This window comes from Gorilla gorilla, chromosome 2 (genome assembly GCF_029281585.2).
Source record: "Gorilla gorilla gorilla isolate KB3781 chromosome 2, NHGRI_mGorGor1-v2.1_pri, whole genome shotgun sequence".
NCBI classification, from domain to species: Eukaryota; Metazoa; Chordata; class Mammalia; order Primates; family Hominidae; genus Gorilla; species Gorilla gorilla.
The window spans coordinates 159440943-159585121 of NC_086017.1; the positions used below are offsets into that span (position 1 = coordinate 159440943).

Sequence of the window (144179 nt, forward strand, 5' to 3'; positions counted from 1 at the left end):
TCATTTCCTGTCAACTTCTCATACACTTCTTCCATTATAGTCAAAATTTATTCATTTTTTATTTTCCCATATTTTTGCCTATAAAATGTTAATAGCTACTGAAAATATTTAACATGTTTGTCTTTTTCATGCCTCTACCTCGGCATCAACTTTCACTATCCAGAATAGTGCAAGTTTGAAAGTAACTTTATATCAATGTGGTAAGAAATTAGCTACATTTTGCAAAATACCTGCTTTGCAATTTTGCCTGTGGTGTTTTAAATTTCTCTCTTACATATCTATTCACTGTTCTCTTTACACTCTCTAGTTATTCAAAATCTCACCCACCATTACAGACTTATTCATCATTGAAGTCTCATTATCTTAATCCATTCAGGCTGCTATAGCAAAATATCATGTCTTCCAAACAATGGATATTTATTTCTCACAATTTGGGAGACAGGGAAGTTCAAGATAAGGCAAATCCAATGCCTGGTGAGGGCTTTACTTTCTGGCTCATAGACGGGGGCTTCCTGCTATGTTTACCCTGGCAGGAATTGCATGTTGGTGGCTCTATCAGTCTGGGGTTGCAGGGGCAGCCCCACTCCCATGGCTTCTCTGGACATTGCCCTGATGAAGGCTCACCACTGTGGCGGCATGCTCACTGGGGCTTTTGCACTCTGAGCTTGTAATGGAGATGGTACCTCTAAGTATTTCTGAATTGCCTTCAGAATTACTCTTCTATGGTTTTGGACAATAGGTCCTGGCTTCTGTTTAGATGGCTGACTAGTATCAGACAGTCATTTGGCCACACTCTTGATGTTCTCTTCTGAATACCCTTTTTCATTCTTTGTAAAACAGATAGGTTGAAAATTTTCCAAATAGTTATGTTCCGCTTTTTTGTTTTCAAGTTAGTAGTTCCACTTTAAAATTGTTTCTCTTGTCCCACATTTTACTAGAGCAGGTGAGAAGAAGCACTTTCAATATTTTGCTTAGAAATTTACCCAGCCAAATAGTCAATTTCATTCCTCAAAAGTTCTACTTTCCACAAAACACAATGACATGAACACAATTCAGCTAAGTTCTTTCCAGTTTATGACGAGGATCACCTTTCCTACATTGTCCCATAACATGTTCTTCATTTCCTTCTGAGACTTCATCAGTAGAACCATTACCCTCCATATTTCTACCACCATTCTGTACACGATCACTTATGTATTCTCTTAAGAAGAGGGAGGCTCTCTCTACAGCCATCCTTCTCTCCTTCTGGGTCCTCACCAGAATTGCCCTTTATAATCTGTTCATGGCAATATAGAATTTTTATAACATGCACCTCAAAAATCTCTGGCTTCAACCCATTACCCAGTTCCAAATATGTTTCTGCATTTTTAGGTATTTGTTACAGCAGCATCCTCACTTTTCAGTACCCATTTTCAGTCTTAGTTAATTCACATTGCTAGAATACCATAAGCTAGGTAACTCATAGAAAACAGAAATTTATTTCTCATAGTTCTGGAGGCTAGGAATTCCAAGATAAAAGCATATCCGGTGTGTGGTAAAGGTCCATTTTCTGGCTCGTACACAGTGCCTTTTTGCTGTGTTCTCACATGGTAGATGAGGCAAGAGAGTTTTTTTCAAGTCTTTTATGATGGCACCAATTCCATTTATGAGGATTCTTTATTAATAAATGTATAAGCACAACTTGCATGTCAACCTATACTGGTTATGTATTTCTATGTAAAAAATCAACCTAAAGCTTAGTGGTATAAAACAACCATTTCATTGTTCTATTTTGTGGTTTAGAAATTTAGGCAGAGTACAGTGGGGATGGCTCTTCTTTAGTCCACAGTGACTAGGCCCATAGCTGTAGAAGCTTGAACAGTTGGGATCATATGGCAGGGACCATGACAAAGGACTTTTGTTCTTGCTGTTCACTGGGGTCCTTTGTACTTCTTCATGTTACATCTACTGGGAATGGATCCAAGATGGCTTATGTCTGGTGCTAGGATAGCTAGAATAGTTATGGCTGGGCCATCATTTCCTTTCCACATGGTTTTATTGGATTCCTCACAGTATGGCGGTCTCAGGGAGGTAGTCACATTTATTCAACGGTGACTGACTCACTCCAGGGGAAGCCTTCCATGAGCTGCTGGTGAAAGTTGCAAGGCTTCTTATGACTTGGTCTGGGAAGTTTCAGAATGTCTCTTCCACCACATTCTGTTGTTCAATCAATTCATCCAGACAGGTCCAGATTCAAGGTAAGGGGAAAAATAGACTCTTCTTCTAAAGAAGGAATGCCATGAACATACATGAAGAGAAAAATTTGGTGGTGGCCATCTATGAGATAAGTTCCTACATTCTTCATAAAGTTATTTTGAGTATTGAAAAGGTAGATTTATATAATGAGTACTTCACTCAGTAAATGGGTGAATACTATTGTTTGAATACCCCTTCCCCTCCAAAACTCATGTCGAAATTTAATTGTCATTGTGATGATGTTAAAAGGTGCAAGCTTTAAGAGGTGATTAGGTCATGGCATCACCACCCTCATGAATGGATTAAAGTCATTATCATGAGAGTGAGCTAGTTATTATGGAAGTGGGTTAGTTATAGAAAGAATAAGTCCTACCCTGATTTTCACATTGTCTTTCATGCTCCCTTGCCTTCCACCATGAGAAAACACACAAAAGGGCCATTGTCAGATGCAGCCCCTCAATTTCAGACTTCCCAACTTCCAGGACTGTGAGCCAGATCACTTTTCTTTAAAAGTTTCCCAGCTTGTGGTATTCTGTTTATAGCAGCAGCAAATGGACTAAAATGGTGGCTATATTACTGTATAAAAAGTGTTTTTAAAGAATGTGCTACTTGTAAGATGGCAATATCCTTATTTGTGGGAAAAGGAAACACAATTATTTTTTCCTCTATTTAAATTAATCAATATATAATTTTCATTTTAAAATTTTGCTCCATGCACATTGTGATTGTTTCCACATCTTAGAACCAAAAGAAACAGTCACCATTGTAGATTGCCTCCTATATGAGAAGTCTGAGATCTAGAGAGAGTTTCCCAAGTCCAAGTCACTGGCAAATTGTGACAATAAATGATGTTTTAGCATGACTTACATGTGTTTACTATGTTTAATTTTAAACCTATTTATATTACATAGAATTAAATTTACATAGAAAGAATAAATTCTCTGGTTTTGAAACTTTATTTAAAGACCTCAAGTAGTGCTTCTCACGTAGTGGGCAGTCAGTAGCTATTTGTGAAATATTTATAGAATGAATAATGTCAGTAGACTTTCTTCTTTTTTTTACTTTGCTTTTAAGTTCAGGGGTGTAAGTGCAGGTTTGTTATACAGGTAAACTTTCGTCATGGGGGCTTGTTATACAGATTATTTCATCACTCAGCTATTAAGCCTAGTACCTATTAATTATTTTTCCTGATCCTCTCCTCCTCCTGCTCTCCACCCAGTAGAGATTAGAACAGTTTGAATTGTTCCCTGGTGAAAATTAAGTAAAAAATAAGATTTTCAAGTAAAGAAAACTGTTCATTTATATATATTGAACAGCATCTGTGTGGCCTATGTCCATGTTTGGTTAATCAACTTAAAGAGTACCCTTGCAAGAGGGACACTAAGAACCATAATCTCCTCCAATGGGCTTTTCTGGTCTCTTCACATCAACAACCCTGTATTAACCTGTGGATCCTAAAACAGGCCAGTTTCCTGCCCTACACTTATGATTTCCTCCACCTAGAATCTATTCCTTCAGACGTCTGCATGGGTTGCTTCCTCAGGGATGCAGTTTTCTGCTCAATTATCTCCCTTCCAGAGAGGCCCCTACACCTACCTAAGATGCAATAATCCAGTCCCTTTCTTTGCTTAATGTTTCTCAACAACCCTTGGCAGTTTTTGACATTGTTACCAAAAAGGGGTTCCATTCTAGACCCCAAGAGAGTGTTCTTTGACCTCACGTAAGAAAGAATTCAGGGAGAATCTGTAAAGTGACAACAAGTTTATTAGGAAAGTAAAGGAATAAATAATGTCTACTTCACAGACAGAGCAGCCCCGAGGGCTGCTGGTTACCCATTTTTATGGTTATTTCTTGATGATATCCTAGAGAAGGGGTGGATTATTTATGCCTCCCCTTTTTAGACCATATAGGGTAACTTCCTGATGTTGCCATGGCATTTGTAAACTGTCATGGTGCTTGCGGGAGTGTATCTGTGAAGATGACCAGAGGTCACTCTCGTTGCCATCTTGGTTTTGGTGGGTTTTAGCTGGCTTCTTTATTGCACCCTGTTTTATCAGTAAGGTCTTTATGACCTGTATCTTGTGCTTACCTCCTATTGCATCCTGTGACTTAGCATGCCTTAGCCATCTCAGAATCTAGCCCAGTAGGTCTCAGCCTCATTTTACCCAGCCCCTATTCAAGATGGAGTTGCTCTGGTTCAAACACCTCTGACAATTTGACACACTTATTCGTTTGTCTATTTATTGTCTGTCTCCCCTACTGGAATTAAATCTTATAAAGACACAGACTTTATTGCTATTTCTCTTACTGACTGCTATATGGCTCAGCATGTAGAACAGTTTGTAGCACAAAGGAGTGCTCTTTACCATTTGTTAAAAGACAAAATGCGTTACATGAGGAAGGAGCTGGAAGGGGTTGGGCAGCAAGGCAAATCAACTTTTCTGACAAAAACCTGCAATTAATTTTTATCTACAGAATCTCTTCTGTTTGAACAAAAGTGATGATACTCTGGTTATTCAGAATTACTACAGAGAATTTACATCTTACCCTTCAACAGAGAGGACTTACCTTGGCATCCATATAAAATAGAAGCTCTATCCTCTATACAGGAATTTCATTGTTTTACTTGCATCATTCACAAAACAATCAAGTGCCAAATAGACCATTTTGAATAAAATAAACTAAATCAAATAAAAATTAAATGCAAATATCAATATATTGTTAAATTTAAAATACTGTTAAAACTTAAAAGGATGAAAATCGTTTAAAATTAGCATGAAAATTAAGCAAAAACAGCTAAACTGAATTGTTAAATAGGATCATTAAGAAGACAAAGTACCACTTAGGCTATTTTCTAACCAAATAACAATTTGTTAATATAAGCAGATCGGCTGCAAATTAATTCCTTATAATGTAAAATGGGCACTGGTTTCATTTTCTTCACTGATACAAACATCTACCCTCTAAATGCTAGTGTAAAAGAAAATAGGGTAAAGAGAAATGCATTTTTGTTGTGTGAATCCTTGGTTGAGACTTACTATTACAAATAATGATGCTTTTGCTTTTGTTGTTTTGTAAAATCAAGTGGATCTTATCATAGAGAGAGAAAACACATCCAGGGTCACACAGTTTGCTCCTTTGCATTACTGTGGGTTTGACCTTGTCCTTGCAGCCATAAATAGTAATATGTATTTCATCTAATCTACTCTTGAGTATTCCTAGTGATAGCACCTTAGTGACCTTTTCTCAGCAAATTATTCCAAAACCTAATCAACCCTACATTTGGAAATACTTTTCTAATGTCTAACCTAATGGTCTAGTTTCAGGCTGTTATACCTCATTATACTACCTTTAACAACTTTAGCAAATTCTTCTTCCTGTTGGGTGTTATCACCTCCCAAGTATCTATGCTCTATCATGGCCACTTGTACAGCCTATTCTCTAAACAGAATTGGGTAAATAAATAATGTTCCCTTAACCTCACTGAAAAGACCATGCTCTGCAAATCCCCTATTATCCTTATTACTACAATCTAGATTCTAGCCTTCTAAAGAACTAGAATGACTTTGCATTTTAAAATGCCCAAGTAGTGATATAGTGTTTCCTTTTTTGCATTGTGCAAAGCTACACCCTAGGTTTAGTCATCTCAAAATGAAAATGAATCTACTAATGATATTATTAATGGTGGGTGACCAAAATGACCTTAACATTTCCCTTAGTTTGACTAATTAACAGATTTCTTCATGACTATAGACCCCTGATCTCCCTTTTCTTAGAGCACTAGCTTTAGAAAAACTTGCAATTACAATTTATTTCTTGGCCCCTTTGAGTTGTAAATCTTCAACCTAGGAGTACCTTTCACAAGGACCTGGGAGGCATCCCTTTGGAAGTGTAATCAGGAGAGAGAGTGCCCCCATTTTTCCGAGTTTATTGGGGGTCAGGAATCTAACTTCAATAAGTGCCAATTAGAAAACATAGATGGCCTAATTACATTGACTAGTCTCCCCTCAACATTCTCCTGTATTTTTTCACTAGTAGACTCCAATGCTTAAAAAATCTCCTACCTCTTGTTTTAGTGAGGTGAAGTTCAATCTCTGTACCCTATTGCAATAGTCTTGAATAAAGTCTTCCTTGCCAGTTTAACTAGTCTGGTGCAAGTTTTGTTTCACATACAAAAAATAGAGATAGCCTTAGCTGAAAGGAGCCGGGCACATTCCTCAGCCCTGGGCTCAAAACAAACAAGCCCAGTACAAACACATCCCATCTTCCCATCTCACCACATATCGCCATATATCTCTCAAACTTCCTGAGCCCAGTACAAACACCACCAGGAAAGTCTCCGATAAGGGGACAGCCGTTCAAAGTTTTACTGAAAAAGCGGGAACCAAAAGAATTCCTTTGTTCCCCTGTAACTCTCAGGCTATAAAAAGCAAACACTCGCATTGTTCAGGGCCCTCTTGTATGCTGTGGAATGGAGGGACCAGGTTCGAACTTGTAGTAAAGATCCTTGCCGCTTGGCTTTGACTCTGGACTCTGGTGGTCTTCTTTGGGGAACAAATGGTCTGGGCATAACATAGCCTCTATAAAACACTAAGTCATTGGTTTAGACAAAAGAGGCTATTTCAGCACAAGTAATGTTACATATAAACAGGTATGTCAACTTTGTGAGACTTTATTGAGCCATACATTTACATTTGTGCACTTTTCTTTATGTATGTTAAGCTTCAATCAACAAGCTTACTTAAAAATATAGCTTGAATGCTAGCTCTGTCATTTACAATGTTAGGACATTTGGGCTGGTTACTTAAGTTCTCTGAACCTCAGTTTCTTTATAGATTAAATGAAGAGAATAATATATACCTCACTGGGTGGCTTTGAGGTTTAAATCAATCAAATGTCACAAAGTTTCTTCTGGTAAAGTATCCAGCCTCTAGCAGTCAGTAAGTGATAGCTGTTATTGCTACTCACTGTTAGTTTTTAAACAATCTTTTGTAGTAAATAGTGGAAAATCACTGAAATGAATTTGTCTCTGATTTTAGCAGCCCTCCAATGGATCAAGATTAAAAAACAGAAAAAATTAGTGAACTTGAAGACAGACTATTTGAAAACACACAGTCAAAGGAAGCACACACAAAAAAAGAATAGAAAAGAATGCTGCACACCTACAAGACCTAGAAAACAGCCTCAAAAGGGCAAACCTGTTATTGGCCTTAAAGAGGAGATAAAGAGAGATTGGGGTAAAATGTTTAATCAAAGGGGTAACAGAGAACTTCCCAAACTTTGAGAAAGATATCAATATTCAAGTACAAGAAGGATATAGAACACTAAGCAGATTTAACCCAAAGAAGACTACATCAAGGCATGTAATAATCAAATTCCCCAAGGCCAAAGATAAAGAAAGAATCCTAAAAGCAGCAAGACAAAAGAAACAAATAACATGCAATGGATCTTCAATATGTCTGGCAGTAGACCTTTCAGTGGAAACTTTACAGAACCGGGAGAGCATGGCATAACACAGTTAAAGTGCTGAAAGAAAAACCTTTTACTCTAGAATAGTAGAACTGATAAAACAAACAAGCAAGCAAACAAAAAAGAGCAGGAGTAGCTATACTAATGATAGAGAAAATACATTTCAAGACAAAAATATAAAATGAGGTAAAGAAGGTCACTATATAATGATAAAGAGGTCAAATTAGCTAGAGGATATAATAGTTATACATATATATGCACCCAACACTGGAACACCCAGATATATCAAGCAAATATTATTTGAGCTAAAAGGAATGATAGACCTCAATACAATAATAGCTGAAGACTTCGACAACCTACTTTCAGCATTGGGCATATCATCCAGACAGAAAATCAACAAAGAAATGTCAGACTTAATCTGCACTATAGACCAAATGAACCTAATACATAGTTACAGAACATTTCATCCAATAGCTACAGAACACACATTCTCCTCAGAACTTGGACTATTCTCAAGGATAGACCATATGTTAGGCCACAAAACAAGTCTTGAAACGTTCAAAAACACTGATATCATATCAAGTATATTCTTTTACTACAGTGGAATAAAACTAGAAATAAATAATAAAAGGAATTTTAGAAACTATAAAAACACATGTAAAATAAACACTGCGCTCCTGAATGAACAGTAAGTAAATAAATAAAGAAGAAAATTGAAAAATTTCTTGAAACAAATGAAAATGAAAACACAACATACTGAAATCTATGGGATACAGCAAAAGCACTACTAAGAGGAAAGCACTACTTATAGCTGTAAGTGCCTTTACCAAAAAGTAGTAAAACTACAAATGAACAACCTAAAGATGCATCTTAAAAAATAAGAAAAGCAAGAGTAAGATTAAAAACCAACTCTCCAAAGTTAGTAGAAGGAAAGAAATAATAAAGAACAGAGCAGAAATAAGTGAAATTGAAATGAAGAAAATATAAAAGATCAATGAAAAAATAAGTTGGTCTTTTGAAAAGATGAGCAAAACTGACAAACCTTCAGCCAGACTAATGAAGAAAAAAGAAAAGAGAAGACTTAAATAAATAAAATCAGAGATGAAAAAGCAGACATTACATGTTTCACAGCCAGGAGTGAGAGGAATCAATCACTAATAGTAGGATGAAAAATTGCATTAACAAAGATGATCAAATACTGTCATACCTCCCATTTGTTTCCATAAAAGCCCATTTATTTTTCCCTTATTAAGCTTATTTGTTCTTCCCATAGAAGCCTTTTCTACTTTTCTCCCTTTTTCTTATTAAGTTGGGATAGAAATCCCTATTTCTAGCTATTCAGGGAGTCACTTCTTTTGTACACTACCACAGGCATATGAGTAAACTTTGTCTTTTCTCCTATTAATCTGTCCACTGTTAGTTCATTCACAGGTCCCCAACCACTCTAGCCTTAGATGGTAAAGGGAAAGTTTTTCTCTCAACAGTAGTAAAAACAGATCAAATGCCACTATAAAGAAAGCAGTTTCAAAATGAAATACAGAAGCTAGTTGGGATAGGAAACAAGACTATAAAATATGTGAAGGCCTTCAAGAGATATGCTGGCAGGAGAGCCCTACTTAATAGAAAATATGAAAGAAATTAGAAGAGGGAGGAAGAGAGAGAGAGAGAGAATATCATTGGAAAAGAAAAAGAATAAAAGAGCTTTGCTTTATAAACTCTGGCTTATATATCTTGTAGTACACGGATAGAGAATGAACTCTATCCTGTTCCCCAAAGAGTTAAAACTAAGATATTCTAACTTACTGGCATTTTAAAGGCCACAGATTAACTTTATTCTTCACCACCTTTCCTACCCCTCTTTAGCTGTTGTTCCTAGAGTGAACACCCACACTGCCCATTTATCCACACTGCAACTCACAATTCTCCTTTAGGTTGTCCAACTCACTTTCTATGCCTCCCTGACTGGCAGTCCTTCTATGGTACACATATTATTAATACCAACAGAAAGCATTACTTTTACAAAATGCCCAAGTATAACTGATTACACTTGGTTTGTTTCCATTAAAAAAAAGACAAGGCAATTGACTTTCACTTTTCTTCTAACTACATTCTTGCATAAATAAAGCTTTTCTTGGTAGCCCTCAGTATGAAGCGGAGCATGGTGCATATTTTCTATGGCTAGTAAACTCTTTGTTTCAATTGCTTCCAAGGCAAATACATTTGGCTTCAACATCTGCAAAGTTAAGCAATTAATACAAGTGTCAGATAAATGACATCAAAATCAAGCCTCAGTTGAATACAAATGGACAAATACACAGAGTACATTTGATATTTAATAGAATGAATCTCAAAGATCACAAAACGATGAGTTCCGTTATTAGCAGTGATTAACTCTGACACTGCAATTAACTTTTGTTTCACATGTATGTCACGGAAACATCTTTATATATGAGTATTTTTACAGTTGTGTTAGGTATTAATGTCGTAGTCTTTATCTCTTACTCTCTTTCTCTTCCTCCTCCTTCTATTTTTCTTCCTCCTCTCCTCCCTCTCTTGCTCTGTGAATTTCATCAAAAAGTTCTTACTTCTAATTTGCAGGGCCCAACACAAAATGAAAATGAGGGGTCCCTTGTTCAAAAAGCAGGAAAAATACGCCATTGCATATGTTTAAATATAAAGATTTTTCCCTTTAAAATATCTATACTAATTTAAAAGGATAATGATGATATGTGAATACCACCATAAAATAAAAATTGCAAAAAACCTCACACTTTACTTCATAATAGAGCATTGTTTCTATTAGTATAAATATAAATGCTTATCAAATAAAATGACCTAAAGTAGAAGAGATCATGGGAAAATGACATCCCAACACAGAGAAAACAGACACAGACTGCTCTGGCACACAAGGAAGAGTGAAGCAGGGACTCTACCCATGCATCCTTCCTTCCATCCCTTTCCCCTAGTCCAGAGAACTAGGGCTAAGGGCTCACTGCAATGCCATCCAGGAGGACTGGCTCTCTTAATGGCAGAAGAGAGGGCTGAGTCCCTGTAACTCTCTTGGAGATAACGACCAGACTGCCCAATTTACGCTACTCTCTCCCTTCATGAGCCTATAGCATTCTGCTTGCAAACTTGGACCTCAGGTCTATATTCTCTGTAAGAGCGGACAGAGGAGGGTAAGGTAAATGCCAGGAGGGTGGGAAGAAGGAAATTTGCCTTGGTGCAACCCAGGAAGCCATCTCTTCTGCTGTAGGCAGCTAGGCAGTACTCAGGTAGCAGAGAGAGAGATGGCATGAAGAGTTTCTGTGTGACAATAGGAGAGCTCATGGTTTTTGGCCCACATGCTGCAGTAACTGAATTTCTCAGGCTCAGCTAGAGGATATGGGGGTCTGTGGAAGGGGTATATTTTCAGAATAACAGTGGCAGAATTACCTGGGCTAAGTCACAGCATGGCCTAAGTGAAAAAGTACTATATTGCTATGAGAAGAAATGAATTATTCACCAAAAGATCTGTAAGAATTGGCTAATTTGTTATAAAAGCAACCAGGAGAAAAAAGTCTAGGAGTAGATATTGAGGATGCAGAAGCAGGGAGGGAAGATTATTAAACTTGTAGATATTGATTGATTTGAGTTTATTGATATGAAGACACTCTGCTGTGCCTTAGGATTTAATCTCCTGGCAAAAACCAGGAGAGCAAATGACTTATATTAGATACCAGCCAGATTTGGCACTTGGTTATTCGAATGCTCATTCAATAGACTCAGGAATAGAGTAGCAATAATGACAGGAAAGGAAGCTATGCACCAGCTCCATATCCTCTCTTCCTTCACTGTAGCTAATGTAGCTGCTGCTGTTGCTGAATATCTGATCTTCAAACAACAGTTACCAACACTAAGCATGGAGGCCACCTCCCAACCACCACCCCCAATATAGGGATATCCCATGAAGAGACCAACCAACATTACAATGTGGGCCTTATTAGTCCGACTAGTGTTTCATCCTTACTAGGACAGATGTGTGTTTGGCTATGGGTTTGCCTTCTCTGTCTTTTTAACACCATATCTGAGTAAAAGGCATAAAAAGCATTAGATTCCCAATGAGATAACCTTTGATTAAGAGTGGAGAAATGAGCAAGTAACCACAGGACCTACTAATTCAACCATATACCACATCATGATAGCCTCTTAAAGTCTCAGCTTGCGGCATCTGCAAGGTTGGGGCACCATCTTTCAAAATGTGAGGTAAAATTCCAACTACTGGCCATTATACGATGTTGTATCCCAGGTAATTAGAATGCAATGATCTGAAAACCAAAGGGTGTCGAATTCTGCAGATCATATAGAGCAGAAAAAAAAAGAAAGAAAGAAAACCAGAGTTAACATAGTAGTGGTCCCTCTTACCTTGTCCGGAATTGGTGGGTTCTTGGTCTCACTGACTCCAAGAATGAGACAGACCGCAGAACCTCCCCTGAGTGTTACGGTTCTTAAAGGTGGCCTGTCCAGAGTTTGTTCGTTTTGATGTTGGGAGTTTCTTCCTTCTGGTGGGTTCGTGGTCCCGCTGGCTCAAGAGTGAAGGTGCAGACCTTCACGGTGAGTGTTGCAGCTCTTAAGGCGGCGCGTCTGGAGTTGTTCGTTCCTCCCGGTGGGTTCGTGGTCTCGCTGGCTTCAGGAGTGAAGCTGCAGACCTCCACGGTGAGTGTTACAGCTCATAAAGGCAGCATGGACCCAAAGAGTGAGCAGCAGCAAGATTTATTGCAAAGAGCAAAAGAAAGAAGCTTCCACAGACTGGAATAGCACCGGAGCAGCTTCCCACTGAGAGTTCGGGCAGCCTGCTGTTATTCTCTTATCTAGCCCCACCCATATCCTGCTGATTGGTCCACTTTACAGAGAGCCGATTGGTCTGTTTTACATAGAGCTGATTGGTCCGTTTTGACAGGGTGCTGATTGGTGCGTTTACAATCCCTGAGCTAGACACAAAAGTTCTCCAGGTCCCCACTAGATTAGCTAGATACAGAGTATCCACACAAAAGTTCTCCACGTCCCCACCAGATTAGCTAGATACAGAGTGTCGACTGGTGCATTCACAAACCCTGAGCTAGACACAGGGTGCTGATTGGTGTGTTTACAAATCTTGAGCTAGATAGAGTGCCGATTGGTGTATTTACAATCCCTTAGCTAGACATAAAGGTTCTCCAAGTCCCCACCAGACTCAGGAGCCCAGCTGGCTTCACCCAGTGGATCCCGCACTGGGGCCGCAGGTGGAGCTGCCTGCCAGTCCGACGCCCTGCGCCCGCACTCCTCAGCCCTTGGGTGGTCGATGGGACTGGGCGCGGTGGAGCAGGGAGTGGCGCTGGTTGGGAAGGCTCGGGCCGCGCAGGAGCCCACGGCGGGGGCGAGGCTCAGGCATGGCGGGCTGCAGGTCCCGAGCCGTACCCCGCGGGGAGGCAGCTAAGGCCCGGCGAGAAGTCGAGCACAGCAGCTGCTGGCCCAGGTGCTAAGCCCCTCACTGCCCCTGGCGCGGGCGCGGGGCCGGCTGGCCGCTCCGAGTGCTGGGCCCGGGAGGCCACGCCCACCCGGAACTTGCGCTAGTCCGCAAGCGCAGCGTGCAGCCGCGGTTCCCGCCCGCGCCTCTCCCACCACACCTCCCTGCAAGCTGAGGGAGCCGGCTCCGGCCCTGGCCAGGCTAGAAAGGGGCTCCCACAGTGCAGGGGCGGGCTGAAGGGCTCCTCAAGTGCCGCCAAAGTGGGAGCCCAGGCAGAGGAGGTGCCCAGAGCGAGCGAGGGCTGCGAGGACTGCCGGCAGCTGTCACCTCTCGTTACCATCACTCCTAGTGACCATTTTGGGTAAGGCGAGCTCTCTGTTCCTCAAATTTTAGATACTACTACATTAGAAGATCTAGTTCCCAGAATAGAAATGTTTCTTCCAGGAGGTGAAGTATGGATTTTAGTAAATATAAAGCTCAGGATATCACCTGGCCATTTTAGTCTCCAATGCTAGAAGACCGGCAAACATACATTGTACTATACAGGCAGTGTAATTGATCCTGATTATCATGAAAAAACTACATTGATACCTCATAAAGGAGTCAAGAAGGTATATGTTTGGGCTGGGCTTGGTGGAGGCCGAGGCAGGCAGACCACGAGGTCAGGAGTTCGAGACCAGCCTGGCTAACATGGTGAAACCCCGTCTCTACTAAAAATACAAAAATTAGCTTAGCTAGGCATGGTGGCAGGAGCCTGTAATCCCAGCTACATGGGAGGCGAGGCAGGAGAACTGTTTGAATCCAGGAGGCGGAGGTTGCAGAGAGCCAAGATCATGCCATTGCACTGCACCGGGCAACAAGGCAAGACTCTGCCATCTCAAAAAAAAAAGGTAAAGGTATATGTTTAGAGGCTTAGACTCCTAAGGGATGAAGGCCTGGTTTACCCATTGGGCAAGCAACCTAGACTAGCAGAAGTGCTATCTGAGAGTGAGAGAAATAAAGATTGGGTTGTAAAGGAGTGAGATAATTAATAGAGTTTACAAATTCTGGCCTAGGGGCTGACTGCAGCTGCGGGCAAAACCACAACTTCAGTTTTATGTTTGTTTCCTGTTATGTTTAAGAATTTTTAATTTTTGAAACAACAGCTATCCAGACCTGTGAGAGAATTAAAAAAAAAAAAAAAAGAGAGAGCGAGAGGAAGAAAAAGAAATAACTAGACATCATCTTGAAGAGTCAGTGACCAAACATAGTGAAATTAAAGTGGAGCATAAGTGAATCAGAAGGATACAAGGGATGGACCACAGTAGACCCTGTCATGGTACCGCCAGTTTCCCCTTAGCACTTAGTGCTCTCAATCAGCTTCTTAAGGCAACACTCAGAAGCCATTAACAGTGTTGAGGAACATACTCAGCCACAACATGGGAAAGGCTGAGGTGCTGGGGAATTAATCCCCTCAAGAACATTCCTCAACCAATGGTGGATGAGAGTTGAAGGATAAATGCCCCAGCTTTCTAGTCCCTCTGCTGGGGCAACTCTCAGAGATGAATTACAATCTTTCAGAGGCCCCCATCAGGATTGAATTTTAGTAGACAAAAGCAGTAATCTGCTCACTAATGCACATTCATTTTTTTTCTTCACCTTGCTGACTCACTTTCCTACTCTCCTACCAATGTTTTCTTGAATAATATGTCAAACAAAATACTTTTACTCAAATCCTTGTTTTGGGATCTGTTTCTGGGGAAGCCAACTGGAGAAACTCTTGAGGAAGCATTAGGGGTACTATCAATCCATGTAAAAGGCAATTGAAGGATATGTATCAGAAAACAAATCCTTGTTTTGGGATCTGTTTCTGGGGAAGCCAACTGGAGAAACTCTTGAGGAAGCATTAGGGGTACTATCAATCCACGTAAAAGGCAATTGAAGGATATGTATCAGAAAAGGTGTTTTTTTTTCTTAGAGGAATTAAAAAATATGTTTCTATTAATTGGACTATTAAGTATAGAAAAACAAATACAAAATGTTATATGAGAGTTAATTTTCAATATTTAAAGAAGTTTAAAGACATTAAGAGAAGAGGTTAATATAATCTTTATTGAAAGGATCTAAACAAAGATAAATATTAAATGTGTTCATAATAGGAGAGTTCTTTTATGGAAAAAATGCGTGTTTTAGTTATATATCTGCTTTGCATCTTATTCTTTTGTCAAATCAGGAAAATTAATGATTTGGATAATTGTTGATAAAGTAGAAATTATTGGCATTAATCATTGACATAATGTGTTTCTAAAAATCTCTTATAAAGCATTTTTCTGTGTTACTAGCAACCAATATGTTGGACATAAAACAATACTGTGAATTAGACCCTATGAGATATTGTCTGGATAGAAAACTCACTATTAATGATCCCTCATTCATGATTTTTTTGTGGGACCTATACACGCAAAGTGTTTCTTTTGGGAGGCTTATGTTCTTCTAGGCTACAAAGCTGGTTTGTAGCATTTGTAGCATCTGCTGTAGGCTCAGGGTCTAAAAAGGAGTCCTCATAGCCTAACCTCAAATACAGATCTTACCATCACCCTGATGCTAAGTCAGAAAGGATGCACCTGTTGAAGCACACCTATAAGACGAAACAAACAAACAAAAAAAGATCTGTAAGAATAAAAAAGTGTGGCATTAGGAAGTATTTGAGATAACATCACTGGAAGCAGACAAAGGCGATCCCTTGTAGATGCAATTTTTTAAAATATTTTCACCTTTTATTTTAGATTCGGAGGGTTCATGTGCAGGTTTGTTATGTGGGTATAATGTGTGATGCTGAGGTTTGGGGTAGAAATGATCCCATCCTTCAGGTGGTAAGCATAGTACTTGATAGTTTTTCAACCTTTGCCCCCCTCCTTCCCTCCCTCCCTCCCTGTTCTAGTAGTCCCCAGTGTCTATTGTTGCCATCTTTATGTCTATGAGTACCCAAGGTTTAGCATCCACTTATAAGTGGATGTGGATACCACATCCACAAATACATGTGGTATTTGATTTTCTGTTTCCGCATTAATTCACTTAGGATAATGGCCTCCAGCTGCATCCATGTTGCTGCATAGGACATAATTTCATTCTTTTTTAGGGCTGCATATTATTTTTACATTGAGAAAAAGGACAAAAATATTTCAAGATAACATAGAAGGCAACTTTTCTGAAAATAAAAATAATTGCATTTGTCAATTGAAAGAAAAAAATAGGTCCCAGAAAAATTTGATACATAAGTATTAACACCAAGACATACCCTGAAATCAAAGTCATGAAATGGTTGTGCAGGATCTGGATTTTAGGCAAAACCAAAACAAAACAAAACAATAACTCATGAAAAGGGCTGTGTATTAGTTTGCTAGGGTTGCCATAACAAAATACCACAGACTATGTGACTTAAATAACAGAAATTTATCTCACAGTATGGAGGCTGGAAGTCTAAGATCAAAGTGTCTGCAGGTTTGGTTTCTCTTGATGCCTCTCTCCTTGCCTTGCTGATGACCATCTTCTCTCTATGTCCTCATGAGGGCTTTTTTCTGTGAGTATGCATCCTTGGTGTCTTTCTTCTTATAAGGACACCAGTCTTATTGAATTAAGGTTCCCACCCATATGACCTCATTTAACCTTAATTTCCTCCTTAACAATGACATTGGGGGTTAGGGCTTTAACATATGAATTTTGAAGTGGACTCAATTCAGTCCACAACAGGCAGTCAGGAAAGATATCCAATTTTCTATGAGAAGGTGACAGTAGGCTTGCTTCACATTACTGCAGCAACACTCAATGCTATGACGCAGCTGAGTTAAAAAAAAAAAAAAGAAAAAAAAAGAAGGATGTTATCAATAATTTTATAAATAGGCAAGTTGTTTTCAAAGCATTCTTAAGGCCTTTTTAACTTGTGTAAACTGAGGTAAATATTTTTCCTGAGCCCTCTTAAAAACAAAATTTAAGAATAAATTCCACCTGAGAAACCAATGGAAAATCATAGTTAAAATCCATAGACATGTAGAGACATACGTAGTTACATAGGTAAAAGAACTGCATTTAAATAACTATTAGGATCATAACTACAAACAAGAATGTATAAGAAGCTCCAAAGTGGTTAAAAAATTATTTACCATTTATCTAAGGCTTAGAAAGGAATTCAGTGACAAATTGTCCTTCAAATTAAATTAGTACCCCAAAATTTACCCATGTACAATAATTCTTATTATAACACTAATCATGTACCTATAACTAAAAAATATCCAAATGCCTCTCAATGGCAATAACTATATAAGTTATAATGTATTCAAATAATGGAATACAATACAGCAATGAGAATAGATTACTATAAGTAACAATATAGGTAAATCTCACAAATAATAAGAGAAAAGCCAGACACAAAAGGTTGCATAGTATCTTATTTGATTTATATAAAACTTAAATAGGCAAAATTAATGCATGTGTTAGAGATCAATATAGGATGTAGTGTTTTAAAAAGTGGACACAGTGTGGGGTTTCTGGGGTACTGGTTCTTTTTTTTTTATCTGGATGCTGGTTGCATGTGTGCACTCTTTCTGCAAAGGATCTGTGTACTTTTCTACATCTATGCTACACTTCAGAAAGTTCAAAGGCAGCCTTAAAACACCTGTTCAGTACATATCAAATAAAATTTTTAACAGTCAAAAACCAGGCAAGGATCGGTAAAACTTAGTTACATAAGACTGGTAGCAATCATTTTAAACCCCATTTTTAAGTCTGAAGGAGATATTAGGTTAAGGGGTATACTCCATAACAGTTGTTTTGGAGACAAGACTGATTAAAACAGGAGATATTACAGTCTATTTTTTGTTAATAAGTAAAGACAAGACATAAGGCTAAAATTATTGAGGACAGAGGATATGGGGGAAAGGGGCCATAGCAGAGGAAACCTGAGTCCTTGAAAGATTAAAACATTCTTGGAAAGCAGTGATTCGGAGGACTTCTTGCAGATTGATAGTCAAAGAGGCCATTGGGGGAATTTGAGCGGGAAAATTTCAGCTAAAGGAATTAACTTCTTGACACATTTGTGACTTAAATGTTTTGCTCACATCCTAGGTCCAATCAAACACTAAAATCTGTTTTTTTCTACATTTTAAAAATCTTTGTAATCTGCTGCTTCTTTATGACCATAGTGTCTTTACCTTGGACCAGGGCAACTGCACTTGAATTACTGCACACTTATTTCTTTGGCCTCATGCCCTTTCAAGATCTTTTCCATGGTAAATCAAAATGTTTCTGAAACCTGACCATGTTAAAGTTTACCTGAGCCCTGTGCTCCTAGAAAATAGATACAATTAAGGAGCCCTCCCACACTTTTGTATTTTGAATATGGCTTACTGCAAAGAATCACCCTTCCCCTTGTAACTTAGATACAACTCACAGCTACTCCCTTTGTTTACCTATGACAACAGGACACACAGATATTTAGTCTCCAAATTCCCATTATTTTCCTCATACGTGATTAGCTGAACTTTTTGTACTTACTGACTAATCTGAACAAAATGCCTCCTAACATCTCTAGTTAAGCTTCTCTCCTTCCCCCAGGTCCGTAAGTTTTGACCTGTCATTAGCATAAGCCAGCACAGAAACTGTCCGTAATAGTCCCTCACAGTTGTAGACTGACCTCAGGGTAAAACATTCTCTCATCTGCTATCCAATCATGCCCTTTCCATCCGTTCATCTCATTTTCCCACACTTGTTTTTTTTTTTCTATCCTTGTTCACTACCCCCTATAAAAGAAAAGTGTTTTTGGCTGGACACGGTGGCTCATGGCTATAATCCCAGCACTTTGGGAGGCCGAGGCAGGCGGATCACGAGGTCAGGAGATTGAGACCATCCTGGCTAACACGGTGAAACCCCGTCTCTACTAAAAATACAAAAAAAAAAAAAAAAAAAAAAATTAGCCAGACGTGGTGGCAGGCACCTGTAGTCCCAGCTACTTGGGAGGCTGAGGCAGGAGAATGGCGTGAACCTGGGAGGCAGAGCTTGCAGTGAGCCGAGATTGCGCCACTGCACTCCAGCCTGGGAGACAGAGCAAGACTCCGTCTCAAAAAAAAAAGAAAAAAAAAGTGTTTTTTTCTGCCTGAACTTTGAAACATTTGCAGATGTCATTGTTGGAGCATCCTTCTTATTTCAATAATCTCTCTGCTCTTATTGAAATAGTCTACCTTCTCTCATTACAATAATCTTTTTGAATAAGGTTACCTAAATCTGGATTAGACACATCAAAACCTAATCATACCATCTCCCTATTTGAAACCTGATTGTCTTTTTACTGTTTTTAAGATAAAGTTCAAATTCCTTTGTTTCCCAGGCCCTTGATGGGTAAGTTTATCCCATGGCTATTTACCTTTAATCCTGTCTCTTTCCACTCCTAAACCACCTCCCTTGCTATTTCCCTTTATCAAGCCCTTCTGTATGTCTTTTCAGTTACTTAATTTATGTTTTCTTTGGAAGGTAGACTTCAACTCTCTGTCTCCTTGCCTTGCCTCAGCCTTTCTGGTTTTACTTATCTCTCAGGCCTCAGGTTTGGTGCTCCCTCATCCAGGAGACCCTCTGTGACCCAACATTTAAGGGCTTGATGTTCTTTTAAATTCTTTTAACAACTTTTTGTATTCTTCCTCTCATTGTAACTTCTTTAATAATCTTCTCTATTATGAGACTCTCTACTTTAAGAAGAAAGAGACTATGTGCTTTTTATTGTTGCATCAATAGTATCTATCACATAGAAGACACTCAATATCAATTGTATCTGTACAATTGCATTAATGGAATGAAAGAATGAGTTGATTGCTTAGACACAGGAGAAGTGGAGATCAAAATATTGAATCTGCCATCAGCAAAGAACAGTTTATTAGTATTAGTTTGGTTACAAGTATCAAAAACTGAACTGAACTACTTTAGGCAGGAAAAGGTGATGCTACTGATGTCATAAGAAAATTAAGGTAAGGGACGTGAATTAGTTAAGGCTCTCTCAATTTCAGGAAACTCAACTTTAGCTAAAACTTTCTGGGCCGCATTTAGCTTTAAGGTGAAACTTAAATGAAGAGTCCAAGTGCTGATTCATAATCTGGTCTCTCATTATCTCCAGTTTTTCACTGTTCTCTTCTGTGTGAAAGTCTCAATCTCAAGCCCCATTGGGTGATAAGATGAGGGGAATGGAGCTTCCCCTCCTCCCAACTTCTCCAAGATCAACTTCCAGAGCAGCCTTTGTTGTTGTTGTTTTCTAGTGGTTTATATAAAAGTTCTGAAATCCATTATGAGGTAACTGAACTAAGTCACGTGTGCTCTCCGAACCAATCACTGTCATGCACAGAACGTAATTCCCTTTTTGTCCTACACTTATGTTACATACTCATCCCTGCATATGGAGGTGAAGCCATGATCAAACCTCAAAATTGAGAGTGGGAGAAAGCTAAATCTCCATCCTAACATTGCTGCTGCTGCTAGATTAGCAACAAAAGCAGCAGAGGCAAAGGACAAATGATCCCTACAGGAGATGATAGAGATGAACTAGGGACAAATAAGCCAGGAGCCCTAATGCCCTCAGGCCATGCCCTCCCTGCCTGTGCCACACTCTGCACTGTTACTTTCACCACAGAGCTAAGCTATGGCTCATAGTTCACTTTCCTTCTTTCTGCTTCAACAAATGTGACTACACATTAACATTTTAACACTTGAAAATGTATTAAACATTCATTTTCTTTTTGACAATAAATAGTGAATATTTTATTGCATTTCTAAATGAACAATGTAAAAAATATGTTGCTATAGTAGTTACAGGATAACCATAGGACACAAATGCCCATATCCAATTAGTGTGTCATTAAACACTTGTCACACATGGCAACAATACTAATCAAACTCATTATCCTAGAGAAAATATAAAAACTAAGAGGTAATTAAAATGTCCCAATACATAGTAGGGAAAATCTACCACATTAAATTCTCTGTAATGCCAAATATATGACCCTGAAAAAGTCAGACAAAGTAATACAATTCTTCATGGTGCTTTTGGTACAATTTTTCAAAGTTGCTATGTTTTCTGTTCAAACCATATTTAATCCTGAGTTTGTGGAACTCTTTTCCCTATCTTTCTTTATCTGTCCAAGTGCATGAAAGAATTCTCTGCAAATAGATTTTAACTGCAATTAACAGCAAATTAATCCTTCCCTCTAGATAATCCACCTTGCCTCATCAAACCAGAAAACAATTCAAACCTGGCCTCCTTCCAACTGGAAGCCACATTTTAAGAACTTATTGTGAAGAACTGGAAAGCCTCCAATAGGTGAGTGTAACTAAGGTAATTTGAATATGGGTGAATACAGGAACAATTCCCAGGCTCTGTTACTCTCTTTGTTGAAACCCATTCTTTTGGAAAATCATTTTCTTTAGCCATTGGACAACAAAATGCATTGTCAAGAAATTTTATAGCAATAATTATAAAAGATGTCCATTTGAACCCATTGAGGTCTCACTGATTTTATAACACCCAGCAGACCTCCTTGCAGGAGAACACTATATTTATGTGAGCAATATATGCGAGAATTGAGATCGTAAAATTAAATGACCACAGAGAACTGTCATTTATATGATGAGCGCCTACATATGTGAAGGCTGGTTTATTTTGCAGTGTCGGGTTGCGTTAAATGGTCCACTCTCAGTAAATGTTTTTAATCACGCATTTCTTCACTCTTTCTGCAATATTACACTTGAAGGACTGGTAAGTAGTTTGCTATGAAATGCTAAATGGTTACTGGTACTGCTATTCTGACAGAAGAGCTCACTAAAATAGAAGTACAGTACATATTGTATGCAATTGTTTTATGAGAGACATTATGGTTACTAGAATAACATTTCACCCTTACCAACTGCTGAGAGAAAAGTCATTAAGATATTTGGCAAGCCAGTGCAATTTTTCAACAGAACTATAGTATAAGACCATAGAACAGCTTCCATAGAGAGAGGCTGGCTGTCTCACAAGAAAAAAAAAGAAATCAAGTCTCAAGTCTTCTATGTTGTTTTATTTATAGTTGTTTATTTTCAGAGTCCATTGAAAAAGTTATAAGATATGTCATGTATGTCAGGAGAAACATAGCAAATGCTTATGTGCAATATATGTATATTTCACATACAAGTATTTTCTGTATATGTGCATGTTTAGTGTGTGTGTATGTAAAAGATTAATCTCTTGTGATAAATCTTACAACAACTTCAGTGTGTTAAAACTCACCTTTTCCCAGGGAATTGCCTTTGTTCAGAAATTATTGTGTACACTTTTAACAGTTAATTTCTTGTTGTTGTTTCTTTTTTTAATAAGAAGACATTCATGGATGGGGCAGAGGTGAGAATATGGATTAGTCTGAAGGCACTTCATCCAAATAAAGGAAAATAAAATAAGCAGCTTGCTGTAAACATTTAACATTTCCTACCATGTATTGGTGGTTTAAAAAAAAAGAAAGAAAGTCATGATAACAGCTTTATAAATGTTTTGCAAATATATATACCCAAAATATATATACACACGTTTGTGTGTATTTGTATACATATTATATATATGTATAAAATATCTCCACAGTAGATAACTTTTTGATTGCTAAACCAACAAAGCTTGCCACTTGCTCCTGCCAATGCTACTTTCTTATGCTACTTCTTTATACTTCATTTCATCAAGAAAAAATGCCAGCATTCACCAAAAGCAAATATACTTTGGACTGTCTCTAAAACAACAAACATATAGCCAAATTGGAATTATTTAGTCAGATACATGAATATATATGAATAATCGTGAAGGCAAAACTAAGCTACCTTTCTCATCACTGCTGTGGTCCCTTCAGTAAATGGCATACAATCTTAAACGGAGCTCCTAGTCAGTAACTATCAGCTGGATGAATATTCAGAAAAAAGATGCTGGAGATGTAATAAATAATAGTTTTTAATAGATATTTTAAATTACCCAGAAAACGGAATTCTATTTCTGTATATTCAAGACTTTTGACTCCATATAGAGAGGCCCTGAGTTTCTCACAGAAGTTATAAAGGAAAAATAAAAGCTATGCAGTCAATTCAGTTAAAAAAAATCAACCCAGTTGAATTAAGCAAATTTTTTATTATTTGGAGGTGCCTATAGAAAAATCCAAAGTAGGAGCTAAATGATGAAAACTCATGAACACAAGGGAACAACAGACACTGGGGCCTCCTTGAGGGTGGAGGGTGGGAGGAGAGAAAGGAGCAGAAAAAATAATTATGGGGTACCAGGCTTAGTACCTGGGTGATGAAATAATCTGTGCAACAATCCCCCATGACAGGAGTTTACTTGTGTAACAAACCTGCACATGTATCCCTGAACCTAACATAAAAGTTTAAAAAAAGAAACATCCAAATTATATATAACTTATAGAATCATGATGTTTAATTAAATAGCTCAGCATAGCTAGGTCTTATTTCTATCAAGGTCTCTATGACTCATTTTACAAAAGCCAGTTTTTCTCTCTCCAGTTACTGATAATAAAAGTCATCAGTATCATTAAAATAAATGTAGATATCACCTTTTTTTTTACACAATTTTGGACAGCACCAAGGTGACAAGGAAGATAATGTTCTAGATGGAGGTGATTTTTCCTAACAAGGAAATGAAGTAAACTCTTAACTGCTGATCTTTCAATAATCTCCTTTTCATTCATGCACTTTGTTTCAAATAAATTATTATAGTATCTTATGCAGATGGTATAATTAACCTACTTTATTTAAAATTATCAAGTTTCTTTCTTTACCTACTCTGCTGTATCCCATCATAGCTACATTTCTTCCCAATGGAAGCCAAAATGGCCTGACATAGTCACTGACTTTCTATACCTAGAGATTTCGATGTGGTAGAAAGAAAGGGGAAGAGACTGGAAGAGCTGAAGCACGATATCCTTTGGTTCTGCTTCTCCCTTTGTACCCAGATTAAACCCAGATCCAATCACAAATCAGCCTGTAAAAATTCTAAAACCTGTACACACTGTAAAGCCCATTCCACTATGCCATGTGGAAGCAGAAAGGAGTTAACTCCACTCTACCGTGAAAGCTCTAGCACTGTTTCACTTTTTCTTTTTTGCTTTTTTTGTTCTTTCTTTTCTTTCTTCTTTCTTTCTTTCTTTCTTTTTATTTTTTTCCTTTTTCACCTTTCTTTGTCTCTGTCTTTTCTTTTTCTTTGCTTTCTTTCTTTCACTAGCATCTCCTAGCATTATAAGTCGTATGTGGCAGGTTGTATTTGAATGAATTAATAAATGAATGAATATACAGAGGAATAAATTAAACAGTAATGGAGTAAACAAATGAGCGAATAAATAGTTTGAATTACTGTCACATAATACGTTTCCTATATTAAGCACATAAACTTAATTACCTTGCAATGGAAAATATTTATAAGAATATTATTATATATTTCCATATATAGGTATTGAAGGTGTTATTCATATTTGATAAGAAGAAATAACGTAGCACAGAAAACTTTTAAAAATTCAGTGCAAAAGGCATTGCCTTTGCCAAACTATAAGGATTTTTTTTTTTTTCTAATGGAGTGGCTGACACCTTAAAAATGCTGAACAGCAGCCCTTGTAAAACAATTTTAACAAAATAGATACTTCAGTTTAAAGAGAGCTATAAAAATCTGCCTGGTAAATAAAAGTCTTATTTTTCAAAAGTTTTTCAAGGCTGTGACCCTGGGGAAAGCTTAAATAAACTCAATGAAGAAAAAAAATTAAATCATAAAAGTTGAATAAGTCAAAATATAAAATATTCAATTATTATTTCCTGTGGGGTTTATTTTGTAAATATTTTATCCACAGTCTATACTCAGCTTCTTCTCCTTCTCATCTTTTAAGGACTATCTGGGGAATAAACCCACATTTCCCCACTCAGTTGCTTGACTTCCTTTTAGTCTTCTTATAATTTATTAAATGATGTTTTTTAAAACATAAGTGCTTCAAGTTTTCCTTCTTGCTGCTTTGTGTTTTGTTCCTTTCGCCCACAAAATTGCCACAATTAGTGATATGAAAAGGATCCATTAGGGCATCAGCCCATCCTTTGGGGTTTTAGCTATAATTGTTTCTTTCATGGAAGTGCCTCCAGTCCTGCCTCAAATACACTGTGTTGAATGTCCCAATATGACATAACTCTCTTAAGATACAGGAGATTTTATTTCATTCAATATTCAGAAACCCCCAGAAGTGTTTCTCATTCATGTTACAATTTTTAAAATAATAATGTGGCCATCAAAGTTTATCTCATTACTTTTCTACTATGTACCTGTTCATAAAATGTGAGCCCAGGGTGAATATTGGATAAAGTTTAAAATGCTTTAAATATGAATAAGCCTATAAGAATTGACTTTATGTTGAAATAAATGGCCTAACGTTCAGATATGTAATAAAGCTATATCACTATTTTTTATATCAACATAATTGGTAGCCATTCACCATATTACCATGATTTTTCCATCCCAACAACAGACTACATGGTTTTTCTAGTAAATCCAAGTTATCAGAAAGTGTTAGTCTCTGATACATCTTTTTATTTTAAACATAAGCATATTTCTTTTGCTATAGAAGCTAACTTAAAATTATGGGAATATTTTTTATTAACTAAACCATTCTTTACAGGTCAACAATAGCATGTTATTTAAGTTACAACTTGCTTTCAAATTTATATTTTGGATAACTCATGATTATCACATATTTAATTTATTTAAGTAGGAGGAAAAATAATGATTATAATTACATATTTTATTCTACAGTATATCTTGATGTAAATTGATCATATTCATACCTGCCACTCATATTTTGAATAGTCTTTCTATATGTGGGAAAAATCTCACATTGGGTGTCTTCTCCCCAGTATGGAAGGCAGAGCCAAAATTCTCTAATTCTCCAGCAATTATTGCCCAGAAATATGACCTCAGCTACACCAATCAGAATAACCTAGAGAAGATTGTTTTGGACATTATCAACATGATGCCAGACACTACACAGACTTTCTATTTTATTGGTGTAGTTGGAGCAAAGTAGCACTCCTAGAAAAGAAGTGACATCCATGCTGTGGTAGTCATAGTTTCTTTCAGAAGAATCTCATAGCTGATCTTTGCTTCTCTATGGTGGCTGTGGCATCAGGGAGGTTCCCTCATCAGGCCATGACAGCCTGGTTGTGAGCATTGCTCCTGGCAATTAGTTTTAAATCTTCATCTTTCTAGTCATTCTGAAGATGCTCTAAGCAACCTAATCTTTTTTAATAAACTATTGTTTTTTGTTTAAATCTGCAAGTGTAGATTCTGGTGCTTGCAACTAAGAGGTCTAACTGATATACAAGGTTCTCATTATGTTCATAAGACAATCAAGGTTGGGACATTTTTTAGTGCTCTATGATTATAAGATTGGAAGAAAAATGAAGTAATAGTAAATAAAATTTTCTGAAAGTTTTTGAAACCTAAGTTATGATCTAATTTAATAAGCTGTAGAATGGCCTGGTAAGTCAGTAAAAGCCATAGAAAATACTTAAGAAATAATTCAAAATTAATGGTATAATTAGGGATAGACACATGATTTAAAAAATTGTATTAAATTTCAGATTGCATTTACTCAGGAGTGCATTGGAAAATTTGTTTATCCTCACTGTCTAGAATACAATTACTAGAATCCTTTGCCCAACAATACTGAGTAAATGTAAAGTGGGAAAAAAAGAAGAAATAATTTTAAAATAACAAGGTGGAAGTCTTGAAAAGGCAAATAACACATAAAAATGACCTCAGGGGGTATGCTATAGTTTTCTTTTTATAAAAAAAAAATCAATATTTAGTACTCATTTAAAGGAATAAAAGTGACAAGCAAGAGTGACAAGGAAAAGTGTTCTGAAGAGTGACTCTGAATTATGAAATAGCATTTCATATGACAGGGTAGTAAAAGTAGAATACTAATTTGGTGCAACCAATTCATCTATTTTAATTTACACTCTGCACTGTGTCACTCATTCACTAATGCTTGAAATATATAGATGCCTGAGATAGTTCTTGTTCATCACGGCAGCTCTTGATGCTAAAACAGTAATGTAAATGTCCCCAAAGCAATAGACTATTACCAAATTGATTTATGTGCCATCTCTAGGATACTTTTAAATTCGTAGCCTATCACATGAGTACCATACAAAATTCAACTCAGAATTCAAAATTTAGTTGAGAAAGGACATCTCAGTTACAAACATCATTGCCAGTTAACATTCGAAAAACAGGAAAATATTTAACAGAGAGAACCACAGTTAATTGAATATTTACCCTACCCCAAATATAATGTTACTAAATGGCTGCAAGGGATATCACAATAAAAGAAAAAAATAAATAAGCTGTGCTCTGAATTTGGGCACTCATATGAGCTAATATGCTATTCAAATTAAATAAACTAAAATGGGACTATTTTTCTAAAATCTGTTAGTTGATTTTGCCATTATTAAATTACAGACTTTGTTCTTCAAATACTCCAAGATGGAAAATTCACAGATGTAGTTTGAATGCAAGGCTCTTAAAAATGACAATATGAAAAAACAATATATATATGTTTGATAAACTAATAAGGATATCATATATAATATGAGATATTACTCTCTATATGGTCTATTATATTTAATGTTAATATACATTTGTGGGGAGTGATATGGTTTGGCTGTGTCCTCACGCAAATCTCATCTTGAATCGTAGTTTCCTTAATCTCCACATGTCGAGGAACGGACCAGGTGGAGATAATTGAATCATGGGGTGGTTTCTCCCATCCTTTTCTGGTGATAGTGAGTTAGTTCTCACAAGATCTGATACTTTTATAAGGGGCTTCCTCCTTCTCTGGGCACTGATTCTTCTCTTTCCTGCGGCCATGTGAAGAAGGACATGTTTGCTTTCCCTTCTACCATGATTGTAAGCCTTCTGGGGCCTCCCCACCCATGCTGAGCTGTGATCCAATTAAATCTCTTTCTTTTTAAAATTACCCATTCTCAGGTATGTCTTTATTAGCCTGAGAATGGACTAATACAGGGAGACACTATGTTGAGATATTAACTGGTGTGCTTTCCCATTCTATACTCACAGACTCTCTTGTTTTTACTCTAAAAGAATCTTTTAACCTCCTTGCACCACCCTCCACAATCGTCCATAGCAATTAGACTTGAAGGATACAGCATGGTTAAGCTGTATTATTGAAAGAAGTGTGGACAAATGGTTAAAAATGCACTCTTGAGCCAGACACTTTGAGTTCAAATGCCAGCTTTGTTAAGTTGATAATCAGATAATTTTGAGCAAGTTATTTAATTTTTCCATGCCTCAGTCTCCTCAAACACAAAATAGGATTGTTTTATGGCTTATGTGAGTTTATATGCATAAATTGCTTAGAATAGTGCCTGCTACACAGTAAGCATTACATGTTCATTGTTATTAGTTGTTACTATGCTCAGAATTCATTGATGCAAGTATCTAAACAGATCGAGCTACTTATAGTTTTAACCATTCCAAAAGACTAGATCAAAAGATGCCAGGCACAGAAGAACAAGGGTAGAGTTGATAATCATACAAGGAGCATGGGAATATGAAAGTCCCAGAGCAAGCACCTCCCACTGCGAGCTCCTGAGAGAAAGGTAGAAGCCAGGGCAGACTGAAATCCAAAGTCAGCTCATTTCTGGCAATCACCCAATTTGGCCAAATGTTTACCTGTTCTTTGAGATTCCATCTAGGTCCGTGGTCTACACCCCAACCCCAATATTGACAAATGCACCCAGCAAACTAGGACTTTTGTATAATCCTCCTGAGAGAATGATGAAAACTTGGAGTGACAAGGTAGTGCCACACAGGGAAAGCCTTGCCCTGCACCAGGATAATTCTAAAGCAACATATTTATTGCCAAATATTTATTGAATTTCTATTAGATTTCTACTAGAGATTTTCACAAACATTATATTTTTCTACTACATATAGTTTCTACTAAGTTTCTACTAGATTTTCCCACATGCATTATTTTACTAACAAACTCTAAAAATCAGGAGTACCATAATACTTCAATTCTTCTTTTCTTAATGTAATGGCAAAGTCTACCAAAGATATATATTTTTAAAATGAGTATAGAATGTTAGGCTTTCTGTAATGAAATAGGGCATTTGAGCATATAAAAGGAGCCCTGCAATTAGAATCAGAAGACCTACATTTGAATGGGCCCTGCTACCTGGTAGCTAGATGATCTTGTCAAGTCACATAGCCATTTGAGACCTCAATCTCCTCATCTGTAAAATGAGAAACACTGCATTTGTGACCTTACAGAATTATTTTAAGAACCCAATGACATAATAAATATGAAAGCATTTTAAAAACTGTACAGTGCCCTATAATTATCAGGCATAAATCTGCAACAATATGTCAGCTACTTCCTTCTAAATGTCCCACAACAACCTCAATATAAACTCATTCTCTCCTGAGAAATGCACACTTTTGTGCAGGAAGATAGCTTTAACTTTGGCAGTAATAACAGGTAATTGTTTTTCTTAGAATTCATTATTACTTTCTATAGAAAACCTTGTTTATAATGTTTAATGATTGAAATGACTCATTCCAAAGTTTCTTAATGAAATAATTGGTAAAGGTAATGAAAAATAGTTGATGTGACTTACTTTGCTGTGTTTTTTAGTTCAAGACAGAAAAAGATAACTTTAAAAATAAAAGGGTAGTCTTCTAGGATCCTAAAGAAAAGAGGCCAAACACATACTTAACCCTTATTTTGTGTGGAAAACCACAGTTATATTGCCCTGAGTCCCCAGTAAGGGGACAATGAGTACCCAAATTAAAATCATAGAAATGGATGCCAATATATATTTGTTGTATTGAAAAGCTGAAAGGTAGGAAAATAATAGCTATGTTCCTGTCCCATGTCCTGATAATGACAGTAGTAGTGATACTGGCTAATCAAAAAGGTCAAATCAATTCAAAAGAGCAACCCTAGAGGAGTTTTGCATGTTTAACTTAATTTCATTATGTGATTGATATTTATTAGAGTCAAATCCTGAGTAGTCAAGAATTGATTATCTAGTTTGTAAATTATCTAGGGATTTTTTAGGGTCTCTCTTACTGCCTCCATCTCCTAAGTTTTGGTCATTTCAATGTCAATTACCCTCCCTGCTGAATGGCGGATAGAGAAAGTGAAAAAGAAACACAAAATGTGCTATATCGTGGCTTAGCAATCCTGACAAAGGCTCATGAGAGATAATTTGGAAGAATTCAGCATGGGTTATTTGTAGATTTCTATATTTAATTATATTTGTGTTCTTCCTTAATTTATCTCATTTAATTAATAACATTTTATTCCCCTTACTGACAAATGGTAACTCTAAAGGGCCAACTCAAGTATATTTCAAATTCCATGAAGACATTTATCTAAAAGCAAATTAATGATACTTTAAAACATCTTATTTTGCATGGTATTTTTTATTTTGTAATAACAATACATTTTTCAATTATAGACCACATTGAAGGATTTAAAATGTACATAAGTGGTGTATAATTCTTCACATTCTATAATTCACTCTTTTACTTGATTTTTAAAAAGATTTATCCATGTTAACACACACACACTTTATTTTGAAATCCAAGTATAATTCTGTTAGATGAATGTACAATATTTATCTGTTTTCTAATTGATGTACGTTTTACCTGCTCCATTTTCTATGATTTTAAATTATTCTGCAACTCTCCTTACTAATTTATATGAGCATTTTTTCATGGGGAACGTCCAGGGGTAAAATTTCTGTGTCCCGAGATACATCAGCTTTACTATATACCAAACTAATCTCCAGAGAATCTGAACTATTTAACACTCCTGATAGGAGTATCTGAGAGTTTCTGTTTCTCTAACACTTGTTATTGTCAGATCATTTTTCAGTTTTGTTTTTCAGTTTCAGTTTTGTTTTTCAGTTTCAGTTTTGTTTTTCAGTTTCAGTTTTGCCAGCGACAGGTGTAAAAGTTCTTTTATGGTTTTAATTTGCTTCCCTTGATTACTAATATAGTTGAGCATGTTTTTGCTCATTTATTGGCCATTTATTTTTTTTCTCCTTGAATTACCTATTCATATCCTTTGGACATTTTCATTGGCAGTTGATACTTCTGTTTGTTATTCACATGGGCTGCAAATGTCTTCTCTTAGTATGTGACTAGTTTTTCACTTTGTCTATAGTTTCTTTTGTGCAAAAAGTTTAACTTATTGTGTTGCAAATATATCACAATCTTCCTTTCTTTCTTTCTCTCTCTCTCTCTCTCTCTCTCTTTCTTTTTCTTTTTTTTTTTTTTTGGCGGAGTCTCGCTCTGTCACCCAGGCTAGAGTGCAATGGCGCAATCTGGGCTTACTGCAAGCTCCACCTCATGGGTTCACGCCATTCTCCTGCCTCAGCCTCCCCAGTAGCTGGGACTATAGGCACCCGCCACCACGCCCAGCTAATTTTTTTGTATTTTTTCAGTAGAGATGGGGTTTCACCGTGTTAGCCAGAATGGTCTCGATCTCCTGACCTCGTGATCCACCCGCCTCGGCCTCCCAAAGTGCTGTGTTTTCTTTCATAATTTGTGTTTTTTTGTGTCTGGAGTAAATAAATCCTTTCTTATCTGAAGGACATAAAGATGTTACTCTTTATTTTACTCAAAAAGTTTTAAAGGACCTAATTTAACTTTTTCCATGTGGATAAACAATTATCCCCACACCGTTTACCTAACAGTTCATCTTTTTTCCTCATTTATTTGTAATGCTATGTCTGTCATACATTATTGTCATATATGAATGAATCAGTTTCTAGGCTTGTTATATTCTGTTGCTCTATTTATTAATCATGTACTGATATCTTTATTATTCATTTATTAAAATTTTTGTTATATGTTAGGTCAAGTTTATTATCCCAGTTGTTCAAATCATCATAGTGGTTTTTGGCCATGTGATCTTGCATTTGTAGTTTTTGAGTTCCACAAAAACCCCCCAAAGATTTGCTTATGTAAATTGTATTAGATTTTGAGATTAATCTGTGGTGCATCATCAAAGTTTTCCCAACAATCATATGAACATAACTTTCCATTTATTCAGGCTTTTAAAAATCATCTCCAGTAATTTTTCACCTACAGTCTAACATTCTGTGTAACTTTTTCTACTTTATAGAACATATTTTTATTGATTGATTTTTGTTAATTATTGGTGTATTCATTATCAGGAATGATACTGATTTTTGTATGCGGGTGAGTTTTAATAATCTGTCCACAGAATCCCTTAAATTTCCAATGTAGGTAATCATATGCTTAACAAATAAGGAGAGTTTTATCTCTTCCTTTGTGATTATTATTATTTCCCAGATTTATTTCCTTTTCTTTCTTACTGTAATCATTTTTGAACATTGTGTTGACCATTACCTATTAGAAACCATGAGATTAGGCATCTTTTTCTTATTCCAGACTGTGTTAGTCCATTCTCACACTGCTGTAAAAAGACTACCTGAGACTGAGTAATTTATAAAAGAAAGAGGTTTAACTGACTCACAGTTCTGCATGGCTGGGGAGGCCTCAGGAAACTTACAATTGTGACAGAAGATGAAGGAGAGTTAAGGCACCTTCGTCACAAGGCGGCAGGAAGAAGTGCCAAGTGAAAGGGGAAGAGCCCATTATAAAACCATCAGATCTTGTGAGAACTCGCTCACTATCATGAGAACAGCATGGGGGAAACTGCCCCAAGATTCAATTACCTCTACCTGGTTTCTCCCTTGACATATGGAGAATATGGGGATTACAATTCAAGATGAGATTTGGGTGGGGACACAAAGGCTAACCATATCACTGACTTAATGGAAATGCTCATCATTTTCTTTTAGGTTTTTGATAGGTAACTTCAATAAAACTAGGGAAATTCTTTTTTATTGATAGTTTTCTTGCAATTTGTTAAAAAAATATCATGAATGAATTTTAGAATTTGCTAAAGGAGTTTTCAGCATTTATCTTCATATGGTATATTTTCTTTGACTTGTTAATATGATATTTTGGAAAAATAGATTTTCTGAAGTTAAACTATTTTGTGTTCCAATATTATAATTAGTTATGGTGTATTGATTAACTGATAGATAAATTTGGTTTGCTAGTAGTTTAGTAAGATAGTATCTTCAGATTTTTTGCATGCATTTGTATCAATATGTCTATTTTTAAAATATTCTCCTAATTACTATAATATATCTAAACATTAGTCTAGTAGTGTCTGTGCTTTTGCTGTTCTCCAAAATGGTAGGTGTAAAATAAACATGTCTGGCTCCCTCGAAAGCTTGGTAAAACTTATCTTCTCAGTTTAGTTTCTTTTGGGGTGGTTTTGTTCACCTTCTAGTCATGAGGTTGTGACTATGCCTATTCTGTGTCTCAGCAGGAGCTATAAGCAACTCTAGGACTTCAAGTAGCAAACCTCATTTTGGTCCCCTTTCTTGAGGGTATATTTTAGATCCTGGAAACTTCTGCCTACTGAGAGCCTAAAGTTAGGAAGTTAGGAAGGCCATATCATCATCTGCTCACAACTTTTCATTTCTTTTCTGTTAGCGGCCAAAAAAAGATTTTGCCTTTGCATTTGAGAAAGGCCATGTCCTTCTGACTTTCTTATTTTATATTTTACCCATCTTTGATAAGTGTTTGGAACAAAGGGTGTTATCAAAATATGAAATTTTGTCATAGTTTTAATTAAGCACCTGTAAAACTTAGTTTTCTTTTTCAAATATTTGATAGCTAACGTATTCGTTTCCCAGAACTGCTACAATAAAGTATAAACTGGACAGCTTAAAACAACAAAAACATATTATCTCACAATTATGAAGTCTCAAAGTCCAAAATCAGATTGTCTGAAAGATCATGCTCCCTCTGAAGCTTTCAGAAAGGAGTGCTTCTTTGCTCTTTTCTAGCTTTTGGTAGTTTGCAGGTAATCTTTGGTGTTCCTTGGCATTCCTTGGCTTGCGTCTGCAGCACTTCAATCTCTGCCTGTTGTCACATGATGTTCTCTCTGTGTCTCTCTTCTCTTTTTATAAGGATGTCAATCATATTGGATTGTGGGTCCACCTACTGACTTCATTAAAAAATTTGTTATTATTATTATTATCATTTAAGTTCTGGGGTATATGTGCAGAACGTGCAGTTTTGTTACATAGGTATACATGTGGCATGGTGGTTTGCTGCACCCATCAACCCATCACCTACATTGGGTATTTCTCCTAATGCTATCCCTCCCCTAGCCGCCCACCCCCCAACAAGCCCCAGTGTTTGATGTTCCCCTCCCTGTGTTCATGTGTTCTCATTGTTCAACTCCCCCTTATAAGTAAGAATATGCGGTGTTTGATTTTCTGTTCTTGTGTTAATTTGCTGAGAATGGTGGTTTCCAGCTTCATCCATGTCCCTGCAAGGACATGAACTCATCCATTTTTATGACTGATAGTATTCCATGGTGTATATGTGCCACATTTTCTTTATCCAGTCTATCATTGATGGGCATTTGGGTTGGTTCCAAGTCTTTGCTATTGTGAATAGTGCCACAATAAACATACATATGCATGTGTCTTTACAGTAGAATGATTTATAATCCTTTGGGTATATATACCCAGTAATGGGATTTCTGGGTCAAATTGTATTTCTAGTTCTAGATCCTTGAGGAATCACCACAGTGACTTCCACAATGGTTGAACTAATTTACACTCCCACCCTGCAAAGACATTATTTCCAAATAAGTTCATATTCACAAATACTAAAGGTTAGGACTTTAACATATCTTTTTGGGAGACATACAGTAATTCAACCCACAACTTTAGGCATATGCTGTGACTAATTATATCAATTATATTTTGAATTCAATGTATATTGAATTTAATATGTATTGAATTATTTGAATTCAATATTGAATGTTATATATAATCATATTTTTTAAACTTATGTGTGTCTTTGTATATCAAAATATACCCACAAACACACGCACAGAGATATGGTTATATGCATATTTGTAATTTTCTCTTCCCACCATATCAAACTTTGACATCCATTTGTTGAACTCTGACTTGCTTCCCTTAATTCTATTATACATAACACTGCTCCCTTTGTTTGAATTGAAGCTACTGTAATTCTGACTGATTAACCTAGTGAAAGGCAGTCAGGAGAAAGGTCCCAGTCTTCTTATTCTAATAGCAACAAAAAAGTGCCTTAAGAAAAACAATCTGTCAATAAAATTTCTAAATTATAATGAACAAAAATAGTATGGAGCTCTTTTAGATTGGTAAAACCTACCTCCCTGTAATTTGTGGCAATTTTTAGTTTAAAAAAATCAGATGTTTGGTATTGATTAAACAGGGAACAAAGCATAAAATCTCACCTGCAGTAACATGTCAAAATTTTGCAGTAAACTAACAATTCAGGGAATACAGCCACTCCAGGACACCCAACAGAAATGTGAAACAACTGGGAAGCAGGACTACTGCAAAGCATGGCTAAATGACCTAAAATGCATTTTGGAGTAGAGCATATGTGTGTATAGTATAAGATAACAAATTAGCTATTTATAAATTAAAGATTCTGCATCATCCATAAACATTTATGGAGCACAGGTCATTTGCAAGGTCCACATGTTAAGTTCTTATGTAAGACATTATACTATTTTTTAAAGTATATAACCTGCATTAAGAACTTGTATATGTAGAAAGGGGGAGATACAAAGTAATATGTGCAAGAAGGCCATTACATAATGGTAAAGAGATCAATTCAACAAGAAGAGCTAACTATCCTAAATATATACGCACCCAATACAGGAGCACCCAGATTCATAAAGCAAGTCCTTAGTGACCTACAAAGAGACTTAGACTCCCACACAATAATAATGGGAGACTTTAACACCCCACTGTCAACATTAGACAGATCAACGAGACAGAAAGTTAACAAGGATACCCAGGAATTGAATTCAGCTCTGCACCAAGCTGACCTAATAGACATCTACAGAACTCTCCACCCCAAATCAACAGAATATACATTTTTTTCAGCACCACACCACACCTATTCCAAAATTGACCACATAGTTGGAAGTAAAGCTCTCCTCAGCAAATGTAAAAGAACAGAAATTATAACAAACTGTCTCTCAGACCACAGTGCAATCAAACTAGAACTCAGGGTTAAGAAACTCACTCAAAACCACTCAACTACATGGAAACTGAACAACCTGCTCCTGAATGACTACTGGGTACATAACGAAATGAAGGCAGAAATAAAGATGTTCTTTGAAACCAACGAGAACAAAGACACAACATACCAGGATCTCTGGGACACATTCAAAGCAGTGTGTAGAGGGAAATTTATAGCACTAAATGCCCACAAGAGAAAGCAGGAAAGATCCAAAATTGACACCCTAACATCACAATTAAAAGAACTAGAAAAGCAAGAGCAAACACATTCAAAAGCTAGCAGAAGGCAAGAAATAACTAAAATCAGAGCAGAACTGAAGGAAATAGAGACACAAAAAACCCTTCAAAAAAACCAATGAATCCAGGAGCTGGTTTTTTGAAAAGATCAACAAAATTGATAGACCGCTAGCAAGACTAACAAAGAAGAAAAGAGAGAAGAATCAAATAGACACGATAAAAAAAGATAAAGGGGATATCACCACCGATCCTACAGAAATACAAACTACCATCAGAGAATACTACAAACACCTCTACGCAAATAAACTAGAAAATCTAGGAGAAATGGATAAATTCCTCGACACATACACCCTCCCAAGACTAAACCAGGAAGAAGTTGAATCTCTGAATAGATCAATAACAGGCTCTGAAATTGTGGCAATAATCAATAGCTTACCACCCAAAAAGAGTCCAGGACCAGATGGATTCACAGCCGAATTCTACCAGAGGTACAAGGAGGAACTGGTACCATTCCTTCTGAAACTATTCCAATCAATAGAAAAAGAGGGAATCCTCCCTAATTCATTTGATGAGGCCAGCATCATCCTGATACCAAAGCCGGGCAGAGACACAACCAAAAAAGAGAATTTTAGACCAATGACCCTGATGAATATTGATGCAAAAATCCTCAGTAAAATACTGGCAAACAAAATCCAGCAGCACAACAAAAAGCTTATCCACCATGATCAAGTGGGCTTCATCCCTGGGATGCAAGGCTGGTTCAATATATGCAAATCAATAAATGTAATCCAGCATATAAACAGAACCAAAGACAAAAACCACATGATTATCTCAATAGATGCAGAAAAGGCCTTTGACAAAATTCAACAACTCTTCATGCTAAAAACTCTCAATAAATTAGGTATTGATGGGACGTATTTCAAAATAATAAGAGCTATCTATGACAGACCCAGAGCCAATATCATACTGAATGGGCAAAAACTGGAAGCATTCCCTTTGAAAACTGGCACAAGACAGGGATGCCCTCTCTCACCACTCCTATTCAACATAGTGTTGGAAGTTCTGGCCACGGCAATTACGCAGGAGAAGGAAATAAAGGGTATTCAATTAGGAAAAGAGGAAGTCAAATTGTCCCTGTTTGCAGATGACATGATTGTATATCTAGAAAACCCCATTGTCTCAGCCCAAAATCTCCTTAAGCTGATAAGCAACTTCAGCAAAGTCTCAGCATACAAAATCAATGTACAAAAATCACAAGCATTCTTATACACCAATAACAGACAAACAGAGAGCCAAATCATGAGTGAACTCCCAATCACAATTGCTTCAAAGAGAATAAAATACCTAGGATTCCAACTTACAAGGGATGTGAAGGACCTCTTCAAGAAGAACTACAAACCACTGCTCAATGAAATAAAAGAGGATACAAACAAATGGAAGAACATTCCATGCTCATGGGTAGGAAGAATCAATATTGTGAAAATGGCCATACTGCCCAGGGTAATTTATAGATTCAATGCCATCCTCATCAAGCTACCAATGACTTTCTTCACAGAATTGGAAAAAACTACTTTAAAGTTCATGTGGAACCAAGAAAGAGTCCACATCGCCAAGTCAATTCTAAGCCAAAAGAACAAAGCTGGAGGCATCACGCTATCTGACTTCAAACTATACTACAAGGCTGCAGTAACCAAAACAGCATGGTACTGGTACCAAAACAGAGATATAGATCAATGGAACAGAACAGAGCCCCCAGAAACAACGCCGCATATCTACAACTATCTGATCTTTGACAAACCTGAGAAAAACAAGCAATGGGGAAAGGATTCCCTATTTAATAAATGGTGCTGGGAAAACTGGCTAGCCATATGTAGAAAGCTGAAACTGGATCCCTTCCTTACACCTTATACAAAAATCAATTCGAGATGGATTAAAGACTTACATGTTAGACCTAAAACCATAAAAGCCCTAGAAGAAAACCTAGGCAATACCATTCAGGACATAGGCATGGGCAAGGACTTCATGTCTAAAACACCAAAAGCAATGGCAACAAAAGCCAAAATTGACAAATGGGATCTAATTAAACTAAAGAGCTTCTGCACAGCAAAAGAAACTACCATCAGATTGAACAGGCAACCTACAAAATGGGAGAAAATTTTCGCAACCTACTCATCTGACAAAGGGCTAATATCCAGAATCTACAATGAACTCAAACAAATTTACAAGAAAAAGACAAACAACCCCATCAAAAAGTGGGCGAAGGACATGAACAGACACTTCTCAAAAGAAGACATTTATGCAGCCAAAAAACATGAAAAAATGCTCACCATCACTGGACACCAGAGAAATGCAAATCAAAACCACAATGAGATACCATCTCACACCAGTTAGAATGGAGATCATTAAAAGGTCAGGAAGGAACAGGTGCTGGAGAGGATGTGGAGAAATAGGAACACTTTTACACTGTTGGTGGGACTGTAAACTAGTTCAACCATTGTGGAAGTTAGTGTGGCGATTCCTCAGGGATCTAGAATTAGAAATACCATTTGACCCAGCCATCCCATTACTGGGTATATACCCAAAGGACTATAAATCATGCTGCTATAAAGACACATGCACATGTATGTTTATTGCGGCACTATTCACAATAGCAAAGACTTGGAACCAAGCCAAATGTCCAACAATAATAGACTGGATTAAGAAAATGTGGCACATATACACCATGGAATACTATGCAGCCATAAAAATGATGAGTTCATGTCCTTTGTAGGGACATGGATGAAATTGGAAATCATCATTCTCAGTAAACTATCTCAAGGACAAAAAACCAAACACCACATGTTCTCACTCATAGGTGCGAATTGAACAATGAGAACACATGGACACAGGAAGGGGAACATCCCACTCTGGGGACTGTTGTGGGGTGGGGTGAGGGCGGAGGGATAGCATTAGGAGATATACCTAATGTTAAATGACTAGTTAATTGGTGCAGCACACCAGCAGGGCACATGTATACATATGTAACTAACCTGCACATTGTGCACATGTACCCTAAAACTTAAAGTATAATAATAATAAAATATTAAAAAAAAACAAAGTAATATGTGCACATGACTTCAGTGATCAGCAAATTTGTACGTTATTTCTATGTTTTCATATGTGTCTCAACTATTGCTTTATTGATGTGACCAATAACTTAGTTTCACTAGTGATGTATAAAACATCAAAATCAAGAAATATCAAACTATGCTAGGGTTTCTTATTTTCTTCTAATGCTATTTTGTGGGTGTTCAATATATCTTTGTGTGGTAAAAGTAAAAGTCCTCTCAGAGGACAATACCCTCAGTCATTATCTTATGAAAATATGAGTCAACATAGGAGCAGTGCCCTATTTCAGATTGTGATTGATAGATAATAGTCAATTTGCTTTCACTTTTACCATAACAAAAGTGCTATTTCTCTGCTTCACGTGCTGGACGATGCCAGCTGGTTGGGAACCAAATCTCTAAAAGTACCAATTAAAATAAAAATAGCTAAATCTGGAATAAGTAATAAAGTACAGCTTTGGAACACTGTGAAAATATGTAAGTGATCATTAGCAACACCTGCAGTCTACTTCACTTTGCTTATAATGACTCATTGACAATAGTCTAATGATAGCACAAAAGGCTGAAAAGTGGAAACAGAGAAACTTCAACTTTCTTAGTGATAATTAGACTCAATTTCTTATAATTTCTTTTTATACTAACTCGTTTAATTTATATTTATATCAAACAGCATCAACATATCTGTCCTCAAATTTTTCCATTATTCAACTAAAATACTCTGTGATAAAAAGAGGTATTTTTAAAAATCAATAAGTTACTTATTAAATCAATATCCTCATCTATAAAATGAGGAAATATGTCTAGCCGAGGACTGCACAGGGAGTGCCACTCTTTAATCCCACACCCAAGGTGGACATTGACTATGGAAGTTTTTCTGGTATGGATTATTCACAGCTTTTTCTATAAGGCTCTGATGTAGATTTTCTTGTTTCTTAAACCTATGATCTGAAAGAATAGTTATCTTCTGCTCTTTTCATATATTGAATATACTATGCTATAACGGGGATAAGATAATTGCAATGAGGATTATCATTTAGAAAAAGAAACAACGGAAGAAACAGATCAGTAAGTGGTATGTGGCAATGCAGAAATTGTCCAGGACCAGACATTGTGAAGATTCACTATCTTAGGGATGAGCATTTACACGATTAGACCTGAGTCTGCTCTCTGGGTCCTTGACCACTATCCATTATGGCCCTTGTCTTGCCTCCTGCAATAGTCTCCATTTTCTGTTATCTTGGTTGGATGTATTCGTAATGGATGTTGGAAAATATACCTTATTTATAGTCCATTTTATGATAACGCAAGAGTGGCAAATATAGTTGTAAGTCCCAAAAAGTTAAAAGAATTTGAGTAGAGGCTTATGATTTATTCAGGAATACAATTATTTCAAAAACTTAGTTCTATTTGCTTTCAGTCAGACTTGTAGCTGGTACAAACACTCATTTTTATTGTAATCATGTCTTTGAATGTGATTATTATTTCACAATCTTGATGAATATTTTCACTGTGTGTAGAATTCTAGTATGGCAGTTCTTTCCTTTCAGCAAATTAAAACCATCATCTACTGATACCTGCCTTCCATTGTGAACATTGAGCAGTCAGCTGTCAATGTAACAATTCAAAGTAATCTATAAACCCACAGTTCTTGCTTTCATGATATTTTCTTAAGATTTTTCTCCCCTCTTTTATTCTATTTTTTAAAAAGATTTTGCAGTTTTACTAAATTGTAAAGTCAAGGATTCATACTGATTTTCTTATGTAAACTGTACTTTACAGTAATCAAATACTCAATGGGAAAAGTGTCTCTTTATAAAAAGATTCCAATTAATACATAAGGAAATAATAGTAGAATTATAGTATATCCATTTTGTAACTTCTAATCTATGAATAGATGTAAACATTGACTAGTTCCTGTTACTATTGTTATTTAACAATAGTAACCAGTCCTTCGTAGATTTAAACAATCTTTTATTTTGCTCAGAATTTTGTGTTGGAAATTCAGGAAGAACTTGGCTGGGCATTTCTCTCTTGGGGTCTCTCAGGCAATTCTAAGTAAAGGTCAGCCAAGGCCACAGTGATCTGAAGACTCAACTGGACTGAATATCCAGGATGGTTGGTTCTCAAGGCTAAAAGATGCTGGCTCTCAACTGGGAGCTCTAATGGGATTGACTGGAATATCTACAAGTGGATTATCCAGCATAGCAATCTCAGAGTAATTAGACTTGTCATATCACGGTTGTTCTCAACCTTGGAACTATTGACGTCTTCTTGTAGGGGGTTCTGTCCTGTGCATTGCAGGATGTTTAGCAGTATCCTTGCCTCTACCCACTAGACGGCAGTAGCACCACCCTCCCTATTGTCTCCAGACATTACTAAATGTCCCCAAAATGGGAGAGAGGATTAAATCGCCCCAGAAAGGAAAAGATTGCCCTAGTGAGCATCCAAAAAGAGCCAGGGGAGCTGCATAATTTTTCTCTGATCTAGCTTCAAAAGTCTCACAGCATTATTTCCACTGTACTCTACTGGTTACAAGAAAATCACTAGAGTAAATTGAGATTTGAGGAGAATCTCTTAATGGTGGAGTGTCAAAAAATTTCGAATATGTTTTAAAATACCTACAAATGGTGAATGACATCAAAAAATGAAGAAAATACATGTGAATCTGACAAAACCTCTAGTTCTAACCGGAAATTTATAGAGAATACAGGGAATATACTAAATAATACACAGGGATTAATGAGCAAAATCCAATTGTTCCAGGTGATGGGAAAATCTAAAAGTTCAAAGACCAAGTTTATCCAACAAATAAAATTCAAGTCGAAAAAGACTGAGGAAAAGCCTAGAGATTAAAACAGACTGAAGAGACATATCAACCATTACAATGCATATATTTTATCTGAATTATGATTTAAACATTGTAAGGAAAAATTAGACAACCAGAGAATTTGAATACTGAGTGAATATTTGGTAATATTAAGAAATATTGTTAAATTTTTTCCTATGTTAATGTTATTGAGTTTTTTTTCAAAAAAAGATTTATTTTACTTTGGAAACATTCTGAAATAATTGAGGCTGAAATAATATGATGTCTGGAATTTGTTTCAGAATAACACAGGGCTTGAGTAAGGGGATCAGGCATTTCTAATTTTTAAAATTCATATTTGGAAGATTGTCACAACTTTGTTCACTTTTAATTACTTTTACCAAATTGTTATATATATATATAATTTTATTCAAATTATAAAATATATGCCTATGATAAAAATTTTTGACAATAGAGTACTCTTTTAGGGAAAAATAGCAATAACTTAAAACATAGAGAAAACCAACATTAAATTTTTCTATGCTTCCTTTTGGTCATGTTTCTATTCATAGACATAATGGAAACATAATTCAGATCACATTGTATTTACCAATTTCTCAGTCAAAATTATATAGTGTACCTTTTCCTATATTATTTAAATTTCTTCAATATTTCTCTGACAATAAAATTTTAATTGTGGACATGTAAGTCCTGCACAAACAAGTTAAATCCAAAGTCTTTTTCTGAATATTTAAAAAATATATTGTAAATGAAAACTTTTATTTTCCCACTGCATCTACTCATGGGTTATGAATAGCATAGATTTAAAAATATTTTTTAAATCTCAAATCATTTATTTTAGAAGTTTTTAATTGTTTCTCTTGGATTTTCTATGTATAATTTGTATTTTTTTTCCATTTTTCCAATGATATGTCTTACTTCTTTTGTTTTTATGCTGGCAACATTTTCAACACATCATTAAATAATAATGATCCTGACAATTATATTTTTAAAAAATGTGTTCTCCAAAATTTAAAAAATCAATATCAGATAATATGAGTGCTTCCAAATCCAGGATGTCATTTCAGTTTTGTTCAGTCCTCAGAAGACACAGATTCACAGAAGTCTCTGGTGCAGAATAGCACCAAGAATTCTGGCATAACAATGGGCTATCTCTGTTCATAGGATCAGATTTCATTCAGTCATAATATTTGGGTCAATTCTAGGAGAATTAGAGATTGATCTCGAAGGCTTTAGGTTCAGAAAGTCTTTGGGGTTTTAATCTAATGATTGCTATCACTGATATAAAGATGGAGAACTGAGATGAATTCAGAGACTGAGCTCAAAGCCTTTGAGGATATTGAAAGCTATAAGAGCCCACAACACAAATCCAAGATTTGTAAATGATGGACATTTGAAAACAGTTTCTTATCCTGAGGTCAGATGGCAAAGAGAAAAACAATTACTGGCCGGGTGCGGTGGCTCACTCCTGTAATCCCAGCACTTTGGGAGGCCTCACTTGAGGTCAGGAGTTCAAGACTAGCCTGGGCAACATGGTGAAACCCTGTCTCTACTAAAAATAAAAAAATTAGCTGGGCGTGGTGGCACACACCTGTAGTCCCAGCTACTTGGGAGGCTGAGACAGAAGGATCACTTTAACCCAGGAGGCGGAGGTTGCAGTGAGCCAAGATCGTGCCACTGTGCTCCAGCCTGGGTGACAGAACAAAACTCTATCTCAAAAAAAAAAAAAAAAGACTGTAAAAAAATGATAAACTCTGAAGAAGCACAACTATGGCTCACAAATTAGTGATTCTGAACATTGAGGTAAGTAGCCAGCAATGGGCATATATTATAGAGACAGATGACACTTTTGCACATCATTAAAGGAAAAAGAACAGTCGTCACATATTTTTTCATTAGTCAAAGAAATGCTTCGTATTAGTAAAAAACAAAAAAAAATTGTTCTGATCAGCCATTTTTGACTGCCAGATATCTGATAAATTGAATACTAAACAAAGTACCATTTTTAAATTTATTTTATACAGAACAGAAGCTAAAAGCAGAAATTATAAAAGCTGTTACACCTACTCAGCTCTATCACATGTTGGAAAAACTGAACCAGAGAAACAATTACATACACTCTGTCTTCTGGAAAAGCTGAATTGGGTTTTGGTCTGAATCAATAGGTGAGTTCTCAGTCTTCCCACCTTTTTTCTTTTTTTCTTTTTTATCATGTCCTACGACCTAATGCCAGAAAGAAAAAATAATTTTAGCCTGATTATGAAAGCTTGTATAATAAGTAAACTCTCAGTAACTGGAAGTGTATGAATCGGGTATGGATGATGATTACTAGCAACTTTGTTTAGAGGGAATTCAAACATCAGGAGGCTGATTGGGTTTTGTGATCTGTAGTGTGATAACCAATGCTGAGTTTCTTTTATTCTTTAAAATCATAAAGTAAATTTTCGTTATGTCTTACCATGTTCCGGTTATCAATAAAGAGTAACAAATGACTTTGGTCAGAAACAAAACTTATTGATGTAAAACAATAATTTTATTATACTTGTGAATTCTGTGGACGAGGTAATTTAAACGTGGCATAGGGGACATGGCTTTTATCTTCTCCACAATTTCAGCTGTCTCGATAAAATAAAAAAAAAGATTAATAATATTCTGTGATCACAATGCAAGGAAATAGAAACTAAATCAAAATAAATAATCAAATTCCCATCCAAAATGTCTGCAATTTTAACTCTCTGTGAAAGAACACTTAGACAAAAAGAGAAAAGAGCCCTAAAGTTACAGAATTTTTAGAACATACTTTTAATGAAAATACTATATATCAAAATATATAATTAAAGCAATTATTTAAATATAATACATAGCCTTACATAATTATTTTAATAAAAATAATATTTTCTAACACAAAAGTTTGAAAAGGAACTTTAAATTAAACAAAAGAAAGGACAAAGAGCAAAATTATACAGATAGAAGCAGAAATTAATCAGGTAGAAATTATAAAACAGCAAAAATAGTGATGGTTCATAAAAATATCCAGCAAAGTAAACAACTAGCTAACTTAATTTGAAAAAAAAAAAAAGAGAGCAAGCACAAATATACAAAATAAGAGGTAATGAGTGGGAAATAATCACTGAAACACATGCATCAGCACTAATACACATGTATTGTAAGTATGAGTATTTTTAAAGTTCAAAATCTGAAACACTTCTGGTCTCAAGTATTTTAGGTAATGGATACTCAAGTTGATGACACCTTCTCCTTGTATTCTTACAAGGGGTCTCTCCTGGATCTGTTTTATAAGGCCACTAATTTTATCTATAAGGCCTCCACCCTCATGTCCTAATCACCTCCTAAAGGCCCTACTTCCTAATACCATCGTCTTGGGGTTTGGAATTTTAACATGTGAATTGGAGTGGGACACAAACATTCAGACCATGGCAAGTTCAAAACTAGTTATTGAAAATATGCAAATGATAAACATGGCTCAGTCCAATAAAGCTTTAAGTATAGGCACTAAAAATTTAATTTCTTAATAAAGCTTTTTATATGTCCCAAAATATTATTATTATTTTGATTTTTTCCAACCATTTAAAAATGGAAAAATCTCTTCTTGTGTTATCCAAAAATAGACAGTGAGCCATAGTTTGCCAACCTCGGGCTTAACCATTCGGTGATTATTATTGCTGGATGGTAGACATCTATTTCCTATTAGATGAAAGACAAGAGAATCTAGTGTTTAGTCTTTTTGATAGTTTATTTTGAACTCAAATTAATTTACAAATTCTATAGCCATTGGCAAGAACAACTTTTTGATGTGTGTAAAATCTGTTTTAATGTTTGTATTCGCTTTGACCTGCCTGTGACTGAAATTGTAGAACTGAAGCTATATGTTCTCTCTGCATCTGTTTGTCTCTCTTTATATGATTGTCTATACTCAAGCAATGCCTTACCTCGCATGGTTTTCCTACCTCTGAAAGCTTTTAATAAACTATATTGTTTTATATTTTACATTAAAAGAACACTGATGGGATTGCTTTATGGAGAAAAATAAGCACTTAGATAAATAAATATTTTTTAAATTCCCAGAAAATAAGAAAATTCTACTATTTTAAATGAATTAGACTTTTAAAATCATCTCTCTTACAGAAATTTTTAGCACAGAAACATTTTGGAAAGTGAGACTAGTTTAAATTTTTAAATTTAAAAACAAACAGCTAGAAGGAGGCAGAGCAAGAACGCTTCAGTGATTATCTCCCCCTGGAAGAACACCAAATTGAACTATCCACACAAGAAAGCACTTTCATAAGAACCAAAAATCAGGTGAATGATGATCATAATACCTGGTTTTAACATCACATCAGGGAAAGAGGCACTAAAGAGGGTAGGAAAAAACAGTCTTGAATTGTCGACACCATCCCTCACCAGTTTCCTGCAGCAGCCACATGGTGCAGAGAGAGAACCTGTGTTTGGGGAAGGGGAAGTGCAGTAATTGTGGACCTTGAATTGAAACTCAGTGCTGTCTGTCACAGTGGAAAGCAACACAAGGTAGAATTCCGCTGGTACCCATAGAGGGAGCATTTAGACCAGCCCTAACGAGATAGAAATCATCCATCCCAGTGGTCAGAACCTGAATTCCAGGAAGCCTTTCCTCCATGGGCTAAAGTGCTCTGGGGTTCCAAATCAACTAGAAAGGCAGTCTAAGCCACAAGAACTGTAATCCTGGGCAAATCCTGGTGCTATGCTGGGCTCGGAGCCAGTGGAATTGGGGTACTTGTGAACTAGTGAAACCCCAGATGTGGTAGCCGAATGAGTGTTTGCATCACCCCTTCACTAACCCCAGGCAATACAGCTTGCAGATCTGGGAGAGACTCCCTCGCTTAGCTTGAGGAAAGGAGAGGGAAGAGTAAAGAGGACTTTATCTTGCAATCTGGATACCAAGCTACCCACAGTGGTATAAGGCCCCAAGCCTGATGCCCCCGTTCCAGGCCCTAGCCTCCCAGGCAACATTTCTAAAAACACAGTGAGCTGGAAAAGAACCCACTGACTTGAAGGGAAGGACCCAGTTTTGGCAAGATTCATTACCTGTTGACTAAAGAGACCTTGAGCCTTGAATAAAAATTAGCAATAACCAGGCAGTACTACCATGGGCCTTGGGTGAGACACAGTGCTGTGCTGGCTTCAGGACCAGCACATTCCCAGCTGTGGTGGCCACAGAAAAAGAGTCCTTCTGCTTGTGAATAGGAGAGGGAAAGGTAAAGGAGACTTTGACTTGCAGCTTGGGTAAGAGCTTGGCCACAGTAAGCTAGAGAACCAAGAAGACTCCTGGGGTCCCCAATTCCATGCCTTGGCTCCTAGGTGGTCACTTTCTGGACCTACCTAGAGGTGGAGGCTAGAGGGGAGTTCACTGCACTGAAGGGAGAGAGCCAGGCCGAGCAGCATTTATCACAAGCTGACTGAAAAGCCCTTGGGCCTTGAGTGAACCACAAGCATTAAATGTTTATTATCTACAGATAACAGATAACGTGCTGTAGATGATTTTTTATGTATTCTAATGTGTGCCTGAAGGCTCTCCTATAAATTACAGACCCGAGTTTTTGTCTTCACAAAGGGCAGTCTGAGAGCCTCATAGAATGGACTGTACAAGATACAGTAAGCCCCCATCTGCAGTTTCCCTTTCCATGGTTTTGGTTACCTATTGTCCATCACAATCCAAAAATATTAAATGGAAAATCCCAGAAATAAACAATTCATAAGTTTTAAATTGTGCACCATTCTGAGTAAGGTGATGAAATTTTATACCATCCAGCTCTATCCAGGCCTGGACATGAATCACCCGTTTGCTCATGCTCAGTGTATCTATGCTGTAGATACTACCAACCAGTTAGTCACTTAGTAGCAATCTTCGTTTATCAGATTAACTGTTGTGGTATATCAGTGCTTCTGTTCAAATAACCCCTATTTTACTTAGTAATGAATACAAAGTGCAACAGTAGTGATGCTGGCAATTTGGATATGGAAAAGGAAAGCAGTAAATTGCTTCCTTTCAGTGAAAAAGTGACAGTTCTCCACTAAATTAGGAAAAAAACATAGTGTATATAAGGTTTGATATTTTTCATGGTTCTAGGCATCAACTAGGTGTCTTGGAATGGCCCTTGAGAATAAGGGAGGACTATTGTACTCCAAGTGATACTTCAAAGAATAGACTCTTGGATGCAAACTCTTGAGCTGGCATTGCTTAGATAACTTTCAGACCACACCATTGACTGAGTCAGGATTTCCAGAACTCTTTTTAGTATACAGGTAAAAGACTTCATGAAATCAGACCACTGAACCAAATTTAGCAAACAAGAATTAATTAAATAGCACAGCGGTCCCCAAACTTTTTGGCACCAGGGACCAGTTTTGTGGAAGACAGCTTTTCGATGGGCTAGGGGAAAGGTGGAGGGATGGTTTCGGGATGAAACTGTTTCACTTCAGATCATCAGGCATTAGTTAGATTCTCATAAGCAAGCAGCGCAACCTAGATCCCTCGCATGTGCAGTTCACAATAGTGTTTGTGCTCCTACAAGAATCTAATGTTGCCACTGATCTAACAGGAGGCAGAGTTCAGGTGGTAATGCTTGCTTGCCTGCTGCTCATCTTTCTGCTGTGTGGCCTGGTTCTTAGCTGGTCACAGGGTGGCCTGGGGCTAGGGACCCCTGAAATAGCACTCATCGAACTGACTAGAAAAATTTTTTTCTAGTTATTTGTTTAAAATACTGTTGGTGCCATTTTTTTTCTAGTTATTTGAGATATTGTTGGTGCCATTTTAATGCTCTATTTTTTTATGGCTATATAAGGAAATCCTGTCTTTTCTTGAGTGACCTTTAAGGCTTAAATTAATAGATTGCTTTATAAATAAAAATGAAACATTTTAAACTTACATCTGCTTCTCAGTGAAACCCAGAATTCAGAAAGTTTTACTAGATACCCTTTGTTCTTCATGGCATAGAGTCATTTGTATAGATTTTGTGAACAGAAGTTCTCTACATCAGAATTTGAGGGAAAGAGACTTTGTGACAGTGAACAGTTTGCAAAGTGGGGAGATACGGCCTTCAGTATAAAATGAAAGTGTATTCCAGAGAACAAACAGAGGGTTTGGGTTTTTTTTTTAATTGCTTTTTGTAGAGCAATTTACAAAAAATTGTTTCTTGCTCATAGTAATGCAAGTGGTTCATTTTCATGGAAAAGAAAATGAATTTTGACAGGCAAAGATATCTATATATAGATATATTTAACATATGTAATAAATTTAGCATATATGTACAAATTTAACATATATATGTTAAATTTACTATATTAGATATATAACATATTAAGATATCTATAACATATAGATATCCTATATATTAATATACTTATCTTAATATCTAATAATCAATATAGATTGACATATATCTTAATATATTATGCATCTATTATATATTTTATATAATATTTAAATATTTGATAGATAATCTTTTATATCAGAAGTTTTCCTTCAAAAGACACAACAGAAAAAGTGTTACAATTATAATTTTGGAACATATTAGTGCAACACATATGACTGATGATTATTGCATCCAGAATATAATATATAAAGAACCACTATGAAGCCCTAAGAAAACAACAGCCTCAAAAGTCATTTTATTTATTAGGTATTTGAGGTATGACAATATTACTCCCAAACTCAGCAACTATAAAACAGTAAATACTCATTATCTCACAGATTCCATGGATCAGAAAGTCAGGTGGGTACCTCTGACCCAGGGTCTCTCACAAAGCTGCCATCAAGGTGTCAGGAGATGCTGTAGTCTCCTTTGCAGGCTCTGCTAGGGGAGGATCCACTGTCATGCTATCTCATACGGTGGTTGACAGAATTTAGTTCTTGCCAGCCCATTGAACTGAGAGCCGCAATTCCTTGCAGCTATTGGCCAGAGCCCTCCCTCAGTTTCTTATCTTGTGGGCCTCTCCATATGGTAGCTCACAACCTGAGTCCTGGATTCTCGCAATGTGAGTCCATGAAAGGGTGAGAGAGAGGAAACTGAAGCCACAGTCTCCTGGTAACCTAATCTCAGAAATGACATCTCATCATTTTCTGCCTTGTTCTATTTCTCATATGCAAATCACTAGGTCTAAGTGCTCACTCAAAGGGAAGAGATTACACAAGGAGGCAAAGATCACTGGGGTCCATGTTAGAGGCTGCCTATACCAGTCAAGAGTAGAAATTTATAGAACAAGAAACACAGAGTACATAAACCTATTAAAAAATGTTTAACCTTCTTAATAATAAAGAAAATGCAAACTAAGACCACAATTTCACAATCACTAGATTCATTTTTAAAAGTAAAAGTCTGACAATACTATATGTTAGCAAGAATTTGCAGAAATGAGGAAGTGATGGGAATGTAAACTGATGCTATTTTAGAAAGTAATTTCTCATCACTTAGTAAAGTTCCACTGACTCATAATCTGACTCAGTAATTCTTCTCCAACATATATAGTCTAGAGAAATTGCAAGTGAACATCAGATGTTCAAAATGTTCTTAAACACATTGTTCATAATAGCAAAAAACAATTAGAAGCTTAAATAAATAAATGAGTGATGGCAGATTAATACAACAGAGTACAGTACTCAACAGCTGCATATATCAATAAATATTTGTGAGGAAATAAAGTCACAGAAAAGAAATATAGTATGATCCAATATAAATGTTCAAAAAAGGAAAATCTAAGTAATATCTACTTTAGGAATGCATTTACAGTATCTATGGCTACACTATAAAGAAAAGCAAATTAATGTGATTATACAAAGTTCAAACTGCTGGTTCTATGTGTGTGGGAGGGAGGAAGATGTTATGGAAATAGGCTCATAAGAGGCTTTAACTTTTTCTTCAGCTGAGTGATACATACATGAGTATTCATTTATTATTTGGTTATTACTTCTAAACCACACACTTACATCATATACATTTTCAATGACATGTTTTGCATTTTTAACTAAAACTGATGAATTTCTTTGACATGAAGAGTACTGTATATGTCACAGCATCCAGTAAGGATTAACCAAAGCAAGTCATGACTGCATTATACTAATGGAAAAGCATCTCTGTAAGGACTTTGTTATAAGGACCCATCAAAGATTGATTCAATAGCTGTTCATATTTTCATGAATGCATTCCCTGAATATAATGGGAATATTCCTGTGTTATAGTCACCCTTATTGCTCTTCTTCAACTGTTTTAGTATGTTAAATATTTCTTTTGTTAAGGAGAGTATACTGATTTTATGTTTCCTAAACTACTTTCTCTAAAGAAGGGAATAAATAGTTAAAGTAACATGATTATCTGAATTTAATATCACACCAATGAACCGCACTTCAGTTCTCTCAATAGTATCTAGTGTTTTTAAATAATCAATTTACAGAAACAAAAAATGAATGACAGGATTCAAATACGCAAAAACTTAAATGAAACAAGGGAATTCTTCAAGATGTGTTGTACACATACTATTTATTCAAATAAATTAGCTTGTGTTAAAAGTAAAACCTTGAAAATAATAATACGGTGTCAGAGCAAATATTATTAAATTAATTACATAAACCAGCACCATGTTTAACTTAGCAAAATATTAGGTCTAAATTATTTGCCTCCAGTGACCCCTGAAAAGGGTTTATATTTGTGGTTTGAATATAAGAAACTTAGAAATGCTAATCATTCCATCTGGAAATTAAAATCTTAAACTGCTAGATTAATGAGTGTTTTCAATGAACTCTAACATGCAGAATAGTAAAGACAGGAATTTGTTTTGATGAAAATAATTAGAATTTTTTTAAAACATTTTCAATACTGAGATTGGATAAATCAAACATGATGCAGTATAATTTAGAAATACATCAATCTTCATTATAAAACAGAATGAAGCTAAATTAATTAAGTGATGTTACTAAAAGGAATTTAATTTTTTTTCACAAGTTTGTAAACTTAAAAATGAAGCAACACCAATACATTGAACTTGTTTTCCTTTAAAAACACATTTCTAAATTTATAGCTTTCCTACTGCTTAAGATTGATAAGCAGTAAAACATGGGGTGCATTATGTAGAGACTTTTTACCTTTTTTGTAAAATATTATGTACTCCAAACTCTTGTATTAGTCAACCTAACGATTGTTCAGGTTTCATGTAGAACTATGGTCGACTTTCTATATGAGCACAGTGCAAAGCATTTGACTTTCAAAATGTTTTAAACATTTGATAACTACTTAAAATCTTAAATGGAATTATCTCCAATATCATGTATGTATTGGAGAACACAAAAAAGACATCTTATTCTTTTGTATATAATAAGCTTGGGACTTGAGGGATGAATAAGACTTACCTGATCCCTTTGCTTAAAGATCACAGTATATTAGGAAGAAAAAAAGACATATCATCAGGCAATCACTTATAATTGTGATTAGTGCAACTGAGAAAGAATAAAGTTGCTCCATACTATATAAAACTATGATTGATGATGCCCAACTTAACCTGGGGAATCCCAGGAGGAAGCTCAGAGTAAATGAGCAGAAAAAATAAAGGAAAAAGGGATGTCATGGAGAGGGGGAATGTCTCAGGTGGGAAGCATCATGACCTTTCAGGAACTTGAAAGATAGACATGTGACTGGGACACAGAAATATGGAAGAGGGGAATAAAAGGAGGAGGTGGGGAAAGGGAACAGAGTTTGGTTCCTTTTTCCATTTTCAGTCACTATCCTGGTGAGATGCAGGTTACCTTTCCCTTAAGTGCTGTACCCACCTCCTCCAAAATGTTTCTGCTTAAATTCAAACTGCACACAGCTTCCAGAATATGTTTTTCTTAGGCTTATTGCCATTGTGATAATTTATAGTGAAATATTGTACATTGTAATATACTTAATAATGCACATTGGGAGAATATGTAAGAAGTCATTAGCCCTGCTTGATCTTGCTTTCGTGTCCTGCCTCACAAATCTCACTAACTTGAATGTAAATGAGTTAAAAGGCCCACGTAAAAGACACAGAGTGGCAGGTTGCATAAAAAAGCAAGACTCTGTTGGGCATGGTGGCTCATGCCTGTAATCCCAGCACTTTGGGAGGCCGAGGTGGGTAGATCACGAGGTCAGGAGATCGAGACCATCCTGGCTAACACGGTGAAACCCCATCTCTACTAAAAATACAAAAAGTTAGCCAGGCGTGGTGGCAGGCACCTGTAGTCCCAGCTACTCGGGAAGCTGAGGCAGGAGATTGGTGTGAACCCAGGAGGTGGAGCTTGCAGTGAGCAGAGATCACGCCACTGCACTCCAGCCTAGGCGACAGAGCGAGACTCCATCTAAAAAAAACAAACAAACAAAAAACCAAGACTCAGCCATATGCTGTCTTCAAGACACTATTCTCACATGCAATGACACCCATAGGCTGAAAGTAAAGTAATGCAGAAAGATCTGTCAAGAAAATGGAAAACAAAAAAGAGAAGAGGTTGTTAGTCTTTCGGACAAAACAGACTTTAAATCAACAATGATGAAGAAGGAGAAAGAAGGTCATTGCATGATGATAAAGGATTCAATTCAACAAGAAGACTTAACTATCCTAAAGATATAAGCACCCAACACTGGAGCACCCAGATTTAAAACAAGTTCTTAGAGACCTATGAAGAGATTTAGATAACCATACAATAACAGTGGGAGACTTCAACATCCCACTTACAGTGTTAGAAAGATCATTGAGGCAGAAAACTAACAAAAATATTCAGAATCTAAGCTTGACACTTGACCAAATGGATTTAACAGACATCTACAGAACACTGCACTCAACAACAACAGAATATACATTCTCATCTGCACATGGCATATACGTTAAGATTGCCCACACACTCGACCCTAAAGCAATTCTCAAAAAATTTTTTAAAAGACTGAAATTATTTATTGATTTGTGTATGAACCAACCTTCCATCCTAGGCATAAACCCTACTTGATGGTGATGGATTAGCTTCTTGATGGGCTGCTGGATTTGGTTTGTAAGTATTTTGTTGAGAATTTTTGCATAAATGTTCGTCAAGGAAATTGGTATGAGGTTTTCTTTTTTTATTGTGTCTCTGGCAGGTTTTGGTATCGGTACGATGCTAGCCTCATAGAATGAGTTGGGGAGGAGTCTGTCCTTCTCAATTTTTTGGAATAGTTTTAGTGGGAACGACGCTAGGTTTTCTTTGTAAATCTGGTGGAATTTGGCTGTGAATCCATCTGGTTGGGCTTTTTGTGATTGGTAGGCTACTTATTACTGATCCCATTTTGGAGCTAATTATTGGTCTGTTTATGGAATCAGTTTCTTCCTGTCTCAGTCTTGGGAGGGTGTATGTGTCCAGGAATTCATCCATCTCTTCTAGGGTTTCTAGTTTATGTGCATCAGAGTAGTCTCCGATCATTCTTTGTATTTCTGTGGGGTCTGTGATAACATCCCCTTCATAATTTCTAATTGTGTTCAATGAAGTATTCTTTCTTTTCTTTATTAGTCTAGCCAGCAGCCTATCTATCATTAATTGTTTTTAAGCAAACTCCTGGATTCATTAATCTTTGGAAATGCTTTTTGTGTATTGATCTTCTTCAGTTCAGCTCTGATTTTTGTTATTTATTTTATTGTGCTAGATTTGGAGTTGATTTGCTATTGCTTCTCTAGTTCTTTTAGTTGTAATGTTAAGTTGTTAATTTGAAATCTTTCTAACTTTTTAATGTGGGTGTTTAGTGCTATAGATTTCCCTCTTAACAAGGCTTAGCTGTGTCCCAGAGATTCTAGTATGTTCTAGATTTTTTTTTCTTTGGTGTCAAATAACTCCTTGATTTCTGCCTAGGAATATAGCCAGCCAGGAAGGTGAAAGATCTCTTTAATGGGAGTTACAAAACACTGCTCAAAGAAATCAAAGATGACACAAAGAAATGGAAAAACATTTCATGCTTATGGTTAAGAAGAATCAATATTATTAAAAATGGCCATACTACCCAAAACAATTTACAGATTCAGTGCTGTTCCTATCAAACTACCAATGACATTCTTCACAAAACTTGAAAAAAACACAACTATCCTGAAATTTGTATGCAACCAAAAAAGGGCACAAATAGCCAAAACAATCCTAAGCAAAAAGAACAAAGCTGAAGGCACTACGTTACCCAACTTCAAACTGTCCTGCAGGGCTGCAGTAAACAAAACATCAGGGTACAAAAGCAGACATACAGACAAATGGGACAGTTTAAAGAACCCAGAATAAAAGCTATACACCTACAATCATCTGATCTCTGACAAAGTCAACACAAATAAGCAATGGGAAAAGGACTTCCTATTCAATAAATGGTGCTGGGATAACTGGGCAGCCATATGCAGAAGACTAAAACTGGACCACTTCCTCACATCATATACAAAAATCCACTCAAGTTGGATTAGAGACTTAAATGTAAAACCCAAAACTATAAAAACCCTTGGAGACAACATAAGCAATACCATTCTGGACACAGGAACTGGTAAAGACTATAGGACAAAGATGCCAAAAGCAATCGCAATAAAAGCAAAAATTGACAAAGGGCATCTAATTAAACTTAAGAGCTTCTGCACAGCAAAATAAACTATCAGCAGAGTAAACAGTACAGAATGGGAGAAAATATTTGCAAACTATGTATATGACAAAGGTCTAATATCCACAAATTTACAAGAAAAAAACAACCCCATTAAAAAGTGGACAAAAGACATGGACAGACACTTTTCAAAAGAAGAAATACATGCAGCCAACAATATGAAAGAAAGCTCAATGTCACTGATCATCAGAGAGATGCAAATCAAAAACACAATGAAATACCATCTCACAACAGTCAGAAAGGCTATTACTAAGAAGTCAAAAAATAACAGATGCAGAGGTTGTCGAGAAAAGGGCACACTTATACACTGTTGCAGAAGTGGCAGTTAGTTCAGCCATTGTAGAAAGCAGTGTGGTGATTCCTCAAAGAGCTAAAAACAGAACTACCATTCAACCTAGCAATCTTATTACTGGGTGTATACTCAAAGGAATAGAAATTGTTCTACCAAAACTATTAACAATAGCAAAACATGGAATCAATCTAAATGCCCATCAATGGCAGATTGGATAAAAAATAAATGTTAATATATATACACCATGAATACTATACAGCCATAAAAAAGAATAAGATCATGTCCTTTGCAGGAACATGGATGGAGGTGCAGGCCATTATTTTTAGGAAACTAATACAGTAACAGAAAACCAAATATTGCATGTTCTCACTTACAAGTGGGAGCTAAATGATAAGGACACATGGACACAAAGAGGGGAACAGTAGACACTGGGTCCTACTTGAGGTGGAGCGTGAAAGGAAGGAAAGTATCAGAAAAAACTAGCTATTGGGTAGTAGGCTTAGTACCCGGGTGATGAAATAATCTGTACAATAAATCCCCATGACACAAGTTTACCTCTATAACAAACCTGCACATGTACTCCTGAACCTAAAATGAAAGTTTAAAAAAGTGTGATACATATACACCATAGAATGCCACAAAACCATAAAAAAGAATGAAATCATGCCCTTTGTTCCAATATGGATGCATCTGGAGGCCATTATACTAAGAGAATTAACACAGGAGCAGAAAACCACATACAGCATGTGTTCTCACTTACAACTGGGAACTAAACTTTGAGAACACATGGAAACAAAGAGGAGAACAATAGACACAGGAGTTTACTTGAGGTTGTAGGGTAGCAGAAGGGTAAGGATCAAAAAACTACCTGTCAGGTACTATGCTCACTACCCAGGTGATGAAAAAATTGTACACGAAATCTCAGTGACATGCAATTTACCCATGTGACAAACCTGCACTTCTATCCCCTGCACCTAAAATGAAAGTTGGAAGAAAAAATTTAAAATAAAAATAAAATAGAAAAAAAGTAATGTGAGAACAACTTAACCATCCATTGAAGAATAAATTGGAAAACAAAATGTGGTATATACATACAATTAAATATTATTTAGACTTAAAATAGAAGGAAATTCTGACGCATGCTAGAACATAGATTAACCTTGAAGACATTATGCTTACTAAAGTAAGCCAGTCACAAAAAGGAAAATATTGTATGATTTTACTAACGTGAGGTTTCTAGAGTTGTCAAATGCGTAGACACAGTAAGTAGAATGGTAGTTACCAGGGACTAGTGAGGGAGAGATACTGGAGAGTTAAGCATTTGATTGGTCCAGAATTTCAATTAGGGAAGATGAAAAAGTTTTGGATAGATGGTGGTGATGGTTTCAACATTATGAATATATTTAATGTCACAGAAACATATACTTAAATTGTTTGAAATGTTAACTTTTGTGTTATGTGTATTTTATCACAATAAAAAAATGTGTTTCATTCTGAATATATTTGGAAAGTAGAGTCCCAATCTGAAGGATTTTATGGGAGTATGAAAAAGAGGTTTGGGGTTAGGGCAAATAAAATTAATAGAGAAGTCAGCAAGAATTGGAGATTTGAGGTGAAAATCAGATGTCGTGTTGTGAGATTTTGTTGAGATTGAAGTGAAATGAACAACTGGATTGTTGTAATTGATTGCTAACTGCTTTTCCAGCTTCTGCTCTGGCCTTAAGGTCTAATCTCAAAACAACAGAAGAGCAAACCTTATAAATTTAAGTCAGAATGTTTACATCAATACTGAAAATCTCCACAGTAAAATGCAAAGCTTTAAAGCAGGTCTGCAAGGCTCTGCATGACCTGTCTCCATGTGCCCTCTAACTCTTCACATCACTCACTGCTCTCCAGTCACACCTGACCTCCTCTAGTTTTTCTTGATTACCCCACATATGGTCTCACCTGAGGACTCTTACACTGGCTGTCTCCTCTGCCTGGAATGTTCCCCCCGCCCCCCAATCCCCCTGCAGCTATTGGCTTGTCTATACATCCTTCAGATCTTTTTATTTAGCAGTCTTATTAGTGAGGTCTCACCTGACAGAATATACAGTGAAAAGCCTCCCCTTCCTTGTGCCTGGACCTGCTTTATTTTTTGATCTACTACTTATTACCAGATGGCGTATCATTTATTTACATGTTTATTTACTTGTTTTCCCTCATAGAGTTTAAGCTCCATAAAGGAAGAGATCTTCTCTTTAGTTCACTCACTTATCTCCAATGCATAAAAGAGTATCATATGTGACATCTGATAGCTTCTTTATACATTTGTTAAATAAGTAAATGAATGAGCTTTTTCTGACCACTCTAGGGATGTTTTCAGAACTGATTGTGTACTGCTCTTAATTTGTAGTAAAGAACTGGGACTGCTTAGTCCTAAATATACTGTATTACTGATTTTTCACCTAAGATATGAAACAAGCAGTAGGTATTTACATTTTCAATTGTCCCATAAATGTAACTTTTTACAGTTTTGTTTGAATCAGGATTTAAACAAGGCCCTCACATTGACATTGCTTAATAGGAATTTTAAACATTCCCCTGGATTATTTTTTCTTTTTTGGGGGGGGTGTGTGGTCAGGGGGCTTACAATTTTGTTGTTGTTGTTGTTGAAGAAACTAGGTCATTTGCTTATTGAGTTTTCCACAGTTTGAATTTCACTGATTTCACCCTCATCGTGATGTTTAAAATGTTGCTCTGTCCCCTGTACTTCCTATAAATGTGTTTAAAAGGCCAAGAATGGTGGCTCACACCTGTAATCCCAGCATTTGGGAGGCCGAAGTGGGTGCATCATCTGAGGTCAGGAGTTCGAGACTAGCCTGGCCAACATGGTGAAACCCCGTCTCTACTAAAAATACAAAAAATTAGCTGAGTGTGGTGGGGGGGTGCCTGTAATCTCAGCTACTTGGGAGGCTGAGGCAAGAGAATCGCTTGAACCCAGGAGGTGGAGGTTGCAGTGAGCCAAAATCGTGCCACTGCACTCCAGCCTGGGCGACAAGAGAAAAACTCCCTCTCAAAAAGCAAACAAACAAATAAAGAAATAAATGTGTTTAAATGTGTTCTTGAGTTGTGACTCAAGGTTTAGACTCAGAGTCTAATTATTATTATTGTTATTTTTGGCAATACCACTTCAGTGGTGGTTAAGTGTTCTATCAGCCAGCACTCAATATTTGGTTGTCTCACTTTCCAAAATAGGTGTTTTTGTTAATGAAATAAATCATTACAGATTCAGTTCATGTGTTCTTTTTTTCCCTCCTTTATTCTTTGGCTATGTTTCCTTTGTTGGGAATATATTCTTCCCATCCAGGTTTTCATGCTTTAATAATATAGTTATGCATACATAAATAACCTCTTTTATATCCACACAATAACATTTATGTTACTATAAATGGTATCATATTTTATATTGGATACTAAAACTTACTTTTCCCACTGAAAGTTTTTCTCTCAGTTATTCAAGTTAAAACATGTTTCTATTTTATCTATTTTAATAGGCATTCAGTATTCCATAATATGAATATGTTATGATATATTTGTTTCCCATTTAATTAATGCTACAATATTTTTATAGGTACCTGTGTATAGATATAGAATTACTCAGTCCTATAGGAGACATATTTTAAACTTTACTATATCCTGCCAAATTGTTTCCCAGTTCCTGATAACATTTCAAACACCCATCAGCATTGTTTTCCCAAATGTACTGCAACACTTGGCATTGTTAGATTTTAAATTTTTGCCAATCTGATATTTGTCAAATCCTTACCATTTTTGTTTTCCTTTGCATTTCCCTACTAATGAGTTGGAGCATCTTGATATGTTTGTCGGGTTCAGGGTTCTTTTTCTGTAAGTGATCTGTTCATACTATTTTTATCTGAGTTAATTTTTTTAAAATTAATTTATAGGAGTGCTTCATTCATTCTGAAAAACAATCCTCTCAGCTATTGCATTGAAATGTGTTTTCCTAGACTTTGTCTTGTTCTTTCACTGTGTTTATATTGTCCATTGTCAAAACAACATATTATTTATCCCTCAAAATTTGTATTTTCATAGCTAGTTTAAAAAATGCTTACCTTCCTTAAATTCATAAAAAGTCATCTATATTTTTTGTAAACATTTTAAGTTTTTTATTCAAATTTTAATTGTTTTTTTCTATGATGTGGCATATAAATCTTCTTTTAATTTTTTTCCATATAAATAACCAAAATGTCCTCAAACCAAACATTAAATTTTTTTTCTTTCCCCATTGATGTGTAAAGCCACTTCTGTGGTTTACCGATTTCCCAGATAATGTTGAGTCATGTCTGGGATCTCTACTGTATTGCATTCATCTAATTTTCTGTCCATATATACAGGTGCTATTTATAATTTCAGATAAAGAGATCATAATTTTTTTTAATCTAACAAAAGGCTCTGCTAAACATTAATGGTTCTCTTACAGTCGACTTTCTCTATTTCCAACCATCTCCCAATAAACTACTCCAGTTTTAACAGATTACTTCATCCATTTGTGTATCCTAGTGTAAATCCTAGCCAACATCCTGGAATTGCTGCAAGCAAACACATTTTATATTCCCTTTCTCTTAGACAAATTCCCCACCTGACATCCTCTTCCCTCCCTCTCCTCCTGGCCTAGCTGGGCCCCACTTACATATTCATGGTTCACATGAGTCCAACACATGTCACAGTTCACCAACTTTCCTGGGTTATTCACTTGGTTTTCTTCCCTCATGAACATTTTTTTTTTCCTGTTGCCTTGTGAATTCTGAAGTACGTGTCACGACTGAAGAAACGATGAACATAATATCACAAATCTGGAAGTACTTATTAAAGGGCATATCTGATAAACATTGATCCTTCTAATTCAAAATTATACAGTAGTCAAAAAGAGTGAAGGCAAATTTATCTGTGTAATTTAAATGCAAAAAGTTTAGCAGAAATGAAAATTACTATAAATATTTGCTTTTTAACTGCTTTTAGATTTATCTGTTGGACCTCCTTTCTAGTCTCTGACATTTTTTTGGCCGACTTTGTGCTAATATGTCATCAGTCAAGCCAGCACAACAAGGAAATCCTATTGTTGAAAAAAAAATTAAAGGCTTTAAAATATTGTTGATTGAGGAACATAGAAAACATCATTTAAAAGCCTTTTAAATTACCATTTCCTCCCTTGCTGCTAAATTTCCCTTTGTCTCATTTCACGCAGCTGGTCTGAATGATGACAGAGTGGTTTGTGATTATGTGGGTGACAGTAGGCACTAGCTGAAATGGACACTAAAGGAAGAATCCAGCATCCTGAATTTATAATTCCTGCTACATTTGGCACTGCACCAACTTTACAAACATGCAGCCCTCTTCCTCCCTCTCTCTCTTTTTTTTTCTGTAAATCCCATGGCCAATGAATGCTGCTATGGCAACGAAAGCTGGGGAAAGCCAGGGGGGCCTTGGCTATAAAAAGAGTTTTCAGAACATCATGATAACTGGGAGCCCAGTAGCAGACTCTCAGGCAACAACATACTGTCACACATCTTGTCTAGAAGCAAACGCTTCTACAAAATTTATTTACCTGTGTTGTCGAATTACTTGCTACTGAATTCTAAGGACTCTTATTTCTATGATGGTTTTCATTTTCAATTATTGTATGGTTCATTCAAATCACACAGGTACATTTCTACCCGTTATAAGACACTTCCTAAAATAGACTCTTAGAAACTGAGCACAGCTGTCAAAATAATGGTATCATCTTCAAGAATCTGTTTCAAAGATAGTTATTCCAAAGAAATTTAAAAGTTGTATTCCTATATTAGCACACTAAGTAGTTCATGCCAGTTTAGTAAATCAAATATTCCATACTGCTAGCTTAATAAGATGGGGAGTCATGCATGAAATGACTGCCAGGTTAATGACATAGGGAGCCATGCATGGCATGTATTTGCATATAATAGCACAGAATGTTCTCCTAAATCCTTTAAATTACTCATCAATTCTTAAACAGGCATTTAACTAAATCCTCATTCAGAATCAGGACTTTTTTTTTTAAAAAAAAAAAAGAAAGAAAGAAAGAAACACCTACATATTTGAAGTGATTAGATGGGAGCTAAACAAAACTTAAGGGATTATCTTTGGTTGGAAATTCTAGCCTTGGGAAAGGTTTACAGATCTGCGTAAAGAAATAAACACATCTCCAGGGCCAGAGTACAGGCGAGGGCCAGCAGCAAGCCAGTTTCCCAGCACTGTTTTTATCATATGCACAGTGAGTGTAGACCAGAAGTTTCACTTTTAGCCTCAGGAAAAAAAGGATGTATCTCTAAAGCAGTGCAAGAAATATAGATTACATCTAGAATTGTTTCTTATTTCCAGTGTTTTGATGCACCCAATTGTGAATAAAATGAACAGGTTTTCTTTCACTTGGCAATCTATACATTCAGGGTGTTAAGGAAATATGTAACTGTTTATACAAACTAAGCAGACTGCATACAATCAGTACAGTTATAAACCCCACTGTTACTCAGAGGAAATCAGAAAGTACCCATGTCACACAAAGGCTATTTTCTCTATCTGAAGGTGATGGTTTACAAATAGCTTCATTAATCTCATAAATACTCATTGCAAAATAGGATGTACGTACACCTCTAGAAGCAAAGCATGTCCGAAGAACAAAGGGAAAGATAAAAAATGCAGATTTAGGTAACTGGTCTTCTCTTCCTCTCACATCTAGTAATAATGGCAACTTATCATTGAGCACGTTCTCTACCTCAGTGTGCCAAGTGCATTTTCTGTAGCCCTAACATTGACCTTCAGTGTAGTTATTATCTTCATTTTACAGACAGGGAAAGTGAGGTTCATAAAGATTAAATAACTAATTCAAGTGACAGTCTGAAGCCAGGATTTGAACTCTTCTGCAATTTCAATCCCATTTCCTTTCCACTAGCTACATTTTTTTTTCTCCAAGGCAGAAATAATTAGCAGCAAATAAACTGTTTCTTCAGTGAATAAAGAAAAATAAGCTCAAGGATTTCTTTAAAAAGAGTGGTCTAGATTTTCTAGGATTCTTATATTGCCATCATGTGCTAATACTGAAGAGATGAATCCCAACACCAGTCACTTCTTATGGCACGGTTACTCTCTCTGGGAATTTTGGTTGTTTTTAGCTGATTAAGATCGTAAGATAAATTGACAATGGGGTGCATTTTATGTTAATTAGTATCTTAAAGCAATTCTAAAGCATGGTTCCAGAAATATAAAGCAAAAACCTACTCATTGACAAGAGAGGCAGAAAGTGCATATGTAAATATTTACATATGGTCAATGGGTTGACATAAGTCTATGAAGCAATGTTTTCTTTCAAGTATAGCCTTTCCTTAAGTGTTCATTATGTCTGATTGGAAAATGAGCTCCTTTCTAGTGAAATGGGTAGCCTTGCTGTCAGATAAAATAGCCATAGCTATGACACGTGTGTCTCTGATTAAGGTGGGGTTGACAGTCAGCTGTTGAAACATAAATGATTTGCAGAACTTAATATTCTCCCAATAAACACAACTGTAAATATTTTTTAAGTTGTAAAATGTAGTAACACAAAATTATAAGAAATAGGATGTTTTACTTAAAGTTGCATAGAAAGAAATGCATTTATAAGTGAAGAAAACATAGGTATCTGATATGAGTCAGATTAAGGAGATACAAAAGTAAATGAAGCATAGATTTTTGCCCTCCAGGAGCTCATGTCGAATGGAAAAAAAAAATAAACACTGGCAAACATTTAATCTTCTAGATTCTGCAATAAATAGAGACATTGGAGCACATGGAGATAAATTTAGCCCAGGCAGTAGTAGGTGGTAGGGAGAACAAGGAAGGTTTCCCAGGTGACACCCAAGTTGAAAATGACAGGATACAAATGACTTAGGCAAGTGTGGGGGAAGGGAGCATAGTGTGTCAATAAAAGAGTTTAGAATACAATCCAGCCAGGAAATCAGGGAATTACTTGTAGCTCAGGTATGCCTGGTAGAGCAATGGTTGTGTCACGACCAGGACAGTGTTCACCTCTAGAAAACTCTGTAGTGGCATAAATGTTGAAACTCAGTGCTTAGTTTTGTTAAATGTAGTTACAATGGGCATGATTTTCCGATCCAAAAAATTAGGATAAATTAGGAGGAGACATTTTGTAGAGCGGGATAAACAATTGAGATCTGATGTTTTCAAAAAATTTGCATTGCCTAATTGTTGTAAAAAGAAAGTAAATTTAGGCTGAGTTAGGTAACAAATTACATATAATCTCTGTTTTTGTAAAATCTAGAGATACTTGTTTCTTGTTGGTTTAACTTTAATGTTTTTCCTTAGACTGCAAATAAACAACATTGGGTTACTTATGATTATTTATTTATTTATTTATTTATTTATTTATTTATTTATTACTTTCATTTTAGGTTCGGGGTACCTGTGAAGGTTTGTTACATAGGTAAACACGTTTCATGGGGGTTTGTTGTACAGATTATTTCATCACCCAGGTATTAATCCCAGTACCCAATAGTTGTCTCTTCTGCTCCTCTAGCTGCTCCCACCCTCCCCTCTCAAGTAGATCCCAGTGTCTGTTGTTTCCTTTGTGTTCATGAGATTTTTTTTTTTTTTTTTTTTTTTTTTACTTTAAGTTCCAGGATACATGTGCAGAATGTGCAGTTTGTTACTTAGGAATATGTATGCCATGGTGGTTTGCTTCACCTATTGACCCGTCCTCTGAGTACCCTCCCCTCACCCCCCAACACCAACAGGCCCTGGTACATGTTGTTCCCCTTCCTGTGTCCATGTGTTCTCATCACTCATTTCCTACTTATGAGTGAGAACATGTGGTGTTTAGTTTTCTGTTCCTGTGTTAGTTTGCTGAGGATGATGGCTTCCAGCTTCATCCTTGTTAGTACATGATCTCATTTTTTATGGCTGCATAGTATTCCATGGTGTATATGTGCCACATTTTCTTTATCCAGTCTATCACTGATGGGCATTTTGGTTGGTTCAATGACATTGCTATTGTAAATAGTGCTGCAATAAACATATGTGTGCAAGTGTCTTTATAGTAGAATGATTTATAATCCTTTGGGCATATAGCCAGTAATGGAATTGCTGGGTCAAATGGTATTTCTGGTTCTAGATCCTTGAGGAATAACCATACTGTCTTCCACAATGGTTGAACGAATTTACATTCCCACCAACAGTGTAAAAATGTTCATATTTCTCCACAGCCTCGGCAGCATCTATTGTTTCTTAACTTTTTAATAATCGCCATTCTGACTGGCATGAGATGGTATCTCATTGTGGTTTTGATTTGTATTTCTCTAATGATCAGTGATGGTGGGCTTTTTTTTTCAATGTGTTTGTTGGCCACGTAAATGTCTTCTTTTGAGAAGTGTCTGTTCATATCCTTTGCCCACTTTTTGACAGGGTTTTTTTTTCTTGTAAATTTGTTTAAGTTCCTTGTAAATTCTGGATATTAGACCTTTGTCAGATGGGTAGATTGCAAAAATTTTCTTCCATTCTGTAGGTTGCCTATTCACTCTGATGATAGTTTCTTTTGCTGTGCAGAAGCTCTTTAGTTTAATTAGATCCCATTTATCAATTTTGGCTTTTGTTGCAATTGCTTTTGGCGTTTTCATCATGAAGTCTTTGCCCATGCCTATGTCCTGAATGGTATTGCCTAGGTTTTCTTCTAGGGTTTTTATGGTTTGGGTTTTACATTTAAGTCTGTAATCCATCTTGAGTTAATTTTTGTACAAGGTATAAGGAAGGGGTCCAGTTTATGCATATCTTGCTTGCCTTCTTCCACTCATGTATTAATTTTGGTTACGTAATAACCACCTGGAAAACCTCAACCCGCAAACAGAATCGGTGACCTAGATAATCTGCATCTAATTTTACAGTACTCTTCACCAACCTACTATCCTAAATCAGGCAGAAATTATCCTGACTCTTTTCATCATTCTTCAGCTTTCCTGTTTAGATAATACTGTTGCTTCTGAAGTTTATATACATAAACTTTATGTTTGTGTGTATTTACTCATATATATATTTACTATTTTATATATTTTTACTGTTTATATATTTACTGTAAATATATCGAGTAATTTTAAATTATTTTTATCTTGATAAAAGGCTAATAAACATCATGTAATTCTTTGAGAATTAACTTTTCATTTAATTATTGTATTACCATACTGCTAAGATTAATTCATAATTTTTTGTCACTGTATTTCATTCATTTTGACCACTATATATTATTCCATTGGGTGTGAATATATGAATCTACCACATTTACCCTGTTTATGTGCTTTTCTGTTTTTCCAGTTTTTGCTATTGTGAACAGTGCCACTGTGAATATTTTACATGTCTTTGGTTAAACATGTGCACAAGTACTAGATTTATTTTGTTTATTTACCTAAGGCATAGAATTACTGAGTCATGGGGTAGGTAAATGATGTGCTGTGGTAATGCCAGATTGTTTTCTAAATCACTGCATCAATTTATCCTCCAAAAAGTAGTGTATAATAGGTACTGTGAATCTACAACCGTTCCAACACTTGATATTGTCAGAGTTTATAATTTTTGCCAATTAAATGGGTATAAAAATGTATCCTATTGCATTCTTCCTGTATGTCCCTGATCATCAGGGATTGTTATTTTGTGTTTTATTGAACACATAGGTTTTCTCACACATATGTTTGGTGAAATGTCTTGCCCACATTTTCTTGGATTTTTTTGAGTTCTTATTGGCATAAGAATACTTCATGCCTTTTTGATACCAATTCTTTGACAATAGTGAATATTGTAAATACATTTTCCTAGTTTGAAATGTCTTTTCATTTTCTTCAAGCTTTGCTTTTATAACCAAAAGTTTTTACTTGGAAAAGTTGCAGTTATTAATTCTTCCTTTTATGGTCAATTTTTTTCTGTTTTATTTTATAAATATTTCCCTACCTTACAGTTTAGGAGAAATCATCTATATTTTTCTATCAAGGATTTAAAGTATGAAATTGATTTTTGTATATCATGAGAGGTAGGAATTCAGTTTTTTCATGTGTATACTGTTTTCCCAGCTTTATTTATTGAAGTTCTTCCTTACCCACTTTTCAGACACAATACACCTCTCGTGTATGAGTTCCACACATGTGTGGGTCAACCTCTGAGCTCTATGTTATTCTGTTAGTCTAATTGTCTATCTCTGCAATAGTATCACACTATCTTAATCACCATAGCTTTATCAAAAGTCCTGTTATCTAAATAATAAGTCCCCCCTTCATGCATATGCTCTCAGAATTCTTCTGGCAATTTTTCCCTTTAATCTTCTATATAAATATTATAAATGGGTTATCAAGTTTCTTTTTTCAGATTTTAACATGATTTGCCTTAAATCTGTGCATCAATTTGAGAAAAACTAACATTTTTAAGATATAAAGATATAGTCATGGTATATGTCCCCATTTATTTAAGTATTTCATATTTTTTAATACAGTTCTGTAATTTTACTATGGAGGTCTTAACATCATTTGTTTAGTTTATTTCTATATACTTATTATTGTTCCTTGGTTTTATCTTTATCTTTGCCCTTGATGTTCTTTGGTGAACCAAAAAGCCTTAATTTGACATAATCAAGGTAATTAATTTTTCACCTTTCTCCTTTTGGGTTTTTGTTAAAGTGTTTTACGACTCTAGATTGCACGGATACTTTTCTACATTATATTCCATTCTCTTTGTAGTTTTATGTTTCTTATCAGTCTTTAATCTAGTTGTAGTACACTTTTTCTATATTGTTAACTAGAAATTCAGTTTTGTTTTTTCTTCACATAATGATCTAGTAAAAATAGTTCATATTTCCTGCATGGATTTGTGATGACACTTTAATCATATATTAAATTTCTGTTTATAGAACAAAATGGTGACATTGATTTAATTTTTCTTTCTTAAGTTTTTATATCTACTTTCTTACTGACTGCAAGATGTAAGTGATTGACAAGAATCAAAATATACATTTAAAAAATGTTCAAGTAACATAGAATTGTACATATATAGTTTACAACACGATGTTTTGAAGTACATACACATTGTGAAATAGTTAAATCTAGCTAATTAACAAATATATTGTCTCACAGTTGTCGTTTTCGTGGTGAGAACACTTAACCTCCAATTTTTGCATTTTTCAAGAATTCAATGTAATGTAATTAACTGTAGTCACCATGCTATGCAATAGATCTCGTGAGCTTATTCCTATCTGACTATAATTATATATCCTTTAACCAACATCTCCCCATCCTCCTTTTCCCCTGACTACCCCAGCCTCTGGAAAAGACCATTCTACTCCCTGCTTCTATGATATTAGCTTTGTTCAGCTCCACATATGAGTAAGATCATGTAGTATTTGTCTTTCTGTGCCAGTCTTAGTTCACTTAACATAATGCTCTCTAGGTTCGTCCATGCTGATTTTATTTTTTATGGCTGAGTAGTATTTCACTGTGTATATAGGTGAAATTTTCTTGATCCATTCATCTGTTGATGAATACTTAGGTTGATTCCATATTTTGATTATTGGAAATAGTGCTGCAGTAAACATGGGAGTGCACATATCTCTTTGACGTACTGATTTCCTTTCCTTTGGATATACACCCAGTTCTAAAATTGCTGGATCATATGGAAGTTTTATTTTTAATTTTTTGAGGAAACTCCAGACTATTTTTCATAATGGCTGTACTAATTTACATTCTCAAAAACAGTGTGTAGGGTTCCCTTTTCCCCACATCTGTTCCAACATTTGTTATCTCTTGACTTTTGACAATAGCCATTCTAACAGAAGTGAGGTAATATCTCACTGTGGTTTTGACTTGCATTTCTCTGATGATTAGTGATGTCGGGCATTTTTTCACACACTTGTTGGCGATTCACATGCCTTCTTTTGAGAAGTGTCTATTCAGATATTTTGCCCATTTTTTAGTCAGGTCATTAATTTTCTTGCTGTTGAACTGTTTCAAGTTTCTTATATATTTTGGATATTAACCTCTTATCGTATGTATGGTGTGCAAATCCTGTTCTGTGGATTGTCTCTTCACTCTGCTGGTTGTTTCCTTTGCTGTGTGAAACCTTTTCAGTTTAGTTGTTCCATTTTTCTATTTTTGCTTTTGTCGCCTGTTCTTTTGTGGTCACATCCAGAAAATCATTGCCCAAACCAATGTCATGTAGCTTTTCTCTTAGATTTCCTTCCAGTAGGTTTCATAGTTTCAGGTATTACATTTAAGTCTTTAATCCAATTGACTTGTTTGTTGTATATGATGAGAGATAAGTGTCTGATTTCATTCTTATGCATGTGGATATTCAGTTTTCCCAATAATTTATTGAAAAAACTGTCATTTCCCCATTATGTGTTCTTGGCACCTTTGATAAAAATCAGTTGGCAATAAAATTTCTGGGCTCTTTATTCTATTCCATTGGTCTATGTGTCTATTTTTATGCCAGTGTCATGCTGTTTTGGTTATTACAGTTTTGTAATACATTTTGATATCAGGTAGTGCTATGGTAGTGTGATACCTCCAGCTTTGTTATTTTTGCTAAAGATTGCTTTTGCTATTTAGGATCTTTTGTGGTTCCATAAGAAGTTTAGGATTTTTTTTCTATTTTTGTGAAAAATGTCATTGGTATTTTGATAGGGATTGCATTGAATCTGTAGATAACTTTGTGTAGTATGAACATTTTACAATATTTATTCTTCTGATCCATGAACACACGATGTCTTTCCATATATTTGTTTATTCAGTTTCTTTCATCAATGTTTCATAGTCTTCAGTGGAGATTTTTCACCTCCTTCATTAAATTTATTCCTAAATATTTTATTTTTTGTAGCTATTATAAATGAGATTGTTTTCTTCATTTCTTTTTCAGATAGTTTGCCATTATTGTATACAGACATTACTGATTTTTTGTATGTTGATTTTGTATGCTGCAATCTTGCTGAATTTACTTATTAGATTTAACAGGTTTTTGATGGAGTCAGAACACACATTTTAATGAAACCCATTATAATGAATTATCTATAAAAACAGTTATGTGTTTTCATTTATAAACGCCATCTCAGATTAGTTAATAATGTTGCCTCAACTTGTTCTCAAGAGTGTCATTTTAAAAAATTAGGGGTGGTGAAAATTAAGCATTTATGAATATAATCACATATTTGACCACTGAGCACTTTTAACCACTTTCACCATTTGGGACACCTGAGACCAATGGAAGCCAAATCTCACACTACAGTTTTGAACGGTTACCCATTCAAAATGATGGGAGCTCCTAAGCTTAACACTCAGTACTAAGCAAGTTAAAAATATCCACACATTAAAGTGAAATCTCAGAAAATCAAGGGAAAAGAAGAAAAACATTACATAGAAAAGAGAAACAACTTACCAGATTCCTTATAATCAACAACGAACAATTGAAGGTATTGGTGCAATATTTTGTAAAGTGTTGAGGGAGAATTAACTTTGTAGCTAAATCTCTATAGTTTCCAAAACTCATTATTCAAAAGTAAGTATGAATGCTCGGCCTGATGGCTCACGCCTGTAATCCCAAAACTTTGGGAGGCTGAGGCAGTCAGACTGCTTGAGCCTATTAGTTCAAGACCAGCGTAGGCAACATAGCAAAACCCAGTCTCTACCAAAAAAATTCAAAAAATTAGCCAGGTGTGGTGGTACACACCTGTAGTCCCAGCTATTTGGGAGGCTGGGAAGCTCCCTTGAGTCTGGGAGGTGGAGGTTGCAGCTGAGATCCTGCCACTGCGTCCAGCCTCGGTGACAAAGACTCTGTCAAAAGAAAGAAAGAAAGAAAAAGAGTAAGTACGAAATAAAGACTTTTCAACCATACAGACTCAGATATTTCACAAGACTGGGTATTACTGGAAGGGATGGGCATGGGGATGGGGATGGAACCTAAGCTAGACTGAAAAGAAAATAATCAACCAAGATAGCAAGTAAATGAGAAAGGCTGTGAGAAAAGAAGGCTGGTCAAGGAAATCATTACATAAAATCAAATAACAGTAAATATTTATTTAGAATTTACCATATCCAATTGTGTAATCACTTTAAATGATTTGATTCATTTAATCTTTCTACCACCCTAAGAGGCAGGTATTATTATTCTCATTTATCAAATGTGAAAACTGAAGGGCAGAAGTCAAGCAACTTATTCAAAGTCACGCAGCTAGTAGATGGTGAAGAATAGACATGAACCAAGGCAGCTTAGCTCTATAGCCTTTGCCCTTAACCAACTACTCTATTACATCTGAATAAGTATAAAGCATAGGAGAACAATAATAAATAATTATGATAAGATATCTTACAGCAATTTCAAATACAGCTTCAGAAAATAAAAACACAGTAACCCAGTGGGCAAGAGAAAAGATGGGAAAAAGAGGGAAGGGAAATAAAAAAATGTTTTTTATCTTGAGTAGTAATATACAGATATGGATTAACTTTGACTATATTTTTTAAAGTATAATGTTGCTTATATTTTAATATTTAATAATAAAATTGGTTATAGTTGTATGTTTTGTGGAAAACCAATGAAAATATTAATAGAACACCTGATTACTGTATTTCTTTTTTCTGTTTCTTTCTTTTATTCATTTTTCTTTCTTCTTTTCTGTTTTCCCTTTTTGTTTCTTTTTTCTTTACCTTCTTTATTATTGCTGTTGGCTATCCAGTAACTTAACTCTTTTTCTATGTCTGAGGGATTCTTAGCTATATGTGTTTTGTAGAAGCGGAGCTCTCCTTCTACCATAGGAGCTAAAATGATCTGATTGCTGCTTTATGCCCCTCAGCAGCTGGTGCAAAGGAACTGGGCTTAGGCATGCCAAACACATCCCATTTAGGTCTTTGAATCTGTAACAGTCTCCACAAAGAAGCAGAAATGGCAAGAACAAGATCCGATTCCCAGGACAGCAATGACAGTGATGTAAGTAGCAGCATTCAGAATTGAAACCTGTTGACTATAAAGATATAAACTGTAGCATCAACGCTCAACTAAATGGTGGTGATGGTGCGCTAAAGGGAATGCATCTGAGACATGGTTTAGATTTTGTCCTGCCTCTTTTTCTATCTTAGCACTCTATCCTTCTCAACAATTTTGGGAGCTTATCAATGTTTCTTTCATTAATGCCATTTCTGCTCAGATTATTAGAGTTTGTTTCTGCTGTTTGAAAATAAGGACCCTAATTAGTGCAATGTCTAAAACTGTAGAGAAAAAAATGAAAATAATAATTTAAAAAAAAGATCTAAAAGAAGGTGAAAAAAAACAAGGATGGGGAACAACAATAAAAAAACACAAGATAATATAGCAGAAATATGTCCAAGTACATCAGTAACAATAAATGTGACTGGATTAAACCTAGCCTTTCCTTAAAAGTCTAAGGCTTTTTTTAAAAAGGCCGAGACTCATAGAATTTTTCAAAAGTTAACTTTATGCTATTTTTATGTACAAGAGTCTGACCAAAAAAAAAACATATACAATTTGAATGTAAAGAAATGAAAACATACATTCCAGAAAAAATATAATTTAAAGTTCAGCATTCTTAGTTGCTTTCTAAAAGCAATAAACTTATTTTTCATTCCTTTTCACCTCTGCCTACATTTTTCCTACAACATTGAATCATTATTTCCATTATTTATATCTGATAATGAGGCTTCTTGCTTTCTTATCTGGGATGGGAACATTTTTATTCATAAACTTTCATGACACCTCAATTAAGTTACAATGTTAATCCCTATGTACAATAAAACATATCATATTAAGCAAAGAAAATCCTAAAAATGTGAGACTTAGTTGAACTCAGAATCCTCTCATCTTAGACCTTCCACTGTGGAGTTCAGGCAAAAGAGAGTTGACATTATATTAACAGAGCATAGGAAGTAGACTATGGACCCTAAAACCAGAGAGACCTGGGTTTAAATCCAAGCTTTGCCACTGACTAGGTATGTGACATTGAATAAAGCTTTTGATTTTGCTGAGCCTAAGTTTCCTATGCACAAAATGGATATGAACATCTCTATTTGTAGGGATTTTATAAAAATTTAATTAGATAATTAATCAAAACAGTTGTTCTCAACCTAATTGGAATCACCTTGGGAACTTTAGCAAGTAATGTTGGCTGGGTCCCTTCCCTAGAGATTCTGGATGTAATTGATCTGGAATATAACCTGGGCTTTCAACTTTTCAAAAGCTATGCATATTATTGTAATGTTAAGCTAAAGTTGAGAAACACTGATCTAAACATACAGTCTAGTTTATTGCATAGTATATAGAAAGCATGACAAAATTGTTACTAGAAAGATGATGAGGAGGATAATGATGATGATGATGATGATGATGAAAAAGGTGATAAATTTCAGCTATAAATTTCTGGCATTGAAGTTGGCCTAGTGTGATTATTCTTCCACAGAACTCAAGAGAAAAAGAAGTGATCTGGTTTGAATCTGTGTCCCCACCCAAATCTCAAGTTCAATTGTAATCCCCTGTATTGGAATTTAGGCCTGGTGAGAGGTGATTAGATCATGGGGGTGGATCCTTCATGAATGGTTGAGCACCATCCTTTTGGTGCTGTTCTCCTGATAGAGTTCTTATGAGATCTGGTTGTTTACATGTGTAGCACCTTCCTCTTCTCTTTCTTCCTACTGTTCCAGCCATTTGAAGATGCCTGCTCTGGCTTTGCCTTCTGCCATGATTAAAAGCTCCCTGAGGCCTCGCCAAAAGCAGATGCTGCTATGCTTCCCATACAGCCTGTAGAATCATGAATCAATTAAACCTCTTTACTTATAGACTACCCAGTTTCATGTATTTTTATATAACAATGTGAGAATGGACTAATATAAGAAGTCACTTAGTATGGAGATTGCCAGAAACTTCATAGTAATACATGTGTACTATTTTAATAGCTTTTAATTTCCAATCCTCTACAACCTATGAAATAAATATTACAATGTTTTTCAGAGTGAAAAACACTCATAGAGTTTAATTGTTTTACAAAAGATGATAGCTTAGGGAGCTAAACCAGAATGCAAATTTTAATCTATTTATCCCAAATTCAGTACTATTTCTATTATGTCACAGTTGTCCACAGTGGACAAAAGTAAACAGTTCAGCTTCTTCATAAACAGAATTTAGAAAAAATTTTCTAAGTCTGGAAAATACTCCAGAAATGACATGATGACTAGAGCAAAGGGTAAAATTGCTTCAGCCACTAAAGATCTCAGTGGGATATGAGTAGTTTGAAGCTAAAGACTATTTTTTATTTGTCATTATATCCCTAGTGACTTGCATAGTACTTGGCACTTAATAGGAGCTCAATAAATGTTTGTTGAGTGGATACTCCAAGGCTCTAAAATAAACCATTTTTAGCAATTTAATGAAAGTTTTAAAAAAAAGGCGTTAATATCTGAAAATAAAAACTCTAAATTCTTACTTTCAGTGAAAATTAATGACCATAAGGATTTATTCCAAGTATATCAATCCAAGAAAGTACTTGGACCAGAAAACAGAAGTTACCATGCACCCTCTGTCTGTACATATATACACATACATATGCATATATATATAAACTAATTCAAAGAATATTATTTAATATATACAGACGTTACCTATATACTGATTTTTAAATTGCTTTACAAATTTTGTATTTTATCAGCAGAATAAGTCTATGATGCTTTCCTTCAGTTTCAACTAAGATTGATTGAAATTGGATACGTAAGTATTTTTTTAACTTCGAATACCATAAGATTACCTAAGATTTTGCTTACAAATAGAAAGTAAAAATCATTACTACTGCTAACAAAGATGAAGTATAAAAATGTGAGATGGCTAAGATTAGAAAAAAACTTTTAATGAAAATGTAAGTAAGAAACATTATTCAGAAAATAATTTTCTATCTAATATAAATTAATAATGGTTCTTTGGCATATTATTGAGTCACCATAATATTAAATGTATAGTACAAGAGCTTACTGTGTAAATATTAAAATGTATAACATACATCACAATAATTATATATCATTGAGCTAGTGTCATTCTTTTATTTATCTTTTAGCTAGTGTTACTGATACAAAGAATTTAGGTGATGGCCATGTATGTTACTTTAAGATAGAAGAATGTACACATCATTTCATGGTGAATAGTAAAATAAGAATTCAGATAGTTTTGAAATCATATTTCAGAATATAGTAATACTGTTTTCTGAGGGGCACGGGCAGGGCAGGGGGTATCATGTTCTATCCTCCACTTAGAGACAGGCATTTAGTAGTAACATGGAAAGTTCACATGATATCCCACAATTTAAAAGGTCACATGATTTCAAAATCTCTGGCCCTTAGGGTACTCAGGTAAGGCTTCATGTAAAAGCAGGATTAAGCTTGACTTGAAGGCAGTAAATAATTTAATTGGGAAACGAAAATGGGTTGGAAATTCCAAGCAGTAGAAAAACATGCTCAAAAGTAACTCTGTTATAAGTTATAGAGAGAAACAACAAAGAGGTCTATTTAAGTAAAGAGTGGAAGATAGGCTTGGAAGTATTAGAACCAGAAAGAGAATTTTGAACAGAAACTTCAAAAGATTCAATTTTATCCCAATTGCTAATTAACAACCTGTATCACAGGGGATAGACTAAGTTATGAAGAGGTTTAAAACAAAAATGTTAGTTCCTTAAAATAAAAAGTTTTTGGCAGGTTCTTGCTACATGTTCATCTCAGGTTGGTGAGGGATCTGCTTCATGTTGTCCTCGATCAGGGATGCAGCCTGAACCATCAAAAATGTTTCCACCATCTAAAATGTCACATGGAAGGGGAACAGGGAAGAGATATGCATACACAGGCTCTGCTATGGTTTGAATGTTTTTGTTTCTCCCTAAATTGATGTTGAAACTTAATCCTCAATATGACAGCATTAAGAGGTGAAGCCTTTTGGGAGGTGATTAGGCCATGGCAGCTCCATCTTCATGAAGGGATCAGGGCTTGCAGGGGCTAGTCCATTCCCCTATGTTGCCATTCTGCCTTGCCCCATGTGAGGACACAAGGTTCACCCTTCCATCACACAAAGATATAGCAAGAAGTTCCTCCTCAGATATCAGACTTGCTGGTGCCTTGATCTTGGACTTTCCAGCCTCCAGAACTGTTTGAAAATAATTTCTGTTACTTATAAACTAACCAGTCTATGTTATGTTGTTATAGCAACACCAAAGGTCTATGGCTTTTCAAGGCTACTATCTAGAAGTGGTATCTATTCTACTCACATTTCATTGACTAAAGCAAATTACATTATTATATCTAATTTCACAGAAGTAGGGAAAAGTAACCGTACCATGTACCCAGAGGAAGGAGAACTGGAAATACTGATGGAGAGCACTAATGATCACTTAGAATGTCTGATGCTTTTGGTCAGGTACATATTATGTAATTAAAAATTTGTTCTGGAAAAACACTTGGTTGTAGAATGCAAAATAAAAGAAAGGGACATATCTGGAGATAGGGAAGCCTATTATTACAACTACCTAAGTGTAACAATAAAAATCCAAACTGGGGAAAAGAAAGGAAGCGCCACAGTGAGAGATATTATGGAGGAATAAATGTGAAAAATCTGTTAATTGACAGGCATAAAGGAAAATAAAATTTTGAAGATGATTAAGATATTTCAAGCCTAGATAAAAGATGTTTCTTTTTAAAATAAAGTTCAAGGAAGCCGCTTTGGGGAAAAGATGGTTTAGTTTCATACGTAAGTACTGTCAGATGGAAGAATAAGAACGAAGGAAGATTGGGCTGCTGGAGAATTTGAGGTGTAATGTGGTCTCATTGGAAGTGTCAGCTGATCCTGTGTGAAGTTCTGAATACCAGATGACTTTTCAGAGTGGTCCTGCTTTAGGGTGAGAAGGCTGGCCCTTTAAACCTGTGAGGGGGATGCCCATGGTTAAAGTGGCTCTCCTGGCTGAGACAATTCCTGAAGAGGGCTAACTGTTGGTGCACATCACAGCATCTGCTGCAATTACAGGTGCCTGCATTTAACATATGTGAAGATGAGAGAAAACTTCAGAAAAAGATGTTCAGAATACCTAAAGGAAATATAAATATTTTGTGAGGTAAACTATTTTCTTAGGATTGGTATTCCCATAGGTTAACCTTTCACTGATCTGAGCTGACCCTATGTATAATTCACAAGCATGATATTCCTTGGGGAAAAATCATAGACCATGGCCTCCATGTCAAGCAGCTTGAAAAGTACATGGGGATTCAAGCTATCAGACCTGTTGTTATCTTACTAGCTCATTCAGGTTTCACCTCTGAGATTTTAATCAAGCACCTGTGCTATGTGGAGAATAGCAAGCTGGTCATAGCAAAATCTGGAGTAGACAGTTTCATTTCTTGTGTGATTTAATTAGTATCTGGCATTTCACATTAATTGGAAGTTCAGACAATGAGGCATTGTTTAAAGCAGTGAGAAATCTTTGGTATAATTATTCAGATATTAGGTGTGCTTATCATTGCACAAAGGTGGAGATCAAAAACACAAAGGCAAGAATTGTTTGAAGATTAAGGGAGAAGAAGTACAGCCTGGTGGCTATATTTCATAATAATGTATTGCATGTTTAAAGTTTGCTAAGAGAGTAGATCTTAAGTATTTTCACCACACACAAAAAAGATAACTCTGTGAAATGATAGATTTATTAATTAGCTTGATTGCGCTAACAATTTCTCAATGCATATGTATATCAAAACACCACATTACACACCTTAAATGTATTTTTTATTTTTCAATTATACCTCAATAAAGCTGGAAAATACAATAAAGAGAGAAGGATGTGTTAGGTAATTGCCATATTAAGAGACATAAATCTAAACAAAAAAGAAGAAAAGGGGGGTGGAGCCAAGATGGCCAAATAGGAACAGTTCCAGTCTGCAGCTCCCAGCATGTGCGACGCAGAAGACGGGTGATTTCTGCATTTCCAACTGAGGTACCAGGTTCATCTCACTGGGGAGTGCCAGACAGTGGGTGCAGGACAGTGGGTGCAGCGCACTGTGCATGAGCCAAAGCAGGGCGAGGCATCGCCTCACCCGGGAAGCACAAGGGGTCAGGGAATTCCCTTTCCTAGTCAAAGAAAGGGGTGACAGATGGCACCTGGAAAATCACGTCACTCCCACCCTAATACTGCGCTCTTCCAACGGGCTTAACAAACGGCACACCAGGAGATTATATCCCGCACAGGAGATTATATCCCGCACATGGCTCGGAGGGTCCTACGCCCAGGGAGCCTTGCTCATTGCTAGCACAGCAGTCTGAGATCAAACTGCAAGGCGGCAGCAAGGCTGAGGGAGGGGTGCCCGCCATAGCCCAGGCTTGAGCAGGTAAACAAAGTGGCCAGGAAGCTCGAACTGGGTGGAGCCCACCACAGCTCAAGGAGGCCTGCCTGCCTCTGTAGGCTCCACCTCTGGGGGCAGGGCACAGACAAACAAAAGACAGCAATAACCTCTGCAGACTTAAATGTCCCTGTCTGACAGCTTTGAGGAGAGTTGTGGTTCTCCCAGCACGCAGCTTGAGATCTGAGAACGGGCAGACTGCCTCCTCAAGTGGGTCCCTGACCCCCAAGTAGCCTAAGTGCGAGGCACCCCTCATTAGGGGTGGACTGACACCTCACACGGCTGGGTACTCCTCTGAGACAAAACTTCCAGAGGAACGATGAAGCAGCAGCAATTGCAGTTCACCAGTATCCGCTGTTCTGCAGCCACCACTGCTGATACCCAGGCAAACAGGGTCTGGATTGGACCTCCAGTAAACTCCAACAGACCTGCAGCTGAGGGTCCTGACCGTTAGAAGGAAAACTAACAAACAGAAAGGACATCCACAGCAAAAACCCGTCTGTATGTCACCATCACCAAAGACCAAAGGTAGATAAAACCACGAAGATGGGGAAAAAACAGAGCAGAAAAACTGGAAACTCTAAAATTCAGAGCACCTCTCCTCCTCCAAAGGAATGCAGCTCCTCACCAGCAACGGAACAAAGCTGGATGGAGAATGACTTTGACGAGTTGAGAGAGGAAGGCTTCAGAAGATCAAACTACTCCGAGCTAAAGGAGGAAGTTCGAACCAATGGCAAAGAAGTTAAAAACTTTGAAAAAAAATTAGACGAAGGGATAACTAGAATAACCAATGCAGAGAAGTCCTTAAAGGACCTGATGGAGCTGAAAACCACGGCACGAGAACTACGTGACAGATGCACAAGCCTCAGTAACCGATGCGATCAACTGGAAGAAAGGGTATCAGCGATGGAAGATGAAATGAATTAAATGAAGCATGAAGAGAAGTTTAGAGAAAAAAGAATAAAAAGGAACAAAGAAAGCCTTCAAGAAATATGGGACTATGTGAAAAGACTAAATCTACATCTAATTGGTGTACCTGAAAGTGACAGGGAGAATGGAACCAAGTTGGAAAACACTCTGCAGGATATTATCCAGGAGAACTTCCCCAATCTAGCAAGACAGGCCAACATTCAAATTCAGGAAATACAGAGAATGCCACAAAGATACTCCTCGAGAAGAGCAACTCCAAGACACATAATTGTCAGATTCACCAAAGTTGAAATGAAGGAAAAAATGTTAAGGGCACCAGAGAGAAAGGTCAGGTTACCCACAAAGGGAAGCCCATCAGACTAACAGCTGATCTCTTGGCAGAAACTCTACAAGCCAGAAGAGAGTGGGGGCCAATATTCAAGATTCTTAAAGAAAAGAATTTTCAACCCAGAATTTCATACTCAGCCAAACTAAGCTTCATAAGTGAAGGAGAAGTAAAATACTTTACAGACAAGCAAATGCTGAGACATTTTGTCACCACCAGGCCTGCCCTAAAAGAGCTCCCGAAGGAAACACTAAACATGGAAAGGAACAACCAGTACCAGCCACTGCAAAAACATGCCAAATTGTAAAGACCATCAAGGCTAGGAAGAAACTGCATCAACTAACGAGCAAAATAACCAGCTAACATCATAACGACAGGATCAAATTCACACATAACAATACTAACCTTAAATGTAAATGGGCTAAATGCTCCAATTAAATGGCACAGACTGGCAAATTGGATAAAGAGTCAAGACCCATCAGTGTGCTGCATTCAGGAAACCCATCTCACATGCAGAGACACACGTAGGCTCAAAATAAAGGGATGGAGGAAGATCTACCAAGCAAATGGAAAACAAAAAAAGGCAGGGGTTGCAATCCTGGTCTCGGATAAAACAGACTTTAAACCAACAAAGATCAAAAGAGACAAAGAAGGCCATTACATAATGGTAAAGGGATCAATTCAACAAGAAGAGCTAACTATCCTAAATATATATGCACCCAATACAGGAGCACCCAGATTCATAAAGCAAGTCCTTAGTGACCTACAAAGAGACTTAGACTCCCACACAATAATAATGGGAGACTTTAACACCCCACTATCAACATTAGACAGATCAACGAGACAGAAAGTTAACAAGGATATGCAGGAATTGAACTCAGCTCTGCACCAAGCAGACCTAATAGATATTTACAGAACTCTCCACCCCAAATCAACAGAATATACATTCTTCTCAGCACCACATTGCACTTACTCCAAAATTGACCATGTAGTTGCAAGTAAAGCACTCCTCAGCAAATGTAAAAGAACAATAATTTATAACAAACTGTCTCTCAGACCACAGTGCAATCAAACTAGAACTCAGGATTAAGAAACTCACTCAAAACCACTCAACTACATGGAAACTGAACAACCTGCTCCTGAATGACTACTGGGTACATAACGAAATGAAGGCAGAAATAAAGATGTTCTTTGAAACCAACAAGAACAAACACACAACGTACCAGAATCTCTGGGACACATTCAAAGCAGTGTGTAGAGGGAAATTTATAGCACTAAATGCCCACAAGAGAAAGCAGGAAAGATCTAAAATTGACACCCTAACATCACAATTAAAAGAACTAGAAAAGCAAGAGCAAACACATTCAAAAGCTAGCAGAAGGCAAGAAATAACTAAGATCAGAGCAGAACTGAAGGAAATAGAGACACAAAAAACCCTTCAAAAAATCAATGAATCCAGGAGCTGGTTTTTTGAAAAGATCAACAAAATTGATAGACCGCTATCAAGACTAATAAGGAAGAAAAGAGAGAAGAATCAAATAGACATGCAATAAAAAATGACAAAGGGGATATCATCACTGATCCCACAGAAATACAAACTACCATCAGAGAATACTATAAACACCTCTACACAAATAAACTAGAAAATCTAGAAGAAATGGATAAATTCCTCGACACATGCACTCTCCCAAGACTAAACCAGGAAGAAGTTGAATCTCTGAATAGATCAATAACAGGCTCTGAAATTGAGGCAATAATTAATAGCTTACCAACCAAAAAAAGTCCAGGACCAAATGGATTCACAGCCGAATTCTACCACAGGTACAAGGAGGAGCTGGTACTATTCCCTCTGAAACTATTCCAATCAACAGAAAAAGAGGGAATCCTCCCTAATTCATTTGATGAGGCCAGCATCACCTTGATACCACAGCCTGGCAGAGACACAACAAAAAAAGAGAATTTTAGACCAATATCCTTGATGAACATTGATGCAAAAATCCTCAATAAAATACTGGCAAACCGAATCCAGCAACACATCAAAAAGCTTATCCACCATGATCAAGTGGGCTTCATCCCTGGGATGCAAGGCTGGTTCAACATATGAAAATCAATAAATGTAATCCAGCATATAAACAGAACCAAAGACAAAAACCACATGATTATCTCAATAGATGCAGAAAAGGCCTTTGACAAAGTTCAACAACCCTTCATGCTAAAAACTCTCAATAAATTAGGTATTGATGGGACGTATCTCAAAATAATAAGAACTATCTATGACAAACCCACAGCCAATATCATACTGAATGGACAAAAACTGGAAGCATTCCCTTTGAAAACTGGCACAAGACAGGGATGCCCTCTCTCACCACTCCTATTCAACATAGTGTTGGAAGTTCTGGCCAGGGCAATCAGGCAGAGAGGGAAATAAAGGGCATTCAATTAGGAAAAGAGGAAGTCGAATTGTCCCTGTTTGCAGATGACATGATCGTATATTTAGAAAACCCCATCGTCTCAGCCCAAAATCTCTTTAAGCTGATAAGCAACTTCAGCAATGTCTCAGGATACAAAATCTATGTGCAAAAATCATAAGCATTCATATACACCAATAACAGACAAACAGAGAGCCAAATCATGAGTGAACTCCCATTCACAATTGCTTCAAAGAGAATAAAATACTTAGGAATCCAACTTACAAGGGATGTGAAGGACCTCTTCAAGGAGAACTACAAACCACTGCTCAAGGAAATAAAAGAGGATACAAACAAATGGAAGAACATTCCATGCTCATGGGTAGGAAGAATCAATATTGTGAAAATGGCTGTACTGCCCAAGGTAATTTACAGATTCAATGCCATCCCCATCAAGCTACCAATGACTTTCTTCACAGAACTGGAAAAAAATACTTTAAAGTTCATAGGGAATCAAAAAAGAGCCCACATAGCCAAGTCAATCCTAAGCCAAAAGTACAAAGCTGGAGGCATCAAGCTACCTGACTTCAAACTATACTACAAGGCTACAGTAACCAAAACAGCATGGTACTGGTACCAAAACAGAGATATAGACCAATGGAACAGAACAGAGCCCTCAGAAATAATGCCGCATATCTACAACTATGCGATCTTTGACAAACCTGAGAAAAACAAGCAATGGGGAAAGGATTCCCTATTTAATAAATGGTGCTGGGAAAACTGGCTAGCCATATGTAGAGAGCTGAAACTGGATCCCTTCCTTACACCTTATACAAAAATTAATTCGAGATGGATTAAAGACTTACATGTTAGAGCTAAAACCATAAAAACCCTAGAAGAAAACCTAGGTGATACCATTCAGGACACAGGCATGGGCAAGGACTTCATGTCTAAAACACCAAAAGCAATGGCAACAAAAGCCAAAATTGACAAATGGGATCTAATTAAACTAAAGAGCTTCTGCACAGCAAAAGAAACTACAATCAGAGTGAACAGGCAACCTACAAAATGGGAGAAAATTTTCGCAACATACTCATCTGACAAAGGGCTAATATCCAGAATCTACAATGAACTCAAACAAATTTACAAGAAAAAAAAGACCCCATCAAAAAGTGGGCGAAGGATATGAACAGACACTTCTCAAAAGAAGACATTTATGCAGCCAAAAAACACATGAAAAAACGCTCATCCTCACTGGCCATCAGAGAAATGCAAATCAAAACCACAATGAGATACCATCTCACACCAGTTAGAATGGAGATCATTAAAAAGTCAGGAAAGAACAGGTGCTGGAGAGGATGTGGAGAAATAGGAACACTTTTACACTGTTTGTGGGACTGTAAACTAGTTCAACCATTGTGGAAGTCAGTGTGGCAATTCCTCAGGGATCTAGAACTAGAAATACCATTTGACCCAGCCATCCCATTACTGGGTATATACCCAAAGGATTATAAATCATGCTGCTATAAAGACACATGCACACATATGTTTCTTGCGGCACTATTCACAATAGCAAAGACTTGGAACCAACCCAAATATCCAACAATGATAGACTGGATTAAGAAAACATGACACATATACACCATGGAATACTATGCAGCCATAAAAAATGATGGGTTCATGTCCTTTGTAGGGACATGGATGAAACTGGAAATCATCATTCTCAGCAAACTATTGCAAGGACAAAAAACCAAACACCGCATGTTCTCACTCATAGGTGGGAATTGAACAATGAGAACACATGTACACAGGAAGGGGAACATCACATACCGGGGCCTGTTGTGGGGTGGGGGAGGGGGGAGGGATAGCATTAGGAGATATACCTAATGCTAAATGATGAGTTAATGGGTGCAGCACACAAACATGGCACATGTATACATATGTAACAAACCTACACGTTGTGCACATGTACCCTAAAACTTAAAGTATAATAATAAAAAAAGAAGAAAAATGTTATTCCAAATAATATCAAACCAGCTTGTATTATTTGTTTCTATTTCTATAAAATTTTGTTTATATGCATGTATCAAAGTAAGAAAAACATATATGAATATCTCCTGGTATACAGGGTTATCCATGATGTATGAAGTGAAGAAAAGCAAAAGCAAGCTGAAAGGAAATGTCTATATTATTCTACTATATGAAAATAAAATAACCAATCAACCAACCCAAAACTCCATTTTTTTTTTTTACTTATATGCCTTGTATTCATTTATGTGTGCGTAGAAGAGTAAACTTGGTAATCTTATGAAAATGGGGGTGAAAAGGATGTGATAATTGGAATTTTAATCACATTGTTGTTGTATGTTATTTCACCAGTTACAACACAGAAGTATATATTTTCTAATTTGAAAAAATCATATAAAGAAATTCATGTAGATTTAAAAAAGATAGAATGATGCATGAAGCCTATTCTGAAAGCTGAATTTTAGTACAACTTTCTAAAAGCAAACCGGACAGCCATTTAGAAGAACCAAACACCTTGCAGGAGTTTGACATCTGGAAAGAAACAAGCATATATGGTACAGGAATAAATAAGGGTTCTTTTGTCTACAGCAAGCAAGTCAGTCTTGCTCTAAGGTAGCAATCTGAGCTAATCAGCCTGTCTATTCATATAGGGCCATTCAGAATAGATAGATTTGTTTTACCAAAAGTGGTGAAATGAAAAGAGGAAATAAAGATTGATTTTATGAATTGCCAGGGTTAGTTTTGTTAGAAAGAATTTGTTTTGGATATTGCCTTATCAAGTTATTTGGTTCAGTAAGTGTTGCTCCATAAGAGTTGCTTAAAAATTTTTGAAACAGTGTAAGGTTATTACAAAAATATAAAGCAGAAGCTTTTTCAGATTGGGAGCTATGACAGCAGAGGAAAATCATAATTGGAAGCAGAGAAACGAAAGATACTGGATTAACTGATGATTTACAGTAGACTAAATGATCCTAGAAGTCACTATTAAAATTCCACAAGTGGATTCCATTCTGGAAGTGGGAAAACTGAGCATTATAAAGGTGTCTGAATAATGAATTATAGCAAAATTGTAAAATAGAATAAATTAAAATCAAATAGGACACATACATAAAGATGCCACTAAATTTCTCAGTGTTCAGAAAATTTAAACTTTGTAATAATATTTTAAAATGTCCCCAAATGTTAGCTTTTATAGCTTACAGATTAATTGAAAGTTTTCTTTCAAAAATGAATCGTGCTTAATCATGTCCCTTAGAGCTTTCTGCCTCAAAAATATCTACTAAATTCAGTGCTATCTTATTTATCTGGCTCCTACATAGCTAGGCCTCTAGTTTTTCTAGATGGATTTAGTGTACAAGTAAACCTATTTTCTTAAAAATGAGGCCAATACATAAGAAGAAAATTCTATTAGGGAAAAGCACCTATAATCTTAGCTGAATGATCTAAAAAAAAATTACATCCACTTTTCATGAAATGAAAACCACAGGACTTCATACATTCTTTCTTTGTAGAGGACAACTTGGTGTATCTGAAAGCATGTTCTGTCTGTACAATATATAAAAACAACTCAGAACAGCCTGGGCAACTCAGCCAAGGCGAGAAGAGATCCCACTGTGCAAACTTAACTCCTGTGCAGACAATTCCAAGATTATTTATTGCACCTTGGTGTTAAAGGGAATGAAAGCGACTAATTGTGCATAATCATTTTCAAATGTCTTCCACATCAAATATATCCACGAAATTCAGCACTACATGATTTGTTCTCGCTACCAACCTACCCAAGTGTCTAGATTATGTGGATTGATTGTGGGCGTAACCTTCTGAGTCCCGCACTGGGCCAAACACTATGCTAGGCACCTTCACACACAACATATAATTCAGTAGATAGCACAGTCCTCCCCCATAGGCTTCCGTCTCCCAATTTTATAGATGAACAAGCTGAAGGCAACAAATATTAAGCAACTTGTCCAAGGTCATACAATTATTTAGTGACTAGATTAGGTTTTGAGTCTTAGTAAGTGTGCTTCCAATGCCCAGATTATTTCTACTGTATAATGCTGTCTCTAGGAGGTTATAATTCAAGGTGCCTCTTCTTTTTTGCATTAAAAAGATCAAAATGATTAGGCTGATCTCTTAGCTTTCTTTTATTCCTACTCAGGAGAAGGATGGACTAATGAGCTAGAGTGACCAGTTAATGAAACCACTGGTGATTTAATGAAGACACCGCTGAGACATTTTACAGAATGACCAAATTCACTATATTTCATTACATTTAAAAAACTCTATAAATATGCATGTATACATAATTTTACATAATTATATAAATGGAATCCCCCTTCTCATCAGCCACTACCAGACACTCATCTTCACCTAGAAACCTCCTCCACGTTCACTCTACAACACTTGGACATTTGTTGTTGGTTTTTGAGCTACAACATTTTTTTTTATATTCCTCTCTGTTTTCCTTCTCACCTTCCCCTCAGGAAACAATGTCTATGTAAATAATCTACTACATATCCATTTATAGTTTTTCATATTCGTATCATTATACGAAACATACATCTATGAATATTCATATCCAACATTAGTTATAATATCTATAAGTATAAGAAATTATGTTCTTTTATAAATATTGGATCATATCATGCCTACTTTTCTTCTACATTTTTAAATCAATAATACCTAGGACATGGCTGGGCATGGTGGTTGATGCCTGTAATCTCAGCACTTTGGGAAGATGAGGTGGGAGGATGGCTTGAGGCCAGAAGTTTGAGACCAGCCTGAGCAACATAGCACGACTGTCTCTGTGAAAAATAAAAATTAGACAGGCATGGTGGCACGCGCATGTAGTCCTAGCTATTAAGGAGGCTAAAGTGGGGGTATCAGTTGAGTCCAGAAGACCGAGGCTGCAGTGAGCCATGATCACACCACTGTACTCCAACCTGGGTGACAGAGGGATCCTGTCTCCAAACAAAACAAAATAATAATAAAAAATTGATAATAATATTTAGGGCAAACCCCTCTAAGTCAACTAGTATACTCTCTGAGTCATTATTTTTAGTTTTTTTATTATACTTACCAATGCAGCAATAAATATTCATGTATGTATATTTTCATTTGCTGATGTTTTTATTTCTATGAAAGAGATTCCCAGGAGTTCTAACCTGGAATATAGTATATGTAGTCTTGATTTTAACTAGCGTTATCAAATATTTTACAAGAAGGCTGTAATTATTCACATTACCAGATAACATTTATGAAGAATATCCTTTTCTCTCAATATTCCTGGCAGCACTAGTTAAGTTTTGATGGGAATAAAATGATATAACACTGTTACTTTAATTTAAATATCCCTTGCTACTATAATATTTGGACATTTTTGACAAGGTTTATTCACATAGATTTAGTTTTTGTTTATTTTCTATGAAATTGTTTATTTTCTTATTTTGTAAGTTTTAAAATATGGTTCGTAACCCTTTGTTCAAAAAAGATACGTGGAGCTGTTTTTTTTGTTTGTTTTATTACAAAAGCCTGTCATTTATTTACTATTTGGGGTGTCTGGCCGAAGTTTTAAATTCAATTTAGTCAAATAAGTCTATCTTTCCTTTTAAAAATGTTTGTATCTTCTGCCTTGGTTAAAAGTTTCTCCTGATCCTATATTGTCAATATTATCACTTACATGTCTTGTAAGATAATTGTTGCCTTATTTTTCTCTACTTTGATACTTAATTTAATCAAGCATTTAAGAATTATATAGAAATTTTCTAGATAGATAACAATTTGCTGCTATCATTTATTAAATTCATCATCCTTTCCTGCTTAATTGAAATGTTCACCTTTGTTGTACATTAAATTCATAAACATTCTGGTGATGAGAATGCAGGAAAACACTACCCCGAAATATGATACCTCAGAAATTGAGAAAACAGCAGAAGTAGGAAGGCCGCTCTCATCTTCCCCTCGCCTTTCACACTGAAGCAAGCCAGAAAACCTAGGAAGGTCACTTTCTGATCTTTTCCCTCCCTTCTCTCCAAAGACTCTCTTATGACAAGTGTCCTTTCTGATACCTGGAGAAGAGAAATGTCATACAGAGATGTCAAGAATCTGGACAAACTTTTGTTACTCCCAATGTATTACCATTAGATCACACTCCCTTTTGTTCACACTTCTACACAACTGCCTGCTCTTCATCAAACTGAGCATAAAAATATGCCTTTTCTCTGTTTCTTTGGGTCTTCATTTCTGATGTCTCCTATGTCGCATAAAACTTACATTAAATAAATTTGTATACTTTTCATATCTATCCTTTATAATAGGGGTCTCAACCATGAACCTAGCAATGGGTGAGGAAAGAAATCTTTTCTCTCCTACACTGGCATCCCTTCCTGGAAACTTTACATCTTATAATTTAGAATTCCATATTATCCAAGAAGCACAAGTGGCACCAATTTTTTAATAAAAACTTTATTGCTTATCAAATGTAAATTGAGTATAAGATGGAATAAGAACTTTGAAAATACAAGAGTGTGGTAATTCCTATCCCAAAGGGACTTATCAGTTATTAGAGGGTAATAGGATGATACAGGATGTACACAAAAAGTGTTAATTAACAATGCCACGCAACAATACCATGTGAGATCTATGAGGTCTATTATGACAAGACAAAACTATGGGAGAAGCAGTTGATGATATGTGGTTTCATATCAGAAGGAATAAAAACAGTGTAGCCTGCAATGTGCAGAAAAAACTTTGGTGGAAGGGGGCAGACATAGCCCTTAAAATGAAATTAGATCATTAACACCAGAATTTAGAAGCTCTGAATATTTCAGCATCCAGAATTTCCAAGTTTTGTTTATATAGAAAAAAGAAAATATTTTGTTGATGACACCACACACAATAACTGATATCAACTACCAATGAAAAATGCACAATTTAAAAATAATATGCAACAATGATTGCTTAATTTTTCACATTTTGATCTTAAATATATTTTTCATACTTTTTTGAATTATGATATTGCCTTAAAATTCTATTTTATAACATTTAAAAACAATCAACTAAGGTAAGTGTAGGCATCTCTTTGAATAGTGAGATCCAGCTAGTTTCTATCTGTTAATTCATGTAAAATTCCTGTAATATATGAAAATAGGAGGAGACAGGACCCAAGTTTTGTATTTGTGTTTGTTTCTCTTTGCTTGTGATGTGTGAAGACTGCTGCCAATTGGTAGTAGGGGTACTCCATCATTACACCATTAATAGATCTCTCCAGAACAAGGTTTCATTACTGTGGATATTGGATAAGGCTCTGCCAGAAGGCTTTCAATACCCTAAGGATAAGATGTGCTAAGTCCCCAAATTAGGTGTAGCCGTCTTTGGGCAAGAATTTGAGGTTTGCAGGGATGTTTATGCTGGGGTTTGAGGAACCTTGATCAAGATATTTCCCTAGGGTGACAAATCCATAATTGCACTTATCAGCTTTAGGCTGCCTTGATTAATGCAACCTTCTGTGATTTATCACCCAGAATATTTTTAAACAGGTGCTCTCTCTTCATTGTAATAGACTGGAGTTTTTCAGAAGTGACAACACAGGCTTGTTTTATGTATTTGTTTTGTGAAATTCAATGAGAATGCATTACAAGCAAAAATACCCAGTCATTTTGTAGAGACCTGAGGTTAGTGTAGTTAGTTTTGTAGAGGCCTGGGGTTAGAGGGTTAGTTGATGTCAGCCTGTCATGATTTCTACCTGACTTTCTTGACCCTTTAAAAAGAAATTTCTGCTTTTTAAAATGTTACTCCCTACCTCCAGACACCTAACACACAGTATACTGTCTTGGATCCCAAATCTTCTTGTCCTTGGAGAATCTCGAAACTAGCTGCCTAGTATATAAGAATCAAATATAGCATACCAAAGAGCCTTGACAGAAAAATCACACACACACACACACACACACACACACACGCATGCAACATTGGCCATACTTGATGAGAACTTTTAAACTATGGAAAAATATGTTAGGAATCTAAAGTTAACTGTTCTGCAAGTGGTATACAGCCATGCGCACCGATTTTACAATTTTAGCGTTTAGAGTAGTCTGGACCCAGCTGGAGTAACAAATTCTTTTCACTACTTTATAGTTGTGCCAAACATATTTCTATAGGGCAGCAGTACATCACAGTGGATCAGAAAGTAGTCCCTGAGTGTCAACATCCTGGAATGTAAACCTGGCCTCACCATTTATTAGCTGTATGATCTTGGAAAAATTAATTAACCTCTCTGTGCCCAAATTGTCTCATTTGTGAAGTGGAGTTGATAACTACCTACTTCACAGGACTATTCTGAGAATTAAATCAAATAAAATACGTGGAAAGCTTTGCTATTTTAATTTAAAAAAAAACACTATTTAACCTATCAAGGGACTACAGATTGTCTTAAGAGCACCTTCTATTTTCCTAAAATCAATTAAAGATCAGCTTACTTTGGTTCTTATCTATTTATTAAAACACATGAGATGGACAATACTTACCAGTACTTTGATGAACCCACAAACTGGGAGTAAATAAAATTTTTATTTTCAAACATCTGGTCTGTTTAACCCAGGCTGCTGTCTCATTAGGTTTCTCACTATGAAAGAGTAAGTTTAGAATGGGCTGGAAATTCACTATTTGAAAAATCTATATACCTCAACTTGTGTTTCCTTCCAGGAAACAGAAAAAAAGAGAGAGAGAGAGAGAGTAAAGATAATGGGTGAGTAACACATGAAGCAAAATCTAAGACTTTCAGAAAGCCCTGTGAGCTAAGCAAAGATGAAATTATTTTCTGGTTGTGAGGAAAGAATGTGAGTGCTTAAAGGCTCAAGTTGCCCACAAATTCCTGGGATAGTGTGCAATCTACTTTGCTTAATTCTGTAGAACTGTTATTCCCAAACCCAGCTGCATGTCAGAATCTTTTTGAAGAGTGTCTTTAAAAAGTACAGCTTCTTGAACTCTGTTCAGGCCAACAGAATCAGTATCTCCAAGGATATAGCCCTGAAATACATGTTTTTAAAAATTTTTTATAGTAGTTCTTATACACAACTATATTTGATAATCAAGAACCAGAGATTTTTTTTATTATACTTTAAGTTCTAGCGTACATGTGCACAACGTGCAGGTTTGTTACATATGTATACATGTGCCATGTTGGTGTGCTGCATCCATTAACTCGTCATTTACATTAGGTGTATCTCCTAATGCTATCCCTCCCCATTCCCCCCACCCCACGACAGGCCTCAGTGTGTGATGTTCCCTATCCTATGTCCAAGTGTTCTCATTGTTCAGTTCTCACCTATGAGTGAGAACATGCGGTGTTTGGTTTTCTGTCCTTGCAATAGTTTGCTCAGAATGATGTTTCCAGCTTCATCCATGTCCCTACAAAGGACATTAACTCATCCTTTTTTATGGCTGCATAGTATTCCATGGTGTATATATGCCACATTTTCTTAATCCAGTCTATCATTGATGGACATTTGGGTTGGTTCCAAGCCTTTGCTATTGTGAATAGCAAATAAACATACGTGTGCATGTGTCTTTATAGCAGCATGATTTATAATCCTTTGGGTATATACCCAGTAATGGGATGACTGGGCCAAATGGTATTTCTGTTTCTAGATCCTTGAGGAATCACCACACTGTCTTCCACAATGGTTGAACTAGTTTACAGTCCCACCAACAGTGTAAAAGTAAGAACCAGAGATTTTTTAAATAAACTTTTGTTTTTACATTGGAATAAGTTTGGATGACACTACCGAGTTCTCGTATACCTTGACTCATTTGCCCCTAATGTTAATATTTCATATAATAATCATGGCACATATGTCAAAACCAGAAAATTAACACTGGCAAATTACTAATGTCTTTTTCATATTCCTGAATCCGATACAGGATGCTGTAACACTTTTAATCATCATGCCTCCTTAGTCTCCTCTGGCCTGTGGCAGTTTCTCAGGTTTTCAAAACTTTGAGAACTTTGAAGCATGTCTTCAATGTAGAATTTCCTCTTTTTCAGACTGAGGTTGTGGGTTTTGGAAGTGAGTACCATAGAGGCAAAGTGACCTTCTCTTGCATCCTATTAGAGAGTACATGATACCAACATAACATCACTGGTGGTATTAGCCTCCATCATTTGATTAAGGCAGTGTCTACCAGATCACTCCACTGTTAAGTTACTATTTTTCCGTTCTCATACTCTGTTCATTAGAAATAAGTCTTTAAATCTAGTCACGGGTTGGCTGTATGCGTGTTGAAGGGGTGGTATGGAGAGATGAATCAAGCTCCACTTCCTGGAGGAAAGAGTATAAGTGAAGGTTTATGATCAAAGTAGTACTTTCAGAAAACTGGGTTAACTAGGTACACTGGGGGAAGGAGACTATTGGCTGGGTAATCAGTTGCAAAATTCAAACCAGAGGAAATGAGGACCTGAACAAAAGCAAAGGCATTGGTGAAAAGGAACATATATCTAAAAAATATTGTGGAAGTGAAAGAAACCATGGTTACTGATTAGACATGTGAGAGAGAGAGAAAAATATATATTTTCCAGATATATTGAGGTTTTGATCCTGAGTAACTTAGAAGAGGGTAATGCAATAAGGAACAGAGAAAGAGGATACCTTTGGTTGGGACATACAGAATTCAAAGGCTTGTGGGCATCAAGGTAGACATGTTGAACAAGCAGTTAGGAATTGAATCGCAAAACAATTTACCTCCTTGTGAATTATGCTATCTTCCAGGACCCATTATACAGGCTGCCTTTCCAGCTCTCCAATCATACTTCCAAGAAAACTGCTCACTCTCAGAACCAAGGTTCAAGTTGTACATTGGGATTTGGGTAGAGGTAAGAGGAAACACCCTCAAATAGATTTGGATCATTCCAGATGTCCTATAAATGAAGTTTGACATTTGCTCAAGTATCACCACCTCACTGTAAAAGCAACGAATCTACCTTCATTGTGAAGATTTGGGGACTAGAATTAATGAGTACTGTAACCTTATGGATAGAACCTTCAGAGTTTTTCATTATCTATGTGAAGAGATAATTCTAAATTATTTGAGATCTAGTATCTGTCAGCTTGGGAACTGGTGTCTAGTCCCAAGACTAGACAAAGGAAACCCTTATTAGTGTTTTTATTTTCCATTTCAAATAAAAAGGGTATGTGTTAAAAAAAAACTGAGCTGGTTCAAGCTGTAAAGCATTTCTTAATTATAGTTTGGTAATGCCTGAAAGCCAGAGGACTCCCAGACAAAAAAGAAAAAAGTATGTTGATTAAATATTTTCCCCTTTTCAGGGTAGATAGAAAGAATAAAAGGAATTTCAAAGTCTCAGGTTGTTAGGAACCTGCAAAGGTGATTTCTTTTTTTCTATTCCTTCACCTTGGCAAGGTGATAAGGCAGATGAGGAGAAGTAGGAGGCACAGGGCCATGAAAATGGACCCAAGGTGATGGGGCTCTGTTCTCTTGTAAATGGCCATCCTTCCAGGACAGCCTTTCTCACAGGCTGCTTCAGCATCTACTGACTGATCTCTGAAATTCGTTTCTCTCATTTCACCTTCATACCTCAGAGTTTGTAATCCATTCCTTTTGTGCTGTTAATGATAAACCACTTGTAAAGACCAGTTTAATTTCTAAAGAGATGAAAATATTAATTACACAGACTTTAAGAAATTTTTTTAAATTTTTTCCCTCATTTTTTTTTTGTTGTTTAAAACAAACCTTTTTCACTTCTTCCTCTCTTTTCCTCATTTATCATCTTATTTCTTTTTTTTTTTTTTTTTTTTTTGAGACGGAGTCTCGCTCTGTCGCCCAGGCTGGAGTGCAGTGGTGCAATCTCGGCTCACTGCAAGCTCCGCCTCCCGGGTTCACGCCATTCTCCTGCCTCAGCCTCCCGAGTAGCTGGGACTACAGGCGCCCGCCACTGCGCCCGGCTAATTTTTTGTATTTTTAGTAGAGATGGGGTTTCACCGTGGTCTCGATCTCCTGACCTCGTGATCCGCCCACCTCGGCCTCCCAAAGTGCTGGGATTACAGGCGTGAGCCACCGCGCCCGGCCTATCATCTTATTTCTTATTTACAGTTTTACTTGTTTGTGTTAGTGGCAGGATGATATTAATTTCAAAACCCTTGGAGACATACTTTGTTGAATCTGAAAGTTAAAGGTGGCTTTGTGCTTAGCTTTTTCCTAGCAAGATCTAATATTAAAATGTAACTTGCTATTACAAAACTTTTCGTGTAAATTATGTGCTTTAAAAAGAAATGAGAAAGACTTCCTGAGAAAATGGTCTTTATCATGCTATATCCTATGAGCATCCTGTGGCCACTGAACACTCACATTCTCTTACTCTTACCAGCCTATCACTGTTTCCCATTCATTATTATGCTCTCACCTTCACTCTGCTCGATATTGCTTTCTTGTCCAATCACCAACAAACACTTATCTTTGCCTAGAAACCTCTTCCACATTTGGTTTTCAACACTTAGAACTTCACATTTTATGTTTTTCTCCTACCTCTCATTTTTATTTTTACTTACATTTTGCCTTTTCCCTCCCCCTTTCTGGGATGATTATTAAAGCATGACTCTGCCCTTACTCAGCTGTTGAGCATAACCTACCACCCACTTTTCCTAAAACATTTAGTAGTGATTTAAAAAGAATAAAACAATAGGAAAAGAGATTGTCTGAGGATACATAGTTCTTTCAGTCTAGACCTGTGATTATCAACCATTTTGCAGTCATGGGCTGCTTTGAGAATCTGCTTGAAACTAGGAACATTTCTCCAGAAAGATTCACACAATTGCGTAACACATACTGCTGTAGTCTGTTTTGTGTTGCTGTAAAAGAATACCAAAGACTGCATAATTTATAAACAATAGAGTTAATTTTGTTCACAGCTCTAGAGGCTGGAAAGTCCAAGAGCAGGGTGCTGGCATCTATTGAGAGCCTTCATGCTGTGTCATCCCATGACTTAAGTCAGAAGGGCAAGAGAGGCAAGAGCAAGAGATAGAGAAGGCCAAATTCACTTTTATAACAACCCATTCTCACAATAACAAACCTACTCCTGTGATAATGACATTAATCCATTCATAAGGGCGGAGTCCTTCTGGCCTAATCACCTCTTAACAGTCCCATCTCTCAATATCATCACAATGGCAATTACATTTCAACATTAGTTTTGGAAGGGACTTTCAAGTCATAGCACATATCAGTCTAGGTACACGGATTCCCTGAAACAAGGTGAGTCACTGCTTTTCCAAGTAAGCTAAATTATATCTTATATGAAAATGGTCAATTAGAAATCATTGTCCCTAAACAGCATTATTTGGGTGATTCCAGAACTGTTTCTAAGGAACTGTTCCCTAATGTTAAGTCCGCAAAGCATAATGGGATACACTTCAAGAAGCACATCCAAGAAATTCATTGTTTTATTAAAGGAAGAGATATTATTCAGCAGTTTGTTCTCTGATTCACATCACACTCAGCTTCAGAAATCGCTCTGTTTTACTACCAGGAAGCCTGTGCCAGGCACACTCCCACTTCCAGATTCTCCTACCTGACCTTGTCTTCTTTAGAGATGTTTAGGGTTGACACTCACCTCCTCCAGGTGTTTCCTCAACTACAACCCCATAGTTTCTAATATTCCAGTAAAGGTGCTCATCCAAAGGCTCCCCTTCTTTCTCATGTGACTCTGTGATGTGTGTTTCTAAAACATCTCTACCAAAGTGCCCATACTTGTAGAGACAGTGAGTGTATGGTGCAGGGGAGGAAAAATTTCTCCTCTACCTTGTTAGGGTTTCTGGCTGGGCCTAAAAATTAAGCTGATATCAACAAATGAAGAGGAGAAAGCATACACATTTTATTCAGTAAAATTTTACATGTACTTGTGCGTTCTAAGGATATATTAAAGACTGAAAGAAACAGAGCGAAACACTTACATACAGGGTTGAACAAAGAGTAGTAAATTACAAAAATGTAACAAGACAAAGGAGTTTGGGCTAAGACAGTTAATAGTGAAAAAGTAACTAGTAACTAGAAAGATAAAGGTTAATTTAACAAGGTTTGTTTGTATACATTTTTCTTGGTCTCCACTCCCCATCTCTGGAGATGAACATGTCTTAGTTTCTCCAAGTGCAGGGAAGACATCTTTCACATGGAAGTTTTATTTCCTGCTTTCGGGAAGAAAAGAAGGAAGATCAGAGTGCCCTTTTGCATCTACTGTTTTTCAAATTCTTTTAATTCAAAATAATCAATATGCCAGAGTGGCACGTTTTGGAGTGGCATGTTCTGAGTTCTTTCAATGTCAACAGGGCTTTTAAAACTTCTGTTTTCATGTAAAAATACACATGAAGTTGGTTTTCTACTCCATTTGATATAAAGATATTATTTTAAAATTACTTGCCATTGAGGGAAATAGATTGTCCATGAACATACACTGTGTAGATCTAGGACTTGCAATATTGGCTGAGCACTAGAGAAGAAGCCTAGGTTGTATGAATTCTGTGGAGATTGAGAAGCTCAGCAATAGAATATTCATTGCTTAGTCTAACTCTTGTTTTGTAAAGTATCTCTACTATTTGAACATTTTTTTGAAAAAGTTTTTTTGCCTGAAAAAATGCTTCTAGGTCCAGCACCAATTTTGCCTCTTCCATGATCATGAGCTATTCTCTAATTCCCATAACAGGAATTAATTGCAACTTCTCCCGAAAAAGAAGTCAGTTATATTCACAGAGATCATAAAATGTAAAAGAACTGACTGAGAAATGCGAAGTAAATGGACAGATATTTTTAGAATCCCTATAACGTGCCAGTATGTTCATAAATTATTTTATTTAATGTTGCATTAATTCCATGAGATTTCTACTGTTATTCTCAAATGAAGACACACAAGCCAGATGTTGAATAACCTGCCCTAACACACTGCCAGAAAGTGGCAAAGATAGTTAGAAATTTTTGTTTGTTTAGTTTTAAAATCCGTAATTTTTATTGCATCTAGTTTAGTTTTCTGGCCTCTATAGCAACTGCCTCTCAAAAATGGAGACAAACAAATGAACCTACTTAATTCTCAAAATAGAAATGCTAATGAGTACTGATAATGACTTTGTATTTTAGTATGTTTTTTCAATGAAGAAATTACTTTGTAAGACAGTATTTATTATTTACAACAAGTTTTCTTGACACTGTTTTTCATCCGTCAAGAAGTGGCATATCACTGAATAAAACGGTAGAATAGAGGACGCTTTTGGTTTACAACTTTTATATACAGACCCCTGGGAAGTTACAGAGGTATTGCCAGAGTACCTAAATCTATATGTGCATTTTGAATTGTTTGCAAGTTGAATAATGTGTCTCATGGAAACATTAATTTGCATCTAGTCTTTAGAATGTATAAAGAGAATATTCCCAGTTAAGAAATATTTTACTGAATTCAGAGTCATTTTTTACACTTTGGGTATTTTTTAACTAAATGAATACTTATATACCTGAAAGCACAGAGATAATCAATGATTTTATTTTATTTTAGAAAGTGGTTTTAGTGCTGATAAAGATTGAGAACTCCTAGAATTTCTTTTTAAAAAAAAATTGCTCCATGTGGTTTTCAGAAGTAAACTAAATTTACTTTTGCACTGCACTGCACTTTATGTCTCTCTGGAAACATTTTGAAGTACATGGTGGATTTAATCCCATTAATCTTTGGAAATATGATGAGTGGTTCCATTTCTGATTTTTCATAATCAGCTGGCCTAGCTATAAGATATTATTGCCTTATAGGGACATCTGCTGGTAGATAAATAAAGATCAGGAACAATAAAATACTGTCTTCTCTGTATTTCCCAGGGCATCCCTCTGAGACTGCAGGCTTGTGTGCATCTGCTTCAGATAGTGCATGGCTGTTCAAGTTCTGAATATTGTATCATTTCACAGTCCAATCCTGCTGAGGTCACATAAAACTTGCCTTCATTACATATATGCTTTGTTACCACAACAGATTCACACAGGTATTAACTTTAAAAAAAAAACAAAAAAAAACTGACCACATATTATCCTGGAAACCTCAGGCTTTCTGGAAGCTTATGTAGTCTGGGGCAGATGGCATGAGAATTGCCGCACTTGGAGTACACAGACTCCCCACAATAAGTCGTCACGTGCTCTGTTACCTGCCTTGGCTTTTTCAGATACGCATTATCATCTGATGCATGCAAAAAAAAAAAAAAAAGCCGCTCTTTCTGTTCCCAAATTCCAAAAACAAAAGTAAAATAAATTTAATCATGTTACCAACTTCTTAACCTTAAGGCCTTTTTTTCACAAGGAAAAATATCCTAATAACTTTATCATTAAGTTGAAATGCTCCTCTTTCACTCAGCTATACAAGATTTTTCAGTAAGAATTAGCTGCACTAATTAATTACTACCTATGACTTCAAAAATAATTACTTGGTGAAAGTAAAGCAACTGGTACTACTATTTCTACCAACCTTAACCATCACCAGAAGGATGAAATAATTGATTTTCTTTTGGTGTTTTATTGAACAAAGATTACCTTCATACTCTGTCTTTGGAAAAGCAGCACTGTATTAAATCACATATTGTAGACTTAAAATTAAATTGCCCATAAACGTCAATATTGCCAACAGTACAGAGTGGTAACTTATTCATGCCACTTCTTTAAACTCACCACACATTAATGTGCTAATGTGATGGAAAATAAAGAATCATCATGTGCCTTCCACATGCTGCTGTCCCTATTGTTTATATATGTATTTTGTAAGTGACTAGAAGACTGTTTCATCAGCTAAGGGATGCCTTGCCAAAAGAAATGACATAATCATTAACTAATTACAACTAAATAATAGCATCACACATTTTGACAGGTTAACACACATTCTATTACAAGTTGGAAACTTGAGAAAGAGAATAATAAAGCTACTACTCTTGCAAAACCCTCAAATGCCAATAGGGAAAATAAACTCTTTAAGGATTTTCACCAACCATGTGTTTTTCTTTTTCTTCTTGCCCTCATTGTACAAAAGCAAACAATGTGAAGTTAACATTCTAATCTAATTCAGTAATCAATTAACTTATTTTTACCAATTTTATCCAATTATAAATCAGAGTCTACCCATATTCACAGTTTAAACATGCTGAAATCATCATTTTGGGCCCTTTTCCCCTTTATCAGTGAAGCAGCAAGATACATGTGGGCTCAGATATAAAAAGAACAAGGAAAACCAGGAGAGGAAAATTGGCATTTTCAGATGTAATCTAGTTCATTAAAAATCCAAAAGCAAAACACAAAGACATGCCTGAAATGGCATATTACCAGAATTGTCTCTGAAGAGCTTCTCAGTTTAACTGAAAAAAAAAATTTAGAAGGATTAATAAAAAATTAAATCATCTATTTTATAATTTCTTACAAAATGACTCCAATACTATAAGTAGAGTGTCTCATTGTTCTCAATCACCCCATACATATTACACCAAAATTCTTCAGAAAAGAAAAAAAAAATAGAGAGTGCTTTCTAAGCCCTGTCCTTTAGAAAGTAAATAAGATGACAATTAAAGAATTGTTCTCCACCCTTGTAGGTACTGAAGTATATATAAGTAAGTACTACAGACTGTTAAACCCCATACAATGTGACCAGAGAATCACTACATGTCAAGTGGCATGCATTTAAGTATAGAATATCTAGTTGTTGGGTTTTTTCTTTTAGTTTACTTATTATAGCTTGTAAAAAAATTTTCCCCTAATTCTACTGTTATGAAATTTCACTAGCAAAGACATAAAGTTGGCCAGTTTGCTACTGCTAGGGTAATGAGTAAAGAGAGTTGGCATATCAAACTAAACACTGGGCAAACACAAAACATTGGAAATCAATTACAATATAATATAAGAAGTAAGTCATTTAAGATATTTTGTCCTTAAGACTTGATATGGAATGATAAAAATTTTAAATGACTATATAGTTTCCTTGTGGGAGAAAACTGAATGATTACTTAGCATACAACAAAAGAGAATCTAAAAGGAAGGAATGTTAACATAAGAAGATGAAATGAGATCCATATATTAAAGGGTGATATTAGTATTGCAAACCCCCAAAAAATTGTAGAAAAAATTAAATTACTTACCTTTCTAGTTCAGTACAAATGTCCTACAGCTAATTATCATGAAATATTGCCTGGAAATTAACCAGTCATGTTGTGTTTCTATCTCCAGATTTACAATTAGTAATGCTATTAATGTGGTTCCTGTACTTAGCGTTACTAATTATATTGCTATGAACTAATGGTTTTAAAAATAGCAATAGCCATCAACTACCAATTAATGCTTAATGAGAGCATGTAAACCCTGGCATTGTAATGGATTTCAAAATTATTGTTGCTTGTATTCCTTTTGCAATCGTGCAAAAATGGGTGTAACCAGTAACCACTGAAGTAGGGCATTGACTGAAAGCATAGTTACCACATCATTGCAGGAAAATCAAGAGAAGAAATAAATGGCTCCTTCAAGGAATATATATGTGTCCTTTTAATCTTACAATTCAACACACAGATTTTTGGAAAGATTCTTTTCTAGTTACGCATATAAAAACACAACGGAAGCATGATTTGTAAAGATGTTGTTTCAAACCTATGAATAAAATAGGACTTTTTTTAAAAACTTTGGAAGATTAGTTTCTATAAAAGAACCAGTCAACAAGTCATTTATGCTAGAATTTACATAGGGTATAATATCTCAGAAGTTCAGACATAAGATAGGGATATTAGCTAGGTTAAGCTGGGTTATGCTACAGTAACAAATACCCACCAATGGCTTAACATTCAAAAATTTATTTCTTGCTTATGCTATATGTCCAGCATTGTCACTTAGGGACTAATGCTCACTAGTTACTCAGGAACCCAGGCTGAAAGAGATTCCATCTTGTCATGTGTTTTCATTACCTGCAGAGGGAACTGGGAAAATTGTCTTCTATTATTTCTATCCAAAAGTGACCTATATTACTTTAGATGACATTTCATTGGGGAAAAAAAAACAAGTCATATGCTTGTGTCTAAGTTCAAACTGATGGAGAATGACAGCAAGAAAGAGAAAAACTAGAAAACCAAGAAACAACTATATATGTTTTAGTACTTTGGCACTGTTTTAATGACCAAAGCAAGAAGACTTTCTCTAAAATGGAAAACTTCACTGGGGAACTGTCTGGTGGTAAGGGAATGTTGAATAAACACCAATACATCTCTCTCAGTCTCTGGAAATATGTTATTTGACCTTGTCACTAAAAAAGCCATTTCCTACAATGGGCTATGGGTATTTTCCTAGTAGTACACAGAACTGCGGTATTTATCTTTTCAACTTCAAAAATGTACTTTAATATTTTATCTTGACAGCAGCCTTTTCATCCCTTGGTCCCAGTCAAAACTATAGTGAATTTCAGGAATAGTAAAGAATAGAAGTCACCATAGAATGAGGTAAGCAAAGGAGGAGCTTAGCCAATAAAGTGGCTAATGATGTGAGCATATTATGTGTATGTGTTGGTGTATTGTCAAACCAGTACAAAAATATAATTAAGAAATCCACACTAATTATGCCAATTAGACACTAAAGAAGTGTTATAAATAAGACTATACCCCCCCCCCAAAATATGACAGCAACGTAGTTCATGAGATGGCACCCCAGAATATACCCAAAATATAAGTTTTGGTATATTGACTATTTTGAGGTTGAGGCATTTTGAAAAACAGCAAATGAAAGGAGAATCTTTCTTTGAACTCCCTTTGCCTACCTAAAGACAAATCTTCCAAAATAAACTCCATTGTTATAAACCATCTCCCCATGAGTTTCATCAACTAGGAGGATGGACTCTTATTACAGGAGCAGAAACTGGAAGTTGACAACACCCTGACAAACTTTGTCTGAATCTATCATCTCCCATCTATTCTTCCTAAGGACCCATTCATCTTTCCTAAAAATCATTTATTCTCCCCTAAGTAACCAACATCTCTCTTCCCTTTCCCTATTAAGATGGTTTGTAAACTCTCACATCTCATGGTTTTGTGGGGTATTAGTTTTTTCTTATAATTCCCTTGTGGACATATTAAAAATTAATAAAGTTGTATGCTTTTTCTCTTGTTAATCTTCCTGTTCTCAGTTTTTCTTTGTTTTGTTTTGTTTGTACACACAGCTACCAACCCTAGGACGATAAAGTCTTTATTTCCCTGCAGAAGATTTAAAAAAGACACTAAAGAAGACTCTCAAGACTTAACCACAATTCTTACAAATCTACACCTTACTGAAGGAGAAGGATAAAATATAGCATCAGCATTTTAGTAAGAATATGCATCCCAGCCAAAGGCTGTCTTACAGCAAGGGGTCCAGAGTGGTCTGATGCAGGCTCCAATTGTCCTCTTTTCTGCGAGGCCATACTGGATGCACTTTCTCACTTGCATCAGTGACATCCAACATGTGCATGGGACACCTAGAAAACAGGGGCTCCAAATAAAGTCTTGGTTGGGTCTTCTCATATTCTACTGATCCAAAGGGTCATCACTGTTATGTGACTTGCCATAATGGTGGAGTCCACTGGCATCACACCTGAACAGGGTATAAACTGTCAATCTTGCTGTTACTAATAGCCTATACTGACAAGCTGGAACAAACTGTCCTGAAAGTTGTCTGATAAGTATGGTTATAAAATTATACCATTAATTATGTTTTTTTCATCCCAAGGCCAAGGCTCAGCATTATTAAGTTATATCTCTTACAAAGCAGCTTAGGACAATCCCAAAATAGAAGTAGCACTCATAGCACAGGATCCAAATAGGTTTCACAAACTGCTAAGCATATGAACTTAGAAGGACACTTATAGTATTAATAGAGCAATTCAAAATACTGGGGTTTAAGGATGAGCATACTTCTTGGCAAGGGACATATCTGCATTGTCTGAAGTTATTTCCAAACTGCATCCCACCCCCCCGCCCCACTTCAGTGTCTTCCAAAACTTAAAGACTGTCGTTGTGCTGAGGCACCGAAACTGAGGCTGGTATGTTTTAGGAGTACTTGCTATTCTAGTTACTATTCTGTGTGTAACATATTGCCTCACAACTTAGATACTTAAAACAACTATTTTATTAGACTTGCTGAATTTATGCTTCAAGAATCTGGAAAGAGTTCATCATGATGGAGTATCTACTCTGCTATGTCTGGGGCCTCAGCTGGAAGGACTTGAAGGCTAGGGGCTGGAATCTTCTCAAAGACTCCATCAGTCACATGTCTGATGGTTGATGCTGGTTGCCAGCAAAGACTTCAGCTGTGCTCAGCCAGAACACCTACACACAACATCAACATCCACCAGCACCTCTCTCTGGGGGGTCACGTCACAGCAGGTAGCCAAATATTTCTTACATGGTGCCTCAGGGCTCCAAAATTGAGTGCACAAAGAGAGAGGAAGTAGAAATGTCAGTTTTTGTTTTTGTTTTTTTTCCAAAGTTCTGGAAACTAGTCCAGCATAACTTCCACTATGCTCCATTGGTCAAGCAGTCACAGGGCCCAAATTCCAGAGATGGTTCAGGATATAGATCCCACATCTCAATAGGGGGAGTATCAAAGAATTTGGGAGCTATGTTATAAAACTGTGACATCTGCCTACAATAAAATGATTTCATGTTTGGCTTCCAATCTTCAACTTATATTCTGTTTTGCCAGATACCTAGTATAAAACCAGAATACTTGCTTTTTTGGAAGTTTACAATTAGAATTCACCGAAGCAGCCTTTTAAAAAAAATCTATTCAGTAGTAAGACTGGGCAGTCAACAGAGGGTACACTTATAGTGGCACATTCCACTACAGGTTCTTGAGAAAAGTTACTGAAAACTGATGCAACAAGATTGGAAACCTATTTTTGTAATTCATAGGCAACCATAACTACTGAAAACTGTTATATAATTTATGTAAATTATCTTCTAGAGAAAGAACACAAAAGTTCAGTGATCATGAATTATATTCACCTATCTAATAGAGCACTCACGAACAAGGCTCAAAAAGATGATACTCATTTTGTGATTAAGTTTATTAAAAGGAGCAAAAAAGTATCAGTGCTCATTATATTTTGTTAATGTATATGATCAAATGAATGGGTCCCATCATAAAATTTGCTAAAATAAAGATAAAAATATTTTTATTTAATGTAGCTAAAGCTAGAGGTTAAAGCCTTTGATTACATTTTCAAAAATTTGCTGGCGCTGAAATTTTTAACAGTTGGGAAAGAAGACATGGTAGTTTGAAAGAGAATGATAACATATGTATTGATTCCATCATTGTAAGCCATATATATCTAACTTGCTATAAAAGTCCATTTCAATTGAAGAATATAAAATAACAAATCTGATTGCCTTTATATCCAAAAGAACCTTAGTTTGAATTTCAACATTCAAAGTATATATCCAATATGATTACACTAATTGATATTCTGGACAAACTCCATTGAAAATAAGCACAGGAAATGAGAATTACATTTCTTTTGGTTCTTACATAGAACTAGTTTTAAAATGGATATTTGAGTTATTTTCCCCAAATAATATTTTTATGTGGAAGTCTTATTCCATATCCTGAATAAGATGAGAGTTTCTTGAGCATGATATTTGTCTCCTCATTCACTTCTAGGATTTAGTCCAATGAACTGCATGGTTAGGAGTTGTTCCCTTTATTTCCCCACATGTTTTGTTCATTATTTCCAACTTTTGGCAGTCGGTTGATGGGTTGATGAATTATTCTGCCCAGATAGGAATCTCTGCTTTGTAGACAAGGGTATATGTATAGCTTGCCTAGAGGTGTGTCTGTTTTTATTTTTTCTTAAATTTAATTGTGAATTATTCAAGACAAAAGAAAATGACATACTCTTATACAAAATATTGATAATTACACAATGGTATGCTAATTAGCTATGTGCCTTTAACTTAAAATAAAACACTGAATCTTGAAAATGAGAGAAAAAATCTACATAAGCAAACAAAAATATAAAAATCATCAGAGGAAACTTCACAAAGCAATGTATAGGATCTATTTTTCAAAGCTGTAAAATTTTATTAAAGAGCATAATCATGTTTCTTGAGAAGATTATATGTGTATATATATATATTTATATATATAATATGTATATATTCCAAACAAAATTATATTGGAGTTGATAGAATTATATTAAAGCTCACATTGAAAAATAAAAGTACAGACAAATAAAAGACAGTTTTTGAAGACATACCTTACCAAATACCAAAACCTACCATGAGGCTATTGTAATAAAATAATAGTTATAAGCACCTAAATAGAAAAATAAACCACTGGAACAGATTCAAAGATCTCCAAACAGAAAAGAATGTTTAGAAAAATACTAAATAACATAGATGCTATTCTATTTCAAATTTGATATTGTTGTATATTAATATAAAATTAAAAATTAGAACCTCTGCCAGAAACTATAAAAATAACTCCAAATAGAATAAAGTTCTAAACCTTAGAGAACAATTTAGAAAAATACTAGGAAATAATTTGATCTTAAAGAGAATCTTCTTAAAGCAAATAATGAAACTCAATAAAATGAATCTCAAATAATGAAAAATGATCATAAAAAAGAAATGTATATAACTGCATAAGAATTAAACCACATATTACAACAAACTAAGTAAAAATATCTGCAACACAAATGATAAAAGTTAATATCTATAAGTTATTCAATGCCTACATACTGATAAGGAAACAATTCACAGAAGAAATACACATGGACAATAAGCATGAAATAAGATACTCAACCTCACTAGTAGTCAGGAACAAAACATTTAAACAACACAAAGTACAAAGAAACTGAATTAACAAAAATTAAAAGAACTATGATAACCAGTATTAGTGACTATAACTGGTAGGGGTTTAAATTCTTAAAACCTTTTTATAAATAATCTGGCATCATAAATGAAAGCAAGACATATACACATTAATTGTCCCAGCAGTATCACTTGTGGAAATCTACTCTGCAGAAATAAAAGTGCTGCCAGTATGTAAAGATACATGGAGGCAGGTGCTTATTGGAGCTTTCTTGGAACATCACAAATATTGGAAAATAACAATGACAAAGGCCATTATGTCCACTTATAGGAGAATGGTGAAATAGCTTCCAGGATGTCCACACTATGAAATATTATGTAGTTATATGAAAGAAAGAGCTCTGTATATTGACTGGCAAGGGCATCCATGATATATTAAATTAAAAAGTCAGCTTCACACTAGTTTTTCTACTGGAATCCTGTATCTGTTTAACCAGAGCGAGAGAAAGAGAGAGACAGAGAGGAGAGAGAGAGAGAGAGAGAGGTAAAATACATAAGGATGAAGTTTGTATAAAAAGAATATGGAAAGATAGCATTAGGGTTAGCTATATTTGAGGGGTGGAAATTGGGGCTAACAGAACAGGAGGGAATAATTACAATTTTTTCATTATCTCTTGGTTATTTGTAATTTAAAAAAACTCAAAGGAGACAGATGGCCTTGAATTCGTTTTTAAAAGCAGGTCCCCACTTTGCCTATAAAGATACACATAACCTGAAAGTGAAGGGGCAGAAAAAGATATTTCATGCAACTGGAAACCAAAAAAGAGCAGGAGTAGCTATACTTGTATCAGATAAAATGAACTACATAGCAAAAACTGTAAAAAGACACAAAGGAGGTCACTATATAGGGATAAAGGGATCAATTCAGCAAGAAAATATAATAATTATAAATATCTATGCACCCAATACTGGAACTCCCAAGTGTATAAAGCAAACATTAGTAGATCTAAAGGGGGAGATAGACAGCAATACTATAATAGTAGGGGACTTTAACACCCCACTTGCAGTAATAGATCATCCAAACAGAAAAACAACAAAGACACATTGGAGTTTACACACTAGACCTGATAGACCTTACTGATGTTTACAAAACATTTCACCCCACTGCTACAGAATTCACATTTTCTTCATCAGCACAGGAAAGAAGGATTCTCCAGGATTATCTCCAGATAATCTCTTAGGCCACAAAAAAAGTCTGAACAAATTCAAAAAAGTAGCAATTATGTTAAGTATCTTTTATGCCCGCAGTGAAATGAAACTAGAAATCCATAACAAAAGGAACCTCAAAAACTTGACAAACACATGAAAATTAATAACATGCTCCTGAGTGATCAATGGGTCAATTAAGAAAAGAAGGGAATTTAAAAATTTCTTGAAACAAATGAAAATGGAGAAAAAACTTAACAAAATCTATGGAATACAGCAAAAACAGTACAAAGAGGGAAGTTTATAGCAATAAATGCCTACATCAAAAAAGTAGAAAAACTTCAAATAAACCTAACAACATATCTCAAGAAACTAGAAAAGGAAGAACAAACCAAACCACAAATTAGTAGGGAAAAAGAAGAAATAAAGATCAGAGCAGAAATAAATGAAATCAAGAAAAAAAAAAAACACTACAGACCGAAGGTCAACTGAATAAAAAGTTGTTTTATTGAAGACTTAAACAAAATCCACAAACCATTAGGTAAACTAACCAAGGAAAAAGAAGAGACAATTCAAGTAAATAAAATCAGAAATGAAAAAGGCGATATAACAACTGAGACCACAAAAATACAAATAATCATTGGAGACTATGATGAACAACTATATGCAACAAATTGAAACACCTAGTTGAAATGGATACATTCGTGGACACATACAACCAAGATTGAACCATAAAAAAAAAAGAAAACCTCAACAAACTAATAAGTAACAAGATTGAAGCTATAATAGAACACCTTCTATCAAAGAGAAACCCAGCACCTAATGGTTTCGCTGATAAATTCTACCAAACATTTAAAGAATTGATACCAATTGTACTCAAACTCCTAAACTGAAGAAATGGCCCAGGTGTGGTGGCTCATGCCTGTAATCTCAGCACTTTGGGAGGCTGAGGCAGGCAGATCACCTGAGGTCAGGAGTTCGAGACCAGCCTGGCCAACACGGTGAAACCCTGTTTCTACTAAAAATACAAATATTAGCCAGGTGTGGTGGTGGAGGCCTGTAATCCCAGCTACTCAGGAGGCTGAGGCAGGAGAATCACTTGAACCCAGGAGGCAGAGGTATCATGAGCCAAAATCGCGCCACTGCACTCTAGCCTGAGTGAGAGTGAGACCCCATCTTAAAAAAAAAAAAAAAAAGAAGAAGAAGAAATGGGAATACTTTCAAACTCATTCTATAAGGTCAGCATTACCCTGATACCAAAGTCAGACAAAGACAAAAACAGGAAACTATAGGCCAATATCATAAATGAACACAGATGCAAAAAAATCCTCAACAAAATACTAGCAAATCAAATTCAACAACACATTAAAAAGACTATTCATCATGATCAAGTGGGATTCATCCCAGGGAGGCAAGGATGTTCAACATACACAAATTAGTATAGCACATTAACAAAACTCAGAACAAAAATTATGACTATTTAAATAGATGCCAAAGAAAGTATTTGATAACACTTAACATCCCTTCATGATAAAAACTCTAAAAATACTTGGGTATAAAAGGAACATAACTCAAAATAATAAAGGCCATATATGACAAACCCATGGCTAACATTGTACTGAAGAGGGAAAAATTGAAGACCTTTCCTCTAAGATCTGGAGCAACATAAGGATGCCAAACTTCATTGCTTTTGTTCAACATACTATTATGATAAATGCATTCAGCAAAGTTGCAGTATACAAAAGTAATATATGAAAATCAGTAGTATTTATATATAAAAAGAGAACAAACTGAAAAATAAATCAAGAAAGCGGAGTTCATTTAACCAAAGAAGTGAAAGATCTATCAAAGGAAAACTAAAACACTGACAGAAGTTGAAGAGGGCATACAAAAAAAAGAAAAGATATTCCATGTTCATAGATTGGAGGAATTAATATTGTTAAAATGATAATACTCCTGAAAGCAATTTACATCATCAAAATAGATATTCCAAGCTAAGTGATAGAAAATTTCATCTAAATTCAGGAAAATTTCAGAGACCTGAGGCCTGAGCAAGTTGAGGGCAGCTCCTGAAAAATTGATCTCAGTTTCACACAGTGATAAATAAATGACAGAAATGTTGCTAAGGTTGCTTGGCTCTTGTACCTGGTGGCAGGCAAGCATGTTGCCAGCGTCCCTTTGCACTGGGAGGATTTCTCAGGAGGCCGTAACATCTGTAAAAGTGGAACAGGGAGCACTTCTAGCGCATGGCAGCTTCCTCATTCCACACAGGTGGCTTCATGAACAGCTGACTGTGCTTGTGGGAAACTTTGAGGCCTATAAGGCAGCTCCTCCCTCTGGGAGCATGCTGAGCTATCAACTGCTCTACTTATCTCTGCAAAGATATCTGCATCTTATATTATTTAAAAAATTGTATGTCTTTCGAAAGCATCTTTTGGTGCCTTTCTGTCAATCACAATACTGCCTTATTGTGACTATCATGCATTTATAAAGTGAACTTCTAAGAAAATATAAACAACATGGCTTTTAAAAATTTCCAACTTTTATTTTAAGTTCAGGGGTACATGTGCAGGATGTGCAGGTTTGTTACATAGTTAATCATGTAAACCTGGCTTCTTTTCTAAAGCTGACCTAATTTTTTAAAAATTGTTTGCTTTCTAACTGACAAAATTCTTGTTTTCACATGCATAATCCAGTAAAATTATATTTACAACAAGGATAATATTCAAAATATTTAACAGCTAGTGTGTGTTTGGCATGGACTTGTCAGAACAGATGCCATCCATAAACAACTAGTACTGGTAGATAGCAATAAAACACCAGTCTTGTTTTCAACTCTCTGTGAGTAACTAGTACAAAATAAAAAATAGAAAAGGGATCAATAAGTCACTGGCATATCTAAACTTCTCTGACAGATTTTTAAATGACCGAAAGGCATTCTTAAAATAAATAACATTGTGCGAAAGAACTTGTCTCCTCCCTAAGAGTTTTTCATACAAATAGAATTTATAGCGATAATACACTGGCAAGCAGCTGGTAGAAATATAGTAGCATTGATGCATTTAAAATTAAGAATTCCAACATTAGCAAGCCTATTTATTTGTTTGCTTATACATTTATTTATACCTCACTTTGTTTTATGTAAACTTTGAAAAGGCCTTATGATATAATGAATAAGAAGTTCACCGACTGCACTTAACAATTCTAGAAAATATATTGAGTAAAAGATGGCATAGCTTGGTACAAGTATATTTGAGTTATACTCAGAAATATACGCTATAAGTACAACACGGTTAAATGATTTAATTGTACTTATTAGTGCGCCTGTAAAGTTAATTCAAATGATGCTCAGCAAAGGCAATAAATATATAAAAAAATTCTATAACTTTCTCCATTCAGCTAAGCCATACCCTTTATTTTTGTCTGTATTATTTTGCTGTACATCTATACAAAATTTTGAGCCTAAATTCATTTGAGTTTAATTTTTCAAAAGTAGTAAATAATATGATTTATTATGTTTTAATTTACATCTGTGCTTTCCCCAAAGGTAAAGGTAAAAGATCCAGTTTGATCTCTGTACTTATACAATCCTCAGCCTCTATTTATCATATAAACACTGGTGCTAATTAAAATAATGGATTCTTTTAGTAACACATTCCAGCTAAACCCAGAATCACAGAATAATAATTTTTACCATATAGGGGAGAGATTTCATCAAACAATGAGTATGTCTATATAGTTAGGCATTTTTACTGTATTTCTTTATATTTTGCATATTAGACATATTTTAAATCCCATGAGTCCTGCAGTAAATTTTATACAGTTAAATATTTTGTCCTTGACTGATTCTCAACTTTATCTAATACATTTTTATATTTGTAGTTCATTTTTGTTTTAATGTTGTTTCTTCATGTCTAAAACTATGACTTCTAATCAACCTATTGATATTTTTATTTCTATATTATTTTGCAATTCATTGTAATTCATCACAGAACTTGACATATTTATTAACTATAAATGGGTTGTGGCCAAATTAAGTCATTAAATATGCTGTGTGACTTTCCCTAAAATATGCATGGCTCTTCTAATTAAAACAAATATTTATTTATGAAATTACGTAGGTTGTCTAACTCCTTGAACATTAGGAGATATAAAAGATACACACCATTATATTGAATAACTCTGGCATGACAACTGTTTCAATTTAACCTTTGGATTTAAAGCTCTATTTTCATTATAATCCATATGTAGGGATGTGTCAGCAAATGTTCACGATCAAAGAGAATATTGTGTATACTATATTCGCATTACACATTTATCTTTCCAATGGGTCATGCATAAACAAGGAATAATAACATCAATAAACAAAACCTATACATAATAATATAAAATATTCATCTTTGCCAATAGTTTCAATCTCTATTCCACCAAATCATCCCAAAATTTGTTAATCAGCAGCAAAATGGACAGACACAAAGGTCACACCCTTGCCTTGTCCATGCTCTAGAGGAAGTGTTAATGAGCATAAAATTAGCCAAAAGTTGGCAGCAGTTAGATGAAAGAGAAGCAGGAGGTCTGTGGATAATTCACAAACTAATCACCTTCTGAGTAGTTGGAAATAGGCCACCATCATTTTAAACTTAGTTACAGTCCAGTATGCATTTTTCCCGTGAGCACCTTTGTTGCACATTGCATAATATCTATTTCCATTTCTGCCATGACCACAAACTAAACTTGAATGATTTTATAATGATTTAAAGAAAAGCCTATAAAAATTCAAAAGCACACTCCTAGAGCACCTTCTGTGTGCTCGGATATATCCAAGGCTCAAGGAATACTGGGATGAACAAGATACATTTTCTTTCTTCATGGCACTTAAATTCCAGTGGAGAAGACCTACAATAAATAAGTAAATGGTGCCTTGCTAATTATTCTATCGCTGAGCAATATTATTGGAAATAGGAGTTATGGAAGGCATATTGAGTCGGCTGAGGAGAAAGTGGGCGATGTCTAAAAAGAGTCAATACACTACTCATTCTAGAAGCTCAAAGTTTAGAAGAATAGGAAGAGGCTTCTTGTTCTAAGCCTGTGTCCAGGCAATATTTTCTCTACAATTTCTTTCAGATAAGTTGCTTTCCTGATTGCAACTATTCCCACTCATCCATCTTTGCTTTTCTAAAATGCCATTTAAATATGCAACTGCCCTGCTCCAAAATCTATTACAAAAAGAATCAGCTATTTAATGTGCATGACTTCCAAGATCTGTTTCCAGCCCACAGCCCTAATCATCTTAATCTATAAAACATACACCTGGCTCATCAGACAAGCATACTCATCTGCCATGTTCATTCACACTCTAGGCTTCTATCGCTTAACCCTGCCCTTAACCCAACATGGTTTAGGAAATCCAGCATGAGTGCTACCTCCAGCTTTCTCTAAAATGGTGACACAACAGAAAAAAAGATAAGCTTTGGAGTTAAATTCCCAGGCGAAAAGCCCCTGGGCCTCCCTGAAATCTAGTTTCCTCGTCTGCAGAATGAAATGAAATAATCAATACTGTCTCAAGAATATGGTAAAGAGAATACTGAACCCATACTAACCTTGCTTTATTTTAATTTCTCTTTCATTTATTGACATAATGCTATTTTTATCTTTGTTTTATCTAATAATATTGATGACATTTTTTAATTCTGTCACTCAAGCAAAATTGCAGTCCTATGAGGACATACACCGTATTTCTCTCTTCTGTGTTCCTTGCTACAGTGCTGGACATACTGAAAATGCTCAAAAATATGTACTTACCAATTGATGAATGAGATACATGATTGCCAATAAGTTAAAAGAAATAATTGAATAATTAATGTTTTTGATGTAGTACAAAGGTGCTTCATCATAAGCATAACTGGTTAGCAATGAAATCCAGCTTTGTCAAATAATAAAAAAAGAGAAATAAAATAATGTGAATAAGGTAGAAATATTTTACCAAAAATTTTAATATTTCCTAAAATTTAATTTTGGGACATTCAGAAAGAAGAAAAGTATTTACATAAGAAAGATAGAAGGCTGGGTGCGGTGTCTCACGCCTGTAATCAGCACTTTGGGAGGCCCAGGTGGGCGGACCACAAGGTCAAGAGTTCGAGACCAGCCTGACCAATATGGTGAAACCCCATCTCTACTAAAAATACTAAATAAATAAATAAATAAATAAATAAATAAATAAATAAGCCGGGCGTGGTGGTATATGCCTGTAATCCCAGCTACTCGGGAGGATGAGGCATCAGAAGCGCTTGAACCTGGGAGGTGGAGACTGCAGTGAGGTGAGATCACGCCACTGCACTGCAGCCTGGGCAACAGAGCGAGACTGTCAAAGAAAGAAAGGGAAGGGAAGGGAAGGGAAGGGAAGGGAAGGGAAGGGAAGGGAAGGGAAGGGAAGGGAAGGGAAGGGAAGGGAAGGGAAGGGAAGGGAAGGGAAGGGAAGGGAAGGGAAGGGAAGGGAAGGGAAGGGAAGGGAAGGGAAGGGAAGGGAAGGGAAGGGAAGGGAAGGGAAGGGAAGGGAAGGGAAGGGAAGGGAAGGGAAGGGAAGGGAAGGGAAGGGAAGGGAAGGGAAGGGAAGGGAAGGGAAGGGAAGGGAAGGGAAGGGGGAAGGAAAGAAAGAAGGAAAGAAAGAAGGAAAGAAAGGAGAAATACGTTCAAAACAATAAAGATTAGCTATTTTGACATGAAGCTATACTGAATCTATTCTCAAATTCTCACATTTAACCTCAGAAATGTAGATTACATATGCTTGAAAATAATGTTTTTTTTTCTACAAAGCAAGGTCATCATCTCTACAACTCAAAAAAAAGGTAACAAAACTTTGTGTTTACACATTTAGAAAAAAACTAAAGGGAAAAAGTGCATTTTTAAAAATGCAGAATTTTCTAACTTTTAAAAGGTAAGTAATATGTGTTTCATATTAAATAAAATATTAAACATCCATATTTCAAGTAAAAGTTAGCGTGATATGCCCTCCTATCCCCATTCTGCTGGGATAATACAAATGTGTTTCCCATTTCATATTTCATAATTAAGCACAAAACACCATCTAATGAAGTTTTTAGGATGTCTTATTCAAATAGTGATTCAGAGAAACCTGTAGATGAATAAAAATACATGATCAGAAATGCCTGCACAGCAACAAAAACTCAACTACATAATTAGGGGATCTGTTTTGTGTCTAGCTCAAATTACATATTATTTGATAAATGTGTGTTTATCTGGTTATGAGACAAAATTCTCCCTCCTTTATGTTTGAATCCACATCTCTGATAATCAAAAAAGTATATACTTGATATACTTGAATTCATGAGAAACATACTCACTGAGTTCTAGTAACATTTTCCACCAAACTCAACGCATTCATAATGGTTTATTTAAAATAAGTATTTATTAAAAATGTAATAAAACATGACGGTTATCATTGTCTGACTTGCAAGTAACAGGACCTAAATTCGAATTCTGGCTTTTTCATTTACTTTAAAGAAGTTACTTAACCTCTCCAAGGCTTACTTTTATCATTTATAAAATGAGGTTAATGATACAACCACAGAGATCTTGAAAGAATTAAGTGTTCAATATATATTAATAACTGTTAAAACTAACTGCTTCCTGGCCCCAAAACTGAAAACCTTAAGGATGTATTATATAGAGAGTTTGCCTGTGTATCTGCCTCAGTACTTGGCTAAGTGACTGACATATAATATAGATATAATATTTTATGAGTAAATTAAATGAAAATAATTTGGGAGTTGAATGCAAAATATTTCTATATGCCTATACACTTGCAGGGTACCATCCAGAAAAGTTTTTCAGGATGTCATATTATTCTAAGCCATTGGTCAGGATGGAGGGAGAGAAGGACTTAATGAGATAAGGGGTTCCTCTGTGACTTTACTTTTGACATTTGAACAAGATAGTGCTGAAATTTAAATCTACTCATATAGATTTCAAGTTCACTTACATATATACTTAAAAACTCTCCTATGTTGTTCAAATAATTAAATTTATTGCTTTTCAGAATTTATGCAGAATTGTGAGGCAAAACTTAAAAAATTATATGAGAATAAAGGACAGAAGGTGAGTATAGGAAGGAAGCAAAACTATCTCAATAATTTAGGTTATAAAAAATTCTCGTGTGAATGAGTTACAGAATTCTCAAGCTTTATTTGAGATAAGACACAAAACATGAAGCTGAGAATTGTAATTATATCCTACAACAAAAAGTAGAAATAATTTAACACATAATGTTCTAATAATTTGACATTTATTCATTGAATATATATTTTTCTAAGGTATTTTTTAGGTCCATCTTGTCCATACAGTAGCCACTAGACACATGAGACTATTTAAATTTAAATTTAAATTTATATTAATTAATATTTAAAAATCACGCTAGGCACGGTGGCTCACACCTGTAATCCCACCACTTTGTGAGGCCAAGGCAGTCAGATCACTTGAGGCTAGGAGTTCAAGACCGGTCTGGCCAACATGGGGAAATCCTGTCTCTATTAAAAATACAAAAATTAGCCAGACGTGGTGGCGCATGCCTGTAGTTCCAGATACCCAGGAAGCTGAGAGATGAGAATCACTTGAACTTGAGCATGGGAGGCAGAGGTTGCCATGGATCTGCAGCCTGGGAGTCGAGATCACACCACCGCACTCCCGCCTGGGTGACAGAGCAAGACTGTGTCTCAAAAAAAATAAAATTAAAATTTGTCCTTCAGTCACACTAGCCACATTTCAATTGCTCTATAGCCACATGTGACCAGTGATTACCATATTGGATAGTTCAGAAAACATTTTTATCATCACAGAAAGTTTCATAGGACAATAACTCTTCTAGATAGTTTGGGGCCACAAAAAAGGTTGAGGGCAGTACATTATAGCCAAAGAGCTGAAGATATGCTAGAGGAGACGAAACATGAGCAAAAACCATTTTAATACAAAACAGTTTTAATTTTACAAATCAAGTGCCACAAGAACACTAGTGACCACAGAAGACTGTTCGTTAAGATTTGAGTTTAATTTTGAAGAATGAACAAGATATTTACATTTGTTGCATGGCTTTAAATTTCTCTTTATGTAAAAGATAAAATTTCTAGGGCAGCAATTATAGGAAAGTGAAGATTTTTAATGCTATTCGACTAATGTTTCTTCTTACTTTATAAATGTTGTGTCTTTACTAGAAAAATCTAAGGGGATTTTACTTTCATCTTAAGATTTTTAGATCTTTATCATTCCTTCACAATTATTTGTTGAAGACTCCAGAAATAATGCACTTCTAAATTATTTTAAATTCAAAATTGCTTCATGAGATTTGGTACTTAACCTAGTTCATGTTAAGAAGCAATGAATATGATGTGTTAAATGCAAAAACAATGTGGTATCAGTGCTATGAATTTAGTTTATAAATTCCTTCCTGAGATAAAAGCATTCATATTAAAAATACAAAAAAGTATTTTTTGTTTTGTCCGATTCATCACCTCTCTACATCATTTTCTCTATCTTCCTAGGAACACAAACACAGACACTACATAAGGCTTAGAGCGTAAAATGGTAGGAAGCTATGACACTTGCCTGTTGTACTCAAGAGCATTACTGACAGGCTCTCACTTAATACGATGGAAAGAACCTCCCTTAGGTGTCCCAAGGAGGTGTAATAACTTACTAACACAAGGTGGTGCTCTGTTCTTATGAAAGAGCCTGTCTTTGCTTTGGTTCTAGGAAGCAGAGGTCAAACATTCTTACAGCTTGACCATTTTTCTTGAAGGTTTTAAAAACTGTTAGTGTCTCATTCTCACTTGAAAACCTCATCCAAACCACTTAAAAATCATTCTTAGAAAGCTGTCCTAATCATAATTCCAACCACTCAGGGAGGATCCAATTTATCTCATTGTTCTCAACAGTAATTTTGATGGCAGTAGGCCTTGGATCTCTCACTGATTGCTTCTTTTCATTTTTCTCTGTTTGTGATCCTTTTGATCAGATAGTTCTTACACTTTTCTTGGGGTTGTCTCAAGCCTATTGTTTCTGTGAACTGATCAGACTTTTTCCAGACAAAACTGCCAGATTGACCTCCAAATAAATGATTAGAACAACTTTGACTCTCCTTCAGCTAACCAGTCTATTATTATTTATTTATTTCATTTTGCTTCCTACGTATGAACATATATAATATAACATATCGTTGTATATTTATATTAATATGTTTACCTATCGGTAAATCTCTAATTTCATCCTTCCTGTAGAAAAACCTTGACAATGTAATATGAAAATGTGACATGCGGTTAACCACATTTAAATAATCCTCCTTATGACTGAACAGGAAACAGGCCAATGCCATATTCCATTTAATGATATTTTTAAGGGAAGAATAACTATAGCTTCAAATATGGATATATATGTACACATATATGTGCATCTACATATAACACAAAAATATACAAATTATAAATATCTACAAATATTCCTGGAAAGAGCTAAAGGCAGGATTCTAGCATTACATAATTTCACATATGCCAAATCCTCTAATCAAATGGAATCTGATTCTTTATGCTGCCAGGTAGTTATATATTTCTTTCTAATACTTCTCAAGGAAACTTTCCATAGCTGTCTTAAATTTCTCAAGGACATTGATCTCAAAATAATCTCAACCTCTATTCTTCTATTCTGAATCTTATGAAAGCATTTATCTTGTTTATAAATAGCTAAAAACTTCTTAAGAAATCAGACTGGAAGAGGTTGCATATATTTCAAACATTTTAAAACCACAAAACAAAACCAGTAAGTCAAGAAAATAGACAAGAAAAGATTCCATTTGTTTTAAAATGTGTTCTAAAATCATATCACTAATGAAAGTCTGCTGATGTCATGACAATGTCATAGCTTCAGCTCTTCAAAGAACATGTTGTCTGGTTATTATAGCATTGCTATATTTGGATTAATTAGAAACGGAAACGTGGATAGCATTAGCTTTGAAATTAAATGAGCCCCCTAACGGGGAAGCTAATTACTGAATTCATTCTGAAGATCTGTTTTACTCGTGAAAATTTAGGTTATTAAATTGAACAATATGTACTCAGGACTAGAGATGGAAATCAGGGCATCCTCGGACAGAGCACAGGGGAACCAGTGGCTCTTGTGGAGTCAGACCTGATATTAGTCTTTTGTTAGAGAGGATTATTATTGTTAATATTGTCACCTTTATGACAAAGGTTCTAATATGAAGAGTACTTGGAATTCTTAAAAAGCTTCCATTAGTCCATTCAATACCCTACTCTGACTTCCATTAATGTGTCTTCCCTACTGTGTGATTAGGAAGCTCCACCGGAAGCCATAATCTGGATGCACTGGGGAAGATTTAGGGAGGAAACTTTTCCATAAGCTTGAAAGACAAAATGGCATTTATCTGGGTTTCAGATGTTTCTTCTCCTTGAGGTTTCGTTTTCTGAATTAAAGTTTGAAGTGAACATACTATATGTTCACAGTATTGTGCTTTTCAAATGTCCCCCTCACACACACATACATACAAACACAGCAAAGATAGCAGGAGGCAGGTTATGGTCAGAGAAAATTCAGCTCCCTTTGTTATGCTATTTAAGTAATCATTAAGTACATTACTAATATCCATGGCCATTTTTAAAACCAAGTAGCAATAACTAGTTTATCTCACTAAAGCACCAAGATCCTTAGGAACCAGAAAGAAGCTTTTCAGCATCACATCCAATATGCCCCTAATACTTAGTAAAGGCTGATATGATGATGCAGATCTTTTGATCACTTTTGGGATTAAGATCCAAGTTATGTTACTAAATCCCGATTCAATAAGGCAGTGCGGAAGATGCTGACCTAGCAGGGTCTTTATAACTGAAAGCCAGTGTTTGGTTTTATTGACAGAACTTTGTGCTAAAGACATGGAGTTTCCCAGCTACTTCAGGGTTATCCCAGTTACCTGTTCTCTCTCCACCTCCCACAGACTATATTGTGATAATCTCTAGAATTATCCCCAAAAGGAAGAAATAAAACATCTGCTTGGTGTATTCCTTATCAATCTTTATTCTATACTTCTCTTTCTGGATTCCCCATGATTCAGAGCACCTCCAGCCATATTCCAGCTGTGTGGTGCAAAGGACCCAGGCATTGTTTTAAAAATTCTTGAATCATAATGAACTAATAAGGTCCTCAATATAGCATATTTCTCCCATTGTTTAGGTGAGTTAAATTATTTGTAAGTTATGAAAGCCATGCATCTTTCTCGTTTTACTCCAAACATCATATTGGGCATTTCATAATAGAAAAATTGAAAGTTGGCTATGTGGTAATATACTTTTTATCATAGACTTGTGTAATACTGTATTAATATATAACAAGTCCAAAATATAACATCTTTATTTTGTCTAAGAAATAAGTCTAGAGAAATGAGTGATTTATTTTTATAGAAACTGCATCCAAGAACTGCAGAGGTTTCAGCCCCAGAAACAAGAAAACAAGAACCTTATCAAGATATGGGTGCTGTAATGGGCTAGATTTTTCTTAAAAAAGAAAGAAAAAAGGAATAGGGAAGGTGTACGCAGTCTTGCAAATGAGGCAAGAACTGTTCTACAGAGTCAGGAGAGAGTCGAAATAAGGATGCCTGATGCTGAGTTGCAGAATCATTAGACTGTTACTCCTTATCTTCTTTCTGCCTGTGAATAATTTCAATGACCAGTACGTAGTAATGACATTGCGTATGTATACATGATAATATATTATGCAATAATTTAAAATATGTTGGAAGTGTTGTGCCATTGGAAAAATTGCTGAAGGGGTAATGTTATAAAAAAGGCTTAATGCAAGAAAATAAGATAGGTGATATAATATCAACTATATGAAACATCTAGATAAGAAACAAAACTAGAAGAAAATATGTCAAAATGTTAAGAGAGGTTAGGATTTTAGGTAGTAACTTAAGGCCCTATATGTCTGGCCACCTGTAATTCTCTGAGATCATCTTTTACTATTGCTTCACTCCCCATCCCCCACAACAGTATCCTGCTCCAGCCACAGTACTGTTCTTCTTCTTATTATTATTAAGTTCTGCGGTACATGTGCAAAACGTGCAGTTTTGTTCCATAGGTATACACGTGCCATGGTGGTTTGCTGCACCCATCAACCTGTCATCTACATTAGGTATTTCTCCTAATGTTATCCCTCCCCCAGCTCCCCACCATCTGACAGGCCCCGGTGTGTGATGTTCCCCTCCCTATGTCCACGTGTTCTCATTGTTCAACTCCCACTTATAAGTGAGAACATGTGGTGCTTGGTTTTCTGTTCTTGTAATAGTTTGCTGAGAATGATGGTTTCCAGCTTCATCCACGTCCCTGCAAAAGACATGAACTCATTCTTTTTTATGGCTGCATAGTATTCCATGGTGTATATGTGCCATGTTTTCTTTATCCAATCTATTATTAATGAGCATTTGGGTTGGTTACAAGTCTTTGCTATTATCAATAGTGCCACAATAAATGATATATAAAATTACATCCACACTTTATTTTTCTCCATAGCTGTTAACATTACCTGACATAACCTACCAACGTAGGGATTGCTTTTTGCTAGTATTTCCCAAGAAAACAGAATGATTGCTTAGAAAGGGAAAGAAGAGGAAGATGAGGGTGTATGTTAGAAACTGATGGAATTCAGGCTAATAAGAAAGGAAAGAAGAATATTTGGGAGAGGCAGAGATGTCAGGCAGAACAATCATTGGATTATACATCACAAAAATTTTGAGGATCAGGGAACCAGGATAAATAAGCCTGGAAAAATAAGAAGTACTAGTCAAGAATGTTGTTGTTTGTTTTGTTTTGTTTTGTTTGCTTTGGAAGTGAGAATTGTGGAGGGATTGCAACTACTGTCTGGTGTCATTTCCTTACCTTTATAGACACCCTGCCTAATGGGTTTTGGACTGAATTATTCAGGAGGGGAGAAGAAAAAAAGGGGTAGAGGATATTCCACTCTTACTATTTTGATGTATATAATTAGCAGGCTCTGTCTAGATAAGTATGCACCTATAGTAACTTCCTTTTGAAAAAATAAAAATCAGATCTAATGGAACATTTGCAAACTGCTTTTCTTGCACTCGGTAATGTGTCATGGACATTATTTCATGTTAAAAAATATAGATATATATTTTTAAAACTATATAATATTTCACTACTTGTAGAGACCATAATATACTTAACCAATAACTGATTGTTGAACATTCAAATTGTTTTTCTCACACTTTAATAGACAAAGTAAGATCTGTATATACTTGATTTCTATTTTGCGTACTTGTTGCTATGGGTTTGAATATATTACCTCCAAAATCAGGTGTTGCCAATGTGAAAGTATTAAGAGGTAGAGTCTGTAAGAGGTGATTAGGTCATGAGGGTTCGTCCCTCATGAATGGGATGAAGACCCTTTTGAAGGATCTTTGCAGAGTGCTTGGTAGCTTACCCTTCCACCTTCCACCAGATGAGGACACAATGTTTCTTCCATCTGGAGAACGCAACTCTCACCAGTCGAACCTGCCACCATCTTGATCTTACACTTCCCAGCATCCAGAGCTGTGAGAAATGAATTTTTGTTTTTTATAAACTACCCAGTTTGTGACAGTCTGTTATAATAGCACAAAACAGACTAAGACACATGTTTACATCCTTTGGGTAAACTTTTAGGAGTGGAATTATATGGCAAAAGACCATTAGATTTTAAATGTTGATATTAATTTATTGAACAAGCATTTATTAAGAATTTGCAATGTTTCTCAGGCACTATTGTAGTCTTTTTGAATATGGCAATAATCAAAACAGAAAAGAATGGCAGCTTTTATGAAGCTAATGTACTGGTACAAATATAGTTGAGATGATTCAATCAACTTATATTTCCACCAACACTGTATCAAAGTATCCATTTCCTCTTATCTTCACTAACTTCACTGGCTATTTCAAAACTTTAATACTTTTGGCTAATCAATTTTTTTCTTATTTTAATTGTTTCAATAATTTGCACTATTTGATTACTAGAAAAGTTAGACATGTGATAGGCTTATTAGTCATTGTATTTCTACTTCTACATTACATTTTTGTGCTGTTTGCTCTTTTTTTCCCTATTTGGTTATTTTTTCCTTATTTGATTTACAAAAGGTTTTCAAATGAAAAGAAATATAAACTTCTTAGTAGAGAATAATTGTTAAGGCTGCCGAAAAAATAAATATCCTTTCTAATATGAGAGAATTCCACGCTGCCTCCCACTCAGGAAGCCAAATAAGACATGCCATTTTCTCTCTCCAACCTAGTATAGCAAGTACATTGGAGTCAAATGCCCTAAGGATGGCCAATCAGATGCTTCTGTGGGGGATATTGAATCTAGAGGAGGTAATTCAATACAGAGAGTCTTTTAGAAATAATTTGAGATACCCGTGGTAAAGTAAAAAGCCCCAAAGCTTCCCCATGAACTCTTAGTGAAAATATGCCATTTTGGTACAGTGCCTTTGCTGTACTTGTTCCATCTTGCTTCTAATTAAACTTGCTTCTCAAGCCTTCCTGTTGGTTCTGTGAGCAACTCCCAAAACAACCTTTAGGCTAATGTTAACCAGTAATTTTCTGTTGTTTTGTAACTAGCAACATTATTAGAATAGGTGTTTCATAAATATATATTTCCAGCATAATTTTTCTAATATTTTGTAGTGTATTTGCCAAACACAATGTATTATTTTGTACTTAATCAAGTATATCAGTATTTTACTCTGTGTATTCTACCATTGACATGTGCTTAGAGGGCTTCTGAATATCAAAATTATAAATATATCCATCTATTTTCTAGTATTTATATTACATCATTAATATATGTGGAATTTATGCTTATACAAGGCATAAGAGCTTTATTTGTTTTCTTTATTTTGGTTCTCAAATATGTATCCAATTGCCTCTCACTTTTTTTTTTTTTTTGTATAACCAGAACCTTGCTCAGTGATTCAAAAAGCTACTCTTGTGAGATATTTAATTCTTCTGCTAATTTGTAGAGACTTTGTTCTTTTTAATTGATCTGTCCATTCTTGGATTCTCATTACAGTTTCAATCAATCTAGTTTAAATGACACTTTCATATTTGATAAGGTTAGTCCCCTTCATTACACATCTTTTTCAGAATTTGGCTGGATATTTTTGCCCACTTATTTTTCAGGATATATTTTATAAATTTTTCAATTAAAAACCCTTTGTAATTTTGATTGCTGTTATACAAAATACACAGGCTAATTGGGAAAACTTCGTCAACGAAATATTTCTAGCCAAGACCATGTGATATTTCTTACTTACTTACCATTTTTTATGATCACCAGTATTTTGTTTTTATGTATGCTTTGCACAGTTCTTGGTAAGTTTATGTGCTTTATATCTTTATTTAATTGTATTTTAAAAGTGATTATTATTCATTTTCAAGGGAGTTATTGTTTTTGTTTATTTTTGGCATTTTTACTAATTTTAATTCTAGTAGTTTGGTTTTCTCAGTATGTAATCATGTAATACATAAATCATTATAATTTGATATCATTTGTTCAACTTTTATCTTATTTTCTTGTGTGATAGGTCATGTCCAAGGTTTTATTTGTTATTTTTCTTTTGTTTTATTTAACATTAAACTTAATGCTTTTTTAGAGGAAAGCCACTACTAATTTTAAACATAATGTAGACTCATATTGTTAATAACATTAATTAAGAAATTGGTGGAAAGTCATTTACACTTGTGGGAATGGGGTAATTTTGTCTCTGTTTGCCTTTTCCCTACATTTGCTGAAACTTTTGCAACAGGGGTCCACCCAGCCTAAAAAAGGGTGAAGAAAAGACTTCATGACCATCGGAAGTCCAACTCCAATTTCAGATGACTTTCCTGCATTAGAGTAAGGCAGCCATTTTGGCACCACATTTGATAGAACAAAAGGTTTGCCATACAAGGCTTTCAATTGGTGTTTCTCCCCTTTTCTGTTATTGGTCCACTGTTGTAAAAGGTAGTTTCAAATGATTATTTTACATTCCTCCAAAGTCACACCAAATTCTCTGAGATTTTGGAATGTCTCCTTTCTGAAAAACTACACCCAACATGTACATAATACTGTATATCAATTGACCATTTTTCTTTACAAGGTTTGTACAATGCTAACAAAAAAATATGGAACTTTTACCTAAACCATATGTTGGAAAACTGAGTCAGGGTATATGTTATTTTACCATAGGTGACACAACAACAAAACTGATAACTGCTAATTTCCAAGGCATATCTTGCAGAGCATGCATTTTACAAAGTACATATAGAGATTAAGTCTCAGTAAGACTCAATCTGTCATTCATTCTGAGGCAAATTGCTCTCCAATCATTAACCTGTGAAATCAAACATATTATGTGCTTCCAAAATATAATGATGCAACTGCCATAAGATGGACATTCCCATTCTGAAAGGGAGATAGGAAAGAAAAAAGGAAGGACAGGTCCCCAGTCAAGTCCAAAATTTAACAGGGCATACAACATTAAATCTTAAGGCTTTAGAATAATCTTCTTTGGCTCAGTGTTCTGCCCTCCAGATCTACTGGGCCAGAGATCCTGTCTTCTGGACACACTAGGACTGAGATTCTGCTCCTGAATCTTTGCATGGCAAAGGTTGGCTCTAGGTGGTCCTGCTTTCATAAATTTGCTGGACACAGCCCATATTGTAGTCTCATGGGTTGGAGTGCTTGTGGCTCTCCACAGTGGAATTCACATGCCACACAGGTGGCTCCACCAGTCAAGGGTCACAAAGGAGGCACTGCCTCTAAGGCTCTGTTGGGTATTGCCTTGATGGAGGATCTCTGTTGCAGTTTCCTGCCTGGACCTTGTGGCTCTCCAAAGCATCCTTTGAAATCTAGGCGGAGGTAACTATGCCACCATAGCTTTGCTGGGCACAATGCTCACTTTACTAGGGTTTGTCAGGGCTGCACCTGGGACAGCAAAAAACAAAGCAATGGAGTAAGAATAGCAGAGTCCTTGATTTGTGCTATCATTGGGCAATGGCAGCTCCTTCTTTGAAATTTTTCTCACCCCAGGCCTTAGCACTCTAGGCCTCTGATTGTGGGAGCAGCCTAGATGATCCCTGAAATGTCTTGGGGGTCATTCTTCCATTTTTTTTGACAATGGGTCCTGGCTGCTGTTTAGATGGCTAAATAAACTCCCTATCATCTTGGTGAATAGTGCCTGGCTCCAGTTGAGATGGTCCATCCATACAATCCGTAGTAATCTCTTATCATTTGGCCAAATCCTTGCTCTCTCCCAAACAGGCTTTCTCATTTTTTTTTTTCCAATATGGACAGGCTGAGAATTTTCTAAAATTTTAAGGTTTGTTTCTGTTTTGATTAACAATTCCATCTTTAAATAACTTCTCTCACCTCACTTTTAATGATACAGGCAGTCAAGAGGGACCAAGCTGTACCTTCAACACTTTGCTTAGATATTTACTCAGCCAAATACCCACTTGCACACTCACAGATTCTACTTTCCAAAAAAATACTAGAACATGAACATGATTCTTCCAAGTTCTTTGTCACTTTATAACAAGGATGTCCTCTCTTTCAGTGTCCAATAACATGTTCCTCATTTCCCTCTGAGAGCTCATCAGAATGGCCTTTACAAATCATACTTCTGCAACGTTCTTCCATTCATAACCACTTAGGTATTTTCTAAGAAGATTGAGGCTATCTCTATAACTGTACTGCTCTCCTTCTGAGCCCTCACCACAATCACTCCTTATGTTTTATTCATAACAATGTAGGCTTTTTCTAGCATTCACTTCAACTATTCCAACCTCTGCCAATTACCCAGTTCCTAAGCTGCGTCCACATTTTTAGATATTTGTTATAATAACACCCCCACTTCTCAGTACCAACTTTCTGTCTTAGTCCATTCAGGCTGCTACAACAAAATGTCATAAACTGGCCTATAAACAACAAAAAAATTATTTCTAACAGTTCTGGAGGCTGGGAAATTCAAGACCAAGGAACCAGCAGATTTGGTGTCTGATGAGTGCCCACTTTCTGATTTATAAATGGCATCTTCTTCCTGTGTTCTCACAGTTGGAAGAGGCAAGGGGTCTCACTTAGGCCTCTTTTATAAGGGCATTAATCCCATTCATGAAGATTACTAATAAGCAAAAGGAGTAGTCCAGTTTCTGGTCTCTGTTCAATCTCTGTCTACTCTCCTGAAGCAGTTCAGCCACTCTAACAGCAGCTGTGAAGTGATGTCAATGGCCCATTGTTGTTATGCATTATTTTCTACAAAGGTAGTTAACTTTGAGGGCTCTGGAGATAATGTGGCTGGCACAGATACACATATGTGATTTTATTCCAGTTTTCCTCTTTTCTCTTCATCTTTACCATTAAGATTAACAATAAATCTAAGGAAACTGATATACAGCAATGTGTGAAGGCAATGTACGGCAAAAAGTATTATTTGTTTGTATATTTGTTTTCCTTCCACAAGAGGAGTAGATCAAAAAATTAACAACTTCAGGGAAACAATGAGACATGGTCAGATCCTCTGTCTTCCAACTCTAGCACTAGACATGAGATGCTATTTATCTAGAGTAGAAGAAGGAGCTTCCATCTTTTTTATGAGTTCTCCTAATCAGGGAATTTATTGAGATTTGAGGGAATTTCCCCAGCTAATTTCTCACAACAGTGCTCTGATATCTTGAAGAGAAGTTGAGTATCAGTTCCAAGAGTCATGTTGAATTTGGTATGACTATCTGGAAAAAAATGTCTTGAAGTTTAACAGGAAATAGTTGCTACTATTCTCTATTTCATTGCTGATGGCTATTTTATTCCCCCAGTTCCTTATTTCTTATTCATTTTGGACAGATCCTAGGAGTGAGGAAAGGCAACATCTTTGGCTCCATCGTTTTGAAAAGTTTTTCTTTTATACATACTTGTTTTGTTCTTCATTTTGTTTATTTAACAAAGTTAGTTTCTAGGAACTAATCTGTGGCCAAGAAAGCAAATATTAAATGAGCTCTCTCTTCTCTTGGTAATGAGGAAAATATCTAGATATTTCATGGTAGATAATTACAACTAAGAGTGATGAGGTCATTTGAATCCATAGTATCATAAACTACAGGTTTTTTTTTTTTTTTTAGAGATAATGGACATTGTACAAGGACGTAATCAGCCTTTTTATTGAAAATCAATTTTACTTCTCTACTTCTAAAGATTGTGTGGTAGGAGCTCTGGAAAATTGAGTATTATTTTCAATGAGGAAACCTGGTGAGGAAATTGTTCTGCTGTGAATGGCAACAAATTAAAACCACAAATTAACATGAATCCACAGAAAATATTGAATATCATTTTAACTTTGTCATTTAACCAGAGGTACTCCAAGTTACACTGCATTTACAACAGTAAAAACAGAACTATAACTACCGCCATACTTACTATGTTTTTAATACTGGAAACTTAAAAATTGAGAAATTTGCCTTAGTAATATTTCCTCAGAAGATGAGCTACTTGGGTCTTTACATAAACTCATTTTTAAAAAATGTTCATGTATTGAAATACAACTTCACTTTTAAAGAAACAATTCTTCATGGAATATCAAATTTATACATTGTTGTTTGAAATATTAACCTTTTACATTTGTGTAGTTTCCACATCCTATTTATCAAACACACACACAAAAAAACACTGCTATTATTTCACTATGTAAGTCGCCATTTATTTTTGCAATAATATACATTAAAATTACTAAGACACATCTCCCATTTTCTTAATCTATCTGCGACTATGAACAAAAATATTCTGGCACAAAATTTCAATGTGTTTTGTAGCCATACATGCCATAACATAACATAGATTTTCTTTTAAACTAGGGCTTTTTGGCTGTTTGTTTTCTAACCTAAAAGCAAATGAGTGCTAGCATATTTAATAAAAAATGCTACATAACAGTATATCTTGGTCAGACACAGTGGCTCATGCCTGTAATCCCAGCACTTTGGGAGGCCAAGGCAGGAGGATCACTTGAGCCCAGGAGTTCAAGACCAGCCAGGGAAAAACAGAGAGACACCAACTCTACCAAAAAAAAAAAATCTAAAAATTTAGCCAGGTGTGGTGGTGCATGCCTGTAGCCTCAGCTACTCAGGAGGCTGAGGTGGGAGGACCACTTGAGCCAGGAAGTTCAAGGCTACAATGAGCCATGATTATGCCACTGCACTCCAGCCTGGGCAGCAGAATGAGACCCTGAAAAAGAAGAAAAAGAAAGAAAGAAAGAAAAAGAAAATAGAAAAGAGAAAAACAGAATATCTTATACGATGGCAAGACTCAAGACTGTATGTCAATGCAATCTATTTCTCCAAACTTGCTACGCTTTCACACCTCTAAATATATCTATTAGCTATGTAACACAGCTAATATATAATACAGATAATGATTTGTTTTCACTTTTACTTCAGTTTTCACTATGCATATGGCAAAGAGACAAAACTTTATGTCTACCCTCTTAGGGTCTCCGTCTGGGCCTGAAAATTAAACTAACTAAAATAGATTACCTAGAGAAAAGCACATAGATGTTTACCTGTAGCTGGGAATCCCCACAGAAAAGTAAAGACCCGAAGAAACAGCAAAAACTAAATGCTTCTATGCTAGGTTGAACAAACAGTACCAATTGTTAAAAAGTAACTGAAATGAATGAATGAGGAAGCTGAAGAAAGGTAAGAGTTATTTTAACAAGGTTTGTTTGTATAAATTTTTCTCAGCCTCAATCTCCCATCTCTGGTGACAAGACAGTACAGAGAGGTACCTCCTAGAAAAATAGACCATCTTTCACATGGTAGCTTTCTCCTTTCTTTGGTGATAAGAGTGTTTCTTTTCTCCTGGGACATAAAGGGCAGAATGTCAGTATATGCTATTTTTCAAATGTCTTTAGCTCAAAATAATTATTACGGAAAAGTGGCATATTTAGGGGTGGCATATTCTGCCACCATTCTCATATAACAAAAGATTTTATCATTACTGTCTCCAGCATTTGTTTTTACACTTCCATTATTGAAGTTATTTTATTTTATTTTATTTTTTTGAGATGGAGTCTTGTTTTATTGCCCATACTGGAGTGAAGTGGTGTGATCTCGGCTCACTGCAACCTCTGCTTCTGGGTTCAAGCAATTCTCCTGCCTCAGCCTCCTGAGTAGCTGGGACTACAGGCACCTGCCACCATGCCTGGCTAATTTTTGTATTTTTAGTAGAGGCAGGGTTTCACCATGTTGGCCAGGCTGGTCTCGAACTCCTGACCTTGTGGTCCGCCCACCTTGGCCTCCCAAAGTGCTGGCATTACAGGTGTGAGCCACCACACCAGGCCCAAAATTAATTGTTTAAATAAGAGGTTCTCTTTTAAATATAGGACTTGGATAAAGGCAAGTGGTTAGTTTTTCACAAATCTTACATTTCACATAAGGAAGCTGTATTAGTCCATTGTCACGCTATGAAGAAATACTCAAGATTGGGTAATTTATAAAGGAAAGAGGTTTAATTGACTCACAATTCAGCATGGCTGGGGAGGCCTCAGGAAACTTACAATCATGGCAGAAGGCAAAGGAAAAATAGGTACCTTCTTCACAGGATGGCTGGATGGAGTGAGTGCAAGCAGGGGAAATGCCAGACACTTATAAAACCATCAGATCTCCTGAGACTCACTCACTATCATGAGAACAGCATGGGAGAACCACCCCCAACACCGATCCAATTACCTCCACCTGGTGCCACCCTTGACACATGGGGATAATGGGGATTACAATTCAAGATGAGATTTTGGGCAGGGACACAACCAAACCATGTTAGAAGCCATGTTAACACTTTTGACCTAGGTAGAGGCCTTCATTAAAATAAATGTATAACAACAGAAGTGTTCACAAAACACAGTTAATGATTTTGTCATTTGATTTTTTTTTTTTTTTTTGCTGTAGATATGAGTTCTTTATTTGTAAAACAAAATTCTTAACCTGGAAACCATATTTTACTCTTTAAAAATCCAGAATATCCAGCATAGTGTCAGACATACAGTAGGCACTCCTCAAAATATAATAAATAAAATTTTAGTAAATCTAGAATACAAATATGAAGAACTGTTGTCTCCCTTATTAGAATATGGGCTTCTCAAAAACAATGGCCTTGATTTCTATTTTGTCTTGTCTATACATATTAAAGTGTTCATTTCCAGTAAATAACTGGGTAAAGTTCAAAGGAAATGATTTTCTAATTATATTTAGGTATATTTTAAATTAAAATCTTTAAAAGCAAAAGTCAAATAGAAAAATCAAAGGTATACATAATAAAAAACTAAAATCCCGATATAATACAATTTAAATAGCTCAGAGAGTTTTGTAGACATTTCCAAAGTTTTGCATTCATTTATTCATTAAGAAAATTACTTACTGAGTTGCTCTTATAAATTAAGAATTGAAAGATGAAGGACAAATTCCCTGAACTTAAATGGCCTACAATGTAGTGCAGGTAAATTAATAAAACATAATTTATACAAAAAAGCTAAATTCATGATACATTGAGACCTTGGTGACAGTTGCCTATGAGTCTGACTTGTTGGGGAGGTGGAAGTCAGAAAAGCCTTCAGAGAAGAGATGAATAATACATGAGTTAAGATTTACCAGCAAAACTGAGCTTCTGGGAGCAGGAATCCTTCTTTTATTTACTTCTGATAATTATATCTAATACAATGTTGAGCACACAACATTGTATTGTGTGCACCAAATAAATATTAATTAAATAAAATTCTAATGAATCTACAACACATATTTAGAAAGAAAATATAGATATAAGCCTATAGACAGATATATTAGAACAATAGAAAGATCTAAAATAAGAGCAACTTTAGTGAAAAGATGAAAAATGGCTTCATTTTGGAAGCCATATATATGGCATTGGACATAGAATAGGAAGACAGAAAAAAAGAGCTTATGCCATTACAAAGGTGGGTGACAGAGCATGGCTTCTTTGAAAGGTACATGAAACTCAATCTTTTGAGAGTTCAAAATATATATAGGAAGGAGTTGATGCCAAACAGAGGTGAGTGACAGATGAAGAAGATCTTTAAAGAAAGTGAATGGAAAGGAGAAAAGATTAGAATGAGGAAGACTGGAAACAAGGTACTAAAATGGTCTAGACAATTGACGATGTGTTTCTAAGTGAAGATGGTGGTGGCAAAGGGTCAGAAGAGAAGCAACAAATTCTTATGGGTAGGATCAACATGACCTGGTGATTGACTGAATGTAATAAATAGGGGAGAATAAGTCTCATATTATCCCCAGGTTTCTCATTAAAGCAACGAGGTGTGGTTACTAACTGAGATTGAGAGTGTGAGAGAAATGTCAGGTTTGAGAAGGATGGTGCTAAATTTATTTTAAATTTGTTAAACTTGAAGCAAGTTCCAGTTACAGAATTCCAACTATTGGTTGGATATATAGATTTAGAGTTAAAGATAGAAATCTAAGATGGAGATAAAAATTGGGTGTCATGGGAATTTATGTAGTCATTGACACCCTAGAGAAAGTTGAGCTTGATTAAAGTGAAAAAGAGACTAAAAAGAAAAACAGGGCTGAAGAGAAATCCTGCGTAACATGAGCCTTTTATGGGCTACAGAAGAAGATGAACTAATGAATCAAATTGAGAAGCAACAGCCAGAAAAATAGAAAGAAAAACTAGGGGCGTGGTGGAACTGAATCCTCAGTAATATTGTAAAAGAAGGATAGTAATGGCAATTACCACGGGAAGTAGGGAAAGATGAAGATGGTGGGCTGTGTGGCAAGTAGGACATTATAGTTAACCATAATCTCAGCTTCTGTGAAAAAAGGAGAAACGGCTACATTTTGGGGCACTAAAGATTAAACAGAAACTGAGGAAGTAAACAGACAATACACAGTGACCTTTTTTTTTCTATAATCTTAACAGTAAAGGAAAAGTTAAATCCTGGACAAATTATTCAATACAACGTAGGTACAACCCTGATGATAACTTTCTCCTTGCCAAAAAAATAAACCGCATAATTTCATGGATGCACAAGCTGTAAGTGTGTTGTAGACCATTATTTGTGGCATATTCATAAAAATTATATAAAACATATGTAGATCAACCAAATGAAAGTTTACATTTTAAAGTTATATAATATACAACGCAAAGTTAGATAAATAATATAAAACTGCATCTCCTTGTCTAAAGCTCTCACACAATACATTTATTTCTAATTGATTTCATGCCTTACAGTAAAGGAGTAAAAAAAAAGTCACCATTACTATTAAAGTAAAATAGAAATAAAGGTCTAATATATTACCTTTAGTATATTAGATATTAGATATTTAGGAAAGTTCAAATAAGCAATTTTGAGAATTCAAGACAAATCTGGATTTTTCCTCTGTTTTTAACTTAAGTTTTCCAACTTAAGTTTTCCATTGAGGATAATGTTATACAATTAAAACTAAACATTTAAATTATATGTTAATATTCACTTATTTGGATGTTGATGGGCTAAGGGATTTCTATTTACAAAAAAAGCAACCCTTACATTTGTTAAACTGCATCTGGAAAACACGATTTTGCCAATATTAGAACCCATCTGACCTTTTTGAACTGGCTTTAAATCTTTGGGGAATTTCATTTGTTTATCCTCAGAATAATATGACTTCCTGTGTTAAGAAGAGAGCTTCTAAACAGCCAAAAGTCTTCTTGGATATCAGGTAGTTAGTTTCATAAGCAATATTTCAGAGGCTGTCCATGAATTAATTATAAACACATGAATTTTATTTTCTCCAATGGACAAACTGTTTTCTGTTTTGTTTTAATAGAAAATATTAGCAAAATACAGTTCAAATTTTGCTATACATAAAAATCTGAATTAAAGTTGTAGAAACAGAACATATGTATCTTCTCTCTACTTGAAAACAGAATGTAATTTGTACTGAATACTTGGGGTGTGCTGTAACTTCAGTCATATGTTAGGACTAGCCAGTGTTCTTATAGCACCAAATATTTAGTGAATTCTTTAGACTTGTGGCATTTGAGGATTTAACTCTGAGTTTCTATTTTTTTTAATAACCTGAAAGATCAATGACATGCTGTAATTATTCGTTTTTCTAAGGTACAAATACAAGTCAAAAAACAAATTCCTTGTATCTACATTTCAGTGTAACTTTGGTTTTTCTACCCATCTTGTGTTAGTAGCATTCATTTATTAACATTCATTAACATTAGTCTTTTGACAAAAATGTCCACAAGAAAAGATAGAAGTGTCAGTTAAAAAAAAGAAAAGAAGAGAAATAATTAAATTGTTTATGAGAAAACACACAGGAAACACATGACTTAACAAAAAGAGATGGAAAAGCTGGGAACGTCTACAAAAACTTCCACATTTGCAAATTTGGAAACAGATGTTCTTAGAAAGAGCTGCTCTTGAAAGCCTGTGGTCTTAAATTCAGTATCTTCACTGCAAATAACTAAATGATGCTGGACTTATAAAACAGAAGAGATGAATTTTTAAAATATTGCCATTTAAAATTGTTTCACTTAGATAATAACACTAAAAAAATAGCTACTATTTGTTAGTTGCTTACTGTGTGCCCACTGTGTTAGTACTTCATGCAGTCCATTAAATAACCCAACAAGATAGCCTATAATTTTCCTCATTATACACCCAGGAAGACTGAGGCTCAAAGAAGTTATATAACCTCCTGAGGAAACCAAGTTATGATTATACAAGCTCATCAGCAAGCTCTGTTGGACGTTAGTTTGCTTTTTTGAGTGTTACTATGAAAATACATATTTCAGACATGGGCTATTGATTGCCTCTGGTAAGCTCATTTATTAGATTCTATGCAAAATATATATAAGGTGGATGGAGGGGCTTAATATTGTAGGTTAAGTGAGTGGGCTCTGGAAACATGAGTGCCTGAGCTCAAACCCTGGAAAGGCCTCTTACTAGTTAGCTCATTTCAGACATGTTACTTATAATCTATGGTCCCAGTTTTCTCATTTGTAAGATGTGTATAATAATAATACCTACCTATGAGAATAGGTATGTATAAAGCACTTAAAGCAGTGCATGACACTTAGGGCTAAATTATGTTGGCTATTATTACAGTAAGCATACCTCTATCGCTATCATAACTGCCTTTTGTTATCTAACTATTTATGTTATGTTTTTCCTCCCTCTCCCCAGAATTTAGTCAGTTCAGTGAGACATAATAACCAACAAGCTGATAACTATCCTGTTAGGTCAAGGACATTATAGAGAAAAATATGCTTTTAAAAGTTTCAAGTATAGTTCTGACTAATTTCCCACACATTTTTTTTACTATCCATGGTAATATTTATTTTGGAAATTCATTGTGGAATTATATATGCAAATAAGCTTTAAGAAAATATGACAGTTATTTTTTGCGAATGTAATATGATATGATATGATATTCAACGTGAGAAGAGCTAGAAACAAATCTTCAAGTTCCATGAAAGAAGAGTTACTCAAAATGATACAGTCTGAATTAAGCAATCTGAATTCTTTTAAAAATGGCATTTAACTAGCAGACAGAAAGACAAGAAAGCTGAATCAACTTAGAAACTTCCTATATTTTGCAGCAATGGTGGTGTGATCCTTCAAGTAAAGGGAGATCAGTTTGATGCCATTTTGAGCTCATTGTGCATTGGAGCATAAAAGGAAGAGGTGGGTGGGAGCAAAGTTGAGCTAGAAGTCAAGTGGAATGAGACACAGCAGGAGACGAATGGAGCAGTCAGACAGATGGGTGGATGAAAAAACTGGAGCACACAGGAAGGTGTTCAGTGATGACGCAGCTAAGAAGGTGGAAAAGGTTATGATATGACCCAATTACCACAAATAACCAAAAAAAAAATACCTATAAGGATAGGATGCAAAGAAAAGATTAAAGCCTCATTCGAGATGTTTTCTGGAATTCCTTTTGCGGTTCTGCTCAGATTAAGTTATCTAACTATAATGTACTCAATTTATCTGACAACTATTACATTTTCTTATTTTATTATACATTCAGTACCCTAAATATATAATAACTGTTATTCCAAGGTACTTATGACTCCATGTTTAAGACTTGTGCTTTGTTTTAAGATTTTGTAATAAAAGGAGAATGCCAATTGATGAAAACATAGTCTTAAAAAATAATAATTACATAACTAAACCTCCCTATCCAGTTCATATATTTATTGTTGCACTTATAATTTATTACTTTTTGTAAGTGTGTTTCCCATACTAGACAATGAGATTTCTTGAGGGAAAATATATTATATATTATTTGGAATATGTAGCACAGGACCTGGCATGGAGCAGCATTCAAAATATTGGGTAGAAGGAAAAAGGAAGAAAGAAGGGAAGGACAGGGAAGCAAGGAAATAAAGGAAATCAGGTACGTATAAACAAGAGAAAATAAATGGTGCTATCACAACTTGCTTCTGCATTCTATCTTAAGCAATAATTTTGTGGGATAGGGTTCCATTGGATTTAGTGTTCCATGAGGGGTCAAATAAGAAAAATGTGCATATATATAGCACTTTATAATTTATTCTTTCATATTCATTATTTGTTTGATCTTCACAGTAACTTCATGGGACAGATTTTTTTTCTGTCAAATATTTTTTACAATTTATGGTAATATTTATTTTGGAAATTCATTATGGAATTATATATGCAAATAAGCTTTAAGTAAACCTGACAGTTATTTTGTGTGAATGTAATATGATATGATATGATATGATATTCAACCTGAGAAGAGCTAGAAACAAATCTTACAAAAGAAGAACCTGAGACCCAGAGTATTTAAATGACTTTCCCAAGTGTATTTAGATAATAAATAGCAGAGCTTGAATCAAACTAAACATTTTCAAGTCCATAAATTTCTTAGGAATATAGTTTAAGTTACATTTTATTAAATCAATTGCACACAGTAGTATGCATTCCTCAAGAAGAGGCTCAAAGTTTGTTTTGTATATACCAAGGAACAAGAACAATAACAACAATAATATAACTAACATATATTGACTGCTTCCTACTTGGAGACACTGTTCTAAGAGTTGATGTGTGTTCATCTATTTAATCTTTATAACAACCCTATTTTTAAAAGTACTATAATTATGATTATTTTATATATGAGAAAAATGAGGTGCTAAAAACTGAAGTAACTTATCCAAATTCACACAGTAATGGTAAAGCTAAGATCTAGCCATTATTATCTTCTAATAAAATATCTCTGTCCTTATTACAGTATAAAGTATGCACTTAAAATATGAGAAATTGTAGTTAACTCATAATGTCTTCCTGGAAACTTTATACTAGTCTCTGAAGCCAATTAGTTGTATTTTTTGGCAAAGTACTAACCCTGTTTTTTCTGCTTCTTTCCCATGAAATAAGGCTATATATGCAGTGATGCCCATCTACCCCTGAGATCTAAAAATCTAAGATGAAAACGAGCACACAGTCTTGGCAGCATTGGGGTAACAGACTATGAAAGAAGAAATCAGATCGGAAAATTCAGTATATCAATGAAGAAAATAATCACTCAAGGAGAGAAATAAACAGCAAAACAATCTATATATTTAATTATAGATACAATTGTTTCAATGCTGATTATTCATCCTTATATAACTGTCTACAGCTATTTAGGGTTGTCTTCGTCCATTTTGTGTTGCCATTGCAGAATATGTGAAACTGGGTAATTTGTAAAGAAAAGAGATTTTTTAACTTATGGGTTCTGCAGGATGGGAAGTTCAAGAAACACGACACCAGCATCTGCTTGGTTTCTGTCGGGGACTTTCATGCTTATATCACAACATGGCAGAAGGTTAAAGGGGGAGTAGACATGTGCAAATAGGCAAAACCTGAGGGGCATCTTGGCTTTATAACAACCCACTCTTGGAGGACTAATTCATTCTTGAGAGAACTAATCTGGTCTTGCCAGAGAAAAAATTCACTCACTGCCTACTGTGAGAATAGCACTAAGCCATCCATGAGAGTGGAGCCCCATCACTCAAACACCTCCCGTTAGGCTCTACAGCTTACAGATTATACCTCCTAACATTGCCACAGTGGGAAACAAATTTCAAGATGAGATTTGGTGGGGACAGACCATATCTAAACAAAGAGTAAACAAGGGTAAACAACTTTTGAGAAAATACTTGTGATCCTTTATTTCAACCCAGAATGATGCCAGAATTTTGGAGATGGGGCTCAAAGCAAATCAGTAAGTTACAATTCTCAAGTTTCACAGGGAAGTGGGAGTGAGAGACACATCATGGAGGCCCACGCGACTCTCAGTTACACTGGGTGAATTGTCTTCATTGAATTCCCGCACCATGCAGACTCATTTAACGGTAGTTCTTCCAAAGCTGCTTTTCTGCTTTGCTTTTGGAATACTACATTATCTAAATTTTCATCTACCCTTTCAATTCCTATGCTTCTTGTGTTGATTTCTCTTTTCTGACTTCTCAGATTTTTAATCTCATTTTTAAACATGAGAATTCTCTGAGGTCTATTTCTTGACCCTTTGTCCTCTTTTTAACTATCCCTTGGGAAACTTGCACAATCTAAATGACTAACTAGAACTTATGAGATTATGAGCCAGATCTCTCCCTGCTTATGAGCCCATTTCAATTAGATGTCTCAGCATCGTTGTAAGTTAAAATGCATAAAATCCAAAACAATAAATTTTTCTCAAACCAATGTTATATCTGAAATGGTTATTTCAATGACTTTAATGACTTTCAATAACTTCAATGACCTTAGCTTCTTTCTGTTCTTTCCACAAGCTAGTGCTTTAATTTTTTAAGAATAAACTTAACAGATGAAATGATAAAGACATAATTTTTATGTTGTGTTATACTCTTGATCGAAATATTTCCAAATCTTTTGAATGAAGAGCTTTGAAGAAAAACCTGATCTTACTTTATCCAAAAATTCTTTTAAAAATAAGGGTTTAAAAATTACTAAAGAAAAAGAGTAATTGGAAAAGCAATTTGTACTTTCTCTCCTGAGTTAATCTCCATTTTCTCTATATCCATGATGACAGTAAAATATAATTAAGAAGAATACATGTTCTATTGATCAAAAACCACTTCTGGAAAATACTGAAATTACACATCTATTGCGCTCGCTCGCTCTCTCCCTCTCTCTCTCTCTCTCTGGCTAGCTTATCCCAACTGTTGTGTCACATGTTTTCGAAGTTACTATGATTATTTAACAATGTTGCAGCTAAAATGATGGACATAAAATCAACACTATAAAATATAGTCCCAGCTACTCAGGAGGCTGAGGTGAGAGGTTCACTTGAGCCCAGGAGAATGAGGCTGCAGTGAGCCATGATAGTGCCACTCCACTCCAGCCTGGGTTAGAGTAAGACCCTATCTCAATCAATCAATAAAATAGTTTGAATAGTGTTTATTTTCTCAATTCTTGTTAAATAGCTGACATCAGATTGAGCTCTGAAACCCAAAACTCCTGGAGTAGTGAAGCGCTCTCCTTGATGGGAATCAGATATTAGTTCTTGATACGCCACAAGCAATCTGGATGACTTAAAAAAAATACTAAATTCAACGAGTTTCAGTGTTCTTACCTGAAAATTGGGGTATTGGGCCAAATGACTCATATACTTACTAATTCTAATTATTAATTCTAATTCTAAGATGTTCTGCTTCTTCAGCTTGTTCTCAGACCTTGTTCTCTGTTCTCTCACTCAAGCAGAACAGAGTACCAATAAAATAGGTAAAAGTTGATTTGAAAAGCATTTTTAAAAGCTTCAAATTGGAATTATAAATATAAAGGTATTTGGTGTCCCTCCAGAAGAGAATTTAGAAAGATGATGTAAAATACATTGTTATCTTTAGACTTGTGAGATTGGTCCCAGCTACTTTTAGAACTGTTCTTGAGTACTCAGTAGGGGGAAAGTACTTTTGTATATTTTAAAGTTTGTCATCAACTTCAGGATATATTCAGTTATGGTGTCACGTCTCATTTCAAGTGGAAAAACAAAGGTAAAAAGCCTAGTGGCACAATAGCATTTAAAAGCTGATAATAGTGTTTCTGCCTGATTTGGTGTAATTACCCAGATTGAACATGCTCAGCTTCAGAATTATAGGCAACCATTAATTATCTGTTCCCTATCCCAAAGTGTATATACTTTTCCTGAGCTTTTAGGGTTAGAAGTCAAAAGGAAATACAGCAGTTGGTCTTATTTAAACTTTAGTTTGTGGTATATTTTACAAGACTTTTGAGAGGAAAGCAGTTTGTAATACAGGACTACTAACTTGCCTAGCGTTGGATAAAAGAAATATATATGCCAGCTTAACTCACTAACTATATGGACTTCAACAATGTCTGCAAATGAGAATTTTTATAACGTCACACTATAATACAACACTTATATTCACTCTACCTGTAAATAAAGCCAATTTCTATAAAAATCGGGGGCCTTAAGCAAGTGGTACAGGAAGAATATTTCCTCCATTCTGACTTGCCCATGGATATAAGATATTGAAAGAAAGACATAAACGAATAAAAAATGAGAAGTTCTGCTGTATGAATTCAACACTTTTTGGCATTTTCTCCAAAGACTACAGTAAAGATTTAAATTGTTGTTTAATTATTGTAAATAAAAGACTCATATTTCATTAAATGCAAGAATGAGCCAAGACATGTTAATTTCACTTTATGCAAATGCAAAATTTTGAAGTTCCATTAATTTGCATCATTGTGAATTTTTCGTGATGGTATATCCAAAGTAAAGTGCATCCTCTTTTTATTACCGTAAACTTAGCATCTCCAAGTACGGTCGTGCGGGTTGTGCTCTGCACAAAATTACCTTGCTAAGGAAACATGATTAGGATCTTAACTGAACCTGGGTTTACTTCTTCAATCTATGGAGCTGTGGCATGAAACTTGCATTCTGTCCCATACAACTTTGCAAGAAAAAACTTTTTCTAACTTCTTCGCCCAGAGAAGAAGCCTTTCTCTAACATGCTCTAAAGAATTGCAGGTGAAAACAAAGGGTCTTGATTCTTTTTTTTTTCGTCTAACATAATTATCTACTATTTTTGTTAAATGATATACTGTATTAAAAAGGGATAGTGTTCTCATTCGTCTTCGTTTTCCCACCATCTAACCCAGTGTCAGTCTCTGACTAGATCTGAATGGCTACATATATTTGCTGAATTAGTAGAATCTGGAGACAATGGAATAAGGTACATGAGTTCAAATCCAAGACTTTGTGCAACTGCAGGGCCTGCCATGTACATGAAATGCTATGGAAATACCATTTGCACCACCTGGAGTTGTGCAACACTTTTGTACAGCTTTCCATGGACTCCTAATTTGATAATGGTATGCTATGGCATTTTTAAGAATGATTATAGCAATTAATAAGTAATAACGAACTTTAAATGCACAATATGTCACAATACCTTGCTTATTCTTCACAGTAAGCAAGTAAAAATTTATATCACTATTTTTAGATGAATTCAGTGAACCTCAGAGGGTTAAAATTACTTCTTGCCTAACATCACATAACCAGTATCTTTTGTGCCAAAATTCAAACACAAGTTAGTCTGATACCAAGGCATATGAACTTATAAGTTATATTCTTTTATATAAATAATTGAAAGAATGTCATGATTTTATAGAACTGCAGACTTCTATAAATGATTGAGTCCTAAGGAAACATATTTGCCATAACAATTACTCTGTGAGACCAGTAAGACATACGAATAATCTTTGGGCTAGTAAAATGTTGTGTTATCTTAAATTGTGACACATAAAAATACATATCAACATATTTTGATTCTGACTTTGGTGAAATCACAAAGTTCTGTAATATTTATTTAAGCTAGTGTTTAACATGAAGGAAAACAAACAAAACAAATGACCACCTAAGGCCTATCTGATTTTAGCTTAAAGGATATTCATTTAGATAAAGACATCAAAGGGGGAGAAAAACGCAAGGCATCCTGGAATTATTTTTATTAAAATAATTTCTATATTTTGAAAATACTCTTTCACATTATGCCATTTGATTTCATCTTGTAATAGGCAAAAAGACTCTGAGAAGACTAGTTATCACTAAAGGTGATGGTGCTGGTAAAAGGAAACTGATACCACGGCTTGTACACTGATCTGACTCTATATTAAGAACACTATTTCATCAGGAATATTTTTGGATGCTACTGACTATTGAGAACACTGAGCAAATGAAATAGGTTTTCTAAAATGGATTGTTTTATAATAGCAAAGAAATTTACTAAGAACTGGGGAATTTTACCTACTTAGATTTGGCTGGAAATCTTATACTGATGAAAGCAAAGCAATTGTTATGAAGTTATCTTGCTAACTTTTTATGTCTGATGAGAGAGTAGAATTAACAAAGGTTACTACTGCTCTAGACTTAGATGATTATTATATCAAAAAATTTATTGATGAAACTAAAGCAGTAGGAAGCTTAGGAGAAAAGTATCTTGGCACATTCATCCAGGGAGGCAGTTCTAGACCTGGTCTCACATGCATTTTAGACTTAAGAGAAACTGATTTCCAGAAGTTTAGGGGACAAGAAAAATTATTGCTATTATCAAATATACTGAGAGGCAAGATATTTTCCTTAAAATGTAATAGCTATGTATCAGCCTAATAAGGATAAACCACAGGGAAAGAAGACATCTAAAGTACAGCTCCTCTGGGATGATGACTTGAGTCAAGGATGTATGGGTGAGTGGAACACATAAAAGGATCATGGGAAACCTTCACGGGTTTTTGATAGAAATGTTGAAATGTGGAGAAAGCAGAGGTGTGAATGAGTCTTAGGACAAAGAACAACATAAAGGGTATTTGCAAATATGTGAGAAGTTGGAACAATGAAGAAAAGTAAATAGCCCCAGTGTTAGGAGAAGGCAAAGCAATATCATACTTCTATTGTGCAGGAATGTATACCCACAGACAGAATTCAGCTATTTCTGTGAGTGATAGAAAATAAGCATGACTTTTAAATCCTCTTTTACTCTTGGATTCTTCATTAAGAAGAATGTTCTTAAAACCAAAACTGGTAGTCAAATGGGTTAATAACAGACAGAATTTCAAGTAAGGCTAATGAATCAGGGAAGTAACCTGATATGAACACAAGTTTTAGGTTTGAATATTGATACTTCTACTTATGAGCTGTGAGATCTTCAGGAACTCATTGGATCTCTCTATGCAACAGCTTCCTTTTCATCAAAATAAAGTGTCACCCCCATGATGCTGTGAGGAAAAAAATGAGCTTCCAGTAGGCAAACACCTGACATGCAGTCCTTGTGCACACGCAGCACTCAATTACTTTAACTGTTGTTATTATGAAACATGGAGTCCTAGAAAACAAAATTGTATCTAATTAATTTTTATATCTCCATTCCCAACTTAAGATCCAAACACTTGGGGCTTAAATAAATATTTGATAAACAAATAAACAAACAAAAATCAAAATAATGCCAGAGCACTGGACTGTTTTAAATGAATTCAAGATCTTGGGTTCTGATTAATTTTACCTCAAGAGTCAAAACCTTAAGATATTATCATAGAATCAACTATTAGTTATTACTGAAGAATTGTGACAAATATGACAAATTCCAGAAATACAGAATAAGGAAATATTCCAATTTTTAACATGAGAGGATCAAATCCAGAAACTACTGACTAGCAATTTAGAGACTGATTCATAACATAGCTCTAGAGTGAAGCATTGAATACAAGGCCTGTGAGCACCTAGTACAGGAAATCTGTTTTCTAAAGTAAACCAAACACTTGGAGCAAGCAGAAGAAACACTGTACAATTGAATTTTAGCCAAAAAAAAAAGTCTATGGGTGCTTACACAATAAACAAACATGGTTCATTATTGGTCTTATCAGAAGGGAGTTCTCAAATGCTCCCATACTACTTCTGATTCTCTACCTCTCCCCACCCTCAGCTCAAAAAAGCTTTATCAATGATTAGAGCTATACAAAGATAGACACCATGTGCATGAGAGATGTCAATCGCTTTTCCTACCAGGTTCAGTCCCATTGTGATGGAATTTTCCACATCATATATATAAAATCTCACTTTCCCTGGCCGTGCTCTTATGAAACTCAAAAATCAAGAAGCACCTAAGAGATATAGAGGGTACTCTTGTTTTCAAAATTTGTTTCTTTTCTATCAATTTTCAACTACAAGACATAACTAAGAAGCTGCCACAAAAAGTGTTCAGAGTGGGGGAATTATTCTCAAACTATGTCTGTCGAAAATAGTCTGGGAATACTGAGGCCACAATCATGTGTTGTGGTTGACCTGTTAGTGTTATTTTGTTCTA

The 144179-nt window shown here is 35.6% G+C and overlaps 1 long non-coding RNA gene across 4 annotated transcripts; it reads left to right on the top strand.

Annotated features, from left to right (window-relative positions):
* The first annotated feature begins 13278 nt into the window (after window positions 1–13278).
* LOC109026192 (uncharacterized) lies at window positions 13279–104386 on the top strand. 4 transcript variants are annotated; one of them, XR_008678134.2, is made up of 10 exons: window positions 13329–13550; window positions 21413–21521; window positions 44635–44775; window positions 72438–72568; window positions 75294–75352; window positions 91399–91441; window positions 92344–92414; window positions 93462–93565; window positions 102105–102185; window positions 102899–104386. It is a non-coding gene; the product is annotated as an uncharacterized lncRNA (long non-coding RNA). The 4 variants fall into 4 exon arrangements; XR_008678136.2 differs by lacking the exon at window positions 92344–92414 and having other exon boundaries at window positions 13279–13550; window positions 75297–75352; XR_008678135.2 differs by lacking the exon at window positions 92344–92414 and having other exon boundaries at window positions 13328–13550; window positions 72435–72568.
* The last annotated feature ends 39793 nt before the right edge of the window (window positions 104387–144179 follow it).